This window comes from Notolepis coatsorum (assembly GCF_963971535.1).
Source record: "Notolepis coatsorum genome assembly, chromosome: 2".
In the NCBI taxonomy this organism is placed as follows: Eukaryota; Metazoa; Chordata; class Actinopteri; order Aulopiformes; family Paralepididae; genus Notolepis; species Notolepis coatsorum.
Genome location: NC_140166.1, coordinates 210,253,203 through 210,397,381, shown reverse-complemented (window position 1 = coordinate 210,397,381; position 144,179 = coordinate 210,253,203). Strand labels below are relative to the sequence as shown.

At 43.6% G+C, this 144,179-nt stretch overlaps 3 protein-coding genes across 3 annotated transcripts; all 3 read left to right on the top strand.

Annotated features, from left to right (window-relative positions):
• The first annotated feature begins 55,124 nt into the window (after positions 1–55,124).
• Positions 55,125–71,159, top strand: LOC311223274 (DNA excision repair protein ERCC-1-like). Its single transcript, XM_084308066.1, has 9 exons — positions 55,125–55,262; positions 55,792–56,253; positions 60,948–61,051; positions 61,402–61,501; positions 63,307–63,383; positions 64,194–64,293; positions 64,702–64,773; positions 69,781–69,849; positions 69,946–71,159. Exons 1-9 carry the CDS (start codon positions 55,200–55,202, stop codon positions 70,006–70,008), a joined length of 1,110 nt encoding a protein of 369 aa, XP_084164192.1. The 5' UTR covers positions 55,125–55,199; the 3' UTR covers positions 70,009–71,159.
• Positions 71,160–73,985: 2,826 nt separating this feature from the next.
• LOC311222741 (cell cycle control protein 50A-like) lies at positions 73,986–109,881 on the top strand. Its single transcript, XM_084307355.1, has 7 exons — positions 73,986–74,430; positions 74,912–75,031; positions 76,852–76,959; positions 82,937–83,027; positions 86,540–86,686; positions 99,154–99,363; positions 108,499–109,881. The coding sequence occupies exons 1-7, from the start codon at positions 74,194–74,196 to the stop codon at positions 108,690–108,692; spliced, it is 1,107 nt and encodes a 368-aa protein (XP_084163481.1). The 5' UTR covers positions 73,986–74,193; the 3' UTR covers positions 108,693–109,881.
• A 2,853-nt stretch (positions 109,882–112,734) lies between these two features.
• slc66a3 (solute carrier family 66 member 3) lies at positions 112,735–140,611 on the top strand. The gene is made up of 7 exons (XM_084308067.1): positions 112,735–112,972; positions 130,378–130,460; positions 133,653–133,722; positions 134,496–134,553; positions 136,535–136,655; positions 136,948–136,989; positions 139,068–140,611. Exons 1-7 carry the CDS (start codon positions 112,827–112,829, stop codon positions 139,163–139,165), a joined length of 618 nt encoding a protein of 205 aa, XP_084164193.1. The 5' UTR covers positions 112,735–112,826; the 3' UTR covers positions 139,166–140,611.
• Positions 140,612–144,179: the final 3,568 nt, after the last annotated feature.

The window sequence follows — 144,179 nt, the reverse complement described above, 5'->3', positions numbered from 1 at the left end:
TGTAAATGTAATTAAATCTTTGTTGAAGCGCTTTGATCTTATCCTCCTGCATTGCTTTACCCTTCTCTGTTAGAGTTCTGGTTCTTTGAGATCGTTTTGGTACCTCTTGCTGGGCTTCAGCACCTTCTTCCTGACCTTCTTCAGGTCGGTCTTGGGAATTTGCACTATCCCTAACACTGTCCCCTACTTCAATTGCAGGCCTAACTGGCTCTGTCATTCTAAATCACTACCTTAAATTGAGTCAGGTCAAAAATAGTAAATACACCTTTAAACCTTTAGCCTGTGTTGTACTCAAATTTGAATTAAATGCAGTACTCTCCGAGCAAATCAAATTGCTTAATTCAATTGGCTTTCAAAATAACCTCCACGTATATATTAAGCGCTTCAGAACGCTTAGGAACATAAATATTAGATGCCAATAATAGCCTTCACCTATAAATTATACGTGCCTTTTATAGGTTATAATTTCCAAAACACACTTTAAATTAGAAATGAATTCAATCAGAAAATATTTATACTTTAACGTTGACACCTTAATGTGTTCAAATGGTTAGCTTCAATTAAATTATATAGGCAAATAAGTCAAAACGTTTTAGCACGCACACCACAGTAATTAGAATTCAGTCAAATATATTATAGAAACGTTTACAAAGCACTCTTCTTGACCTGACCACTCTTAACTTATAATGTCCAAGTCCTTTATGGCTTTATCTTGAAACGCTGCTCATTATACTGTGTGCATCTTCTTACTTCTTGTGTTTATGCGTGTAGTGCGTATTGTTTGTGACTCATCTGTCCTTTGATGTCGGCGCGCCGGCAGCGCAGCAAACAATTGTCGGGGAAGATCCGCTGGACGCCGGCCTTAAACTTGGACTTGCTTCATCGCCCACTTGCATCGATGAACAGTCGAGTTTTCACTATAACTCCTTCAAGCACTGCAGACACAAGTGGTTTCCTTTCGACGGGTTTATTAAAGGCTTGGTCCTCCAATCCACCGTGAAAACTTAAACAGAAACATATACGTTGCGTCAGGTCAACACAAACAATAATATACACGATATGAAAACAATACATCAGAAAAGCAAAATACAAACAAACATTAATTACCTCGTTGGCTGCATGCTACATAAAAAAGGGGTCTTGTTCTTCTGTTCTTGGTAACAGTCTTAGTGGTACACTACACATAGAGGTACACTCTTCGAATCTAGAGAGCCTGTACAACTCGTCTCTGTCCTCCTGCTGCTTGCTCGCAGGTGTCTTAATCAGACACTCAGACCATCCCTGCCGCTTGCTCGCAGGTGTCTTAATCAGACCCAAATATAAAAACACAACAGCAGCCAAACGGGACACCATATATGACCAGACGTCAAAATGAATATATTATAAATTGTAGCAAATTAAATAATAAAGAAAATAAGAAATGAAACAAATACATTCTCAAATATTAAACTTACAAACTGAAATAACATAAATGATGAAACCATATAATGGCCACAGTTACACACAATATAACGTTAAAATATCAAATATTAATAATCGTTTTCCTGAACAGGAAGTGACGATTCTGTCTGATAAAGAACGTTCCATTACCGTAGCCGCATTTCTCCTGCCGTATTTCTCTCGGGCTAGACGCAATAGCGCTCTGAGTGCGCGTCACTGTTTCATCGCTGTATCCGTCGCAGCCAATCAGTGCGTAACGCGCTGTGCGTTGAATATGATGTATTATGATGGAACTCGGGCGCGTTTTGAAGCGGTCTGCAAGCAGCCGAGCGTCTATAATTTCCATAGCATAGCCGCATTTCGCGGAGAAGCTCTCTGATTGGCCGACGCGGCGATGCCAGTTCTTTCCGTAGCCGCAGTTTGCAACATGTTCGAGGCTGTGTGTTGTGATTCAGTCTGGACAGTGGGCAGTGAGTGGATATACATCGACAACAGTCTGGGGGACAGTCAGTGGACATACACTTTATTAAGCCCTCCGGCTGGACCACGTTTCAATTAAACAAAGTGAGTTAATTCTCTCTCTCTCTCTCTCTTAGCCAACTCAGCTAACTTTAGCTGCTGTTAGCCACTCAGCTAATGCTTAACTAACGCTCTCTCTCTCTCTCTCTCTCTCTCTCTCTCTCTCTCTCTCTCTCTCTCTCTCTCTCTCTCTCTCTGTGCCTATGCGTGTGTTTGGAGACGGAGCAAGTTTGTTTCTAACTTTTCTATTTATATATTGTGTTTCAAGTTGTGAATTAGACTGTACTTTATTTGGCCAATGCGTGGTACATGTTTGCAAAATGTTTGGTATAGCGCCCCCTCTGGAGAAGAATTCAGGAGCCGCCACTGCCCTATCCCTCCCTAGAGAGAGAGAGAGAATATCTGTTGTCCCCTTCACGAATTCCTCTTTGTTTGCCACTAGCGTCTCCAAGTAAATAATGATGCTAAATCATGTCTAATATGTCAAATGGATATCCCCCTACCACGCTAGTAACTCATTTGATGCATCGTGTTGAGAGAGGATTGTCATTTAATGCTAGTGATGTTGACCGGTTTGTTCTGAATCCATACTGGCTATCGGTTAGTAAATTATGTTTATCAATGAATTTATCTAATCTGTTGTTGAAGAGTTTTTCTAATATTTTTGAAAACTGAGGAAATAGAGAAACAGGCCTATAATTTGTGAAGTGGTGTTTATCTCCAGTCGTGAACAGAGGTATGACTTTTGCTATTTTCATTTTATTCGGAAATCAACCAGTTTTGAATGATAAATTGCAGATGTGCGTGAGTGGTTTTAAAATCCCACTAATGAAATTTTTTACTATTTTCATATCTATTTCATTAGTCTGTAGATGTCTTGTTTTTACATTTATTAGTAGTTTCTATAATTTCATTTTCATCTACCGCTTCCAGAAACATTGAACTAGGGTTTCTTTCAATATAATTGTCTTTTATGTCTTCAGGAGTCACTGGATCTGGGATTTTCCCCGCTAATTCTGGTCCAATATTTACAAAAAAATTATATATAAATTATTAAAGTTGTTAACCACATCATCCATATTGCTAATAGTTTGCTCATTTTCCATAAAATACTGAGCATAGTTTATTTGTCTTGATCCATTCCTGATAATACCATTTAATATATTCCAAACACCTTTAATATTATATTTCTGTGAGGATTCGCCTGTCCCTGGACCCCTTTTCCATGTCTCCTCTCTTCACCAGCCCCCACCCTTGCGAGAACTTTTCCTTGTCTCCTACTCTTCACCAGCCCCCACCCTTGGACATTCTTTTTCCTCTACCTTCACGCACCTGTTGGGAGTTTGCAATCAGGTCGGGAGAGTACTTAGGTTGCAGACTCCCCTCCAGTCCTGGTCGGGTCGTTCTGTGTTCTGGACTCTGTGTTCGTTCTGTATTCTGTACGTTACCATCACCTGCCACGTCTCCGGCGTGAGACGACGGGCCAGCCATCACCACCTGTCGCCGTTTGCCTGGAGTGGGACACCGCCTTCGCTCTCTAATTCTCTACGGGAGGTTTCCAGTGTTCCCACTCCAGACGTCAAGCCGGCTCGCCATCGCTCCCGATTCCACGGGAGGAAGGCGTCTCTTCGTGATCTTCGTTCCTGGGGTGAGGCTTGCCGTCGCTCCCTATTATTCCACGGGAGGATGGCGTGTGCTCATCCCGTTCCCCTCGGACCCCGGCTCGTCGTCGCTCCCTATTATTCCACGGGAGGATGGCGTGTGCCCATCCCGTTTCCCCTCGGACCCAGGCTCGCCGTCGCTCCCTATTATTCCACGGGAGGATGGCGTGTGCCCATCCCGTTTCCCCTCGGACCCAGGCTCGCCGTCGCTCCCTAGTATTCCACGGGAGGATGGCGTGTACCCATCCCGTTTCCCCTCGGACCCCCTTTGTTCTGCGCTGCCCGTCTGCAGCATCCGAGGAGGAGGACGAGGATTCCTTCCTGAGCAGCAGAGCCCTACTCTGTGTAGGGACGGGAGGAGGATCTCCGTGCGCGGCCTACGCTGTCGGGCCCCTGTCCCCGTGCCAGGCCTCTGCCGTCGTAACCCTGTCCTCATCCCTGTAAGCGGTCCTGGCCCTGACACTTAGCCCTGACACTTGCCCTGGTCCTGGCCCTGACACTTAGCCCTGGCCCTTAGCTCTGGTCCTGGCCCTGACACTTAGCCCTGGCCCTTAGCTCTGGTCCTGGCCCTGACACTTAGCCCTGGCCCTTAGCTCTGGTCCTGGCCCTGACACTTAGCCCTGGCCCTTAGCTCTGGTCCTGGCCCTGCCACTTAACCCTGGCCCTTAGCTCTGATCCTGGCCCTGACACTTAGCCCTGGCATTTAGCCCTGGCCCTTAGCCCTGGTCCCTTAGCCTGTTCGCCTGTTAAAGGCACAGTGCCGCAGTTTCGTATTTCATGGACTCTTGTGTTTTTTGTGTTCTCCCTTAAAGGGACTGTGCCGCTTTTTGTTATTTAATAAATATTGCCCTGTTTTGGCTTACTCTAATACCTGTCTTGTGTTGTGCGATTGGGGTCGGTTTCAAACCATAACAATTTGTTGTTATCTAATATTCTACTATAATGATCCTTCTTACATCTTCTCATAATCCATGTGTTTTTGTGTAAAATCTTTTATATTTTTTTCCCCAACATTACAATAGTTGTATGATGCTGTATTGTATCTGTGTGTATGAGAGAGGGATATGCGCATGTGTGTTTGTGCATAATGTGGGGGGGGGGGGGGGCATTCTGTAATCCCCTTGTGATCCATGGGCTGTCTGAGTGTTTATGTTTACTGCTATATTCTTTTATTGGACAATGTTTATGATATAATAATAATTATGATTTAATTTAAATTAAAATAAATGTAAAATAATAATAACTTTATTTATATAGCATCATTCATACAGATTGCAGCTCTGTTATGGTTTGAAACCGACCCCAACAGCACGGCACAGACAGGTAGTTCAGAGTTAGCCAAAGACTAGGGCGTATTTATTTTTGAAACAGGAATGAACGAAATAACAATAAGAACAACAAAGGGGAGAATGTTCTTGGCAGAGTTGTCTGCGGCTCTGCAGATCGTCCCGGTATTGAGATGGTGAAGCGGCCGCTGCGGCTCTGCAGCTACTCCAGGATCCAACTCGGGGAGGAACGGAGAGAGAGAGAGAGTGGTCAATAGACAAGCCAACGGAATACAGAGGCAGTCCAGTCCTCCTTAGCTGAGTCCAGTATTATCACACGTGACTTAATCTTCAGTGTTACCAACACACAAGTTTAGCTGAGTCCAGTACAATCACACGTGACTTAATCTTCAGTGTTACCAACACACAAGTTTAGCTGAGTCCAGTACAAAACAAAAACGGCAAATCTTCAGTGTTATCCAAACACACAGAAAACAGAGAATCCAAAAGGTTCGTTCCAAAAACTCACCAAAGCGCAAATGCGCAAAGCGGGCAACGAGGCTGTTTGCACAATAAACTGTTCCAAATCCTCTTCTTATTTAAACACGTATGATTATTCATATTTCACAGTTTTTGTTCTTCATGTTCCATTGACGACCAGGAGGCAGAAATGCAGTTCTCAATTCCATTTCATTTCATTCGTTTCTCCCTTTACAGGTTTCTCTAGGCAGAGCAGCAGCGAGGCATAGTTTATTCTAACAAACATTCTGTCAACTAACTTCTCCCGAAGGATCAAACACACCCTTTTACAGGTGGCACGCGTCACTAATTAGCGTTCAATTGTGTGGTCTAGGCCTGCGCGCAGCTGACTTCCCACTGGGGGCAAAAATGGTGCGTTACAGATTCTAGTCTATAATGCAATCTAATTCTAAACAATATGATAAACAATTTAACGTGAATCTCCATTTAGGCTATTATAAAACATATTTATGCCAATTAGATTACACCTTTTGTTACAATAATAAATGATATATTTCAAGCTGTTCAAATTATATATTACTATCAAAAAGTCACAACAAACTCCCCCCCGATGAGCTCCCATGGTGTCATCATTCTCCTAGTTCCAAGGGGTACAGCAGCTGTACCGGTCTCTTCAGGACCAGATTCTTGGGGAGTTTTAACAAACATGAACGAACCTTTCCGTCCCGTCCTATGAACACCTGTTCAATGCGACCCATTTTCCACATATGCTTTGGCTGCTTGTCTTCGTGCAGTAAAGCCAGGTCGCCCACCTTGAATGTGCTGGGCTTGTTCGATGCTGTGTGTGCTGATCTCAGCTCCATTAAATAATCCTTCTTCCATCGAATCCAGTATCCGTTGATCAGTCTCTGACGGTATTGTAACCGTTTGTTGAGCTTAGCTGCGTCAGCATTAGCGGGTTAATTGGGGGGAGTTTTGTCCAGTATTTATCCGCCTCTCTGATTTCCTCTGCGCACAGCGGACCAGTTCTCTTTTTTTTCTTCTGTGTATTGTTTGTAAAACGCAGCATCCACGCCGTGGCGCGCAGGACTCGGTTGAGTTTGCTGTGTTTTCCCAGGTCAAATAGCGGGCCCAAACACATACTTGTTTTCTCCTCTTTCACTATCTGGCTTTGCACCACACACTCCTCCAAATTCACTCCTTCATCAATATCATCTTTTGACGTACTTTTTCCGGTTGGCTCTCTTAACCACTGTGGCCCGTGCCACCACAGAGAGTCACCTTTTAGCGTCTTTACGCTGGAGCCCCGTGTGCCGCGATCGGCCGGGTTCTCTGCTCCATGGCAGTGCTCCCAGTTCTCTGGGAGGGTCAGGTTCTGAATTTCGATCACTCGGTTCTGAACGAACGGCTTCCATTGTTTAGCCGTGCCTTTGATCCAATGGAGAGCGATCATTGAGTCTGTCCAATAGTGTGTCTTGATTTCAGGCAGTTTTAATTGTTCACATACAAACTTTCCTAGTCTAGACCCTATCAAAGCTCCCATCAGTTCTAGTCGAGGTAGGGTGATTTTCTTTAATGGAGCAACTTTAGTTTTGGCCGTTATTAGACTAGTGGCGCATTTTCCATCTATATCTGTCGTGCGCAAATAGGCTACTGCACAATAAGCTTTTTCACTCGCATCACAGAATATGTGGATCTCTTTATCTAAAAGCGTGTCGTCACTATTCTGCAGTTCTGAAGTGTAACTTCTGCTTATGGCTATAGAGCCTAAATCAGGAATTTCAGCGCACCACTGGTTCCATTTTTCGGAAAGGTCATCTGGGAGCTGTGCGTCCCAGTCGAGACCCCGTTCCCACATTGTTTGGAACAGGCATTTTACCCTAATGCTAAATGGGGATAAAAAACCTATTGGGTCAAAGATTCGTGCTGCGGATTGGAGAATTCCTCTCTTCGTGTTTTTTTTGTCTTTTAAATATTCAATAAAATCCTTAATTTCAAACACAAAGTCGTCTGTTTCTATTCTCCATGTCAGCCCTAACACTTTCATTGGCGTTTGGCTTTTGACTTCCACCTGTTAATTTTTCACTTGTTGTGTCCATTCTCTTTGCAGCTCATTTGAATTCGTTTTCCACTTGCACAAATCCATTCCAGCTTCAGACATGATCTCCTTGGCTGTTTGAGTGATTTTTAAAGCCGCCTCTACTGTGTGAGCACCGCAAATATAGTCATCTACGTAGAGACACTCATCTAGGGTTTTTGCGACCTCTGGATATTTATTCTCGTATTTCTTTAGATGATGACGAATTGTGGCTGCTAATAGAAATGGACTGGAGGACACTCCGAATGGAACTCGTGTCATTCTCAGAATGCTGATCTGGTCCATTGACAATGTGTCTCCGGTGGTCCAGAGAAATCTCAGTGCATCTCTGTCCTGTTTGTTTAGAGAGATCTGAAGGAAGGCCTTCGTAATGTCTGACATGAGGGCCACTTTATACTGTCTAAATCTGACTAGAATGCCTAACAGGTCTGGATTTAAATTGGGGCCGGTTTGGAGACACTCGTTAAGAGACCGACAATCTCTTCCATGTGAAGACGCATCAAATACTACTCTTAATTTAGTAGTTTCTCTTTGATCTCTAATTACAGCATGATGGGGTAAATAGTAAATAGGGTTCTCCGATTGTTTGGACTGCACCTGTTCTACTATTTCTACTATTCCATCGGCTAGGTACTCTTGGATGACGTCATTATATTTATGGTACAGTACGGGGTTGGTATGGAATCTTCTTACCAGGTGAGCAAATCTACTCTCAGCTGTTGCGTAGTTATCAGCGATGATCACCTGTTCCTCTCTCCATGGCAACCGAACCTCATATCTCCCGTTTGTGTATTTTATTGACTCCTCGAATTTCAGTAGCACGTCTGCAGCGTCTGCGCTCTCAGCGCGGCCTTCTTTTGACATGTCAATTCCGAGGGATTCAGTTTCCCAGAAGCTGCGCAACTGTTTTGAAAGCGCTTGCTCCTCTCCCAGGCTCACGAGCTGCACGTCCACGTCTGGCGTCTCTGTGACACACAGCATTGCCGTTGCGACAGTTCCTTGCACTAACCATCCAAACTTGCTTTCGAGCGCAACTAGTGCGTCATCCAGTCTCTCCATTCGTCCAGTGACGATTTTCCAGTAGTGATCACCTCCGATCAAGATTCCAAGCTTTTCTGATTCCATTCCCCTCACTGGGGTATCAGCAAGTTGCATTCCTCTTTTGTGCAGCGTTCCTCTCAGTTTCTCACTGGCTGTTGTCAGGTTTGATGACGTGCTCACCAGTGGCGTCTCCAGCAGTTCTAGTTCCACTGCTTGGTTGGTTCGAATATTTCTCAGATACACTCTAACCTTCCTACAGGTTATTCGTTTGGGTACTAGCGAGCCAAATGTGTGCAGGTTCAATACCTCCTCCCCTACTACTGGTAGATTTAGAGCCTTTGAGATATCTTCTCTTATAAAACTGCGTTGGCTACCCCCATCCATAACACACCGCACTATCTGGCTGCATGTGGGTGTTTCAATCCATACAGTCGCTGTCTGCAGCAGAACTGTGCCCCTTTCTGATGTTGGGACAATTGACACTACAGCATCTGTGGGGTTTTCCCTAACATTACTCTGTGTGCCCTTCTGCCTGGTACACACTGTTCTATGATGCCATACACTATTACACTCCTCGCAGTACATTCCCTGCACTTTGCATTTACTAGAAGTGTGCCTGGCACCTAGACATCTGTAGCATCTGCCCTGTACCTTTAATTTTTCTTTCCTGATCTCAGCAGTGAATTCTGAACAGTCCTTTGATCTCTGATTGCTTTTGTTACAGAATACACATGCTTTTCCATCTTCATTATCAGCTGCGTAAAATGTAGATGTCGATGCTGCTGCCGCACGCTGGGGCCGCCGACTCCTCCTTTCCCAGACACTGTCTGCGGGTGGAGGTGGAGTCTCCTTTCTCTGTGTCAAGTTCATTGTCCTTTCCTGACTCTCGAGTTCCCTTTGCAGGAATGTCATTAGGTCTTTGACTTTCAATACAGACCATGTAGCCTGAACACCCGTAAACTCCAGGGTTATCTCTTCGGGAATCATTTTCATGAGAATCGGGCACAGTAGACTTCCATATGAGTCCGATACAACGCCCTGTGCGTCTAAACTCCTCACTTGTATTTCACAGTCATCATACAATCTCCTTAGTGCGTTAATGTTCGTGGCACTCTTTACAGGGGTTAGATTAAGGAGCTTGTTCATGTGTGCGTTTATTATCAAATCTTTACGGCCAAATCTTTCCATCAACATTGCAATTGCATTGTCGTAGTTCTCGTCGGATAAGGATAATCCTGCGACTACGTTTGCGGCAATAATGACTTCAAATAGCTGAACTTGTCAGCTGACCTCAGGGTGGTGTTATTGTGAATCGACACTTTAAATTGATTCCAAAAGTCTTGCCATCGGCTTATATCACCACTGAATTTTCCAATTATCAATTTCGGAAGTCTGATATGATCCGATCTACTTGATGAGTGTGAGCTCCCTTCGCTCCTCTTCTGTCTTTATGAGAGAGTCGCGCACCAACCTGTTGATCCGAGTTTTCCTTTTGATTATTCGGTCCATATAGTCCAGAGCCGTGGTCACTTATTCGACCAGGTCCTTCTCTTCCGTCGCTGCTGCAATGTCCCGATCATGTTCATTTAGAGTCGTCTCCTTGACTACTAATATTTCTTTGCTTTCCTCCAAGTCGGGCAGACATGGGGCCTCTGCTCCTATCTGCTCGTCTATCTTGTTCAGCAACTTGGTTACAGACGTCCTTATTGCTCCTCGGATAGCCTTCAATCTTGTTAGTTCAGTCATTCTTCTTCTTTATCCAATTAGTCCGTCCGTGTAGAATATACTTAAATTCTCCCTGGTTTCGGCACCACTTTGTGTGCACAATAAACTGTTCCAAATCCTCTTCTTATTTAAACACGTATGATTATTCATATTTCACAGTTTTTGTTCTTCATGTTCCATTGACGACCAGGAGGCAGAAATGCAGTTCTCAATTCCATTTCATTTCATTCGTTTCTCCCTTTACAGGTTTCTCTAGGCAGAGCAGCAGCGAGGCATAGCTTATTCTAACAAACATTCTGTCAACTAACTTCTCCCGAAGGATCAAACACACCCTTTTACAGGTGGCACGTGTCACTAATTAGCGTTCAATTGTGTGGTCTAGGCCTGCGCGCAGCTGACTTCCCACTGGGGGCAAAAATGGTGCGTTACAGATTCTAGTCTATAATGCAATCTAATTCTAAACAATATGATAAACAATTTAACGTGAATCTCCATTTAGGCTATTATAAAACATATTTATGCCAATTAGATTACACCTTTTGTTACAATAATAAATGATATATTTCAAGCTGTTCAAATTATATATTACTATCAAAAAGTGTTAGTTGGTTGGATCCACTACACTTCCGGTTGCTACTGAACGGACGTGTTTTTGCGGACCTCCCAAACTTTCAAACTTTAGACTGTTTTCTTTCTTTCTACCATTTTTTAACCAGTGATCTTAACTGATCACTGTGACTTTTGCTCTTATCGTTTATGCTGTTGGATTTATTGGTTTTATGTGACTTTTTACTGGACGTGACCTAAGCTATCGGAGCTTGTTGTTGCCATAGCTACAGCTACACGCTACAGTACTCACAGTGCTAAACTCCCCCGAGGAAATGGCTCCAACGTCAGATGTCGCAGAAATGCGAACGGAACTGAAGACCATCGAGATACTAGTAATGGATCTTCTCAAGCGTCAAACGGAGCTCATGTCCAGGCTGGCTAGCATGGAACAAGCGGACGCAGGCTGCACCAGTAGTCCCTCCTGGGCGACAGTGGTGAGGGGCCGAAGGAAGCTCTCCCTTCCTCTATATGATCCCGTTGATTCACCTCAACTATCAAACCGATTCAATCCTCTTTGTAATGATCCCAGCCTCCTAGGCTCTCCCTCGTTTCCGTCTCCTGCTGCTAGTAATGTAGCTTTGCTCAAAGACTATCCGATGCTAGCTACTAGCCTAGCTACTAGCCAGGCTCCAAGCGAAGCTGCCAGGACGGCGGCCCTCTCCAGCTCACAACTCAACCATGGAAATATATCTGCAACCCGGAGCAGAAAGCGCTCTGCCCTGTTTGCTCTCGCATCGCCAAACTCCCCAGACTCACGCGATGGGTCCGACTCCCCAAAGTTTAAACGTCCTCGTCTGCGGTGCTCTGCAGCCCATGCCAGTACGATCATTCAAACGGCGAGTGTTATCGATGGAAATGCCGCTGTGAACGAGCCCCTCCACACGGCGCTGCTGCCCGACCAACCATCAAACCCCGCCAACAATGCAGACGCTACTCCTGCGGCTTTTCACCATAGAAACCTGGCCATCTACGACGGGGAATGCATCCATGAACAGCCAGAGATCCTACTCATCGGAGATTCCATCACCAGGTTTTTGCAAATACCACACGGCATTACATATTGTTTTTCCGGTTTAAAAGTTACTGACTTACTTGAGTGTACTCCCGAAATCATCGACAGATATCCGTCCGCCCACACCGTTATCATTCATATCGGAGCAAATGACGTAATGGCTAGACAATCCGCTAAACTCCAATCTGACTTTGAATCACTAATACTCACTATTGAAAGCCTGGGTAAAATATGCATTGTGTCTGGCCCCATTCCATCCATAGGTCGTGGATCTGAGCGATTTAGCCGTCTGTTCTGGTTGCACAAATGGCTACAGACCTACTGTACTACTATAGGACTTTGCTATATAAATAACTTTGATCTGCTCTGGTCCAGGAAAGACCATTACAGACCCGATGGCATCCATCCAAACATATCAGGGGTAAATGTGCTAAATAATACATAACGTCATACAAAGTGTAGCATCACTGGCCTGACAACCAACCATATCTAGCTCTGTAGACTATATACAGAAGCAGCCTAAGCTACAAAAAAACACGTTGAGTGTCATCCCGATTCTGATCACCAAAAGACTAATCAATTACTCATTATCACGTCCCATATGTAAATCTAACCTTATCAATATCAGTGTTCAACCACAGACTATCTCACGCCCCACTACAGAACCCGTACAGCTAAAACTAGCACTGTTCAACGTTAGAGCGCTGAAACAAAAATCATTTCTGATAAATGAACTCATAGTAAAACATGGTGTACATTGTATGTTTTTAGTAGAGACATGGTTAGACAATATCACTGGTGTAGCAACACTGATTGAGACCTGCCCTTCCAATTTTAAATTCTATCAATCAAACAGACAGAGTGGGAGGGGAGGCGGAATAGCAGCAATCATCTCCACTCAATTTGTGTGCAATGATATTGACCTGGGAACATTTTTATCATTTGAATACCTTGCTATTGTATTGAAAACAGAAATGCCAGTAATATGTGTGACATTGTATCGACCACCAAGGTACTCGCCACTCTTCATACAGGAATTTTCAGAACTCATATCGATCTGCATTACCAGGTATGATAGAATCATTCTTAATGGAGATCTAAACATTCATATCAACAAAAAGGATGACCCCAGGGGTTGTGAGTTTCTGAACCTACTGGACAGTTTTGGACTGATGCAACATATTCACGAGGCCACCCACCAACATGGCAACACTCTGGACCTACTAATAACAACAGGGCTAAACATTGAGAATGTATCAGTAAAACAAATTCCAATTTCTGACCATTATTGTGTGTTCTATGGTACAAGCCTAATATTACATAAGACCAGAAGCGAATTCCTAGTTCACAGAAGGCTTCTGGACGCTAGAGCTGAAGCAAAATTCTCTAGTATGATGAAATCATATGACCAATGCAGTGAATCCTCCTTAAATCAGAAAGTGCAAAACTTCCACAGCACCTTGTCAACAGTGTTAGATACTGTTGCCCCTCTGAAGGTTAAAAAGGTAAAAACTGATAGAATCTCTCCATGGTTAAATAAAACCAATGTTAAAGATAACAAGAGAAAATGTAGGATAGCCGAGCGAAAATGGAGGAAATTCAAACTCACAGCTCACTTTAATTTATACAAAGACGCCATGGGCGCATACAATAAGGCAATACAACTTGCGAGAAAGGAATATTTTTCCAAAATGATCTCAGAAAATATGGGTAACTCCAGGGTACTTTTTTCCACCATCGACCGGCTGATTAACATACCACCCCCCCATATACCGCAGCAATCAGCCACAAAATGTGAAGAGTTCGCAGTTTTCTTTAATGAAAAAATATCATTGATTAGAGCAAGCATTACCGCTGATATAGATCTGGCTGTGAGTGAAAACCCACCTGAGATAACTATGGGGGAATTCACATGTATTACATTACCTGACCTCTGTAAGATTGTCTCTGAGTGTAATTCCGCCACCTCCTGCCTCGATCCTATACCAACAGCATTTCTCAAGCGGGTGTTCGATAGTGTCTCAAATCATGTCCTTGAAATCATAAATATGTCTCTTCAAACAGGCACTTTTCCAGATGCATTTAAAACGGCTGTAGTAAAACCACTACTAAAGAAAACAAACTTAGATGTAAACGAACTAAAAAGCTATAGGCCAATATCGAACCTTCCATTTATCAGCAAGATATTAGAAAAGATAGTCTCAGTACAAATAAACTCCTTTCTCAAAGATAATAACATCATGGAGGAATTACAATCAGGTTTCAGAACAAATCACAGCACTGAAACTGCCCTTACCAAAATAGTTAGCGACCTCAGGCTAAACTCCGATGCTGGCAAAGTCTCAATTCTTGTCCTATTGGACCTTAGTGCAGCGTTCGATACGATTGACCATAATATCTTGATCAGTCGTCTTGAAAGACTGGTTGGCTTTTCCGATCATGTACTAAATTGGCTCATAACATACATTAAGGGGAGAAGGTTCTATGTTAAGCTTGGAGACAATGTATCCGAGGAACATGACAGCAGCTTTGGAGTTGCACAAGGAAGCTGCCTTGGTCCATTACTCTTCTCACTATATATGCTGCCCCTCGGGGACATCATTCGAGACCACAATGTATGCTTCCATAGTTATGCTGATGATACACAACTATATATCTCCGCAGAACCAAATAACACTACAGCCATACAGTCCATTTCAAATTGTCTGTTAGCAATAAACAAGTGGATGAACAATAACTTCCTAAAATTAAACAAAAGCAATCCTATTGATCGGCCCAAAGGCGAAAAGGGAAGTGCTGTGTGAAAACCTGGGGAGTCTGTCATCCTATGTAAAGACTGAGGTTACAAGCCTAGGTGTCATCTTGGACTCAGACCTGACCTTTAAGTCTCATATAAATAAGGCCATGAAAACGTCATTCTTCCACCTAAGAAACATAGCGAAAGTAAGACCTTTCGTAAATAAAAAGGATGCAGAGAAACTTATTCATGCTTTTGTATCAAGTCGGCTTGACTATTGTAATGCACTGTTCACTGGTCTTCCCAAAGCAACCATTGGGAAGCTTCAGCTTATCCAAAACTCTGCAGCTCGATTACTAACTCATACAAGGAGAAGAGAACATATCACTCCAGTCCTGGCCACTCTGCACTGGCTTCCAATAACTCATAGAATTGATTTTAAGGTCATTTTCCTAACATATAAAGCTCTTAATGAGCAAGGCCCAAAATACATAGCAAATTCCCTAGTTAGTTCTGTTCCGTTAGGGGCTCTGCTTGGCATCACTACTGCACTCCCTCGCGTACGTGCACGCATACTGAATAAAATTCCACAAATATACCTTTAATACCAGTATTAGTCTGACCACACCCCTCATCAGCTTACCTTCATAAGCAGGTGTGTGGTCACCTGCTCTCCTCCTTCTCGCTTTCACCACAAGGAAGTGCCTCGGTAGTACCCCACTTGACGTGTTGTTAGTTGAAAAGAGTTGTGACTGGTTTACATTGTGCTTAATCTTTTCTTCTCTCACATCTGTTGTACAAGAAAAGGTTTGGGTCATAATGTATTCCGCGGAGAGTAGACCCGCTAGGCCTACTCTTCACCACCGGTTCTCCATTCCCGCCTCCGTCGTGCGCCTCGGTGCTGGGCTGTTGCCACTCTCGTGGCTGCCGACCCAGCCCGGGAGACTGCCGGTGGATAGTTTTCCTCACCGAAGAGCCGAGGGTTCGGTGCCGTCGCTCCGGCGATGGCCTGATCTCGACTCTGGTTCCTCTGGTTCTGGGGAATCGCCCGTTGATGAACGGGGGATTGTTTTGGAGCCGGAGGATTTGCGACGCAAACTTTTCGCGTCTGCTCGCTCGCGTCGCAAGATGGTGGCGTGCAGACGCGAACGGCCTGGGTTTGGGGAGCTGCTGGAGACCAGCGAAGATGCGTCCGGCTCGGGATTTCCGATGGAGACTGAGGACTTCATGGACGAGGCGGACGGATTTTTGTATGAGGGCCCCGTGGAGGAGAGTATCCCTCCTCAGGAGACCCCGGAGGGGGGGGAAATGGCTCCATGGGGCGCCCTGTTCGAGGATGTCGAGGAACCACCTTGGCCTCATCGGCAGGATGCCCTACTGTCGGCCGCATCGGATTGTGGCTCCTTGACCAGTCGCAGCCTGCTGTATGTGAGGGATGCGGGGTCGGTGGAGGAAGGTTCGCAGGGGGAACTGCGGGCCTTGTTTCCCGAGCTCATGGCGGTAGCCGCCACCGCAAACGGTGTGCCGCTGCCGCTGCCATTGCCTGCACCTGTCCCTGATGACCTCATAGGCCATCCCTGGCAGCGTCCCCCAGTGAGAGGGGTGGACGTTGTCTACCCATTTTTCCCATCGATGGGGGCCTATGTTCGTCGGGGTCAGGCGGTGGCCAACATCATGGGACTAACTCCTACCTACGTACCAGTTACGCGGGTAGCAGGGTTGGTCAAAGGTATGGGGGAGGGCGTGCCTCGGCTTGACAGTCCGATGGCCGCGCTCCTCTGTCCGGATATGGTGTGGGAACCACTATGCAAGCCGGTCCTCCAGGGGAAATCGGCTAGGCGATTGGCTTATTGGGGTGACCAGTCATTTATCGCTGGTACACAATCGCTGGCTGCGGCGTCTAACATCGCCCACCTGGCTAGATTTGTATCGGGATAATGACGGGCGGCACGGATCTGACCGAGGTGAAATGCGATCAGATCACCCAGGCTGCGGGAGCTGTCCTGCATCTTTCCCAGGTGCTGGCCATAGCCATGGGGAAAGTGCGCGCCCTGGCCACCCTGGGCCAGCGTCACCTTTGGCTGGAGCAGGCTCGTGTGCCAGAGAGGAAGAGAGCTCCTCTTCTGACGGCCGCCCTCTCCGACGCTGGCCTGTTCGGGAAGGCCCTGCGGTTGATGACCTCAACGTGCAGAGAGATGGCAGAGGAGAGATCCATCCTCCAACCCCATTTTCCGCCTCCCGTCCTTGCCGGTGGAGGCAGAAGGCTTCCGCGACGTCGAGCTGTCTCCGTCGCCGCTACCACTGCCTCCGCCGCCGCTGCTGGCCCTGCCAAGAGGGCCAGGGGACGAAACGGCGCTTCTGCCACTGCCGGCCCATCGCAGACCGGAGGAGACGGTAGGGAACGTCGTGTCCAGCAGACTGTAACCTACCGTCCCTCCGGGGCTCCCCGGGGTGGCAAGACTCGAGCGGCGCGAGGTGGCAAACGCCGTTAGGAGTGACTTTTTCCCCTCTGTGTCCCCTCTCCTACACCCTCCCCGGCCCCTCTGTGATTTTGTGCCTTGACATTATTTAATTAGTAAATAAAAAAAGTTCCCCGATGGAGGGGGACTGTGTTTTGGCCGAACAAACTGTGTGTTTCTTCAAACAAATCATATGGTGGGGTTTTGTATATATGAATCTGTCCTTTTTTACGTTGTGGGGTGAGTTGTGTTGTGATTACGAGGTTAAGCAAGGTCTGCAACGTACACTCGGTAATAGGTTCTATTTAGCTTGATGCTCCACATGCAGTTAGAACTGGTGTTATTCCATTGCTTTAACTAAGTATATGTGTTTTCACAATGCTGTGTTGTTAGTTGCAGTAATACTCGTACGCACACATTTCACGGCCTAGCCGTTTACTCTCGTTCAGCGTTTTTTCCTATGTATGACATAGGCAACGGGTATAGGATTCACGCACAGGCGACTTGTGTTTTGTTGTAAAACCTTTTACACTTGTTGTGGGTAGCAGGCATTGTATTAGCTTCGCTATGCTTTGCTTTCTACCGGAGGTTTTTCAAGATGGCTACGGTTGTTTTTCTGTGTGTAGGGATAAGGGGTGTGTTTTCGGGAGGGGGTGTCGGATAAACCCCTCCTTCCCCACTTGATTGGTTTAGGGGATTTTTTTCTGCTGAGCCAGTCAGGGCCAAGCCAGTGCTTGACAGGGGGGGGGGGGGGGGGGGGGGGGTATTCTACCGACTCCTGTTACATGACAGGATCCGGTAGGTTTTCCCCGCCCGTTGTAGCGTTGTTGCTATGGCGACGCTTTCCATGAGCTGGTGTCTTAAAGATGTCGAGGTTGGGCGCAGGGCTCACAGGCCTGCTGCGCCCGGTTTATGTGTCAAACTTGAGTCTATTGGTCACGTGTCTCACAGTTTACATATCTTTTTTCTTGACCATAGTCTCATGTGGGAAGGTGTTTCTGGGAGGGTCTGGTCTTACACTCTGATTAAAAGGAGTGACTGGATTGAAATCATGTGAAAAACAGGGTTTTTACTCCCAGCTGTGTTTCAAGTTTCAAGTTTCTTTAATAGTTGTCATACAGAAGTACAGAATACTTTCATACAAAATGCTTCTTACTGTTACGCTCCAGAGACTGTGCTAGACAAGATAGTATCAAATAACATAGTATAGCATGTAGTTTAGAAGAAGAAAATGAGGTCACAGTGTTCGGTATAGACATATGTACAATGTTCTGAGTTACCATATAATATACAATACTATGGAGTGTACTATTAAATTACTACTACTAAAATTGGAGCGATCCAACTAACGTGAAGGAATTATCCAACCACTGCTCCCCAGAACTGGAATATATAACCATCAAGTGTCGTCCTTTCTTCCTCCCGAGGGAGTTAACGGCGATCGTCCTGATCGGAGTGTATATTCCACCGCAAGCCAGCAACAAGGTTGCGCTCTCCAGACTCCACGACGAGGTAAATAGAATACAAGTGGCGAATGTTAACGCCGCCATTTTAGTGCTGGGAGATTTCAATAGCGCCAATCTGAGAAAGGTATTGCCTGACTTCTATCAGCATGTGACTTGCAACACCAGAGGCGGTAACATCCTAGATCACTGTTACACGCAATTTATGTGTATATGTAGTTATTATTTAAGTGTATTGTATATTATATGGTAACTCAGAACATTGTACATATGTCTATACCGAACACTGTGACCTCATTTTTCTTCTTCTAAATTCATGCTATATTATGTTATTATGTTATTTGATACTATCTTGTCTAGCACAGTCTCTGGAGCGTAACAGTAAGAAGCATTTTGTATGAAAGTATTCTGTACTTCTGTACTTCTGATCACTGTTACACGCAATTTAAAGGTGGCTACAAGGCTCATTCTGATAGTGGCTTTGGTAAATCAGATCACGCGTCCATCTTTCTTTCACCAAAGTACAAACAGAGAATTAAAAGTAATCCTGTAGTCTCGCGAGAGGTGCAGAAATGGGATTTGACGTCAGAGGAGACGCTCCGGTCAGTGTTTCACTACACAGACTGGAATGTGTTCCGCGACACAGATAACATTAATGTCTACACGGAAACAGTGCTGGACTATGTTTGTACTAGGGTGAAAGAAACAATCCCCACTACCAAAATGAAAGTTTACCCAAATCAAAAACCCTGGGTAGACAAATCCGTCCGTGAAGCTCTGAGAGAGCGCACCAAAGCATACAACGACGGCCTAGTGGCAGGCAACATGAATGACCACAAGGTGGCGCGATACAACGTAAGGAGGACAGTGTCAGAGGCCAAACGGCGCTACAGGGATAAAATTGAACTCCAGTTTGAACAAGCTGACTCTAGAGCTATGTGGCAGGGGCTCAAAACGATGACAGACTACAAAGGCGCCTCCCTCAAACTGAACAGTGACATCTCCTTAGCAAATGACCTCAATACCTTCTATGCGAGGTTTGATGCTGGTAATAACAACACCAGCTCACAAGCCTCGGCAATGGGGGGGGGGGGTCGGCTGCTGATGGAGGCGCAGTGTTCAGGGTAACAGAGCATGAGGTGAGGCGGACCTTTAAAAAAGTGAATATCAGGAAGGCAGCAGGTCCGGACGGCATCCCCGGCCGCGTCCTAAAAGTCTGTGCCGACCAACTGGCCCCAGTATTCACTGACATATTTAACCTGTCCTTAGAACAGGCTGTCATCCCCACCTGCCTGAAGAAGTCCACTATTATCCCTGTACCCAAAAAATCCAAGCCTGCTTGCCTCAACGACTACCGCCCTGTAGCTCTCACCTCCATAGCCATGAAGTGCTTTGAGAAGCTAGTAAAGGGCTACATCTGCTCCTCCCTCCCCATCAACATGGACCCCCTGCAATTTGCATACCGCCCCAACAGGTCCACGGAGGACGCCATAGCCCATGTGCTGCACACAGCAGCATCACACCTGGACAAGAGGCAGGGGAACTATGTGAGAATGCTATTCATCGACTACAGCTCGGCATTCAATACCATAGTCCCCTCCATACTCATAGCCAAGCTCAGGGACCTGGGCTTGGGCTATGACCTCTGCCAGTGGGTCTTGGACTTCCTGACTGGCAGACCCCAGGTGGTGAGAGCAGGCAACTGCACCTCCTCATCCATCACCCTCAACATAGGGGCCCCCCAGGGCTGTGTTCTGAGTCCCCTCCTCTACTCCCTGTACACACACGACTGTGTGGCTCAGCGGAGTAGCAATACAATCATCAAATTTGCTGACGACACAGTGGTGGTGGGCCTGATCTCTGCCAACGACGAGAGGGCCTACCTGGAAGAGGTCAAGGTCCTGGCGGGATGGTGCCAGGAAAACAGCCTCTCCCTGAACGTCAGCAAAACAAAGGAGATGATTGTGGACTTCAGGAGGTCGGGGGTCAAGGACTACAGCCCCCTCAGCATCGACGGGGCACCGGTTGAGAGAGTCAACAGCTTTAAGTACCTCGGAGCCTACATATCCGAGGACTTGACATGGACCACACACATTGACAGTGTTGTGAAGAAGGCACGACAACGCCTCTACTTCCTCAGGCGCCTAAGGAAGTTCCAAGTCAGCCAGAAGATCCTTAAGAACTTCTACTCATGTACAATAGAGAGCATCTTGACCGGCAACATCACCTCCTGGTTTGGGAATAGCACTGCACAAGACCGAAGCAGACTACAAAGAGTGACACGTTCAGCCGAACGCACAATTGGAGGGGGGCTCCCCACCCTCCAGAACATTTACTACAAGCGTTGCAAGGGCAAGGCTAAGAGAATCATTAAAGACTCCAGTCACCCGAACAACTGCCTCTTTGAACTGCTGCGGTCAGGCAAGCGATACCGGAGTCTCAAGGCGAGCACAGAAAGACTCAGAAGAAGCTTCTATCCCCAGGCCATCAGGCTGCTAAACGAACAATGAATGAACACTACACAACAACAACCACCAAACGCACATAGCACACACATCCACACGCACACACTCACTTTAAACAAACACACTGTAGCACCCACTCCACACACTTTATAGCACACACCCACTTTAAACAAACACACTGTAGCACCCACTCCCCACACTTTATATTTATGGATGAAGGATTGCACTACAACTCGTACACCTTACTGTAAATTGTACCTAAAATTGTACCTCATCCCATTTCTGCTTTGCACTAGATAGTACTGTACATTAGTACACTGCATAGTATTGTGTATTGTATATTATATGGTAACTCAGAACATTGTACATATGTCTATACCGAACACTGTGACCTCATTTTTCTTCTTCTAAATTCATGCTATATTATGTTATTATGTTATTTGATACTATCTTGTCTAGCACAGTCTCTGGAGCGTAACAGTAAGAAGCATTTTGTATGAAAGTATTCTGTACTTCTGTATGACAACTATTAAAGAACTTGAACTTGAACTAATGTACAGTACTATATAGTGCAAAGCAGAAATGGGATGAGGTACAATTTAGGTACAATTTACAGTAAGGTGTACGAGTTGTAGTGCAATCCTTCATCAATAAATATAAAGTGTGGGGAGTGGGTGCTACAGTGTGTTTGTTTAAAGTGGGTGTGTGCTATAAAGTGTGTGGAGTGGGTGCTACAGTGTGTTTGTTTAAAGTGAGTGTGTGCGTGTGGATGTGTGTGCTATGTGCGTTTGGTGGTTGTTGTTGTGTAGGGGAGGATCTATGGTGGTTGTTGTTGTGTAGTGTTCATTCATTGTTCGTTTAGCAGCCTGATGGCCTGGGGATAGAAGCTTCTTCTGAGTCTTTCTGTGCTCGCCTTGAGACTCCGGTATCGCTTGCCTGACCGCAGCAGTTCAAAGAGGCAGTTGTTCGGGTGACTGGGCAGTTGGGTCATACGGGTGATGCCTTTTCTTTATTTTTATAAAGAGTTGAATGTGTTTTGATGGATTGGAAATGAGGGTCCCTGATGGAAACAAGACTAGCGTCTTTCTCAGGTCTGCCTCCCCTTAACCTATTGTGTGTATTGCCGTACTGGGTTGTACCCTTTTCTGCAGTCTGTTGGGTACATTTTTTCATTCATTCATTCATGGAGTTGATTGCATCTCGCCCCTCTTGTCGTTTCCCTGGGCGTCTTGGGGATTCAATATGGTGGTCTAAACGGCCTATTGTTGATGTGGGTATGTCCAAACGCACACATAGTGCTAGCTCAGGATGTGCTTTTGGGCCATTGGCTGACTAGCGCGCCTTGATTGCTTGGGTGAAACAGCGTTTTTATGGAGCAATTGGGATGGGGGTTTTTCCTCTTCCGACACCCTGTGTGGTTGTCGATGGGTTCCCGTTCATGTCAGGGGATGGTGACGGTATGGGTCTGGACATATGGGGAAGGGTCTCACGCCCTAGGGGTGGGCCACCGGGCGCGGTTCATACCGACACGTCTGGGTGGCGCCTTTCTTTTTTATGTTGGGATCAACACGCATATCTGCCCCTTCTCCTGGGGTTGGCAGGTCGGCGTGATTAGGGCACGGGACTGGTTCTGGTCGCGCTGGTCCAGATCAGTTGCACCCGTTGTCCGCTGGGGATGCAGATCTGCTGTTCTGGTACCCTGAGGGACTTGGGATTTTTTCAGGGGGAAAAATGCTAGGTCGGTCCGGACCCTTGTTAGGTGCGTTGTATTCTGCACTGTCGTAATGGCTTGCGGCCGTGCCGACCTGTACGCATCCGATCTCGTCGGATCTCGACCGCTGTGCGGGTTGGTCTTGGTTGGTACTTGGTTGGGTGACCTCCTGGGAATACCGAGTGCGGGGTGCTGGGGCTGGTCTTCCATTTTTACGCTCTTCTCTTGCGCTTGGCGCTGAGGGGCCTGTTGGGGTGGTTTTAACCTCCTCGGGGGACCCTGTGCCCCCCGTATCACCGGGCCCGGTCCGGGGTGATGCTCGTTGACCCGTAGGCCCGGGATAGCCCTGTTGGGAACCGGAACGCGGGCTGCGGCGGTGCCGCAGATGTGTTTTGGGGTTTCTTTCCTGAGGGGTTATGGGACCAACCATTGCATGGGGTAATGCCTGGGTGGTTGGTTCTCTGGTGTGTTGCTGCAGTGTCAACTCCCGGTTCTCCGGTTGAGGGTGCCCCTGCACGTTCGTGACGTCTGCCGATCGTATGGGCTTTTTCTGTGGCAGCTGTCAGGGGCCGAGTGGTCTAAGGATCCCACTTCTGACATGCTGTTTAGAGGCTTGGTTATGCGACAACGCCAGCTTACGCCCCTTCCGCCGGGGCGGCTGTTTTCAGCTGTCCTTTCTGGCGCCTGCCTCGTCCGCAGTTTCCAGGCTTGGGTTGACAGCCTGTTGCCTGGTCTTTTTCCCCGGTGCACTGCCTGCTTCCGTTGGTTAACTCTTGTGTGTTATGACCATGCTGTCTGCCTGTTGCAGGGCCTGTGTTCCAGGCGGTGTGCTGTTGGGGAGGACAGGGCCCGCTCGGCTGAGGGGCCTTTGTCCGAATACGCTGGCGATGTGGGGGGCGGGGTCACTAGGTGCCCACCTGGTGGGGTCTTGATGCTGGCATCATGGACTTCTCCGGGCCCCCATTCCAGGGAGTCCAGTCCTTTTGGTGGGTCTGGGTCTTCCTTCGCGCTCCGCTGCTACGGCCTTGCCACGGGGTTGGGTTTGCCCTTGATCCCGTGATTCTGGGGGCAGTGACGAGGTTGTTTCCTACGTTCGTTCCCGGGTGGCATGCGGGTTGTGCGTGGGTGTAGTCGTGGGGTCAAGCCACGGTCTGCTCACCCTGTGCGTTGGGTTGCTTGAGTGCCTCTTCGCACGGTCGGGTCCGTCGCCCTCCCGTGAAGCCCCTAATAGGGGGGATGCCCTCCATTAGGGGGGGTCGGGGGGGCTCGGCCCTCCCTGTTCTGATGGTTGTGGGGGGCTGTCAGCGGGGTGTATTTGTCAGCCAGCGGCTCCGCTTGGCCTCCCTTTGTGCAGTAGTGATGCCAAGCAGAGCCCCTAACGGAACAGAACGTTAGGTTATGGCTATAACCAAGTTCTGTTAGTTAGGGGTGACGCTTGGCATCAGACGGCCGCTGCAGCCCTTGACCTCACCTTGTGGTGAAAGCTTGGGTAGGAGGAGAGCAGGTGACCACACACCTGCTTATGAAGGTAAGCTGATGAGGGGTGTGGTCAGACTAATACTGGTATTAAAGGTATATTTGTGGAATTTTATTCAGTACGCGTGCACGTACGCGAGGGAGTGCAGTAGTGATGCCAAGCGTCACCCCTAACTAACAGAACTTGGTTATAGCCATAACCTAACGTTATCTGCCCTCAAGAACGCTACGGTCATCCACTACAGGTTTACTAGACACGCCCAGAAACCAAAAGAGGATAGGAAGTATGGCATTTGCCAACTATGCCCCAAAACTATGGAACACACTACCAACACACATCAGAAACGCCAGCTCCATACACATTTTTAAAGGAAAATTAAAAACGTACCTATACAGTCTAGCTTACAAATAGTTATGGCTTGGAAAAACCTGATGGATCCATGAGGCTAGGATAAGCCTTGTGGACCCAACTTTTTAGATGAAGGAACGGGTACATACGCACACAATACACGACCACTGATGGATCCGTAAGACTTGGAAAAGTCTTGTGGACCCAACTCTTTAGATGAGGGAACGGGTACATACGCACACAATACGCGGCCACTGATGGGTCCATGGGGCTTGGATAAGTCCTGTGGACCCAACTCTGGCCACTGACCACATGAGGGAACGGGTACATACGCACACAATACACGGCCACTGATGGATCCATGGGACTTGGAAAAGCACTGTGGACCCAACTATGACCACTGATAAAAACGTAACTACACTAGCGTTATAAGAGCTAAACATTGCTACCTACCATACAAGTGCATTGGTTTAGTGCACTTCCGGTTGCTACTGAGCGGACATGTTTGTGCGGACCTGTTCTCCCAAACTGGTAAGCAAATGACTGTTTTTACGTTATTTTCATTTTTACGTTACTATTATTATTATTATTATTATTATTATTATTTTTTTTTTTTAAACATTGATCTTAACTGATCACTGTGACTTTATTGCTTTTATCGTTATATATGCCTATATTTGTGTACAGCACTTTGAGCTACATGACATGTATGAAAGGTGCTTTATAAATACTTACTTACTTACTTACTTACTTACTTACTTACTTACTTACTTACTTACAACAGAGGCACAGCTCCAACGGATGATAGAGAAACACAACAGCGGCGACTTCCATAGACGTCCTGAAGAAAAACAGACGAGGTACAACAACGGGAAGAACAAGCTGCCAGTGGTAATCCAAAACGACCCGACAACGACTGACAGAAAGACCCGAGTATATGAAGGGCTCTGGAGCGCTGATTACAAACAAACAACAGGTGCGTGACGGCAATTGGTAATTGACCTAGAAGTGTGCGTTCGGCAACGGGCCAATCCTCACAGTCCCCCCCCCCTCCACGGGAGCCACCCGGCGACCTACCCCGCCTCGGCTTGCCCGGATGGGACCGAAGGAAGCCGGTGATCAGGGGCACTGGAGAGGGGGACAGAGACAGAGGCCCGGAAAGGGGGACCGGGGACGGGGACAGAAGACCGGTGAGGGGGGCTGGAAACGGGGACAGGGACCCGGTGAGGGGGGCTGGAGATAGGGACAGGGAACCGGCGAGGGGGGCCGGAGAAGGAGACAGGGGCCCGGTGAGGGGGCTGGAGACAGGGACACAAGGGGAACCCCGGGGCGAAGGACTGGACGCCGCCTGAAGACACTGGGCATGACAGGAGGAGCTCCACCCCCTGATGGTGCCGGAGGACCAGGCGATGTGGGGCTCATGCAGCGCGAGCCAGGGCCGACCCAGGACTACTGGGACAAGAGGGGATCTGGTAATAAAAAACTGGAGTCTCTCAACGTGGTTACCAGCAATGGTGAGGAGGACAGGACAGGTGCGTTGAGTGATGTCAGCCAGGCGGTGATGATCCAGCGCGAAAACCTCCAAGGGCCTCTCGAGGTCCTCAAGTGGAATGTTGGCCCGGATGGCAAACTCAACGTCCAGGAAACTCCCATCAGCACCAGAGTCAATGAGTGCACCCACCGTCGCCCGCTGGTCCGCCCAGGCTAGGGTGACGCTCGTCAGACGGTTAGGTGGTGCACGGGTGTGGGAACAGGAAAAACGGCTCACCAGGATCTCCCGGGGTCCTGGCGAGCCTGGTCCTCTTGGCCGGGTAGGGCAATTGGAGATACGGTGTCCATCCCGGCCACAGTAAAGACAAAGGCCGGACCAGAGCCTGGACTCCCGTTCGGCCGGGCTAAGGCGGGTGCGTCCCAGCTGCATGGGTTCCACCTCGGTCACAGCTCGGGAGGGAAAAAAACCACCAGTCACGGAGGGGGCAGGACGGTCAGCAGAACGTTCACGAGGACGGGGGGTCTGGGGAACGTCTGGGGGTCCCAGTCGTGCTCTCTCACGCCTTCTCTCCCGGAGGCGTCCGTCGATGCGGATAGCGAGGCTGATTAGGCCCTCGAGAGAATCGGGCTCCTCTTGGGTCGCTGGTCCCTTACAGTGTCGTTGAGCCCCTTCAGGAAGGTGAGATGAAGCGCCCGATCATTCCAACCGCTCTTGGTTGCGGCCAGTCTGAACTCCTGCGCGTAGTCGGTGACACTGTCACTGCCCTGCCGGAAGGTGCCCAGCCGAGCTCCCGGGTCCTGGCCACGAGCTGGGTGGTGGAAAACCCTTCGGAGCTCTGCCACGAAGTCTGGGTAGGAGAAACAAAAATCGGCCCTCATAGACCAGGAAGCAGTGACCCACTGTGCTGCTCGGCCTGTGAGCAGGTGTGGTAAAATCCAAACATAAGATCATCAATGATCTAATCAAACTGTGGTGTAAAAGTCTTAAAGAAACAGTCAAAGTGGAACAACAATCATATTGTGTCACCAAGACCTTGTGGTCACCCCAGGAGGGCATTTGCATATAGTGGCAGCTGGGGTAATACTTATTTCCCCATAGGGGGTGTGTAAGAACAAAGGGCAGGAAATTCTAGAGAAACATGTCTCCTTTTAGGAGACATCAAAGGGCCAACTGGTCTGCCAAAGGCAATGATTAGGTCACATATTGATGGCTACATGTGACCATCAAAGGTCTGATGACACACACACATAGACTCACACACACACACATAGACTCACACACACACACATTCAGACACACACACACACACACACAGACACACACACACACACACACACACACACAGACACACACACACACACACACACACACAGACACAAATAGACACACATACATATATATATATATATATACACACACCCAGATCAGAGATATGAGCATTTTGTACTGATCTGAACTACAGTTTGCAGAAATTCAATGTCTACAATTAGTTAATGTGTCTGTGCTGTTTCCAATTTATGTTCAATTTGATTAATTGATGGTTTTATATTCTGATCTATTCTCTTCTATCCAGTTCTAATTTAATCTGTTATTCAGTTATATTCTATTCTAAAAGAATGATTAAAGTCAACAGACTTAGTGATAAAGAAATATATCTGTGTTTATGTGGGCAATTGTAATTCAAATATAGATATTAGGAAATGAAAATGATGCAATGTTTAAGGTAGATTGTTAGTATTAAACAAAGGACAGTATATATTGTTGACTGTAAGGACAGCCTCCGTTTGCAGTTATGTGAAGGGGGTTGGGCTATTAAGCCAAACCCCTATTTTTCAAATGCCAGCTTAGCAGACCTGGGATTGGAGGAAAGAATTTGGTGATGTCATCCTGATGACATCACAAGATTATGCAGGTCTGGCTATAAGATCCCAGGTGTGATGGGGGAGAGGGACTCTGAAACAACCCAACCCACAGGACAAGACCTCTCCACCATCTCATCCAAGGCAGCAGGCAACAAGGACAAAGGACTTTTTGGAGGGAAAACCAACTCTTTGTTATCAAACAACAGAGACTTTCAACAACTCAACAACTAGCATTCTCTTCTTTAGTCTGGTTGTATCACTCACGGCAGAGTGTTTGTGATCACAACTATAGCATTTTCTTATTGTAATTTGTATACACTCTTAAACTTTGATTAAACAACTGTTATACTACCTTCCTCCTAATTCCTTCTGCCTGCACCGCTCAGTTTGAAGAGAAGTGATTCCCAGAGCTTTAAAAGTATTGAATCACAACGCAGAGTACTAACGCAACCCGGTTCTGATCAGAGCAGAACCGAAATAGCTTGGGAAATCCACTTCACAGGTTAGTCATGTAAGCTACTCGGGCTCCCTCTGACGAAAATCGGCTGGGTTGATGAAGGAAAACCAACTCACATTGCATGATGAATGTGGCACAATCCTCGAAGTTACCCTCGAACAAACGTGGTTCGGAGAGAGGGGGCTCCCGAGGTGCGAGGTCGGGAGGCGCGGGGTCTGCCGCGGCTGTGGGTGGTGATCTGGCTGAGACTCCTGGGACAGGTGGGGTTAAAAACAGGGTGTTAAATGCTGCACTGAGAGCCTGTAGCTGGTGCAGAATAACAGCCTGCTGATTACCCTGGGTAGTCTGCCGGGTGGCCAGAGTGTCAAGGCAATCCAGAATAAGCTGGACCTGGGCCCGGAGGTCCTGTACAGCAGCCGCAGCCGCACCCAACTGTTGGGTGTGGTCGTTGACCAACTCGATCTGGACCGCCAACGCTGCCCTAACTCTGTCTGTGTCGGCTGGGGTCGACATGGTCGGGTCGTAATGTTATGGTTTGAAACCGACCCCAACAGCATGGCACAGACAGGTAGTTCAGAGTTAGCCAAAGACTAGGGCGTATTTATTTCTGAAACAGGAATGAACGAAATAACAATAAGAACAACAAAGGGGAGAATGTTCTTGGCAGAGTTGTCTGCGGCTCTGCAGATCGTCCCGGTATTGAGATGGTGAAGCGGCGTAGCGCCACTGGCTCTGCAGCTACTCCAGGATCCAACTCGGGGAGGAACGGAGAGAGAGAGAGAGTGGTCAATAGACAAGCCAACGGAATACAGAGGCAGTCCAGTCCTCCTTAGCTGAGTCCAGTACAATCACACGTGACTTAATCTTCAGTGTTACCAACACACAAGTTTAGCTGAGTCCAGTACAAAACAAAAACGGCAAATCTTCAGTGTTATCCAAACACACAGAAAACAGAGAATCCAAAAGGTTCGTTCCAAAAACTCACGAAAGCGCAAATGCGCAAAGCAAGCAACGAGGCACAGCTCCAACGGATGATAGAGAAACACAACAGCGGCGACTTCCATAGACGTCCTGAAGAAAAACAGACGAGGTACAACAACGGGAAGAACAAGCTGCCAGTGGTAATCCAAAACGACCCGACAACGACTGACAGAAAGACCAGAGTATATCAAGGGCTCTGGAGCGCTGATTACAAACAAACAACAGGTGCGTGACGGCAATTGGTAATTGACCTAGAAGTGTGCGTTCGGCAACGGGCCAATCCTCACAAGCTCAAAGTGCTTTACACAAAAAACGAAACAAAAGGATAACACTTTTTTAATTTGTTTTAATTAAATAATAAAGACATTAAAATGATATAAACGGGGGCAGCTAAGTGGTGCAGTGGGCAAGGCGCTCGCCACCAATGCAGGAGATGCTGGGTTCGAGCCCAGCCCTCGGCATTGTTAACACAATTGGCAGTGTTAGGGGTGGGAAGCTGGTGGGTGGGGATCGGACGTTGTGGACACCAACTCCTACAGGTCGGTTGGTGCGTCTGCGCAGCAGAATCAGGAAGCAACGGGGGCGGCGTGTCCCTCCCACGCAGACCCTCTCCGCTGAGAGATTGCGCTGTGCAGGCGAAAAGATGCGACGGCTGCCTCCTCGTGTACCGGAGGGGACACGTGATGCAAGGCTTCGTCCACATTGCAGCCGGCCAGTGGGAGGCATGGCCTAACAGCGTTCAAAACAGGGGAGGGTAGAATTGGACCATACGAAAAATGGGATGGGAGAAAAATTTAAAATGGGAGCAAAAGTAGATTTTGATAGAAAATCAAATAAAATGATATAAACGGGAATAAAACAACTAGACAAACAGTAAGACAATAACATAAGACAGTAAAAAAAAATACAAATACAATAATAATAAAGACCGAAAAATTAAATAGTTAAAATAATAAAATAGCTTAAATTTTAGGCACTAGCAGACACAGGGATAAACAGAGGGAGGCTGCTGATGCCAGTGGGTGGTGGTGATGGTGATGGTGGTGATGATGATGACGAAGAAGAAACTATGAAAATCACTTTCTTCTTCTTCGTCGTCACCATCGTTGTCATCATCATCATCATCATATATCATATAAAATACAGTCAAATGTTTTTACAGAGATACAGAGATGAAGAAGGGGTTTGATAACTGGCAGTCATATGTATGTATATATAAATGTATATTTATGTGCATATGTAGGTATATAGTTGTATATATGTATAACAAATTGCAACTTTACAGGGTACCATAGTTTGGCAAATATTAATAAGGTATTATTAAAAGATGTATTGTTAACTAAGTTCATTTTTCAATATAGGTCTAGTAATGTATGAATTAGTAAATAAAATATAGTATGTTCTGATGAGTAAATAGGGGTGGGATTAAATAAGTGTATGCTTCTTCCCACTCTTTTTCAAAATCGAATCAATATATTATTATTATCATTAGGCTATTATTATTGTTGTTGTTTATTAAAAATATTAAATAGTTTAGGTCACGGAGCTGCCTTCTGTCTCTTCTAACAATACCATACTGGTAATAGTTATTTATTCAATCAGTGCATGAAGCGGTTCCATCTCATTTCATGTCTTTATTTGTAGCACACATTGCTACATTGTCATGCAGCGAATACACACATGCGAGATGGGCGACACACATAGAAACACACACACACATGCATTTTTTGGGGTCGCTGATTAAATGTCCTCTCTGCACTTGACTGTTGTCCTTCCCCCCCAAGGGCAGCCAGGAGCAGACCCGGGGACCAATCCGAGTGCTCCTCCTGTCTGTCTTCGCCAGGGACACAACAGTGTTAGCGATCTGTTCTGCATGTTTTTCCATTGGGTTTATCTCTTATTCTGGAGGGGAAACCCTTGCGAGCACGGGGGAGAACATGCAAACTCCACACAGAAAGGCCCGGGAGATACCCCACCTGGGTACTTAGCAACCCGGCAACCTGGTCCCCAAGCGGGAATCGAGCCCACGACCTTATTGCTGCGAGGCAACAGTGTTAACCAGATACAAACTACAGTATTCAATTCAGTCAGATTTCAAGTATCCAAATATTGATGAATACTGCGTGAGGGTGAATATATAGTGAGGGTGAATATATAGTGAGGGTGAATATATATAGTGAGGGTGAATATATATATGAGGTTGTTACCTGCTTCTCTCTCTAACGCCCTGTTCACTCTCACACGTAGCCTTTACACCAGGGGTCTCAAACTCAATTTACCTGGGGGCCGCTGGAGGTAGAGTCTGGGTGAGGCTGGGCCGCATCAAATATTCCACACAAAAAGGGTTTCAAGTATTTTTTTTAAATGTTTATGGAAATGTATGGTTGAAACATGCAAACGTTCAAACGCACACACACTAATAAGCATTGGAGGCTTTTAACCAGGGCCAGACTGGGGAAATCATTCAGGCCAGGAAATATAGTGCGAAATATAGCCCTGTCAGGCCACTTTTTAAGCGGGGGGTCCCCCACCAGGAGATTTTGTGTTACAAAGACTTCATTTCCTGCATTCTGGTGCAGGAATTGTTTTATTTGTACCCTTTAAATCCCAGTGTTTGTGATGACATAACTGCAAAAAAAACTTTTTTTAAATTTTCTTTTCTTTTTTGGAAATCATCTGGGGGGGCCGCAAAATAGCATCCAGCGGGCCGCAATTGGCCCGCGGGCCGCGAGTTTGAGACCCCTGCTTTACACACTCATGCAGGCATGCATATGTGACGACCCCCACTCTACCTGCAAATGGGTGAGTCCAGGGAGCATGGTGGAGTGGGTGGTTCGTTAAGCCAATGAGACTCACCTGGGCAGTGAGAGCTGCCTGCACACTCCCAGTATATATGTTTCCCCTGTCTAACCCTCTTTGTCTGCTTTCTCCACTCCTAGGCACAGGTTGTACCAACATCCAAGCTGCATCCCTTGACATTATTATAGCACTGATATTTACACCACACACACACCACAGCATACTTACTCACTCATCCACACACTGCACTCACCACTGATTCTTATACAAAACATTTCATTGTTCATGACCTTATGCTTTTGTTTGTTTAGATTAAATAAATTATTTTTGTTAAATTGTTATCACGTGTGGACTCCCTATTTGTCATAAATTACCTGTTTGTGACACATACATACACTTATGTGTACACACTAGGGCTGTCCCCGACTAAGTATTTGGATGGTCGACTATGATTGGCCAAAATTTGCCGTTAGTCGACTATTGGTAAAAAAAATATATATATATATATATATAATATTTTAAAATTAAATTTATTTATTTTTGTATCATTCCATTTGGGCTGTGGGGGTGCTTAATGTCTGAAGGAGTCGACTGAAGGCTTCTTGTCCTCTGCAAAAGCATGCAATTGGTCCACTGATGGATACATCTTGATCTTTTTCTAGTCTAGTGTGTTCATTAGATGGGTGAAATCCTCTTTCAGTGCCTCTGTGCCTGTTTTCGTAGGCAGTTAGCCTCTGGTATGCGTGTCATTAGCATTAGCCACGCTTCTAGGCCTCTTTTCTTTTGGAAAGAATGATAAAAAAATATATATATATATAATTTTTATTTTTATTTTTTTATATATTCGACTAAGAGGTTGGCCAGTCGACTACGGCTCCTTTCGACCGATTAGTCGACTAATAGACTTATAGGGGTCAGCCCTAGTACACGCACACAACACACACACACAAACACTCTACCTGAGAGACAATTACTTCATGGGGTGACAGTGGATCAGGAGGCAGAGTGTTCGTCTGGTAATTGGAAGGTTCGCGGTTCGATTCTGGCTCCTCCCAGCAGTGTGTCAAAGGGTCCTTGAGCAAGACCTTTAACAACTAACTGCTCCTGATGAGCATGTTTGCATCTTGCATGGTTACCTCTGCTGTCTGTGTGTGTTTATGTAGCCGGTTTCAGGCCTACTCTTGACGGACCCTCATTGCCACTACTCTGCGTCGTCGGTTGTGTGTGATGAAGGAAAGACAGGCTTGTGTGATCTTCTTTAGTCAAAACTGTGACGTATTTATTATTACCTGTCAGGTAACAACACAAGGACAATTTATACATCAGTTTTGACCACAAGGTGACGCCAGCAGCTCACACAACTGCGGTGGGGAAAACACTAGTTAAAGTCTGCCGGCACGAGCCATGTACAGCCCCTCCCCCCAAAAGCTAGCTAGCCAAAATGTGCTGCCAGAAAAGTCTGTGAAAATGGTTAAATGTCTTTTAAACAAATGCACAACTGCACATCATTAACATAGGATTACTGTACAACCCCGGTTCATTATTTGGAAACTTATTTACAACATTAGACCATTATACATTCTCTTAGACCAGAAATATATATACAGGTAACATGGACGCTGCCTACCTCTCTTCTCCATACAGATAAACTGAGGTGAGAGCGGCACGTGGAGCCAGATACGTCACTTCGGGAGGAAGTGATGATTTCAAAATAAAAGACTTTGAGAATACAAAAGTTACAATAAATAATAATAAAGCAATAAAATAAAACATGAGGGATTATTTGTGGAATGCATAACGTATATTATATATACCTGCTACATTCACCCCCCCCTGAATTCCACAAAAATCCTGAACGACTGGCAGGACATACACTGACAGGGACCTCTAACACTACGTTAGAACTGGCATGAAGAAACGCATCCTTAAAATCAGCTGGAAGCTACCTGTCAGACAGGTTCAGAGAAAACAATAGGGTGTACAATCCTATGTTCCTCCTAGCATCACTCTGTGCCTTGTACACCAAACTACCCGGCCTACTTGAGTCCCATATCTTACTGGTGAGCACATGTAGTAAGTATGCTACTTACAGTGACACATTGCAAGAAAAAAAAAAGTAAATTAAAAACGGAAAGAAATAATACAGACCCCTAGAACAGGGCGAGAAGAGACTGGGATCTCCTATCGAAAGAGTTTGCGAACCCCCTCACACTGAACGGCTTCTGAACCATGGTCTCTACCAAACGGTTGACTCTCTTAACCACCCTGCCAGCCCGTGTCCTGACTACACCCTGTGTGCCCGTTCGTGTGGGTGTTTGGCAGTCCCGGTCCTGCTCTACAATAGCCGGAAGGACGACAGGAATAACAGTCGGGACCCTTGACACTGGTCTGGATGACTGGACACTGCTTGCATCAATCACTGACGCTGTCTCTGGTACACTTGGCAGATTTTGGTCCATATCAGACTGATGTTCGTCCACAAGCTTCTTCTTTCCCCTCTCGCCTTTGTTTGCAAGGAGCACCCTGTCTCCCACGTTCAAGCAAGTCCCCTTGACTCTACGGTTGTAACCTTTGGCTTACTTGTCTTGCTCCTTGATGGCATGTTTCCGAGCAACGTCTGCTGCTTCATGGAGGTGGGACATAAGAGTTGTCACATAGCTGCTGCAGTCAATAACCACTGGGTCATGTAAAACCTGTTTGAACATCACATCAGCATACCTCCCAGGGTCCTGTTAAACCTCTCAGTCCCTCCGTTCCCCATGGGATGGTAGGCGGTAGTGTGTGACTTGAAGACTCCCGATAGTCTAAGCAGTTCTGCGATGAGCTCGCTCTCGAAGTTGGCTCCTTGATCTGTATGTATGCACCTCGCAAATCCATATACACAGAAGACGTTATCCCACAACTTCTTAGCAACTTGCTTCGCTTGTTGATTTGAGCAGGGAAAGGCATGGGCCAACTTCGTGAAATGATCTGTCAGGACAAGGACGTCCACTGTACGCTGCTTGCTATCCTCTGCACTCCAGAAATCCAAACACACTAGTTCCATGGGAGCGGAGGTCCCTTATACTTTCAAGTGGAGCCCTGGCAGATGGATCTGGAGTCTTGGCCAAAATGCACCTCTGGCAGTACTTCACATAGTTTTTAATTTGATGTTCCATTCTAGGCCAAAAGAACCGTGGTCTTGTCAGGTAAATCGTTCTTGCCTGCCCTTGATGTCCGGCTAAGTCATGTACGCCACACAAGGCCTTGTCTACTGTTACGATTCTGGTTCCTGACTACGGTCGGGAACCACCCACCTTCTCTGTCATCTGTCACCTGACTGCTGTCACTTGTTTTTCCCTGTCATTTAGTGCTGTCACTTAGGGGTTGGCTTCTGATTGGCTGTCACGGGTGTGTGTGTGGAATGTTGGTATTTGGTGGCTATTTAACATTCCTTTCCTCTGCTTGTCATTGGTCAGGTCTTCACTATAGGCGTTCGGAGATAACGCGGCCGGTTCTAGTTCTGGACCAACACTAAGCTCCATTATCTATTCTCTCGTTCCTTGCCTTTGGCATAGTATCCTAGTATTACTCTTTGTGTTCTTTACTATTAAAGTCGAACCTGTTCAAGAGTATACCTTCTCCGTCTCTGTGATTGCCTACAACAATTGGAACTCACCTACCTCCATCCTGACAGAAGACCTGACCAATGACAAGCAGAGGAAAGGAATGTTAAATAGCCACCAAATACCAACATTCCACACACACCCCCGTGACAGCCAATCAGAAGCCAACCCCTAAGTGACAGCACTAAATGACAGGGAAAAACAAGTGACAGCAGTTAGATGACAGATGACAGAGAAGGTGGGTGGTTCCCGACCGTAGTCAGGAACCAGAATCGTAACAGTAAGTGACAGCAGTCAGGTGACAGATGACAGAGAAGGTGGGTGGTTCCCGACCGTAGTCAGGAACCAGAATCGTAACAGTCTACTAGACTTCGGGGAAAGACGAACTGAAGCCTCTTCTGCTTGCTCAACGGATCCTTAGTGACTCTATAGAGCACTCCATCAATGACCTTCAGTCTCTCCCACTGCCTGATTAGTACCAGAGCACTTGCGTCCAGACAGTCTTTCTCTCGCCTCGAGGGTCTCCTCTGTCGAGTCAGAAAAGACGTGACTTTAAAGATGCCAGGGTCACTCTCTTGGCTTCTCCGCAGCTCTTCCAGGGAGAAAGCAGGTAGCAGATCCTGTCCTGGTGGAACAAGATGTTGAACGGATTGGATCAATTATGTCGCCCTGGACTCTGCAGCTGCATCCCAATGGTCATGGGAATCAAGGACAGCCTTCACAGTGTTGTTACACAAGGGTGGCAAACAATGGGACTGCATCACAGCAACCTGCTTTGACCTCTCTGTCCGTTGACACTGGACCTTTAAGCGAAAGACATCCTAAACTCCGTTTTCTCAAACTTCACCCGATTCGGCGAGCAGATTGCCGTAGGACTCTGTGACCAGCCTTCGCCCAACCGTCTTGGCAAACGGATCCCGACTGAGAGCATCAGCCACTACGTTCTTGGTTCCTGCGATGTGCTTTACACTGAACGTGTAAGGAGCAAGCTTTGTGACCCAACGTTGTTCGCAAGCGTCGAGTTTGGGCTTGGTCATTATATAGGTGAGTGGATTGTTGTCCGTCCATACTGTGAAGGAGTTGCCCTTCAGCCAATGGCTGAACTTGTCACACACACCACTTCAGTGCCAAAAACTCGAGCCGGTGAGTTGAGTAATTCTTCTGAGAACTGCTCAGGGTCTTGCTTGCAAAAGCTATGGGGCGCGCTTTACTTCCACAAGCTGGCACTTGTGACAACACCGCACCGAGGCCATCCAAGGAAGCATCGGTTGACAGAATCAAGGGACGTGAGAAATCAGGATGTGCAAGAACCACACAGTCCAGCAGACTCACTTTTAGATTGACAAAGGCGATGTCACACTCTGGAGTCCAGTCATCAGGTCTCAGTCTCCTGAATGTTCCCGCCTTCACCTTCATCCTTCCTCTTCTCCTCTGTCCAGCAGTCAGAGCGAATAGCGGCTTGGCGATGGAAGAGCAATTAGGGATGAAGTGCTGAAGAAAACCATGCCCAAGTAGGATTTGATTCTTCATACTGAGGGTGTACATCCATCCTCCTCCATGAGATCAGACTTGGACATGCTGGATATGACTTCTACCTTTGCGGGATCCACAGCTACTCTGCTGCCGTCTATGATATGGCCCAGAAACTTGACAGACGATCGCATCAGATGACACTTTTTTGGACTCAACTTGAGATTGTGGTCTCGCAGGCGCTGGAAGACGATCTCCAGTCTCTGTAAGGCCTCCTCTTCCGTTGATCCGAAAACCAGCAGGTCGTCCAGATAACATAACAGGCTGCTGAAGTTCATGTCCCCGAATATACTCAGCATCATGCGCATAAATGAGGCAGGACTATTGCACAGTCCCTGCGAAATTCTATTATACTCATGCAGGCCTATCGGTGTGGTGAAAGCTGTATACTTATCCTCTTCAGCCATGGGAACGTTGTAGAAGCCGGACGTCAAGTCCATTGTACTGAAGTAGGTGTTCCCTCCCAAGGCGGCCAGACAATCTGACTGATGTGGAAGAGGATGGGCGTCCTTGAGTGTTCTCGCATTCAACCACGGGAAATCGGTGCAGATCTTCAAGTTCCCGTCCTTCTTCCATACCATCATCAGCGGTGAAGCATAATCACTCACGGATTTCCGGATTATCCCTTGTTGCTCCATGTCTGTCAAGACCTGTCGTAATTTCTGGTAGTGAGCGGGGGGTACTCTCCGGTAAGGAAGGTGGAATGGACGATCATCGGTAAGTCGAATGCGGTGGACGAAGCCCTTCGCCTCACCGCAGTCCATTTCATGCTTGGAGAAGATGTCGTTGTAAGACTCGAGTAGCTGGACTAACTTCTCCTTTCCTGTGTTGCTAGTATGACAGGGTTGTATATCGAGTTTGTCAAGGCCAACATCTCGTAGCCTTTGTCCGAAGTCTGAAGGACTGGTTGCTGTATGGTGCTTGCCCGGGGGAGCCCTGTCAATCCGACTACAGCCTTGGAGGAGCACCAAGTCTTCCACAGCTAAACAGGGGGATACGTCCGCCAGTTTACAGTTCCTCTTCAGTGTAACTGGTCTATCAGACAGGTTGGTGACCTTCATGGGGACCCACCTATCACCCCACAGAGGTGTCACGATACGACCAACCATGATGTTTCGTGGCATGGACCTTGATGAAGTCGGTTCTACGATCACGGTGCTTCCTGGTGACATGAGGGTATCTTTGGGTAGCTTACCCCAGACGAGGTATTCTTGCATCGCCAGAAGAGTGATCGACTGCTTGAGCTTGACTGTGCTGATCTTATCTGGTAGCTCCTCACCCCTCCAACGGGATGTGTTTGCCATGAGGTCCAGGAACTGTTCACACTCTGGGGATGAGGAAGGACTGCAGATGGAGATAAGCCGCCAGTAATCGTCACTGTTCTTCAACTTGTGCATGAGAAACTTGATCACATTCGTGCCGATGATGAGATCATCTCGCTGGCCTGGCACCACAAGAACTGGCACGATGCAGCTCACCCCATACACTTTCAGTTCGACCTCGTACACACACTTCCGTTTAGTGAGTTTTCCTCCACACCCCACTAAAACCACTTCCTCAGTCATTGGTCTTGGTTCTTACAATACTTTTCCTTTCAGCATCTTTTCCTCTGCATCTTCACTGAAAGTGCAGGCCATGGAACCTGAATCAAGCATCCCCTGCATCTGGAACATATTATTTCCATTGACTGGAGCATAGAACAGCTCATCATATGGCTCAACTCTGTGTGTGTTCTGTACTATGATATTCACACCAGCCGGTGCTGCACTGCACACTTTCACATAACACTGTTCATGTTCACTGTCAGTACTGAGGGTTTGTTTGTTCTCACCCACACGTTCCCTCTTCCAATGCGGGTCAGTCAGTTTAAAGACTGCTGCTCTCGAGATGAGTGCGCGGCCTGGTCCTCCCGTCTGGGAGTGTAACTCTCTTTTGATATGGCCAGACTTAAAACAAGCAAGAGAGAGAGGGATCAGGACAATACTTGACAAACATCATGGTTACCTCTCGACGGGGGTCATCAATATGTCGCCCATGTCTGCTCAAACCCTCCTCAGCTGCATCAACAGCTTTGTTAAGGCGGATCCAGTACTCGACAGGGTCCTCTCCTGCCATAGGCAGTGTTGTAGAAGTCTGCAAGAGGCATGCTCGAACATGACACACCACCGAAATGTTGTTTCAGTATGTCAGTCACAACTCTCGGGTTCTCATGAGGATTTAATAATGGGTTGCTACGGAGCGTTATTTTCACAATGTCTCTGGCTCTGCCCAGTCCCCACCAGACTGGTGGACAAGCTGATCGAGCTAGGTCTGAGCTCCGCCCTGAGCGCCTGGGTACTGGACTTTCTGAGTGAAAGACCCCAGGCGGTCAGGGTGGGGGGTCAGACCTCCAACACCATCACCCTGAGCATCGGGTCCCCCCAGGGCTGTGTTCTAAGCCCCCTGCTGTACTCACTCTACACACACGATTGTGTGGCCAAGTTCAGCTCCAACTCCATAGTGAAGTTCGCAGACGACACGGTGGTGGTGGGGCTGATCTCGGACAACGACGAGAAGGCCTACCGGGAGGAGGTTGAGGTACTGGAACGTTGGTACCAGGACAACAGCCTGCTCCTGAACATTGGTAAAACCAAGGAGCTGATCGTGGATTATAGGAGAGGACAGCAGGAGACACACACACCACTGATGATTAACGGGGCTACCGTGGACAGGGTGAGCAGCTTCAAGTACCTGGGGGTGCATATCTCAGAGGATCTGACATGGTCAACACACATAGACACAGTAGTAAAGAAAGCGAAGCAGCGCCTCTACCACCTGAGACAGTTAAGGAAGTTCAGAGTATCGGGGAAGATACTCCAGTCCTTCTACTCAGGAGCTGTAGAGAGCATCTTGACCGGAAACATCACTGCCTGGTATGGAAACAGCACAGGACAAGCAGGCCCTACAGAGAGTGGTGCGCTCAGCCGAGCGTACCACGGGTATTGCGCTACCTACCCTGCAGGTTCTATACAACAAGAGGTGCAAATCCAGAGCCTGCAGAATAATGAAAGACCCCCACCACCCCAATAACAGCCTGTTCCAGCTGCTGAGGTCAGGCAGACGCCTGCAAACCCCAGCTACTAGGACGGAGAGGCTTAGGCTCAGCTTCTTCCCCCAGGCCATCAGAGCCTTGAACAATGAACATTGAGAGCCACAGAAACTGAACTATCCACACACAAGCACACACAAGCACACACACGACACGCACGCTGAGCACGCTCACACACTAGCAGCCACTTTAACACTCATGCCGCACACACGCACACTTATGGCCAAGAGGAAAGGCCACTTTAAATTAGTATAACAACAGGAACAGTGTATTGCACTACTAAAGCTACCTAGCATGTCCTATATGCTCTGTAAATACTATGTACAGATACCGAGATGTCACACCATGTTACCTGTTTATTGCACTGTTGTTTTTATTGGATTCTATTATATGTTGTACCACTGTATTTTTATTGGATTATATTATATGTTGTACCACTGTATTGCACATCGTCGCGGGCAAGACCAGCCGCATTTCATTGTATACCTGTATGCCGTGACAATTAAAACTCTTGACTTGACTTGACTTGACATTAATCTGGACAACATCTCCTGATGCTGCTCACTCAACCCTATACTCCTCTTCCTCAAGTAGGTGTCCATAAGCTCCTCTCACTCATCTACTGAGAGCTTGTCAGACCCATCTCCTCTGTACACCGGAGGCTCCCTCATGTCCAACTGCATGACCAGTTTTACACCAGTCAGGTTGAGTGTGGAGTCGACGCGCGACTGGCCCCCACCTGGGTATTGAACCCGCTCTTGACTGCCTTCATTCGCCTGGCTCTCTCCCTTCAGCTGACCTGATATCGACTGTCCCACCTGCTGGGCGATGTGTGCTATGAGGTCACTCAACACTGGGTCGTTCCTGTCGGGGATGGCCGAAGGTGAAAAAGTGGGTCTGTGGGTGAAGGGTGTGTGGCTAGGTAGATGGGTTGAGGTGAAGACTGGGGAATCTACATAGCCCGGGACACTAACTGGGTGGGTGTGGCTGGGCGCTCGGGACACTAACTGGGTGGGTGTGGCTGGGCGCTCGTGACCTCCCCTCGCCTGGACTCCCAACTGGAGAATTAAACAGCTGTACCCCTCTCCCATAAGAGTTAAACAGCGATGAACCCCACCCCAAACCAGCACTCTGAGAGTTAATTAGAGCTATTACTGTAGCTGCGCCCCCCTCCCAGGCGCAAAATCATGAGTATTATGAACCGCCCCCTCTACGATGGCTCCCCCCTCTACAACAGCCCTGCTATCTACGATGGCTCCCCCCTCTACAACAGCCCCACCCTCTACGACGGCTCCCCCCTCTACAATATTGGAATACATTTTTTTCAAATGAATTAGCTATCCTCTACAAGTAAGGAGGGAAAAAAATATGAAATACTGATCACAATATTTTTTCAACGACTTGGCTATCCTCTACAAGTAAGGAGGAGAAAAATATGTAAAACATTGATCACAATATTTTTTCAACGACTTGGCTATCCTCTATGTTACGTGTGGGTCTATGTTTGTGCCCTGAGCAGGCGCTCCTAATGTGATTCGTCATGTCTAGTTGTAGTTCTCTGTCCTGCCAGTCCCTATCGTTCTTTCCCCAGCTGTACCCAATTACAATTAACCCAGGTGTGTCTTGTCTCGTCATCCCCTCATCTATAAGTATTCTGACTTCCCTTTAGTCTGGGGCTGATCCTGTCCGTGTAGTATGTGTCCTTGTCTGTCGTTACTTTACTTTATTCTTCATTTCATCCATGGTAATTATTTCATTAAATATTTCTTATGAAACTACTTTGACTGCCTTCTCCTTGTTGTGTTGCATTGACTCGACATCGAGCTTAAAGAATGTCAATGGCTACATAACATGGGGGCTCGCCAAACTGGTTTGAGCAAATAATTTGGTGGTGGCCGCTAGGCTTGACCCACACTGTGAAGTATGGTTGGCAGTGTCATGTGTGTGGCCCATATTTTAGACCCCCATGGCAAATGATTCTCCAATAGGGAGCGTTCTCAACCAGCTAGGGCAGCTGGACCATTTTTTATGGTGCCTTCCGTCGCCTGGGGACACACCATATGCGGTCGGGGTTTTAGAAAAATCCTGTCAGGCCCCTCCTAGGCCGGTGTGTGTCTAGCTTTAGTTACATAGGGGGCATTGTAGTGAGGGATGAGAACGTTTGGGGATGGGTTTTCTTTCATTTGACACACGACAGTTGTTAATTTGCGAATACTTTTAAGTGTGGAGGCGTTAGGCGGTCATACCAGTGCTCTCCTATATTTTTTATGTATAGTGACAGTGTTTTGTGGTTGGTGGTTGGGACTGCCCTAAGGTATGTAGGAACAGACTATACAGACGTATAGGGTGAAGCCGTTTTTTTTTAGTTTTTTAGTTTTTTTTGTTGTTGTTTCTAATTTTTTTGTGTATATTGATTGGTCATATTCGGTGGTAGGGGCGGATACGTTTTTTTGGTTCTCTTGGCGTTTGTTTTTTCTTTCTCCCCCCCTGCTTATTCCTGAGTGGCGCAAAGATGCAGGTAAAAGTAGGAGACTTTGTGGGTAGGCCAACGGTGGGCTTGTTGGGTGTATGCACGAAAGAGGAGTTGGCGGAGGCGGAACGGAATCGCGCGCATGAGTTGGAGCGTGTCGACCGTGACCAAGCCGAAGCGGTACGCACTCGCGCGCACGAGCTCGAGCTCAGGAGGCTTGGGGTAGAGGCGCGGGCGGCACATCCTGAGGAACCTAGGTTTGATGTCACTAAGTACCTGCGTCTAGTACCACAGTTTCTGGAAAAGGATGTGGATAAATATTTGTCCATGTTCGAGAATGTAGCCACGACACTGAGGTGGCCGGCTGAACACTGGACATTGCTGCTCCAGAGCGCACTTACCGTAAAAGCGCAACATGTTTATGCGTAGCTATGCCCAAATACCCAGGACTACGCTGTGGTCAAGGCTGCAATTCTCAGGGCATATGAGCTGGTACCAGAGGCCTACAGGCAGCGGTTCCGTGCTCTGAGGAAGAACAGCTTGCAGACCTATGTGGAGTTTGCATATGAAAAATAATTGTTGTTTGATCGGTGGTGCGCGTCGGAGAGAGTGGACACCCTACGTAAGATGCGGGAACTCGTGCTCCTTGAGGAGCTTAAGTCATATTGTGGCTATGTACATAAATGAGCATAAAGTAACCGAGTGCTCGGTGGCTGCGAGCCTTGCGGACGAGTTCGTACTAACGCACACTCTTTGACAGACCAAGTTATCCTGTGCGCAGTGTGGAGAGTAGGCCGAGGTGGGGTTTCGGCTACAAAACTGGCCTCTGGCGGTATCAGTGGGGGCGAGGTTGTTGAGCGGGGTGTGAGGTCAGAAACATGTGAGTGTTTTAATTGTGGAAAAAAAGGCCATATAAAGGAGAACTGTTTTGCCCAGTAAGCAGATTTCGTTGGTGATGGCACCCACACACACATCTGATGAGAACGACAAAAGGGGTGAGGATATTAAAGCTTACCTACCGTTTATCAGTGGGGGGTTTGTGTCCTTATCTAGCGATGGGGTGAGGGTTCCTGTGACCATATTAAGGGACACGGCTGCATCCCAATCGTTTATTCGGAGATGTGTTGCCCTTCGACAGTAATTCAGAGGTGGATGCTGGGATAACGGTTAGGTCTTTTGGGATGCATGTGATGAAAGTTCCGCTTCACACTGTCCACCTTACATCTGAGTTGGTGTCGGGCCCAGTGGTAATAGGGGTGGAAAGTTGTTTTCCAGTCGCGGGTGTGTCACTAATTCTCGGGAATGATTTGGCAGGGGGTAGGGTCCTCGTGAAGGCAGATGTGACTTGTGTGCCAGCAGAGTCTGGTGCGGTAGACGCCCTGGCAGAGGCGTATCCGAGGGTGTTCTCCTCATGTGCAGTGACGCGGGCCATGGTTGTTAAAGCTCTGGCCGAGGAAAAGGGCGACGTGGACTTGTTCGACACCATTGTAACGGCTGACAACGGGGTGCCTGGGTGTAGTGGCCCACTTAGGGATGGTCCCCGGGTTGTAGTTCCACGGGAGCCTGAGAGGGAGGGGGCGCTCCCGGGGCAACCCGGCTCATTGTCATCGTCTCAGCTTATTGTGATATTATTCAGGGTACTCCAGTATTCTGACTATTAAAGTCAGAATACTGGAGTACCCTGAATAATATCACAATATTAAAGGCAGAATACTGGAGTACCCTGCATAATATCACAATATTAACCACAGCATACTGGATTATCCTGAATAATATCACAATATTAAAGGCAGAATACTGGAGTATACCCTGAATAATATCACAATGATGTAAACAAGACGAAAGTCTTTCTCTGGTCTGCATCCCCTTAACAATTGTATGTATTGAGCTGTACTGTACCCATTCTGCAATCTGTTAATAAAGTTTTCAATCAATCAATCAATCAATCAATCAATCAATCAATCAATCAATCAATCAATCAACAAATACTTGTCCAGGCCGCCTGTATCAGTTCCGCAAACCTACAATACTTGTCCACGCCACGAAGCCCCGCCTCAAACCCGTCCACGCCACGAAGCCCCGCCCAGACGTTGGGCTCTGTGCAATAGGGGGTATCTGCAGAGCCGCAGAGCCAGGCTGGACGGGTATAAGTGGTCTGGACAAGTATAAGTGGTCTGGACAAGTAGGTTTACATAGGTACATTATACATAGACAGTAATGTTACATCTAGACATGTAATAATAGAGTAAACTTGTACCCATACAGTGTTACATCTAGACATACCAGATCTAGTAATAATAGAGTAAACTTAACTTTTGTCTCAGTAACAATGTTCATAAAGTGTTGAGTGCTGCAGTGTAGGTTAGTTTATTAGGACAATTCCACCATTGTGGGGCAAGGACTAAGAATAGGCGACTTCTCTTTGATGACCCGACTTCTCTTTGATGACCCTCCCGGAGCTTGGATAGGAGTAGGAATAAACTGTACATATACAGCACTGTTTGAACCTGGCACACAACATACTTCACATGTCATTTTTCTTTTTGTTATTCCACCATTGTGGGGCAAGGACTAAGAATAGGCGACTTCTCTTTGATGACCCAACTTCTCTTTGATGACCCTCCGGGAGCTTGGATAGGAGTAGGAATAAACTGTACATATACAGCACTGTTTGAACCTGGCACACAACATACTTCACATGTCATTTTTCTATTTGTGGAGACGAAGATGATGAGTACCGGTCTTCTCCTCAGACATAAAATCAGTTTTTCAATACAAGTACGACTCAAGACACAGAACATTAGTATGCAAAACAAAAAATGAACACAGATTTTGAGTGTGAATGAAAACTTTATTGCAACAAGATTGCAGAATGGGTACAATACAGTACGGCTCAATACACACAATTGTTAAGGGGATGCAGACCAGAGAAAGAAGTTTTGTCTTGTCTTCTCGTACTGAAAACGTGACTGTTAGCACAGAGACGGCTGCAGTTACACACAGGGCCATTTTCGTTTCGTTTTCAGGGTCAGTTTCGCTTTTCAGAACGCAACGTAATGGCAGGCAAGTTGCCCAGTCCACACGAGCGCTGGATTTAATATAACCATGATTGTATGTGCGCAGTTGCACTGTTCGGCCACACACAACCGGGGATTTGCTACACTGCAACCCCGGTCTTTGAAAACCGGAGTCCAGGGTGAAGTTTTGCGGTTTTGGTAGGCAATGGCATGATGTCATGAGAATGATATGAAGTGGTATTTTTAAGTAATTGCAATCACAAGTATCTCTGCTTGCAAGTTGTGCCATATGTGTTACATAGGCCCTTTACTTGGTTGGAAATACAGACCTCTGTGAACTGGAACCGGGTGTTGGCGACAATGCAAAGGGTGTACTGAAAAAATGGGAGGGGGAAGAGCGCTTTTAATTTCCTAACTCTACTAAAATGTGGTGCATCCAGCAGCAGTTATATGTAATGTTCTGCGTCTTCAATAGACTTAATATATATATATTCAAGGGTAAAACAAAATGGCATCCAATGTAATAAAAAAAGTCAACCAACGAACTCGATTCTTGTACCGGATCTCCTCTCTGGTAAACAAGAATACCCTGAAGACTCTGGCAGGAGCACTCATTCAGGGGTACTACGACTATGCTTGCACCTCATGGTACCAAAGCACCTCAAAGGCGCTAAAAACAAAATTACAAACATCTCAAAACAAACTGGTCAGACTACTGCTTGACCTTACTCCTAGAACCCACCTCACCCCTGCCCACTTTGACAACCTAGGATGGCTTAGAGTAGACGACAGAGTACAGCAACTTGCAATGGGCCTGGTCTACAAGATACACTACACGACCAAGGTACCCATGTACATGGCAAAATACTTCCCAAAGGTCAGTGAATACCACGATCACAACACCAGAGGGAGCTCCACAAATCATGTTAAACCCAGATTCGGCTCAAATAAGGGACTAAACACGTTTCGCAATTATGCCACATCAATGTGGAACGCCCTACCCAAAGCTGTAAAGGAATGTGGATCACTACCCACTTTCAAAACCTCTCTCAAGGGACACCTACGGGAGACTGCAATTCAACACTGGCCCCTGTAAATATCCTAACCCAACCCCCTCCAATGTACAGTAATTTACCTAGTATGGTTTTGTCAATAGTCCAATGTACAATTCTGTTTGTTTGTACAGTGTCTCCCCCCCCCCCCTCAATGTACAGTTTTGCTTGTTTATACAGTGTGCCCCCCCCCCCCCCAACCACCTCCAATGTAAATTACCCAGTATGGTTGTCAATATCCCAATGTACCCAACCCCCCCCCCCACCCAACCTCCTCCAATGTACAGTTTCTACGTCAAATGTATATACTCCCTTTTCTTGACTCCTTCTGTATCACAAACAGTACTGTATTTGCAAATCTGGTATGTCATAAATGTATAGATGTAGCAGTACTGACTATCTGTATGTCATGTATGTCATATATGTCCTGATGAATTGAAAATGGGGGACCCTGATGTAAACAAGACGAAAGTCTTTCTCTGGTCTGCATCCCCTTAACAATTGTGTGTATTGAGCTGTACTGTATTGTACCCATTCTGCAATCTGTTAATAAAGTTTTCAATCAATCAATCAATCAATCAATCATCTGGTATTATTTTTGGTTGCACGCAAACTGTCCAGGTTCTGATTTCATATACACACACACACTACTAGGCTATACTACAGCGAGCCCCACTCATTTCATATAGTGCAAATTAATTGTTCAAATGAAGGCATCCAATATGATTAACGGTTCACTGATCATGAAATATGAACTAACTATACAATTGCAATAGTATTAGAAAGGATATATAATAACAACACAACAAGGTTTGTTTCAAATTCAAGGACATTTATTAGAGAATCAAGAGGTTTATTCAGGGAAATGTCATGTGAAATGCGGGTGGTCATGCCGCATCGATTGTGCAAAATACAATAATAAAAAAAAAACTGTATTAAGAAGACATAATGTGCATGATAAAAATAGACATGCTAAATTCCTGAGAAGGCACTGGTTCCTATATACACTATTATACAATATATAATTTTAACTCCGTCATTATACTTATCTAAATAAACTTTCCAAGATGAACCACATCTGTTCCTTGCTTAAAGTGACTTTTACTTTCCTCCTTCCTTTAAGACCAGACATGTAGGTTATTATGAAATACTAATAATAATATCAGTAGTTGCAGTCAATATTGCACATTTTATTTGCAAATTAAATCAGTAACGGGCTGCGCGCGTGAAGCGGTAGTTCTCTTCGCCAGTCTGTCTCTCTTCTCGTCTTTCGTCTATGTTGCTGTAATGGGGCGAGAATGTTTAATTTCTGTTTCATGGTGGTTGTTGCTGTGCTTGCCTCGTATTCTCTCTGGCCTAGAGTGCTGGTGACGACGCTGTCTGCGAGAGCAGCTGGCTGTCTGACGGGGCGCTTGCGTGGTCGTCTCTCATCCCCGCTCTCCGGCCAGCCCGGTGCAGCTTCTAAATTACTTTGTTTATGTCTTGGAAAAATACCGTATATCCATTTTGCTTTTTGAAATTTGACTCAAAATAGTGCGCTGGTGTTCGCTACAAAGCGATCGGCGGGCTGAAATTCAGAACGCAGATGTTTGCTTACTGCGGCCTGCGGGATCAGGATGATCATGTGAATGATGTGATTGGCTACATTATTTAACCTGAGCCTATGCGTGATTGGTTACTGCCTGTACCTGGAATGTTAAACGCTGCCACCAATTGACACCTTCGTCATTGACACCTCGGCCAGCCGGCTGCAGCACAAGACACACACAATAGCCAGCAGCCTGTGCACATATTATATACATTTCAAGATTCCCAGCATAACGATTTGGGTAGGCATAGCCCCCCCTAGCCTATATATACCCGCCGCCTATGTAGCAGAGACTGTTAGCTAATCAATCAATCAGCTAGCAGCTAACATCTGCTGGTTACAGCCTCACAGCCAATACAACTTAATTTACTATATAAATATTTGTTCCTTATTCTCACCTGTTATGAAATGGGTAGAGCAGACATACGTAGAATTTGACTTGGGGGACCAGGGTCTGCTTTGGTCGACTCTGGTATGTCATAAATGTATAGATGTAGCAGTACTGTCTATATCTGTATGTCATGTATGTCGTAAATGTCACTATGAATTGAAAATGGGGGACCCTGATGTAAACAAGACGAAAGTCTTTCTCTGGTCTGCATCCCCTTAACAATGTATTGAGCTGTACTGTACTGTACCCATTCTGCAATCTGTTAATAAAGTTTTCAATCAATCAATCAATCAATCAAAACCAGGCGGAACAGTTTCCCCCCACGCTGCAGTTGCCTAGCAACAACAGACAGGAACAAATAAGTCAATAGAATTGACTATCTAACCAACTGAAATATACAGTATTCACAGTATTCACATAAGGTGCAGTATGCATAAGGTGGTGTTATTGTCCTTTTTGGGACACCAGAGTGGATAGATTATTTAACGTTACGAAAAAAGAAAAAAAAAGTAAGCAAGATATTTGAACTGGGGACCATATGGTCCACAGGCATGGCACTTACCAGTTGAGCTATACAATTTTTCATGAATAGTTTCTGACTAATCCATCATTTACAGTTTTCAAGTGCCAATTTACAATATTATACATGAACTGCTTTTTTTTTTTAATCTGTTTATTACTTGTTTTTTATTATTATTTATTTTCAATTTATGTTCGAAATAAATAAACTCAAGTACAGCTCAATACACACAATTGTTAAGGGGATGCAGACCAGAGAAAGACTTCCGTCTTGTTTACATCAGGGTCCCCCATTTTCAATTCATCATAAATGTACAGTTCCCTCCCCCTTGTATATATTTACTGTATGTCACAAATGTAACAGTACTGCATGGTCTGCATCCCCTTAACAATTGTGTGTATTGAGCTGTACTGTACCCATTCTGCAATCTGTTAATAAAGTTTTCAATCAATCAATCCGGGCCTGTGGCGGTCACGTGTACCCATTCTGCAATCTGTTAATAAAGTTTTCAATCAATCAATCAATCCCGCAGTGCAATACTCCAATTCAGCCATTGGGTGGGACGGTCACGTGACCCAAATCAGCCAATGCCCGCAGTGCAATACTCCAATTCAGCCATTGGGTGGGAAGGTCACGTGACCCAAATCAGCCAATGGAAGCGAGGGTCCTTAACGTGTAGGTCCTCAGAGTGTGGGTCCTGAGAGTGTGGGTGCTGTCTGCCTGCAGCTGGATGCATCTCACTAATGGGGCTTTAATTCGAATTTGAATTGTATTAAAAAATATGCACAACCAAGCCACTAGAGGTCGCCAAAGTGCAGGTGGGCAAATCGTCCTCAAGAGGGCCCACATGTGGGCCTCCACCTGATAAGTGGGTTTAACATTGGCCTATATTCTACGATTACAGAATGCCAAGGAGAGAAAGAAATCGGAAGAATATTAAAAAGCAGCTGAAAATGCTTCTCTTTGAAAAATTGGGTCCAAAGCAACAATAGTAAGGGAGGAGATAAGGATACAGGTATGTATTTGTAAGTCTGCACTACTAGATACATGTACAAGCTTGCGTCACAGAGCCATAGTTTGGATTATAACTGAGAATCTGGTGCTAATGTGATGCCCACTAGAAGTGGTATCACGTTAATATCTTTAGATAATGTGTCAAAACAGTGTGAACATACTGGTACAGGATTACCTCCATCAGAAACAAGGTAGAACAGTCATATTATATTTAATGGGAGACATTAACATACTTTGGTCAATAGGTGGCAGTATAGGACTTGTGTTTAGTGGCTTCGCCTTCCAGGGAACCGTACCTTGCTGTTTAGGGACACACGAGGCGAGCTGAGTCTCACAACCAGGAGGACTCAGAACCAGTAACACCATGTCTGCGCCTCCCTTTGTCAAATGACTAACTACAACCTGTTTCATAGGTGGGTAATATACTACAAAACACACATAAAGGTTAACAAGGATACATGCAATGTCGAGGGTCCAATGAAGTGACTATTGTTGATGTTTGAGTCAAGTTTAAGAAGTTTAAGACGACAAGTAACGTGGTTTAGAAGTTGACCGTCTATTGATGGCGCCGTGTCTCGTGGTACATTTAAATAGTGTTGAAATACAATTGCCCATTAATCACTAACGTGTCGGAGTTAAGTATCTCCAAGGGGATTATAAAGGTTTATGTTTTGAAGTACATACTGTTTGGGTTGAATTGCTGTTTAGTAAATGTGTATATTGTGTACAAGTATTGAAGACGGTTAGAGAGAAATTACTTTAGCTTACACTACCTAGAAGGTAGCTAAACACCGGAGCTGTACCACATGCTCTCTCTCTCTCTCTCTATCTCTATCCCGCTCTCCGTTAAATGTAAATATAAATCTATTCCCTTGAGTTACACCATGGTCACGGTTTAGCAAATTCCTAGTAAGGCTGAGAACGGCCAGATACATAAATATATATAAATGCACTTTCATTGCACATTTGAGTTTCAATAGAACTTGAGCTGGAACACAAATATGAGTGACACTGAGGTGTTGAGGTATTTCTGTACACTAGAGAATAGTGGATATGACTGATGATAAACGAATGATGATAAAGGTAACAGCTATTGTTGATATAAGGAATTGTTTGACAGACAATGAGAATGACAGTGTTGTTAAAAGAAGACATACGATGGTCTCTTCCAACATGCCTAGACATGCCTAGACAGAGGTTAACAGGAGAATGTTTCCCTTCTCACATGCTTATACTTAAGATGTCAAATATGTATAAAGACATAAGTAATTACAATGTACAGTATATAATACTGGATAACTACATTTGAGAGGAAAATGCTATTAGAGTGAACCAGGGTATCCTAAAAGGGTAGAATGTGTGTTGCAATGATGAATATGCGTTTGAATTAATAACAAGAATGGAATTATAATTGAATGTATTAAAGTAATGTAACTAATTGAACTGAATGATGATACAATGATGATGATGATTGATTGATTATTCTGTTGAATAAATAAACGTTGTTGAAATAGACAACCGGAGAGGACTCAGAACCAGTAACACCATGTCTGCGCCTCCCTTTGTCAAATGACTAACTACAACCTGTTTCATAGGTTAAATATATCTCTGCTATAAGGTGCCATATCCTGGTACCTGTAACACTAACATGGTCAATAATGCTTATTTTTTACAGAAAAATGTGTCTTAAACATTTAAATTTACCAACCATAGACCCTTTTTATTCCAATCAAGGCAAGAGGGCTAGTGGTGGTAGTGCTATATGACATATTATTTTATAATACAATTATAACATTGTAGGCTACAGTATGAATATTATATACAGTACAATTATATTACTATTATAAAACAAATATTATTTGCTCCACCTTAGATAAAGACAGTAAAGACAATGAAGATGGAGATATTCAAGAGGGAAATAATGATATCACGAAGAGAGATGGTGAAGAATTGGAGGAAAGAGAAAATGCAGATGATTCTATGGAGAGAAATTATGAAGAAGTGGAGGAAAGAGAAATGCAGATGATTCTATGGAGAGAAATGATGAAGAAGTTGAGGAAAGAGAATGCAGATGATGCTATGGAGAGAAATGATGATGAACACGGTCATGGAGATGCTAAAGAAAGCGAGGATGAAAATGATGATAGGGAGAGAAATTATTCAAACGACATAACAACAAATAACTTGAATGCTCTCCTGTTGCCATTAAAATATCCCACTGATCCAGCCAGTATCCAGGTACAATATATTAACTTTAATGGAGAGAATGGGGAAGATAGAGAGGGGGGGGAGATAGAAAAGAGAATAGGATGAGAGAAGGAGAGGAGAGGACATGAGGAGAGAAGGAGACGAGAGAAGGGGAGTACAGGAGGAGAGAAGGGGAGTACAGGAGGAGAGAAGGAGAGGACATGAGGAGAGTTAGGAGAGAGAAAGGAAGAAGCTCAACAGCACTCAAATGAACTTTAACTGTTAAACTGTTTTATATCCTGTAAAATACTGTATATGTTGTAAATAGCTTTTAAAGAATATGTTCACTATTTATGTGATAGCACACATTTGGAGGCAACTGCTGCATTGCTATCACATCTTTTCTAGCAGCAGGGGTGTATACCTTCCCAAAAATCACTATGAAAGTTAGTCCCCCAAGATGGTACCCGTGGCCCAAATTTGGGGCCCTGGCTCACGGCCTATATCATGCACTCTTCCACTAAATAATCTTCCTTGCCTATATTACTACCTACCTACTATACAAATATGTCTCTACTACTATGCACTCAACACTGCAGCACCCAAGTTTCAACACTGTTTGATGAACATTGTTACTCGGCTGAAAGAGTTGTACCCTTCCTGCTGACTTGTCGTACAGAACTTGTAAGTCGCTTTGGAAAAAGGCGTTCAGCTGAATGACTAAATGTAAATGTAAAAGGTAAATTCACGTTATCCATCAAGTATCCCTCCTATTGGTCTATAAGAGCACGGCTCAGGAGTAACACATTATATGTCACAGGATTAGGCTATATCTGAAATCAATGGTTACTGTAATCTGTTACAGTAAAACAAAATAACTCATGGTAATCACATTGCAGATACTCAATGGTGGAAGAAGTACACAGTTCCTTTACTTAAGTAAAAGTAGAAATACTTCAAATCCAAGATTAATCCAAGAGGAAATAGTACTTGGGTAAAAGTATCCTCCATTCATTCTGGTAAATCTTCCATTCAAAATAATAAAAAAGAGTAAAAGTAGAGAAGTATTTGATATTGAATGTACTATCAAAAGTACACATATTCCAATGTGTTTCATATTCAACCATGGCCTCTAAAGGTTATGTTAAAGTGGTATGTGGTCCAGTTATACTGCTCTGATTAAAGGTTATGTTAAAGTGGTATGTGGTCCAGTTATACTGCTCTGATTAAAGCTAATGTTAAAGTGGTATGTGGTCCAGTTATACTGCTCTGATTAAAGGTTATGTTAAAGTGGTATGTGGTCCAGTTATACTGCTCTGATTAAAGGTTATGTTAAAGTGGTATGTGGTCCAGTTATACTGCTCTGATTAAAGGTTATGTTAAAGTGGTATGTGGTCCAGTTATACTGCTCTGATTAAAGGTCATGTTAAAGTGGTATGTGGTCCAGTTATACTGCTCTGATTAAAGGTTATGTTAAAGTGGTATGTGGTCCAGTTATACTGCTCTGATTAAAGGTTATGTTAAAGTGGTATGTGGTCCAGTTATACTGCTCTGATTAAAGGTTATGTTAAAGTGGTATGTGGTCCAGTTATACTGCTCTGATTAAAGGTTGTGTTAAAGTGGTATGTGGTCCAGTTATACTGCTCTGATTACACCCTCTTGAAGTTAGCAGGCTTCAAATGTGAAAGTACATCTTCATTAATGCCATCATCTACACAAAATATTTTTCGTCAAAGTAACTGATAGGTTCAGCTAAATGTAGTGGAGTAAACAATATTACCTTTGAAATGTAATGGAGTAAAGGTACAAAGTTCCCTAAATTCAAAAGTAACTTGTCAGTGGGTTCATACAAAATATAGAGGAAATGGCTCGCAGAATTGAATCTCTTTAGCAAAGGTTAATCAAACCATGATGGTTGGTGTCTGTCCAGAGTTATGAGGGAGTTGGTGCATTTAAGTAAGTGCTATTGTGAAACCATTAACGTTTACTTACTTTAACGTTAAATTACTTTCATTATTACATCTCTCCTAATCTCATCAATAATCTCTCATCCTGAGCATCACAGATGTAAACAAGACAAAAGTCTTTCTCTGGTCTGCATCCCGTTAACAATTGTGTGTATTGAGCTGTACTGTACTGTACCCATTCTGCAATCTGTTACTGTAATAAAATGTTTCAATCATCAATCAATCAATTAACAGTAACGATGAATTGAAAATGGGGGACCCTGATGTAAACAAGACAAACGTCTTTCTCAGGTCTGCATCCCCTTAACAATTGTGTATTGAGCCGTACTGTATTGTACCCATTCTGCAATCTGTTAAATAAAGTTTTCATTCATTCATTCATTCATTCATTCATTCATTCATTCATTCATTCATTCATTCATTCATTCATTCATTCATTCATTCATTCATTCATTCATTCATTCAGAGTTTGGAGGTTTCTAACCATCATCAAACCAGATCGTGGAGCGCCAGCGCCATCTAGTGGTGATACATGAGTAATGCGGGACATCGAGTTTTCTGCTATCATCCTTCATGCCTGATTCCTCCAGGAAGGAATTCCAACGAGACATTTGAATGTAACTCTGCAAATAATATGCATTTGTCTGAGAAGCTCTTATTGATTGAGATATGGAAAGGAAGCGATTTAACATAAATTTGGACGACGCTGCTTTCACAAAAGAAAGAACTCCGGTTAGTAATCAAAACGACAGCTAATCTAACTAGCGAGTTTGCTAACTGAATTGATTGATTGAAAAGTTTATTAACAGATTGCAGAATGGGTACAGTACAGTACAGCTCAATACATACAATTGTTAAGGGGATGCAGACCAGAGAAAGACTTTCGTCTTGTTTACATCAGGGTCCCCCATTACCAATTCATCAACTGATATTCTTATTCTTGCAAGATAGGTTTACTTTGCCTTTTTGCTCTCTTAATGCTCTACATGTTGTGCTTTGAAAAACCTTGCTAGTCATTTCATTATGTATGTGTTTTATTTGCAACACAAGCATGTTATTTTTGTTAGGCTTATGCACAGAGTAATGTTTGCATGGGGGACCCTGATGTAAACAAGACGAAAGTCTTTCTCTGGTCTGCATACCCTTCCTAACAATTGTGTGTATTGAGCCTTACTGTATATTGTACCCATTCTGCAACCTGTTAATAACATGTTCAATCAATCAATCAGTAGCGTTGTTAAATTCTGTCATTCCACTCCAGGTAAAGTCCCTGTTTCAGCCTTCCTCCTCCAAGGCAGGACAAAGTGTCTCATCCACATCTTCATCCTCAGAACATGCTGCACAACCGTCGGCTGGACAACCTCTGTCCTATGCAGAGTTTGTTGTCCAGAGTAAGAAACCTGCACCTGGTCCACAAGCACCCTCTGCTCCTCAGAACCACAGCGCCTCAGCACTGTCCACCGGGCTTGGGACAGCAGTTACCAGTGTTAAGCCTAGTACTAATGTCAGTGGACCTGATGCCACGGCGTCCTCGGGCCCTGCGGAGACGACGGACGGTGTAGGACATCATGGGCCCTCGGGAGTTAAGGAGGGAGAGGCGATGCAGACTACTGAAGCTGAGCAGAAACGGGGAGAAGGTCCGAGGTCAGAGCCAGGCCTCAACCTGGGTCCTAAACCAGTGGGGTCCCGGTCAGGGAGCTGTATCGTCGTCAGTCCCCGACAGGTGAGGTTCAGTCACGTTGTTGAAGGTCAGATTAGTTGCACTATTCACCATATTTTCACAACTCGTTTTGCGTACAATATGGCACAGTGCCACAGCTCGTTGGCCATGGTCATTTAAAGGGGCACTTTGCCAAAAAACAATGTTGGTTTATTTTGCACATAATCTCACACACGCCCAAAAACAGTTTTGTACACGTTAATTTAGTTTGACAGGCGGCCGGGTAGTGCAGCAGACTAAGCGTCTGCCTACCACCACAGAGACAGTGGGATCGAATCCAGCTGTGGTGCTTCCGGGTTGGCCGACCGTCCATACTAACACAATTGGCGGTGTTAGCGGGTGGGAAACCCGGTGAGGGTGGGTCCTGGTCGTTGTAAACAGCAACTCCTACAGTTCGGTCGGGGCGCCTCCACAGCAAGGGAAGGATCTGGAGGGAGGTAGTGTGACCTTCCACACGTTACACTCTCCCAGTGAGAGTCCGCGCTGCCAGGTGAAAAGAAGCGGTACTGGCTACACATGTGTCGGAGGAAGCATGCGATAGTCTCCGGCTCCACCCTCCCAGACCGACGGTAGGGGGTAGAGTGCGCAATGACCAGGAAGGGGATTGGGAATTGGCATAACGACTAACATTGGGAGGGGAGAAAAACGGAAAAAGAAGGTAAAATATGACTACCAGTGATGTCATCGGGGACAGTGAATCCTTGTGTTGTGTTAATTTACAGATCCATGAAATGATAAGGTACAGTAGCAGTCCCTATAAGACAAGGTGTTGCTATTTTTTCATCTACATAATTTCATGGAGCTGTAATAGTTTTTTTTTTTTGGTGAAATGGCCATTTTATGATAATCACCTGCTATTTGATTAGTTCAGTTAGGTGATTGCCTCTTTGGTTGCTTTCGCAATATACTCCATCTGCACTGTGATATGATATTTTCATTTATAATGCGCCCCCCAGCCAATTTTTACATCGGTCCAGGGGGCAGCCACGGTGGGAAAAAATAATATGAATAAATGGACAGGACAATGGAGACAGGGAACCAGGCAGACGGACAGACAGAGAACATAAGAACACCTCAGACACACAACACAACAGCAAAGTAACTCGGTGATCATCCAGAGCGAAAAGGTGGGTTTTAAGCAAGCGCCACTGTGAAGCGCCATTCAATGAGTTCTGAAGCATTTGGTTGAATATGAGCAGATACTATTGCCTGAAACACTTCAGAATTCATCCTACTGCTTTTGTCACAGTCACATTATCAATAAATACAGTTTTGTATTATTGTCGTCGACAATAAAAGCAGAGAAAAAGTGAGTGCGGGAATTGTAAATTTTTTCATCTGATGACAATTAAGGGGAGCAATTCCCAGCACAACAATATTTTTTGAGAGAGTGCATGTTGATTTTTCACTAAAGATGAAATTACCTACCTGGGTTCCATCCTAGAGGCTAATCTCTCCTGTGACAAAATGGCATCCAATGTAATAAAAAAAGTCAACCAACAAACTCGATTCTTGTACCGGATCTCCTCTCTGGTAAACAAGAATACCCTGAAGACTCTGGCAGGAGCACTCATTCAGGGGTACTACGACTATGCTTGCACCTCATGGTACCAAAGCACCTCAAAGGCGCTAAAAACAAAATTACAAACATCTCAAAACAAACTGGTCAGACTACACTACTGCTTGACCTTACTCCTAGAACCCACCTCACCCCTGCCCACTTTGACAACCTAGGATGGCTTAGAGTAGATGACAGAGTACAGCAACTTGCAATGGGCCTGGTCTACAAGATACACTACACGACCAAGGTACCCATGTACATGTCAAAATACTTCCCAAAGGTCAGTGAATACCACGATCACAACACCAGAGGGAGCTCCACAAATCATGTTAAACCCAGATTCGGCTCAAATAAGGGACTAAACACGTTTCGCAATTATGCCACATCAATGTGGAACGCCCTACCCAAAGCTGTAAAGGAATGTGGATCACTACCCACTTTCAAAACCTCTCTCAAGGGACACCTACGGGAGACTGCAATTCAACACTGGCCCCTGTAAATATCCTAACCCAACCCCCTCCAATGTACAGTCATTTACCTAGTATGGTTTTGTCAATAGTCCAATGTACAATTTTGTTTGTACAGTGTCTCCCCCCCCCCTCAATGTACAGTTTTGCCAATGTACAGTAATTTACCTAGTATGGTTTTGTCAATAGTCCAATGTACAATTTTGTTTGTTTGTACAGTGTCTCCCCCCCCCCCCCCCCCCCCCCCCTCAATGTACAGTTTTGCTTGTTTATACAGTGTGCCCCCCCCCCCCCAACCACCTCCAATGTAGATTACCCAGTATGGTTGTCAATATCCCAGTGTACCCAACCCCCCCCCACCCAACCTCCTCCAATGTACAGTTTCTACGTCAAATGTATATACTCCCTTTTCCTGACTCCTTCTGTATCACAAACAGTACTGTATTTGCAAATCTGGTATGTCATAAATGTATAGATGTAGCAGTACTGACTATCTGTATGTCATGTATGTCATATATGTCCTGATGAATTGAAAATGGGGGACCCTGATGTAAACAAGACGAAAGTCTTTCTCTGGTCTGCATCCCCTTAACAATTGTGTGTATTGAGCTGTACTGTATTGTACCCATTCTGCAATCTGTTAATAAAGTTTTCAATCAATCAATCAAAAGCCATACATGCCCACACCATAACACTACCACCACCATGCTTCACTGATGAGGTGGTATGCTTTGGATAATGAGCAGTTCCTTTCCTTCTCCATACTCTTCTCTTCCCATCATTCTGGTACAGGTTGATCTTTGTCTCATCTGTCCATAGGTTCCAGAACTGTACAGGCTTTTTTAGATGTTTTTTTGGCAAACTCTAAATTGGTCTTCCTGTTTTTGAGGCTCATCGATGGTTTACATTTTGTGGCGAACCCTCTGTAATTCACTCTGGTGAAGTCTTCTCTTGATTGTTGACTTTGACACATATACGCCTACCTCCTGGAGAGTGTTCTTTGTCTGGCCATTAACTGTTTTTTGGTGTTCACCAGTGTGTTCTTTCTTTTTAAGAATGTACAAACAGTTTGGCCAAGCCGTGGCCAACGTTTCTGCTATGATGTTTCTTTTCCCGATTTCTCAGCCTAATGATTGCTTGCTTCACTGATAGTGACCTCATATTGAGAGTTGACAGAAACAGATTCCAAACGCATATACCACACTTGAAATTAACTCTAGATCTTTTATCTGCTCCTTGTAAATTAAATAATAACACACACCTCGCTATGGAACAGCTGAGCAGTCAATTGGCCAATTACTTACTCCCTTAAAAAGTGGGAAGCACATATTCCTACACCATTCACCTGATTTTGATGTAAATACCCTCCAACTAAATCTGTAAGTCTGCACTTAAAGCACATCTTGATTGTTTAATTTCCATTGTGGTAGTGTACAGAGCCAAAATGATGGAAATTGTGTTGATGTCCAAATATTTATGGACCGACTGTAGTAGGCTACACGGATGGAATTTTCAATAGCTACTAGGGCTGTACCGAATGTAATTTTTTACATCTATTTGATTTTTTTGCTCAGAATATAGAATAGAATATCTTTATTGTCCAGTAAATTTTTACATGACATTTGTCTTCTGCATTGAATCCACACTAACTCTGTGGGAGCAGTGTGAGCCTCATGTTCTAGCCAAGCAAACGCAGGACTGATGTTCAGAATAGCCTGAAATTGCTAGTTGGGGCTGGGCAAAAGTTTTATTTTCAATTACGATTTTGGCTTCCAACGATTATGAAAACAAGATAAACGACTTTGAGCCAGGTCATGTTTTTGTTTTTCCAGTTGAATTATATTTAAAGTTCAAGGAAATCCACTGTTAAGAAAGACAAGTTGTTCAATGAATGCATGATGTTTCTAAAGTCGATGAGTAATCATATTAAAATAATCATGATCTAATTATTGACCAAAATAATCGTGATTATGATTTTTGCCATATTCGAGCAGCCCTACTACTATTCTCGTTTCTCGGTCCTTGCTCCACAATGGTGGAACCAACTTCCCACCACAGTTAAGACAGCCGAAACACAACCAATCTTTCGCCATCGACTAAAAACTCACTTCTTCAATCAATATCTGAAATGAAAGAAGAAGAAAAACTACTAACCTTCTTACTGTCTTCTACTATCATGCACTCTTCCACCATTATCTGAAATGATTAAAAAAAAAAAAAAAAAAAAAAAAAAAAAAAAAATCTAACCCTGACTAACCTTACTGTCATGCACTTGTCCTAATAAACTAACCTACACTGTAACACGCAACACTTGATGAACATTGTTACTCAGCTGATAGAGTTGTACCCTTCTTGCTGTCTTGTCGTACAGAACTTGTAAGTCGCTTTGGATAAAAGCGTCAGCTAAATGACTAAATGTAAATGTAATGTAATTAATCTTCCTGGCCTATATTACTACCTACTATACTAATATGTCTCTACTACTATGCACTCAACACTGCAGCACTCAAGTTTCAACACTGTTTGATGACCATTGTTACTCAGCTGAAAGAGTTGTTCCCTTCCTGCTGACTTGTACATAACTTGTACGTCACTTTGGACAAAAGCGTTCAACTAAATGTAAATATATCTTTCAGCCAATTGATGTGCCTTTCTTGTTTCCTATGCAGAGGGGAAACCCCATTCTGAAGTTTGTGAGGGGTGTCCCATGGGAGTTTGGAGAGGTGGTACCTGACTATGTTCTGGGGCAGACGACATGTGCTCTCTTTCTAAGGTCTGTATTCTTTGGCCAAAAATCTAATTAATGTTAATGTGGCCATATGAACAAACAATGGACCTCATGATTGAAAGTGTATGTAACTATATTCGTAACTATCTTTTGTAAGTAGTTCGTAAGAACAAATTCCGCATTCGTAAATCCTGTCGTGGTTAGGGCTGGGTATCGAAATGTAAGCAGTTCGATCGATTTAATTTAATTGCTTCAATACTATTGAGTATAAAAAATGTGGTAAATGATGGTTAAATGTAGTTTTACATATTTTCTTATTAGTATTTTTTTTTTTTTTTTTTGGTTTTTCTGATGTTGGTTTTTCTGATGTTGGTTTTGATCCTGGCATATTACAGTCTCAGGTACCACAACCTGAACCCCAACTACATCCATGACCGCCTCAAGCAGCTTGGAAACACATACACCCTCAGAGTGCTGCTGACACAAGTGGATGTGGTGAGGAAAATATTATTATTATTATTATTATTATTATTATTATTATTATTATTATTATTATTATTATTATTATTATTATTATTATTATTATTATTATTATTATTATCATTTATTTATTGTCCTTCTGAGGTTTCTTCTTTTTTTAGTGGGATGATTTTCCTCATCTTCATGTATGGTTAAATCTGCAATAATTATTTTCCGACCACTAGAGGGCAGCAATGAGCCACTATAAACAAAGTCTTCTCCTAAAATGAGAGTCGTCTCGTCAAAGTGATAATTCTAAATACATCTATATGAACATGATACTGTCTTGCTGTCACAATTTTGTTGTAACTAAGAAATTTGCTGGATTACTAGATTTCAACTTTCTCTTGGGCATTTCCTGGTTGTTATATAAGATGGAAATGGCCAATTGAGAACATTAAATACTTCACCTACAAACATAATACTGTTCTGATGGCACAATATGGATGTAATTAAAAACGCTTTTTTAACTTGTTTATAAAACTGGTTAGAAAATAGGTGGCGCTAAAGCTCGGTCTGGGTTTTGTCAACAAAGAAAATGGTGGAATATAACTGACTGGCCGCTGGTAGCGCAGCGTTGTTTGGACACCATGACTCAGTGAGACCTTCTGATGGCAGGTGATCAGACGTTTTGAAAATGTGAACAATACTGTTAGAAAATGATTGCAGGCAGCTTTAAGGTCAGGGGGTGTTGTTCCATTGGCTCAATGGGCTTGTGAGACACGTGATCATGATATTGGGCTAAACAAATACATTTGACTTTGATTCATTCAAACCTTTATTTATCCTCAAAAAGACAATTGAGGTCACCCTCATTTTCAATGTCGTCGAGACTTTACAGACATTTAAATGCACACATTTCTACAATATAACAATAATAAATATTAATAACTATCTATATAGTACTTTTTTTTCACACATGGACCGCAGTCCAGAGTGCCCCATAGCAATTAGTATAAAATGAACATGGGCATAAAATCAGCACACAATTGACAGAATAAAAACAATGCATAAATTGCAGACATAAGAATAGGTATAAAAGTCAATAAAAGTAGTGCAATGTAAACGTGCAGACTTTAGAATAGGCATAAAATAAGTACAATGTCGCTGGAAGGCGTGTGAACCCCCCGGAACAGTCCCCAAACACCCCACATATCAATCCCTACCGATTTGACTTGATCCCTATTTAATCCGTAAAACACCTACACATATCTGATTAATAACACAGGACTTACCGACTACAGTAGGGACACTGCCCAATTCACAACAACTGAACTGAATTTTAGGTGACACTTGGAGGAGCAGTGCTACTGGTATGTTCAGCTATGGTATTTGGGATGCACCAAACACAATTGGTATCTATTGGTCCCAAATGTATTTCAACAGCCAATATTAGAATTAACATTTTCATGACATTTCATTTTACTGGGTGTGTGTGCCATGTCAACAACAGACTGTTTTAATTTGTCCTTTTAATTAAAACTGTTGTTTCCTCACCTTGTTTATGGGGAGTGTTGTTGTTACTCTCTCTACACTCATCATGACGAGAGCCTGTCTGTCTGAGAACATTAACGTGTTTTGTACCTGCATTTGGACTCCTAATCTTCCAACAATTGGTAACTGCATTGGTAATGGCCAAATTGGTGGTGTTGGGAAAAAAACGTATATCTGTATTGGCATCAAAAATGAATTATTCCACAAGTTCCATTTTTGTCTAATGTGCCAGGAATTGTTGTCATCTTTGTCTCAATCATTTATACAAACACTGAAATGTGTTTCAGAAAGACCCTCATCATTGCCTCAAGGAACTGGCCCGCATCTGCATCCTGGCCGACTGCACTCTCATCCTGGCCTGGAGGTTAGTCCTGTTAGTCCTGGCAGACTGTTTTTCTTATTGTAAAGTCCATGGGGGTAATTCCGTGTGATCTCGGGCTATACAAATACATTTGATTTGATTTGAGTGATCTGCAGACTGTATTCTCATCCTGGCCTGGAGGTTAGTCCTGTTAGTGACGCCTTCACTGAGGACTGATACATTTACTTACTACTATACTGTAATGTGTACTATATACTGTATATCACTTTATATACATGCCATATAACACTAATGTGTGAATCATATTTATCCCATAAATACTGTATCATATTGTAAATAATAAGCTGTGTATACCAACTATTGGGTGCTCTTTGCCATGTATGTGTGTATGGATATGTATATATATATATATGTGTATATATGCAGAGCAATGCTATAGACATCATGTATGAATATGGGTAGGTGTGTAATGTGTATGTATGACAGTATATAGTAATGCATGTATGTAAATGTGAAAAAAGAAATAATAATAAACGTAAATCTTCAGGGGTAGGGCCCGACAAGCCTAGTGCTAGCCCTTTTTGGACAATACTGCAATAGCAGCTGGTAAAACCTTGACAATTTATGGAATGACCATTGTTATGTGTCCAATATCCAAATGAACTGAACTTATATGAGACAGAGCTGGGCGAGAATGTGTTTGAGTTGAAATAATTGTTTACAAGGTCATGTCAAGTGTCGCATAATAGCTAGTAGCTACTATTTTGCGCAGGTCAGGTCAAAGGCTGAATTGCACACCTGCAGCTGTTACTTTGAGACCATGCTAACTCCTGCCTCTCGTTGAATCAACAGTCCAGAGGAGGCGGGTCGCTACCTAGAGACGTACAAGTCGTACGAGAACAAGCCGGCTGACCTCCTGAAGGAGCAAGTTGAGAAGAACTACTTGTCCCAGGTGACCCGTGATTTGCCTTTTTTTTTTTTAAATGTATACCATATATGGTGGGTCATCAAAGACTGTCTATTCTCAGTCCTTGCCCCACAATGGTGGAACAAACTTCCCACCACAGTTAGGAGGACAGCCGAAACACAAGCAATCTTTCGCCGTCGACTAAAGACACACTTCTTCAATCAATATCTTAAATGAATTTTTTTTTTATAAACACTGTAGCACTCAACACTTTGATGAACATTGTTAATCACCTGCTAGAGTTGTATCCTTCCTGATGACTTGTCGTACAGAACTTGTAAGTCGCTTTGGATAAAAGCATCAGCTAAATGTAAATGTATACCATATATTTTTAATAACACATTTACGTGAGTATGAGGACCCAAATAAGTATTATGTATTTGTTCTCCTAAGGTGACAGACTGTCTTACCACTGTGAAGTCTGTCAACAAGACGGATGCTATTACCCTGCTGTCAACATTCTCTGTGAGTGTTCTTGCACTTCACCACATCATCCCCAAATAATAATAAAAAAAAGTACTTAAATATACTTGAGTATATTTTCATATTCTTTTTATGTATTCAGATGTTGTGATAAAACTGTGTTCGATTTAGAATTGTTTGTTACTTTTGCTTCCCAAAATAGTGCACTTTTAATAACTTTACTAAAGTAAAACTTAAGATTGGTAAACATCTGTTATCTTTTTATTTTATTTATTCAAAAAACAAAGTATATATATTTTATACTTATATTACACTTACAGCATATTAATCACTATTGTTACGAAGGGTCTGATTAAACCGAATATATATATTTATTACTTGAGATATATTGTATAGTATTTGTATATCGTCTGATATCCCTTGTATATTCTTTGTACATATACACGGAATATCCCTTTACCTAGTACAGGCCAGACCATAATATTCGTTCTCCTATTGGACAGCGATCCCCTAGGCGCCACGGCCATACCCCCAATGTCTAGTTCAAAGTCACCGCTGAGACATGCCTGGACATGCCCGGTTCTGCGCAAGAATACGAGACAGAAATAAGGCTGGTACTAGATTGTTCACCTTACGTATAAATACGTCGCAGGTGGATACAGCAGTATGTTACCCAATAAGTTGAAGCCTCACACCACGATACAACGTGCTGTGAAGTGGGCCCGTTTTGCCCCGAAATAGAGCCTTGAGACCGCGTGCGAATTGATAGCTGAAGTGTCAGAGTTTGACGCTGTATAGTCGAGTTATAGTCTATTATGTATAGTGTATCGTGCGGCTACCGTTCTACAGTGACCAGCATTACCAACGTTTCATCGTACCGAGCTAGTGTGCTTATCCAGGCTGGGCGGCTTAACCTGGTGCCGTCTTCCGAGGAGCCCTAGACGAGAACCGTGTGGATATGTACACTGGATAACCTACCCGACGACTACAGAGCCCTTTTCGGCTGGATTATATTTGCTTTGGTCCTGTAGCTGTTGGAGCGGAGAATCGTCTACACCCACTGTTGTGTGGGATTTACCCTGTGAGGAGCACCACGTCGAGCCCGCCTCTAGTACTCTGAGGCTGGCTAGCTTTCCTCCATGCGGCACTGCATACCGGAGAATAGCTGTTGTTCGTCTACGGATCAAGGGATTATTGCACTGTCTCCTGTACCTGGAGTCTCCTTATTCCTCGTTGACCCAGACTTTCTGCTACCGACAAATCCTCTCCCCTGCTGGCTTACAACCGGAGGGACCCCTTTAGTATCTCCAGCTGATCTACTAGTGTACCATATATAATTCTTATGATACAGGTGGTATTAATTATCTCCTGCGTAATATGCTCATGGACTTACGCTCTTGACCTATTCATGCACATTATTCGCCTTACAAGCGCAACTCTCAATCTTGATAAGTAATGTAAGATAATCTTCGTGCTGCTAATAAATATTCTTCTAAACAGTATTTCTTGTGAAGCCGTGTTATTGTGGGTGTGTTCATCTCATATACCTGTGTACTGTATGGCCAGTAGTAATGTACATAACGCAGTAGTGGTTTAATGATACCATACTTATTCAATACAGTCAGGGAATTGTACCCCTCAGTTACAACTATCATATTAAACATGTGCTTTGAATTAGACATGAAAGCACATAAGAAGTACCAAGAATACATAGCAAGTATACTCTCAGAAAAGTACATATGGGTAGAAATATACTATACCTAATACCTATAACAGACCTAATATACCGGTATAACAATATACTTTCAGTATGGGAAGAATAGTATTTAAAAAAAAAAGGCTTTGCTCTCACAGCAGACATTGATTCATCCTCACTTTGTTATAAAATATAATAACAGTTTGTATCTACTATTATCAACTTAGATTTTACGTGATTCATTAGACGTGTGTAACAATACACGTCAAGGATAAAACACAATAAAGTCAGACTTGTTTCCATTGTGGTCCTTGGTCTGTGGCACAAACATGTCGTACAGTATCACAAAGAACAGACATGGGTACAACGTGGAAATCATCTCAAGAACTACACAATTTGCAAAGACCCTTCGGCCATGATTACAACAGGCACAATCATCTCCAAAATCTTTCCGGTATCACGCTCTGCCAGACAGGGTTGCCCTCTTAGTCCCGGTCTATTCAATTTATCATTAGAGCCTTTAGCACAATATATAAGACAATCCCAATCCATAGAACCAATCGTAATCAAGGGCACACAACAAAACATTTGTTTATATGCGGACGACGTAATATTGTTCATGCAAAACCCCAACACCACATTGCCTCATCTGCTCAAGTTGATTGAGAACTTTGGTGATTTATCGGGATTTAAGATAAATTGGCCGAAGTCGGCTTTCCTTCCACTTAACACCCCTGCAAAAAAAGATATAACCCTCCCAGGAGAGATACCGATGGTAAAACATTTTAGATGCTTGGGAGTGGAAATATTCCCCACCATAAGACAAACGGTGAAGCACAATTACACAAAAATCCAAAACAAAACAAAGACGACCTTGATAGATGGGCAAAACTTAAAAACACAGTACAAGCACGGATATCAATAGTTAAGATGGATGTACTACCTAGAATCAACTTCTTCAGTTCAATGCTACCGTTACCCCCTCCAGAGGGTTACTGGAAAAGATTACACTCCTCCACATACACATTTATTTGGAATAACAAACCACCACGTATAAAAAGATCCACCGCACAGAGAAATAAAGCAGATGGTGGCATGGCATTTCCAGATTTTTTCCAATATTTTAAGGCGTACACATTAAGACCATTGACAACATGGTTTGACCCCCAAGCATTAGTATCCTGGAGAAAATTAGAAGAAAACATAGTAGCCCCACATAGACTGAAGGACATAGCACACACTAAACTACCAATCAAGCACTGTGAACGGAAATTTGGCCCCACAATTACTCATGCGATCCGGATATGGCGTGAATCACAAAAAGAAAATCCTAACCCACACAAATGGCACAATCATACTCCCTTATTCAATAACAATGCACTCTTAATTAAAAAACGACCTATAAGATTCCCTATATGGGAAGAGCAAGGCATACACTCATTAGGGGATGTTTTTAACAAACAGGGTTTTTGTAGTGATAAAGAAATACGCAAAAAATGTAATCTCACCAAGTCCACATGGCTTTTTTACATACAGTTACAGCTATGTTTGAAGTCTCACGGTGTTCCATTAGACATACCAATTGAACACCACAGATACCACAAATTCTTCTACGAAAGAGAGACATCGAGAGGTTTTGTTTCAGATTTTTATCATCAATTACTAACGTCCTCGTATGAAACCCTCCAACTAGACTCTGTCTGGAGGAGGGATATACCAGACCTGGAAAATGACTTTGATTGGCAAGGAGCCTGGGCAAATGTCCGACTTACATCAAGGAACCCGGATCATCAACAAATCAATCTTAACTATATTCACAGGACATATTTGACTCCTATAAGACTGTGCAGAATGGGGCTTAAACAAGACTCCAAATGCTCCCAATGTACAAATGGGGACGAAGGGACATTTATGCACATGTATTGGGACTGCCCACCAGTTAAGGCATTCTGGAAAGATGTGACCCAACAATTATCAAAACTCGTATCTTGGAATATACCTGTACACCCCTCGGTATTACTATTGAATGATGTTTTTGAGTTTGCAGTGAATCCACAGCTAAAGAGATTGGTTTTATCGGGTATCACAGTAGCTAAAAAGCTGATCGCATCACGCTAGTTTCAACCGGAAAAAATGTGCCGGAAAGTTTGGTTTCTTACATATCTCGATGTGATTTATCAAGAAATATCTACAGCAAGAATTCTGGGTCTCAATGAATCCAAAATGTCAATGTGGTTAGAAGTGGTGGAGAGAATAAAAGCTAGCTTATAATGGTAGTGTCTGGTTAGGTGCGAGGGATAGTGGAGGTACTTCCCAAGGTGGGGTCCGGGAGGGGGGGGGTTCGAGCTGGAGCATATGTGTGTAGGTTTTTAGATAACAGGTATTAGGGGTATATCTTATATAAGACAATTAACTAAAATGTGATCTCATTGGATGTGCTCTGACAATTAATGCTTGTATATCTTATTGTGTGTTGTCATGTTTGTTTATGTGTTTGTTTAAAAAATAATAAAAAAATAAAATACAAAAAAAAAGTTGTATTAAGAACTACACAATTTGCATTGCATGAATAAAATAAATATAGCTACCCGAGATAAAATACAACATGCTACACTGCAACATTTTCTAAAAGCCAGATTTGTACCTTTTTCTTAAAAGGATTGTGACTGCTGATGCTCTAGAGACAACTATTATAAGTATGGTAATTTGGTTTGTGTATTTTTTTTTTTTTTTTTTTTTTATTATCTTTCTTCCCCTCCTTTTTCCCGATTTTTCTCCCATCCCACCCTTCCTGGTTGTTGCGTACTTTCCCCTACTGTTGGTCCGGGAGACCGGAGACTGTCGCATGCTTTCCTCCGACGCATGTGCAGCCTGGGGCAGGCCAACCTGGCCGCGCAGGTTCTCACCGGGGAGAGTGTAGCGTGTGGGAGGCCACACTATCTCTCCGCAGGTTCTCACCGGGGAGAGTGTAGCGTGTGAGAGGCCACACTATCTCTCCTCAGTTACAACCCTCGCTGAGCAGGCGCCCCGACCGAACTGTAGGGGTCGCTGTCCACAACGCCCAGGACCCACCCTTCAGCTTTCCCACCCCCTGATACAGCCAATTGTATCAGTGTGAGAGGCCAGCCAAGCTGATAGCAACGCCGGGAGCTGGATTCGAACAGGCGAATCCTAGTGTCTCCCGTTGTTGGTGACAAACGTAATCTCCGTGCGCCACCTGCCCCCCCTGGTTTGTGTATTTTGTGTGATCTGCCTCTTTGATGGACGGATCGTGGTGATCAGAGTGAACGGTCTGGGCTGATGAAACATTCTGGGTGAATGGATGAACTTTGTACTGTTTCCTTATTTTGCAGTCTGTTGAAGGGATCATCAACGCTTCCAAAGAAGAGCTGGTCCTCTGCCCAGGCCTGGGACCACAGAAGGTAAGAGGAAACGAAGGTGCGTGTTCCATCAGTTGCAGAGAAAAGTATTAACGGCTGATTCTTTCAAGCTAATTTGACGCCATTTTGTGTCTGCAGGCGAGACGCCTCCATGATGTGCTTCACCAGCCTTTCCTCAAGTCCAAGAAGAAAGACGGCTGATACTGTTCACCCAGAACCTGGGCATCACTTAACCCTTTCACTACCACACTACAGAAGGTTAACCCTTTCACTACCACACTACAGACGGTTAACCGTCTGTAGTGAAAGGGTTAACATTATGTAGTGTGGCAGTGAAAGGGTTATCCTTCTGTATTGTCGCAGTGAAAGGGTTAACCCGTTGGTAGTGTGGCAGTGAAAGGGTTAACCCTTTGTCGTGTGGCAGTGAAAGGGTTATCCTTCTGTAGTGTCGCAGTGAAAGGGTTAACCCGTTGGTAGTGTGGCAGTGAAAGGGTTAAAGCTGCACTATGCCGTTTCGAAGGAGGGGATTTGTTTACAGAGGCTGCAAAGGACATTTACTGTAATTCAACTGTAATTCACTGTAACATAATTCCAGGGCCCCTGCCTTTGTGAACAAAACGATATAGTAAATTTTATGGTAGCTTTCTAGCTTCAGTGTTCTCAGTTTCCTCTGAGGACAGTTTGTTTATTCAGTTGTGAAAATATACCTTAGAAATTATTCACTTCTCTGAAAACTCACAAAACTACATAGTGCACCTTTAAAGGACTACACTAGTCTTTTTGACCTGTGCGTTCCACATTATTCTTGCCTTGATACAAAAATCAAGGTGCCCTTCTTTTTTCATAATCTTTACTGTTACTGAAAAATGTGGTCATCATTTTCTAGCGATTCACCTATTCTAGTCATTGGCGTCCAGTGTATCTGAAAATGTATCTTAAATCAAATTAAATGTATTTGTAAGGCCCGACAACACACATTAATGTCCCCATGGGCCAGACATGTTTTCAGGGGGGAAAACTAAAATGTTTCAGGATAATAAATCCACCTCAGATGTTAGCACTGCACTTTAGTATGGTTACTTTCATGGGTTTATGTGGTGGAAAATAACTTCTGATAACTAACGGATTATGGAAATAGAAGGGATTGATTTTTGTATCAAGGCAAGAATGACTTGGAACCCACATGTCAAAAAGACTGGTATGGTCCTTTAATATGTACAGTAGCATAAAGGCCTAAATGTTCTGAGAATTGAACTCTTGCACTCCACTGCTTGAAACAGATGCCATGCTACAGTATATGCATAGGCGGCGCGTGAACCGGACATTAGGGCAGTGGCGTCGCGTGGGTAAAATAACGGGAAGCCAAAAAAAAATTATTAAAAATTTTTTTATTAAATATTTTTATTAATATTTTTTTTATTTTTTTTTTTAAGTCAAGCAGTCACCATGTACACTACAGTATGGCTCTGCGGCCAGTCAAACTTTCTTTTTATTTATTTAACAGATTGCAGAATGGGTACAATACAGTACGGCTCAATACACACAATTGTATAAGGGGATGCAGACCAGAGAAAGACGTTTGTCTCGTTTACATCAGGGTCATTAATACTGCTGGAGCATTGGTTAATTTTTGGTCCGATTTTTCCTTGCACGATTTTGCGCGCCGCGTGGGAGCAAATTCGAGACACATAATCGGTTGCAAAAAGGTGTCCCACGATCTCCTCTATGGCCGTGAATATTTTCACGCGGATCGGAATCACGGCGCGCCCGTGGGACACTTTTCCGTTTCGGCGAGTTTATTCCACGCTTTCTGTTTTCCTTTTCTAAGCATTTTAGGGGCTATATGTGAATGAGTAAAAGTTGCGGGACGCCCAGATGTTTCCACGATAGAAAGCTCGCGTGGATCCCATAATAGGCTCACTTAATACAGCGTTTTTAAAATCACGCAACATTTTCAGGGTCGCAAGCCGACCTTTTCCCCTCGTTTTCGATGATGGAAGTGATTTAGGAAAAGCTTCGGCACGCCGAGAGGTCCCTGTGGATTTAATCTCGCGAGGATCGGGGCAATATTCGGCCCGTGGGAACAGTTACGGGTTAATACAATGTTCAGAGTGCAGAGGGGAAAATATGCTGAGTGTTTTCCTCTCAGCCCCGTTTTAAACTTTTAGGGTGTGGCAGTCAGCTCGAATCTGATTGGCTAGGATCGGATTTGGACTCTATAATGCTGGAAGCCTGGAGAAAGAGACCTACCATCTGCCTCCTCTCCTGCTGCAGTGAGCATAGTGAGGCTGACAGTGTGTTAGAGGGAGTGAGAAGGAGAAGAGGGAGACATTAAAAAAAAAAAAAAAATTATAACAGATGAAAAAGAATGTAAACTATATATTTTTTTTTTTTTCATATTTCATATTTGATATTAATTCATATTTTAATATTAGGGAGGCATGGCTTCCGTTGGCTTCCATAAGGATTCGCCACTGCATTAGGGTAGGCTATATCGCGTGGAGCGTGCACAATTTTTCCTTTTTTGTCAATACACAGTGCAAATTAAGTGTTCAAATGAAGGCATCCAATAATAGATTAACCATTGTCTTACCTTAATGCAGCAAAATACGATGTTTCGTCTTTCTTGGCATCAATGATCTTTTCTGCTTTAACTTTGTCTGTGAGATCACTTTCAATGTGAAGCAGACTGGCGCATTGTTGTTCTTTTGGATGTGATGTGCCTCATTGCTGAGAAAGACCGTTCACAACTTGAATCACAAGTTGCAGTGCTGACAGCAATGAAGGGAACGTCTTTCGTAATTTAGATCTCATCATGCTTTGAAAACAATGTACATACAGTAGCTCTAAAAAGTGTCCACGATTTGATGAACTCTGACTCTCATCATGTCCTCTTACTAGAGCAAGCCCTTGTTTGCCAAGATAAAGCAACATACAGCCTCCGGTGATCCGTAGTTATGCCCAGGGCCAACCCGGTGCAGCTTCTAAATTACTTTGTTTATATGCCTTGGGGAAAATACCGTATATCCATTTTGCTTTTTGAAATTTGACTCAAAATAGTGCGCTGGTGTTCGCTACAAAGCGATTGGCAGGCGGAGATTCGGAACGCAGATGTTTGCTTTACTGCGGGATCAGGATGATCATATGCATGATGTGATTGGCTACATTATTTAACCTGAGCCTATGCGTAATTGGTTACTGCCTGTACCTGGAGTAACACAACAGTTGCAATGTTGTGTTACTGCTGTTCTCGGCATAAGCCCCAATAAGACTGTCACCAGAGCTCAGCGATGCCGCTCACGTGAGCATATTCTCCCCGCTGGTGATCGCAGCACGGAGGGTCGCGGACCAGCCTGGCAGCATTCATTTGTAGCTATAAAGACATATTCATAATCCAACATATGTGTAAAGAAACAACATATTCCGATTGGAAGGACTCCCAGCTCCTTCCTGCTCGCGTCTCACAGGGCTGAGCTGTGCACGGCTTTAGTCTCACTCGAGTGAGGAGGAGCGGAACTTCGGAAGACCGCTGGTTCTCCAACATACAGCGGTGTGCTCTTCAGAATGTACCGGGAGAAACGTTTACTGTACCCCGCAGACATAATAAGCATATAAGCAGTGCTTACTAACGTTATTAGTTACGTTATTTCTGACCGAATTAGTCATTAATTTGTCTAGCACAGTCTCTAACAGTGTAACAGTAAGAAGCATTTTGGATAAAAGTATTCTGTACTTCTGTATGACAACAATGTATGCCTTTCAAATGTTAAATGATTAAATGATACACAGCGAGTCACGTGCCTGTCGGGGCCAATCAGGCCTACCCCGGAAATAGGAACGGTTGCGGAACTGATACAGGCCGCCGGGCTGCAGCACAAGACACACAATAGCCAGCAGCCTGCGCATATTATATATACATTTCAAAATTCCCAGCATAATATTCTGGGTAGGCATAGCCCCCCCTGGCCTTATAGACCCGCCACCTATGTAAACGAGACGAACCCCCCCCCCCCCCCCCCCATTCGCAACTACTTGTCCAGACCACTTATACTTGTCCAGACCACTTATACCCGTCCAGCCTGGCTCTGCGGCTCTGCAGATACCCCCTACTCGCTCTGTGGCTCTGCAGATATACCCTACTCGCTGAAGGACCATCCTATTGGCTTAGAAGCTTCCGGCTTCTTCTCTACCTCTCGTCTTGTGTTCTGGATTTAGATTAACTGCCCAGCAGCTCAAATCATCAACACCACAATGAATGGGCATTTTTTAGAGTAGCTACTTGTTTTGTTACACGACGTGTCGTATTATTTTTTTTTTCGCCCGCCGGTCTCGACAACAACAAACTGTGTGAACTGAACTAAAGTGGATTAGACCGCAGCAGCAGCTATGATGGCGTCGAGCTACAACGCGAAGGAGGAGGACGGGCAGCACGGCGGCCCAGGAGGAGCCGTCGTCAAGAGCAAGAAGCCCGACAACACGGCGTTCAAACAGCAGAGACTCCCCGCCTGGCAGCCCATCCTCACCGCGGGCACCGTCCTGCCCGCGTTCTTCCTCATCGGCCTCATCTTCATCCCCATCGGAATCGGCCTGTTCGTGACGTCAAAAAACATCAAAGAGTTCGAGGTAACCGTGGTAACGACGTTATTGTTGTTATTATTACTGCTCGTGTCTTGCTTGTACAGTTGTACAGTGTTCCCCACCAACCCCTCCTACCCAACCCCCCCCACCCCACCCACCCAACCTCCTCCAATGTACAGTTTCTACGTCAAATGTATATACTCTCTTTTCTGGACTCTTTGTATCACAAACAGTACTGTAATTGCAAATCTGGTATGTCATAAATTTGTATAGATGTAGCAGTACTGTCTATCTGTGTCATATTATGTCCTGATGAATTGAAAATGGGGGACCCTGATGTAAACAAGACGAGTCTTTCTCTGGTCTGCATCCCCTTAACAATTGTGTGTATTGAGCTGTACTGTTGTACCCATTCTGCAATCTGTTAATAAAGTTTTCAATCAATTAAATCAATGTCTCTAAATCACGTTAGAGTGATTGACCAACACTGTTTCCAACTGTCACTTGCTTGTGTCGTCATGTCCAGGTTGACTACACTGGTGTTGACATGTCGAGCCCGTGCTTCAACTGCTCTCACAACTACAGCTGGAACAGCACAAGGCCCTGCACCTGTTCCGTCGACTTCAAACTGGAGCAGCCGTTTGAGGTGAGCAGCTCTCTGCTCTCTGCTCCCAATCAATAATACATTGTGTATTATCACGGTTCTCGGAACGAACTGCCCCAGCTCGTCCATTAAGGTCCATTAAAGGTCCATTATTGTTTCACAGAAGGGTTTGGATCGATCGATCATCCCTTTGCGATTGATTAGACTATTCCTGTGTTAGAACAACAACCCTGGTGATAATGCTCTCCAACAACAACCTTCTCTGGGTATTATTATTATTGAATGGGTAAAATACCTTGTAGTCTCAAATTTATTATTCTTCATCTCAACCAATGACCTGTAGATTTGTTTTAAGAAGAAGATCATGGATACAAACCTGGTTTAGGGTAAGGGGTGTAGGTGCAGGGGCGCGGGAAGTCAGTCAGAGTTGGGGGTGCAGAGATAAGTGATATAATAACGTCATAGGCGGCGGGCGCGCTGAAGACGCGCGCAGACGTTTCGTCTTCAATCAATGATCTTTTCTGCCCGGTGCAGCCCGGTACTGTACAGCTTCTAAATTACTTTGTTTATATGCCTTGGAAAAATACCGTATATCCATTTTGCTTTGGGGTCATCGATCGCCATCTGGTAGATTCATATGTCCATTGGCTGATGATATATTCCTTTACTGCGAATTCAGCGTCCCAAAAACTATTCCAGGCCATCGGCTACACGCATAACTTTAACACTGATTTAATAACACTGCATTATCGAGACAGCGCCCCTATGATGATCTGGCTGGTAATGAATTCCAAGAGTAGGGTAAATCTGCAGTGCCGCTCTGTGACATTGAGTAGGATACGGTATTACAATGGAATAAAAGCCAAAACAACCTTGCAGTTGCAGTTACACTCCCTGCCAGGTGGGGGTGCTGCAGCCCCCCCTTCCCGCGTCACTGTGTAGGGGTAGGGAATATGATACAAACCTGGTAAGGGGTGTAGGGTAGGGAATATGATACGGGTAGGGAATATGATACAAACCTGGTTTAGGGTAAGGGGTGTAGGGAATATGATACGGGTAGGGAATATGATACAAACCTGGTTTAGGGTAAGGGGTATATGGGTAGGGAATATGATACAAACCTGGTTTAGGGTAAGGGGTATATGGGTAGGGAATATGATACAAACCTGGTTTAGGGTAAGGGGTGTATGGGTAGGGAATATGATACGAACCTGGATTAGGGTACGGGGTTTAGGGGTAGGGAATATGATACGAACCTGGATTAGGGTACGGGGGTAGGGAATATGATATGACACTGGTTTAGGGTAAGGGGTGTAGGGGTAGGGAATAGGATACAAACCCGATTTAGGGTAAACTGGTGTGGGGACAGTGAAAGCAGCATATCACCAGGGTTATCAAGTGTAGATAGGTAGGCACTAGGCAGCGAGACTCACCAGGATTATCAAGTGGGCATCTCCCTTCACTGGTGTTTCGTCAAGTTAGGCCCACGACACCTCGGGAAGGCTCAGCGGTTAGTTCCAGCGTCCCAGAACCACCCCCCTCCATGCTAGCTCTCATTTTCCATGATGTCCACACACCGAACTTCCTTGTTATCCCGTGTCAAGAATAGAACAATTCCTGTTAACAATATCACACATGAAACGACAACAACAGAGAAGAAAAGGAATACTCTCACCCTTTGTTTACTTTGGCCCCCAGCTAACAAAACCTGAGCAAACATTGGGATGAATGGGGGGGGGGGGGGGGGGGGGTATTGTGAGGATGTTAGTCTTTGCTGTAATATAATCTGTAATTCTCATTCTATGTTTTTAATGAGGGCCCTTTGTAGATACATTCTTCATCTGTACTTATTCGCCCTCCAGAGCAACGTCTTCATGTACTACGGCCTGTCCAACTTCTACCAGAACCACAGGCGCTATGTAAAGTCCAGGGACGACAGCCAGTTGAATGGTGACAAGTCATCTTTAAAGGTATGTAAGCAATGGATATAAGAAATTAAAGAGGCGACAGTGGCTCGGGAGGTAGAGCAGTCGTCTGCCAATCCGGAGGTTCCCGGTTCGATTCCCGCTCCTCTCGGGCAGTGTGTTGAAGTGTCCTTGAGCAAGACACTTAACCCCTAACTGCTTCCGATGAGCAGGTTGGCACCTTGCATGGTTGCCTCCGCCGTCTGTGTGTGAATGTGTGAGTAAAAGGGAAAAATGTGAGGAACAAAATTGTAAAGTGCTTTTTGATAAAAGCTGCTATTAGGGATGCCCCGATCGATCGGCCACCGATCGTTATCGGTCGATAATCAGTATAAATATGCGATCGGTGAATTCCGATGAGTCATATTCGCCGATCGCGGAAACCGATCAAGCGTAGATCTCACTCGCTGTCTGTCTCAGACACACAGGACCTGCAAACTGCCGCTGATCCTCCTCCCTCCTCCCTTGCCCCGCCCGCACTCGTGTACAGTTTGTAAACACAGAGGACTGAGACGAGGCTCTGCTCGAGTCTATAGTGCATTCGACGTTAGCTACCTAGCTATTGTTACTGTTTAAACAAAATTACCCAGTCAACTATTCACTCTTAGTAGGCATTGTCTAACGGTATTTAGCCGGCTAGCTACTGATAGCTCCTGATATCAACAAATGCTCCAGCAAGTCTAGTAGTGCATGTTGATACCTCTGTTAGCTCACGTTAGCTAGCTTGCGTTAGTTCACTGTTTAAAACGAAATGTCCCATTGAACTAAATAGTTCACTGAGGCGTTGTCTTAACGTTATATATCCGGCTAGCAGTAGCTACAGATAGCTCCTGATATCAATGTCTTATAACATTGATTCGATGTGTATTCGGGCTGAGGGCTTGCTGAATGTGATTTATACCAATACTAGGGTCCAGCTGCAGCGCCGGAGAATCCTGGCCGTAGCTGGAGGCTACTCGGTACACACAGACAGTGGAGCTGTTTGCAGATAGCGAGCATTTTGACTTGTTGCGTGGTGGCGATGTCTCGCAGATAATACAAGTACAAGTCTAATTATATAATATATATATTTTATATAAAAAAAAATTATATAAAATTAATTTAAATTTTTTAATCAAAAATGATCGTATCGGTATCGGCCGATATGGTTCACGACGATCAGTGATCGGTATCGGTGGCAAAAAACGTGATCGGGGCATCCCTAGCTGCTATATAAATGCACCATTTACCATTTAAATGTATTTCAGCTACTAGCTAGTTACTAGTGTTTGACCACTAGTACAGGGGTGGCCAACCCGCGGCTCGCGAGCCGCATGCGGCTCTTTGCCCGTCAATGTGCGGCTCTTCCAGACAATTCTAATTTTTTTTACTTTTTTTTTATGTCACTCATTCCATAAGGACGTAGAATAAACATTTACAATTTTTTTTAAATGGTCCATTTGCATGTTCTTGTTATCTGAATCTAGGGACATATATGGATCAGTGTCAGAAATAGTGTCTGTTACTAGGCTTGAGTAAATTGTAATGAACCAAAGGAGAATATCAATTCTATTTAAAAAAAAAAAATTATCTTTGACTGTGAATAACACCATGCTAAAATTGACCAGACCTGAAAAATCTAAGCAAATGAATAAAGGGAATATGATTAAACAGAAGGTTTTGTAGATACAGTACTGAATTCTGCCATCTTTTTTATAATGTAAATTTCTCCACCATTTTTCATCGTATTGCAACACCGTTTTTTGCAAGACGTTCACAGAAAGGTAGAGAAACTAACTGCGTTCTGTTTTATGGCAATAACGTTCAGGTTTGTGGGAGATGATCCCAAAAAATAAGAGAAAAGGAAATCCAGAGGTCAGATGATTGACAGGGGCTGGTGTGAGCTGGGTAGGGTCGTTTTTCGAAATTCGAAAGCCCTGACTCTCTTCCTTCAAAAGACTACACTCACTTTTGCCTGTGCCACTTCCTCCTGTCAATATGCGCCGGTTTCCGACTCAATGCCCTGAGATTTCTATAATCTTATATTTCAGTTAGGGATGCTCGATATTGGCTTTTTTACCTATACCGATATTGTCCAACTCTTAATTTCCGATACCGATATCAACCGATATCACATTTTAATGCCGATATCGGCCGATAATATCGGACGTCATTTCTATAGAAATGTAAAAAAATTTATGCATTTTTTTTTTTTGAAAACTGATACCGATATTTTCAGATATCACATTTTAATGCCGATATCGGCCGATAATATCGGTAGGCTGATAATATCGGACATCCCTACCAATAACAGTTAAAATAATTGGTAAACAAACATAATGCTGAAAATATACACTTTTACTGTATATCTCGGGCTTAAGAGGTTAACCCTGTGAATCGATACCGGTACCCAATGGTACCTTTTTTCTGTACTTTAGTCTCTAAAAATGTAATCTACCTACCTCAGTTGTGAAAAGAAAATCCAAACTTCAAATAACCACACTTTCGACCGTTTTCGGCTTTGCCCCGACTGCTTTGTTGTTGAATCAAGTCAAATCCTAGGTAAGCGTATATTGTGCGTGTGAACGTTGACATGAAAAGAAAAAAGTAATTTAAAAAAAAAAATTTAATCTTTTATTTAATTTTAATTATCATGTAATCTTTCGCGGGCCGGTCAGAATCATCCCGCGGGCCGTGTCCGACCTGCGGGCCATACAATGCCCAGGTATTTATAGTCACAGTCGGGACAGTAGGCTCTACAAGTAGGCTCCCTTAAAACGCTAACGCTATTAAAAAGAAAATACAGTGGAGGTTAAAATATGACTTGGCCTGAAAAAAAGTCAGGAATTTTTTTTGCTTTAATCCCCGACAACAAATCGAAGCAAATGAATAAAGGGAAGATGATTAAACAGAAGGTTTTGTAGATACAGTACTGAATTCTGCAGAGTTCAATCTGGATTTAGCAGGCGTGATTCACAAACCATGAATGAAATCTACTGTAAGTACAGTTACTTTTTTATAATGTAGATTTCTCCGCCATTTTTCATCAGATTGCAATGTCGTTTTTTGCTAGACGTTCACAGAAAGGTAGAGAAACTAACTGCGTTCTGTTTTATGGCAATAACTATGGAAGCAAATGAGTGACAGAAGTATTTGAATTTTATCAGACACCGAATTTATAGCATTGAAAATAATTACTTTGAAAACATGTATCTGAATTTTTTCAGACACCGAATTTATAGCATTGAAAATAATTACTTTGAAAATCATGTATCTGATTTTTTTGCTCCAAATGTACCTATGTGAAATAAAAATTCAGTGTTTAAAATTCAATGTAAAAAAATCGAATGCATAATAAAATTCAATGTAAAAAAAAATCGATGCATAATTGCAGTGTATAAAATTCAATGTAAAAAATTCGATGCATAATTGCGGTGTATAGATTTCGATGTAAAAAACCATCATCCGGGCTACCCAGACAGGATAAGCAATCGAGCCTGGATGCAATCGAACTGACTTCTGGCCTATCACTGCACGGCTTTGTCAGTCATGTGATCACACCAACCCAGGAGAAAGATGGGGTATATATACATACGGTGGGGAGAGAATATATACATACGGTGGGGAGGAGACTGTACATTAGGAGGGGGTGGGAGAGAAATATACATATGGTGGGGAGAGAATATATACATACGGTGGGGAGGAGACTGTACATTAGGAGGGGGTGGGTGGGAGAGAAATATACTTATGGCGGGGAGAGAATATATACATACGGTGGGGAGGAGACTGTACATTAGGAGGGGGTGGGTGGGAGAGAAATATACATATGGTGGGGAGAGAATATATACATACGGTGGGGAGGAGACTGTCTATTATATGTATATTTCTCTCCCACCCACCCACCCCCTCCTAATGTACAGTCTCCTCCCCACCGTATGTATATATTCTCTCCCCACCGTATGTATATATACTGCCATCTTTCTCCTGGGTTGGTGTGATCACATGACTGACATAGCCGTGCAGTGATAGGCCAGAAGTCAGTTCGATTGCATCCAGGCTCGAATTCTATACACCGCAATTATGCATAGAATTTTTTACATTAAATCTTATACACCGCAATTATGCATCGCATTTTTTACATTGAATTTTATACACCGCAATTATGCATAGAATTTTTTACATTGAATTTTATTATGCATTCGAATTTTTTACATTTAATTTTGAACACTGAATTTTTATTTCACATAGGTAAATTCGGAGCAAAAAAATTCGGATACATGATTTTCAAAGTAATTATTTTCAATGCTATAAATTCGGTGTCTGAAAAAATTCAGATACATGTTTTCAAAGTAATTATTTTCAATGCTATAAATTCGGTGTCTGATCAAATTTAAATACTTCTGTCACTCATTTGCTTCCATAAATAACGTTCAGGTTTGTGGGAGATAATCCTGAAAAATAAGAGAAATAAAAAAGTAAATCCAGAAGTCAGATGATTGACAGGGCGTGAGCTGGGTAGTTTAGTTTTTCTAAATTCGAAAGCCCTAGGTCTCTTCCTTCAAAAGACTACACTCCCTTTTGGCTGCCCTGGTTTTCGACTCGATGCCCTGATATTTCTATAATCTTATATTTCACTAATAACAGTTAAAATCGTTGGTAAACAAACGTAATGCTGAAAATATACACTTCGACAGGGTTAGGGTCTTTATTCTTGGCTACATTTGAAGGAAAAAAAAGCAACATTAATTCATACATTCTGTAGAGATGGATTTATGACGTGATGTCATTTGCGGTCCAGTACCAGACCGCTTGGGCTTAGGAGGTTAACCCAGATGGTCTATAGGATCTCAGGATAACAAGCGAGCTTCCTGTTAATCAACCATACGTGACTCTCTTAACACTTTCTTCGCCAGGCTTATGTACATCATTATACCATCCTCTGCCAGCTCTATTTGTCTATGGAGAAGTTCCCCTTCTTTGCAGGGCTATAACTTTTTAAATTGTATTGCTAAATTGACATTACTATGGCCCATTCAACATCAAGTATCTATTGTTCAGGGTGTAGCAACGTTATACTTTTTCATTCACATATTCATACTAAAATACGGTCTAAAGTATAAATATGTTTTTATCGTTTTCTGCAGCTTTCTGCAGAACGTGATTTATAGCCCTAAATGCATTATATTGATGATTGTATACAGTTTGATAGCGATCGGCGCAAGATAAAAAATGTCAAATGGACGTGCTTCTAGAAGTTACTACTTATCATCTGATGTTGACCGGATGGGGGGGGGGGGGGTCGTTTATAATTCCGTGGCCAACGTTAGATGATTCATCTAGTGTGGGTGATATGATCATTAGAGCAGTTTGTATCGAACACGGTAAAAAAAAAACGCTGAAACTCACCGCAGCTTCCTCGTAGCGTTGGGCGATGAGCGTGGAGCAAAAATATTCCTATTATGGGATGTTGAAATATGCGATCCATCTCCAGGTTGTATAATGGTATATACGTCCAAATCATGTTGTTTATCGAGTTATTGGTAACGGATTGCTATCCATTGTGTCTAGCTTGAGTCCCGGGACTATTAGCGAGTGATCGGACCGAATTGGAATGAGCACCAGTTTCCGTTTCCGGTTTGGGCGATCGGCCACCAGATGGCGGTCTTGAACCGTTGGAGAGTTGAGAGGGGATCAACAGTAGATCTCAAGTCTCCGGGGGAGAAATATGATTGCGATCACAGATTTTTGAAATATTGATCTCAATGACGTGTTACGGCGTTATTGGCAGAATGAGCATGGCGGGGAATGACGAGTTTAGGCGTCCTTGGCAGAGAAAGTGTTAACACAGATGGGGTGTAAAGATTGATAATGGACTATTCAGCTTGTAGACTATACAACAACAATAGAAAACGGCAGTGTTCAGTCTTTACATGATATGCATAGATCACAAGCAATGTGATCATTTCATTTACCTCTTGTGCCTAAATCTTGACAATATTTACAGAGTCCAAGTAAGGAATGTGAGCCATATCGCACCAGTGCTGGAGACGTTCCTATTGCTCCGTGTGGCGCCATCGCTAACAGTCTTTTCAACGGTAAGAGTTGTTGTTTTCTTCCCAGCAGTCACTCTCCTGCTCAACCTCCATCTTGTCGGACTGTTTTGTACAGGACTTTTCATTTCAAACTTTTATTTCAACTCGTGAGACATTGAGGCTACCCTTATTTACAGCGACGACAAGCTTACAAAACAGTTATCAGTAGATTCATGCATATAGGCACAACAAATAAGAATAAACAACAAAACAAGTTAAGACTGTTACGAGTCGATACACAGTGGACATAGATCATACTTTTAAATCTGAAGGAAGAACCTTCAGCTTCAGTCAGTTGGAGGGCATTCCAGGTGTTGGAAGCATCAAAGGAAAAAGCAGTTTTTCCTAGTTCAGAGCAAACTGGAGGAACCCTAAGAACCAACCAGTCATTTGAACATGTAGAATAGATTCCAAGATTCCATTCCAACAGTGTTGTGATGTAAGGGGGAAGTTTACCAATAATTGCTTTAGAAATAAACAAATACCAATGACGGTTACGCCTTTAAACCAGAGAAGGCCATCCAACCTTTTCATAAAGGACACAGTGGTGGTTAGCATACCTGTCACCAGTAATGCATCTGAGGGCAGAATGATAGACAGAGTACAGAGGTTTAAGAGTTGAAGCTGCAGCATGTCTATAAATCACATCACTGTAGTCCAAAGGAAAAAAAGAAAAGAAACTTCAATAATCCTCTTTCTACTAATCATGGGAAAGCTGGACCTATTTCTGTACAGAAAGCCAATTGTATGTCATAGCTTGGAAGAAAGAATATCTACATGGAACTTAAATCAACGTTTTTCAACGAGCCACAAGCCAAGATATTTATACTCATCTCAATCTTAACCTTAACTACTAAACACTGCCCCTACACCTCCTCAGTCATCAACGGTTAAGTGTGAAGAACTTGCACTATTCTTTAACAACAAAATAACCTTGATCAGGGCCAGCATTACTCATGATGGAAATAAAGCTGATTACGGCAAACCGTGCAATGTAACCATGTGAAGATTCACATGCATCACATTAGATCAACTCTGCAAAACTGTCTCAGAGTGTAACTCCTCCACCTCAGACATTGATCCTATACCTACAGCTTTCTTCAAACGGGTGTTTAATAGTGTCTCAAGCCCTGTGCTAGATATCATCAACACTTCCCTTAGAACTGGTATTTTCCCAGATGCCTTTAAAACAGCAGTTTTAACTAAAGTTTTAGTTTTTACTAAAAAAAACGAACTTGGATAGTAATGTACTGGCAAACTATCGACCAATATCTAACCTACCATTCATTAGTAAAGTACTTGAAAAGATAGTTTCAGGTCAAATTAATTCCTTTCTCGAAGAAAACAACATCTTAGAAGAATTTCAATCGGGATTCAGAAAATATCATAGCACTGAAACTGCCCTCACCAAAATAATCAGTGACCTCAGACTAAACTCTGATGAGAATATGGTCTCCATCCTTATCCTGCTAGATCTCAGTGCAGCATTCGATACAATCGATCACGATATTCTAATCAATCGTCTTGAAAACCTTGTTGGTTTCTCAGACTATGTGCTAAACTGGTTTAAAACATACATTAGAGGGAGGAAATTCTATGTTAAACTAGGAGGCCACATGTCTGAGATATATGACAACAACTATGGAGTTGCACAAGGGAGTTGCTTAGGTCCTTTACTCTTCTCCCTTTACATGTTACCGCTGGGTGATATCATCAGAGAACATAATGTAGGTTTCCATAGCTGTGCGGATGATGCACAACTGTACATATCTGCGGAACCAAATGATACAGCTATTAACTCCATCACAGACTGCTTATTGGCAATAAATAAATGGATGAGTAAGAACTTCCTGAAACTAAATGAGAACAAAACTGAAATTCTAATTATCGGCCCCAAAACAAAAAAAGAAACGTTAAAAAAGAACCTGGGAGGACTAACCCCTTGGATCAAATCTGAGGTCACAAGTATCTGGGTTATCATAGATGTACTACTGTATTGCACATCGTTGCGGGCAAGACCACCCGCATTTCATTGTATACTTGTATGCCGTGACAAATAAAACTCTTGACTTGACTTGACTTGACTTGATTCAGAACTGAACTTCAATTCTCATATTAACAAAGTGACCAAAACATCGTTCTTCCATCTCAGAAATATAGCAAAAGTACGACCATTTATTAATCAAAACGATGCTGAGAAGCGAATTCATGCATTCATATCTAGCCGGTTAGACTACTGTAATGCACTTTTTACAGGTCTCCCTAAGAAAACCACAGAGAGGCTTCAGCTAATCCAAAACTCTGCAGCCCGACTGCTTACTAGAACCAAAAGGAGAGAGCACATTAGTCCAGTCTTAGCTGCTCTACACTGGCTTCCTGTAACATTTAGAATTGACTTCAAGTTCTCCTTACATACAAAGCTCTAAATGGACAGGGACCTAGCTACATTGCCAACACTCTAATAAATTACAGGCCAGCAAGAACACTGCGATCATCAGCTGCTGGACTACTAGAGGCTCCCAGAAACAGTCAAAAGAGGATCGGTAATGCAGCCTTTATCAACTATGCCCCAAAACTATGGAACAAACTACCCCAAAACATCAGGGAAGCCAACTCGCTAGACATCTTCAAAAGACAGCTTAAAACCTATCTCTTTGCTCAGGCATTTAAATGAAACATCAGGGATATCCTGACACAAATTGTACTTTACCTGCACTATCCTTACCCTACCTACACTTCCTATCAAATTTATGTGTCGGTTCTTTGCACTGTAATTTTAAGAGCACTGCTCTGTTGTAATTCAAAATTGAACTATTTTATCACACTTTTTACTTCTTGATGCACTGCTCTGTTGTATGTTAAATACCCTGTTGTATGTCCGTTCTATTTTATAATTTTTAGCCTATTTTTAAACTGAATCCAACCACACTTTGTTTTTACTCTGTCTATTCTATTTTTATTATTTGTATTACTGAATGAAACTGTAAACAGAAAGGCCTATTGGGATGCTAGATCCTAATGTGAAACACTGTGATTTACCTTACCTTGCTACCTCTCTATCTTTTTCTATGCTCGCTTATGCCTGTATTTTTTACTGTTGTGAAGCACTTTGAACTGCAACTTCTGTATGAAAAGTGCTATACAAATAAAGTTTATTATATTAAAGTTTATTATTAACCGTTTTTATTTTTTATTCCATTTGGGCTGTGGGGGGTGCTTAATGTCTGATTTAAGTTAAATCAGACATTAAGCACCCCACAGCCCAATTGGAATGATTTTTTGTTTCTTCTTTTTGCATGGGGGGGGTACATTTTCGGCAAATTTTTGCCAATCATAGTCGACTATACAAATCCTCAGTCGGGGACAGGCCTAATATACGTCATCATAATGAACATTTCTGGCTCTGGAAAAGATAATAAATTCAGCTTTACTAGCATTAAGGACGTATCCCTTCCATGGCCTGTACCACCATACTGATGTTGACTTTCTTTTGTTTGCCATATATCTCTTCCCAGACACTCTGGAGCTTTATTACATCGATGCCAACGGCTCCAGGAACCCCATCCCTCTGGTGAAGAAGGGCATCGCCTGGTGGACAGACAAGCATGTGAAGTTCAGGAACCCTGGCGGCAGCAACAACAACCTCACAGCAGCTTTCCAAGGTGACTTCCTCACCACACTGATCACTCACAGCAGCTTTCCAAGGTGACTTCCTCACCACACTGATCACTCACAGCAGCTTTCCAAGGTGACTTCCTCACCACACTGATCACTCACAGCAGCTTTCCAATGTTACTTCCTCACCACACTGATCACTCACAGCAGCTTTCCAATGTTACTTCCTCACCACACTGATCACTCACAGCAGCTTTCCAAGGTGACTTCCTCACCACACTGATCACTCACAGCAGCTTTCCAAGGTGACTTCCTCACCACACTGATCACTCACAGCAGCTTTCCAACGTGACTTCCTCACCACACTGATCACTCACAGCAGCTTTCCAACGTGAGCCTGTCTGGCTCCTTCTGGGCTCCACGCTTCACCAAGGAGAATACGAGCTGTTAAAAGACATTTAGGACATTTAGGAGCACAGTGAAACATTTGAATGATTTTAGAATATTTCAAATGCAGCTAATGAATTGAAATATTTATTATCATCAACTCTCCAGTTCGTTTTTATAGTGCAACGTTTGGCTACTTACAAATCATTGAACGTACACAAAGAAAGAGGTGTTTTCGCAGAATCAATTCAAATTAAAGCCCCAGGGTTAGTTTAACTGTTTTGGGGCTTAGCTAGAAGCTCGTTTTTACCGTGACTTGTGGATACAGGGATGGATGGTGGTGATCTCAGAGATGTGAAGCATGTTAGACTCATTGGACCCATTCATTGTCACTTTCTGTCGGCATGTTGGATATCAGTCTCCTGGTCCTCTTTCAGGCCCAGTCCACCCGATCACGGGTATTAACCCTTTAATCGCCGATGACGCTGAAACACGTCATTCCCCGCCATGCTCATTCTGCCGATGACGCTGTACAGCGTCTTTGATATCAATATTTCAAAAATCTGTGATCGAAATCATATTTCTCCCCCGGAGACAGTATATGTACTGGTGAGCCCCTGTCAACTCTCTTAACGGTTCAAGAGCGCCATCTGGTGGCTGATCGGCCTGATCGCCCAGGGAAGAAACAGGAAGTGGAAGCTGGTGCTCATTTCAATTTGGTCCGATCACTCGCTATAGGTCCCGGGACTCTAGCTCGACACAATGGATAGCGATCCGTTGCCAATAACTCGATAAACAACATGATTTGGACGTATATACTATTATACAACCTGGAAATGGATCGGATATTTCGACATCCCATAATAGAAAAAATTCTGTTCCACGCTCATCTCCCAACGGCGAGAGGAAGCTACGGTGAGTTTCAGCGTTATTTGTTCATGTCTTCTATACTAACTGCTCTGATGATCATATCACCCACACTAGATGAATGATATAACGTTGCCCACGGAATTATAAACGACCCCCCGCCCATCCGGTCATCATCAGATCATACGTAGTAACTTCTAGAAGTACGTCCATTTGAAAATGTTTATCTCGCGCCGATTGCTATCAAACTGTATACAATCATCAATATAATGCATTTAGGGCTATAAATCATGTTCTGGAGAAAGCTGCAGAAAACGATAAAAACATACTTATACTTTAGACCGTATTTTAGTATGAATATGTGAATGAAAAAGTATAACGTTGCTACACCCTGAACAATAGATATAGGACTTTGAATGGGCCATGGTAATGTCAATTTAGCAATACAATTTAAAAAGTTATAGCCCTGCAAAGAAGGGGAACTTCTCCATGTTAAATAGGGCTGGCGAGGGATGGTAAATTATGAATTTAACCCCGGCGATCAAAGGGTTAATGACACCGTTGTTTTTTTTTATTATGCAAAAGAAATAAAACTGTCCACACGACTGGTTTAAACTCTGCACAGAGTGACGTCATATACATGTAGTACAATGCCAAAGCAGTAGGTGGCGTTGTAGTTCAAACATGAAGGCCATTTCAACCAACCAGAAGGCTTTAGGGTTAATACCGGAAACTGACCTGACACAAACATCCCTCCTTGCTCACAGCCATTTAGCCAACGTAGCATTTATTTTTCAGCAAGAAAACAAAGTGCAATAAACAAAAACGGATACATTCACTGTGTGTTCTGCCTCTCATTTGTTGATGAAACAAAACCAACATCAACACAATTTACCACCAAGAGCGGATAGTTTAGTCTCACAAAAAGATCTCCGTGTTGTTAGCTACATGCTAACGTGAATGGCATTCTCTATGTATAGTTAGCATCGAGGCTAGCTGAGGCTAGCATCTGCGATTTTGTTAGCTTACATGCTAATGTAATAATGTGGTAACGTTAACGCTAGTAGAATGAATGGATGCAAACGTTATTTAACACATTGCAGAATGGGTACACAATACGGCTCAATACAAACAATTGTTAAGGGGATGCAGTAGGGCTGACCTTCGAATTTTTTTTTGGCAATCGAAGCTTCGGGGCCGAGCTTCGATTTTAATTCGAAGCTTTTTTTTTATCTTGTGTTGTGGGACTTGTACAGCACTTTGGTAAACTTTGTTGTTTTTAAATGTGCTCTATAAATAAAGTGGATTGGATTAATGAATTAAGTAGCCCCTTTCGTGACTGTGACGCAGCCAACACGGCTGTGTGATTTAATTCAAGGTGGATCGCTGTTGTCGTTTGAACAACTTCAGATTTCATGGGAACTACCAATCCCCCAAATCAAGAATGTTTAAGATGAATGAAGTAAGATTTTGATTATTTGAAATATGGCCTGTGTAGACTAAACTATGCACATAATTATGTCAGTCTACAAGGTCCGGATTCTACATGGTCCGGCAATGTAGACCTTGTAGACACCACTACAGACCAATTATCAGTGAATGTTCATGCATTTTTAAGAAGGGCTACTTCCACAAAAAAACAAAGAACTCACCAAAACATCTCAGTAGCACCTTATCTAAATGTTCTATTTCATATATGGAGATTCATATTTATTTATGTATTGCATGCATTTCTACATTTTATTTCCTATTTTGTTTATTCATCCCAGTATCTTTCTTTCTTATGTGTGGAATTCTACAAGGCATTTACATTCACATTTACATTTAGTCATTTAGCTGACGCTTTTATCCAAAGCGACTTACAAGTTCTGTACGACAGGTCATCAGGAAGGATACAACTCTATCAGCTGAGTAACAATATTCATCAAAGTGTTGCGTGTTACAGTGTAGGTTAGTTTATTAGGACAAGTGCATGACAGTAAGGTCGCTTTCACATATAGTTTTGGTGGACTCGGTGCGGTTCTGGGGGTGAAGTTGCAACATTGTTGCATTCTTCATTTGGTTCGCCTGCGTTCACATAGAAATCTGTGAGGCGGACCAAACCTTCTGAACAATGTCACGCGGTCGAAAAGGGCGCTTGTCTATTGGACAGTGGAAATGTGTGTGTGGCTGCAAGCCCGTGTGTGTGTGTGTGTGTGTGTGCGTGCGCGCACGTGTGTGTGGACTGTCTGCGAGCCCTCCAGATCAGCGGAGGCAAATTTTGACATGGCATTGATCCATTGTTCTATTGAAGCACATTACCACCATCCTCTCGCTAAACAACTTGTAGACCACGGTGTTTTTATGAGTGCCCACAAGTAGCTGTTTTATTAATAATATAATAAGCCGCGTTTTTTCTTCCTTCTTCCCAAGATGCACAGATATATACTAGATAGATAGATAGAGAGATTAGATAGTGTGCTTGTTTTGCAGTGAGTGCTGCGAGCAGTGGTAATAATAATCACTTCCTATATTTGGTTCGCGTTTGGTCCGCTGAAGCCGAACCGAGACCTACGTTTTCAGGCGGACCAGAGTTCGCCTGTTTGGTCCGCGAACCGAGTTCGACGCGCATTCACACAAACCCGAAAAACCGGACTATCGAATTCTGGTCCGAAAGTCCGGACCAAACAGCCCCTGTGTGAAAGCGACCTAAGGTTAGTTAGGGTTAGATTTTATTTTTTTTATTTTTTTTCAGATAATGGTTGAAGAAGTGCGTCTTTAGTCGACGGCGAAAGATTGGATGGGATTCGGCTGTCCTAACTGGGGTGGGTAGTTCATTCCACCATTGTGAACTGCTGCGGTCAGGCAAGCGATACCGGAGTCTCAAGGCGAGCACAGAAAGACTCAGAAGAAGCTTCTATCCCCAGGCCATCAGGCTGCTAAACGAACAATGAACACTACACAACAACAACCATCAAACGCACATAGCACACACATCCACACGCACACACTCACTTTAAACAAACACACTGTAGCACCCACTCCACACACTTTATAGCACACACCCACTTTAAACAAACACACTGTAGCACCCACTCCCCACACTTTATATTTATTGATGAAGGATTGCACTACAACTCGTACACCTTACTGTAAATTGTACCTAAATTGTACCTCATCCCATTTCTGCTTTGCACTATATAGTACTGTACATTAGTACACTGCATAGTATTGTATATTATATGGTAACTCAGTTACGTCTATTCTGCATCGAACATTGTACATATGTCTATACTGAACACTGTGACCTCATTTTCTACTTCTAAATTACATGCTATACTATGTTATTTGATACTATCTTGTCTAGCACAGTCTCTGGAGCGTAACAGTAAGAAGCATTTTGTATGAAAGTATTCTGTACTTCTGTATGACAACTATTAAAGAAACTTGAAACTTGTGGGGCAAGGACTGAGAATAGGCGTGTAGGTGGTGTATATATGAATCACATACTAGACTAGAGTGCAGTTGGGGGGAGTAACAACAATTTGGGGAGCTCGGCTGGCTGATTGAGGAAGCAGTCGATGGGGAAGAAGGGAAGGAGGAGGGTGGGAATGCCGAAATATCGGATGTGTTGTGGTGGTCTTGTTGACGAGTGGAGTTTGGGCGAAGATGGTTGTAGGATTTGCGGCTTGTGTACACATGTTGACGAGTTGATGGTATGGGATTTGCCGTATCCTAGCCCTGTTTCCCTCAAGGGTTTGAGGTCGGGAGCCAGAAGTAGCAGTAGGAGTGAACGAAGCTTGTCGCTGTTTTCGGGCCCTAGTTCCCCCCAGGGTTCGTCGTCGGGAGACAGGGCGGGTAGAGCAAGCAAGTGCAATTCCAACAGTGATGGGAATGGCCGTGATGAAGGAGAGGGGTTGGCTAGTGATATGGAGTGTACAGTAGGAGAGAAACGAGGGAGATGGGTGGGAAAAGGTGGGGAAAAAGAGCAGGGAAAGTGGGGGGAAGGGGAGTAAGAGGAAGAAAGAGGGGGGAGATAGCTTGAGTGGGTCAGAGGATGAGGGTAGAGAGAGAGTTTGTAGGGTTGAATGTAGTGGTGCGATTCGAGGGAGTAGACGGAGTTAGGAACATAGAGCCGAGTCAGCTGTCAAAACTCATTAGAGCACAGTTAGGAGAGGTAAGGTACGGAAAGGTGTTAGACGATGGGAACTTATTTATAGGGTGTGTAAGTGTAGTGCAGGTAGAGAAGGCAAGGGAAATGAAGAGCATTGGCAAAGTGAAGGTCTGTAGAGTAGTGATAGTAGGGGAGAAAAGGGATGGTGGGTGCAAGGGGGTGATTAGTGGAATTCCAATTAAGGTTAGTATGGAGCAGCTGTTAGAAGAGTTGAGGAGTGACAAACGTAATGGGAAAGTTAAGAGTGTAGATAGGATGAAGAGAGGTGTAGAGAAGGAGGTGACAGGGACGATAGTTATTGAGTTTGAGGGTGAGGTTAGTCGGAGAGTATTTTTAGGGTTTTTGGCATATAGGGTTAGGGAGTTTGTGCCGAAACCGTTGAGGTGTTACAGGTGCCAGGAGTTTGGACATATAGCTAGGTCATGTAGGAAGGGACAGAGATGTGGTAGATGTCGTGGGGAGCATAATGGGGAGTGTGAACAGGGAGTGGAGCAGAGGTGTTGTAGTTGTGGTGGGATTGGGAAGCATAGTGTAGCGTATTGGGGTTGTGAGGCAATGAAGCGAGAGGTAGTGGTACAGCAGGGCCCCGTTCCCCGTACCTGGCTAACTGAGTTAGCCGGATAATCTCCAGCATAGCCTGACTTAAGCCAGACCTTTCCATTCCCCGACGCTCGATTGTCTAAATCACCATGACAACAGATCAAAAAGTTTGAGCCTGGTCGGGAGCAGGGTTAAGTTCAGTTAGCTGGATGAACCATGGCCACGCCCCCGCAAAGAAATGCCAGCTCGCTTCCTGAAATATTTCTCACAGTCTAGAACCTCTAGAACCATTATACCATTCTGAATTATGTTTTTGTGCTTCGTTTTCCTAGAGGGGGCTTTTGAAATGTATAATAATAGAGCTAAATGCTGATAATAAATCATATTGAGCCTATAGATTTACTTTGTCCTAAATAAAATAATGCACGTCATATACGGCGCTCGGAGTCGCGATACACACTGCATGTGATTATTTTAATAACGGCGCATTGCAAATGTGAATCCCGCAGGATATTTTTAATGAATGAAACCTATCGGCCGTTTGGCTCTGATTAGTTTTATATATTCTCCGCTGTAGATTTGCTTAATGGAGCGCCCGGATTGTGTTTCATTCAAGCATAAAATTGAAGTGTCTATGCGTGGATTGTGGTTTTTGTGTGATATTGTAACTGGGATTAAAATGTCTGATGAGATGCGCTGTTTGACGGATTTGAGAAATTGAATGAGCCGTTGACGTCACATTAATGCATTTGAGAATAAAGAGATAAAACTTCATTCAAAAGAAAAATATTCGAAACACGGGTTTCTTGTCCATTGATGGATACACAATGAATATATCCCGTCTGGCACAGTGGTCCAACGGCTAGTGCTTAATCCTGTCAACCGGGCGACCCGAGTTCGAAACCCCGCGTTTCCAATATAATTTTTTTGGAATATAATATTAATGATTATACGCAAAAGTTGCCTAGTTTTAAGTTAAAATATTATAAATCTACATGCATTGAGGATGTCATTCTTTATATAGCTCTCAACGTGCACCAAATTGATGTATTTACATTGCAAAAAGAAGAAAATGTGAAAGGCAAAAGGACAAACCGTCACACCACAGTGCAGATAAATAAAACATCCACCATACATCAATCAATGGATAAGAGAGCCGTATCCTTATTCTGAAACAGTTGAACTAATTATTTTCGCTAGCAAGATCTCATTTGATTATTCAATCCATAAACCTACTGCCAGCAGGAACGTTTAAAGAAATATAATCTGATTGATTGGGGTAATGAGGGATTTAAAATTAGCCTATAGATTATGCATTTAACTTGTCGGCGAGGCTATTGAGCCGCCTGCAATCTGTTAATAAAGTTTTAAATCAATCAATCAATGCCGTTAGAAGATCAGGATTTCTGCTATCGACACTGCTGTCTTTTCAACTGAAGCGGCCGCGCGCAATTATCCAGAGTCTCAAGTCTGGTTCGAGTTAACGAGACTGAATCAGCGTTCGAGGAACAGGAAAATCCCGGCTTCAAACATCGGGTTAACTGAATCTGGATAATGGGACTCTTGATCGACTTAGTTGAACCAGGTACGGGAATAGGGCCCAGGTGAGAAGGGAGGATAGGATTTCGTATGCAGAGGCAGTTAGGAAGGTAGGAAGGTAGGACAGGGAAAGCAAGGTAAGGAAGGAGAAGGGCATTTGGCAGTAAGGGTAGTGCAGGAGGATCAGGGGAAGCAAGGTGAGGATCAGGGGTTTAGAAAAGGGCATTTGTCAGTAGAGGAAGTACAGGAGGAGAAAGAGAGGGTGTGGGGGGTGAAGTTGGAGATAGTGGCATTTGTGACAAGAGTAGTGAATACAATAGTGATGGTTAGCAGTAGGACAGAGAGGTTAAAGTTAGTAGTTGAAGCAGCAATACTAGACTTGGGTATGAAGGGGTTGACAATGGGGCAAGTATCAAGGGAGTTAGGGAAGTTAGGGAAGAAGGTGGTTGTGAGTGATCAAGTAAGAGAGTTAGGGAAGGTGGTGGTGAGTGTTCAAAAAGGCCAGAGTCAGCCCACAGGAGGCAATGATTGACGCATAGATTAAGTTTGGATAGGGTGGTGATATTAGGGATGGGGTTTTTGTTTTGTGTGTTATGGGGTGTAATGGATTGTACAGTATGTGGCGGTATGCGCCTTTAGTGGTTGCGATCTGCCATTAATTCATAGAAGAAGAAGAAGAAGAAGAAGAAGAAGAAGAAGAAGAAGAAGAAGAAGAAGAAGAAGAAGAAGAAGAAGAAGAAGAAGAAGAAGAAGAAGAAGAAGAAGAAGAAAGAAGAAGAAGAAGAAGAAGAAGAAGAAGAAGAAAGAAGAAGAAGAAGAAGAAGAAGAAGAAGAAGAAGAAGAAGAAGAAGAAGAAGAAGAAGAAGAAAGAAGAAGAAGAAGAAGAAGAAGAAGAAGAAGAAGAAGAAGAAGAAGAAGAAGAAGAAGAAGAAGAAGAAGAAGAAGAAGAAGAAGAAGAAGAAAAGAAGAAGAAGAAGAAGAAGAAGAAGAAGAAGAAGAAGAAGAAGAAGAAGAAGAAGAAGAAGAAGAAGAAGAAGAAGAAGAAGAAGAAGAAGAAGAAGAAGAAGAAGAAGAAGAAGAAGAAGAAGAAGAAGAAGAAGAAGAAGAAGAGAAGAGAAGAAGAAGAAGAAGAAGAAGAAGAAGAAGAAGAAGAAGAAGAAGAAGAAGAAGAAGAAGAAGAAGAAGAAGAAGAAGAAGAAGAAGAAGAAGAAGAAGAAGAAGAAGAAGAAGAAGAAGAAGAAGAAGAAGAAGAAGAAGAAAGAAGAAGAAGAAGATTTTTTTTTATACTTCGATTTCTTTTTAATGTTCGAAGCTTGTGCCATCGAACGAAGCTTCGAAGTATTTAAGACAGCCCTAGGATGCAGTCTGGACTGGGTTCCTTATAACAATAACTTGCCAACACATGAGTTTAGTTTAGCCGCAGCTACAGGTTTACTCCGAGCGTCAGGTCAGGAATGCAACAACAGACATCAGTCGATCACAACACTCTTCAACACAGACGATACGTTTAGAACAAAAGTTTGTTACAATCATTTTCATATAACGCTACTTGGACAGCTCTGCTGTAAACACTGGAAATAACCTCGGTTTCTATGCCCACACGCAACCACTGCAACCGGGATGTGCGCAAAACTTCACCCTGGACTCCGGTTTTCAAAGACCGCGGTTGCAGTGTAGCAAAACCCCGGTTGTGTGTGGGCGAACAGTGCAACTGCGCACATACAATCACGGTTACATTAATCCCAGCGCTCATGTTGTAGACAGACCCTCAGATATTCAAAATGCTCCCACACTACCGTTTTAAGGCACTTTTGGGCAGAAAACTAATGCTGGTGGGAGAGGCTCTCACACACGAACAGAGAACTCTCGCATGAACACACAGAAACAGAGTGACTCTCACATGAACACTAGGCTGGTAAAGCTATGCCTCCTAAAGTGTGAAAAAGGAAGTACCGGCTACAGGCTTTCCGGTTTAGACAAAACAATTATAGAAACGTGTGAAGTGCACAATCAATATTTCCTCGTTTAAGCCACTGCAACGGCTTTGCCTGAAGAATTTACTACATAACCAGGACGTTCTAGCTTGTTTGCCGACAGGATTCGGGAAAGGTTTGGTCCGTTCGGAGGCAGCTTCCAGGGGAAGTACATACACCGGAAATTCACACTTTCGATCGTAGTGCTTTACCAGTCTTTATCTCACGGAGGAGATAAAACTGGGAACGAGGCTACATGAACAGAGAAACAGTGACTCTCACATGAACACAGAGAAACAGAGTGACTCTCACATGAACACAGAGACACAGTGACTCTCACACAGGAACAGAGAAACAGTGACTCTCACATGAACACAGAGAAACAGTGACTCTCACATGAACACAGAAACAGTGTGACTCTCACATGAACACAAACAGTGACTCTCACATGAACACAGAGAAACAGTGACTCTCACATGAACACAGAGAAACAGTGACTCTCACATGAACACAGAGAAACAGTGACTCTCACATGAACACAGAGAAACGGAGGGACTCTCACATGAACACAGAGAAACAGAGTGACTCACATGAACACAGAAACAGAGTGACTCTCACATGAACACAGAGAAACGGAGTGACTCTCACATGAACACAGAGAAACAGAGTGACTCTCACATGAACACAGAGAAACAGTGTGACTCTCACATGAACACAGAGAAACAGAGTGACTCTCACATGAACACAGAGAAACGGAGTGACTCTCACATGAACACAGAAACAGAGTGACTCTCACATGAACACAGAGAAACAGAGTGACTCTCACATGAACACAGAGAAACAGAGTGACTCTCACATGAACACAGAGAAACAGTGTGACTCTCACATGAACACAGAGAAACAGAGTGACTCTCACATGAACACAGAGAAACGGAGTGACTCTCACATGAACACAGAAACAGAGTGACTCTCACATGAACACAGAGAAACATAGTGACTCTCACATGAACACAGAGAAACGGAGTGACTCTCACATGAACACAGAGAAACAGAGTGACTCTCACATGAACACAGAGAAACGGAGTGACTCTCACATGAACACAGAAACAGAGTGACTCTCACATGAACACAGAGAAACAGAGTGACTCTCACATGAACACAGAGAAACAGAGTGACTCTCACATGAACACAGAGAAACAGAGTGACTCTCACATGAACACAGAAACAGAGTGACTCTCACATGAACACAGAGAAACAGAGTGACTCTCACATGAACACAGAGAAACAGAGTGACTCTCACATGAACACAGAGAAACAGAGTGACTCTCACATGAACACAGAGAAACAGAGTGACTCTCACATGAACACAGAGAAACAGTGACTCTCACATGAACACAGAGAAACAGAGTGACTCTCACATGAACACAGAGAAACAGAGTGACTCTCACATGAACACAGAGAAACAGAGTGACTCTCACATGAACACAGAGAAACAGAGTGACTCTCACATGAACACAGAGACACAGTGACTCTCACATGAACACAGAGAAACGGAGTGACTCTCACATGAACACAGAGAAACGGAGTGACTCACATGAACACAGAGAAACAGAGTGACTCTCCCATGAACACAGAGAAACAGAGTGACTCTCGCAATCTCGCATGAACACAGAGAAACGGAGTGACTCTCACATGAACACAGAGAAACAGAGTGACTCTCACATGAACACAGAGAAACAGAGTGACTCTCGCATGAACACAGAAACACAGTGTGACTCTCACATGAACACAGAGAAACAGAGTGACTCTCGCATGAACACAGAGAAACAGTGACTCTCACATGAACACAGAGAAACAGTGACTCTCACATGAACACAGAGAAACAGAGTGACTCTCACGTGAACACAGAGAAACGGAGTGACTCTCACATGAACACAGAGAAACAGAGTGACTCTCACATGAACACAGAGAAACAGTGTGACTCTCACATGAACACAGAGAAACGGAGTGACTCTCACATGAACACAGAGAAACAGAGTGACTCTCACATGAACACAGAAACAGAGTGACTCTCACATGAACACAGAGAAACATAGTGACTCTCACATGAACACAGAGAAACAGAGTGACTCTCACATGAACACAGAGAAACAGAGTGACTCTCACATGAACACAGAAACAGAGTGACTCTCACATGAACACAGAGAAACAGAGTGACTCTCACATGAACACAGAGAAACAGTGACTCTCACATGAACACAGAGAAACAGAGTGACTCTCACATGAACACAGAGAAACAGAGTGACTCTCACATGAACACAGAGACACAGAGTGACTCTCACATGAACACAGAGAAACGGAGTGACTCTCACATGAACACAGAGAAACGGAGTGACTCACATGAACACAGAGAAACAGAGTGACTCTCCCATGAACACAGAGAAACAGAGTGACTCTCCCATGAACACAGAGAAACAGAGTGACTCTCACATGAACACAGAGAAACAGAGTGACTCTCACATGAACACAGAAACACAGTGTGACTCTCACATGAACACAGAGAAACAGAGTGACTCTCACATGAACACAGAGAAACAGAGTGACTCTCACATGAACACAGAGAAACAGAGTGACTCTCACATGAACACAGAGAAACAGAGTGACTCTCACATGAACACAGAGACACAGAGTGACTCTCACATGAACACAGAGAAACAGAGTGACTCTCACATGAACACAGAGAAACAGAGTGACTCTCACATGAACACAGAGAAACAGAGTGACTCTCACATGAACACAGAGACAGAGTGACTCTCACATGAACACAGAGAAACGGAGTGACTCACATGAACACAGAGAAACAGAGTGACTCTCACATGAACACAGAGACACAGTGTGACTCTCACATGAACACAGAAACACAGTGTGACTCGCATGAACACAGAGAAACAGAGTGACTCTCACATGAACACAGAGAAACAGAGTGACTCTCACACCTGAAAGACTTGCACTGTGTAGCCCTGTTGATTTAACCTGGATATTTCTACTCCCTCAGGAACATCCAAGCCGGTCAACTGGAGGAAGACGGCGTACGAGCTGGACTCAGCGGACGCTGACAACAACGGCTTCATCAACGAGGACTTCATCGTGTGGATGCGTACGGCGGCGCTGCCCACCTTCAGGAAGCTTTACCGCATCATCCAGAAAAAGCCCAACATGACCCCCACCCTGCCCAGCGGAAAATACATCCTGGAGGTCACCTACAGTATCCTTCCTGAAAGATTAAGATATTCCTTTATTGATCCCCTTGGGGAAATGCAGGCATCATAGCAGCATATATTTATTTTATTTGTATTTAAATTTTATTTTTTTGTATTTTTTTAAAAATTATTATTATCTTTTTATATAATATATATATATATATATATTAAAAAATAATTATTCAATGATTTAATTAGTTGAGGCCCGCGTATAGGCCCATCTGGGTCTCTTGCCTCTACTCGGCACCTTTATACACTTTCTGTCATGGTCAATGTTTTTACTGTTTTGCTGAAATGGTGCGAAATAAATAAATAAAAATAAATGGGGGAGTGGAGGGTACAGGTATGGGCAGGGTAATGGTAGAAAGACATAATACAGGCAATAAAAATTATAGTACAGTAGAAAAGTAAAAATAGGCAGTGTAAACAATATAATTAACTCTGAATATATGCATCTGAGCAAGTCATCAAAGATGCAGATGAGGGTCTGTATGCCCTATCAGTTATATTATGCATTACAATAAATATGGTTACAATAAACACTAGAATCTAACTATATACTATGAGTAAGTAAGTGTACAGTATACACAGGTGCAGTATACATACAAAAACAGAGGTCAAGTATGCACATGGTCAAATCATCTTGGTTGATACAAATGTATTTGCAAAAACATGGTAAATCGAATACAAATTTGTTTAGGAGTTTGGTAGAGTACTTGATGTTCTCTGGTCAGGAGAATTGGGTCAAGCTCCCTGACTTTGTGGGGTCACCTTATAAACTGACACAAAGGAAAGGGGCAGGGGAAGGGATGACCAGGTGATATGGGTACAGGAAGGAGGGGGTGAGGGGCACCGAAAGGAGGGGGGAAGGAAGGTGTCTTCAAAATGAATGAATTAACACATTCCCGCCCGACCACGGAGATGTCCGTGTTTCGAATCCAACGCTAGGGCCATCCACGGACATGTCCGTGGCAAGGTTGTTTTGGCTTTTATTCCATTTTAATAACCTACTCAAGGTCACCGAGCGGCACTGCAGAAGTACCCTACTCTTTGAATTCTGAAAAGTGCATTACCGGCCAGATCCTCTTAGAGGCGCTGTCTCGATAATGCAGTGTGCCCTGTGGCAGAACGGTGCACTATTTTTTTTATTTTCAATGGAGTTTCCAGTTAGCTGGATCCTATATGTGTAGCCTGTAGCTTGGAATACCTTTTGCGACGCCGAATTCACTATGCAGTAAAGGAATATATCATCAGCCAATGGACATATCGATCTACCAGATGGCGATCGATAACTGGGAAATAATTTTGGGGATCCAACCGGCCCACGGTAAGATATTTTTCACGTAAATTACACGCTGATCAGGCCTTGTTATGTTAGCCATCCACCCGATCAGCGAATGTGGCTACTGAGGCTAACGCGGTTATTGGTAATCAATAATCAGAAACCACGTCCCCCGCCCCCCCCCCCCTTTCATGCATTCATGGTGGACCATGAATACCGACAATATGCATTTTGTGTTTTAGCTCTAGCTTCTGTAGTGCCGAAACGCTGTTCGATTTAATGTTATTAGCTTAGCGCCCTGTATCTCGCCTTCCATGAAATATACTAGTCCAAATCCCATATAACACTTATATTCACGAGGCTATAAAATGAGAACATATTGATGTTTTTTTTTTTTTAAGCCATTTTGAAGGGACGGTTTATGGTCTCAATTGACGAGAATGGACAGATAGCAATACTATAAAGTATAGATTTAGCTCTACAAACAGCCTCACGAACTATGCAAGTCTATTTTGAAATGCTGGCCGTCTAGAGCAGTGATTCCCAACCTGGGGTCCGCGGACCCCCTGGGGGGGCGCAGGGGGTCCGCCAGACCACAGATGATTTGAGGTATTTTTTTTTTCTTTTTTTTTAAGAGAAATATTTAATTAGTATATTTGTATCATCAGAAGCATGAATAGTCTCTCCACTACAATAAAAAATAAAGATAAATAAATAAACATCTAGACATGATTTTTGAACGTTAACAGTAGGCTACCGGGTAGCCGCTAAAACGCGAATCAGTTGACTATCACTTTCTGTAGCTAGCCTAGCACGCTAGTTAACTTTCTCAGCTCGTCTGCAGTCAGCCGCCAGAGGCGAAAATGTGTGACAAACGAAAAGGATATGACTGCAGCTCATCTGCAAAAAAGTTAGGACCTACAGCAATCGCGAAAATTACATCACCATGGGCTTCACTGAGGGACCAGACAAACGACCTGAGTGTGTGATTTGTGGAGAAAAGTTGGCAAACTCGAGCCTGAAGCCCAGCAAGCTGAAGAGACATTAGGCGTCTAAGCACCCAGAAACCGTTGGGAAGGATCCAGACTTTTTTCGGAGGAAAGAACAGTCTCTCAAGGCGAACAAGCCCGTTGATGTTAGAGTAGCGTGGAGCAGGGCTGGCAGTGATTTACAGAAGGCTACCGAAGCCTCCTTTGAGTGTTCGCTTTTAATTGCAAAAGCAAAGAAACCGCACAATATTGGCGAGCAGCTCATCAAACCAGCCTGCATCAAAATGGTTTAGAAACTGTGCGGCCCACAGGTGGCGGATAAACTAAAATCAGTACCACTCTCGAACAATGTAGTGAAAGACCGAATTGATAAGATGTCAAGTGATTGCGAGCAGCAGCTGTCAGAAAAGCTTAGAAAGGGTCCATTTGCCATACAACTTGATGAAACTACAACTGTCGCAGATGAGGCTGTGCTCATCGTTTATGTGCAGTATATCAAAAATGAGGATCTGAAGCAGGACATTCTCATGTCAGTCAACCTTACTACCACCACTCGAGGTGAGGATATTTTTACTGCAGTGGATTCTTACTTCATTCAACATAAATGCAAACCGTTCACCATTAGGGCCTGATTTGAGAGGATGAATACAGGATTTGAATATTGGCCAACATTTTGAAATACATATGGTGCAAGATGAGATTTGTTGATTGAAGGCACAAGTCAAAGAAGCATAGTGGGTCTAATTATGATGCATATGCCTGTGTATAAGCAGTTTGTTATTAAAATGACAAAAAAAAGTATTAAAATGACAAAAAAAAAGTATTTTATGGTATTTTATTAGGAGGGGGGTCCAGGAATTTCATCAGAGATGTTTGGGGGTCCCTGGGGGAAAAAAGGTTGGGAACCCCTGGTCTAGAGTGATATTAGACAGCCCCCAATGGCCCTTCATGTGTTAATGAATGAAGTTTATTTTTCAGTCTTGTTTACAGACAAATCAAACACACCCGTGTGGACTTACAAAAGGAGAAAAAAAAGAAAGAAATCACAAATGTACACATTCAAGGCAAGCTCACACAAAATCCCAAATTCTTAAAAACTAAATATATTTTAATATAAGAAAGAAAAACTTTAAATATGCTGCAAGATATAAAGGACTAGAATGAGGGTCCAGGATGATGGTTGTTTACAAAATGACTAAAATGAGGGTCCAGGATGCGTGAACACTTAACACTTTAATTGCCAAGGACGCCTTACTCGTCATTCCCCGCCATGCTAATTCTGCCAATGACGCCGTAACACGTTATTGAGATCAATATTTCAAAAATCTGTGATCGCAATCATATTTCTCCCGCGGAGACTTGAGATCTACTGTTGATCCCCTCTCAACTCTCCAACGGTTCAAGAGCGCCATCTGGTGGCCGATCGGCGGATCGCCCAAACCGGAAACGGAAACTGGTGCTCATCCAAATTCGGTCCGATCACTCGCTATATGTCCCGGGACTCGAGCTCGACACAATGGATAGCGATCCGTTACCAATAACTCGATAAACAACATGATTTGGACGTATATACTATTATACAACCTGGCGATGGATCGCATATTTCAACATCCCATAATAGGAATATTTTTGCTCCACGCTCATCGCCCAACGGCCCGAGGAGACTGGGGTAAGTTTCAGCGTTTATTTTTACCGTGTTCGATACAAACTGCTCTAATGATCATATCACCTACACTACATGAATCATCTAACGTTGGCCACGGAATTATAAACGACCCCCCCCCCATCCGGTCAACATCAGATGATAAGTAGTAACTTCTAGAAGCACGTCCATTTGAAATTTTTCATCTGCCGCCGATCGCTATCAAACTGTATTTGATCATCAATATAATGCATTTAGGGCTATAAATCACGTTCTGCAGAATGCTGCAGAAAACGATAAAAACATATTTATACTTTAGACCGTATTTTAGTATGAATATGTGAATGAAAAACGTTCCTACATCCTGAATGATAGATAATTGACGTTGAATGGGCCATAGTAATGTCAATTTAGCAATACAATTTAAAAAGTTATAGCCCTGCAAAGAAGGGGAACTTCTCCATAGACAAATAGAGCTGGCAGAGGATGGTATAAGGATGTACATAAGCGTGGCAAAGAAAGTGTTAAGGTAACTAACTTGCGTTCAGCGTTTCTCAGATTTTTCTCTGATTGGCCACGACGCCCACGTGACCGCGCTAGCACGCCCCCTTATCCACGCCTGCCGCTCTGTGTGTTGTGTTGCAGCGCGCAGCAGAGCGGCAGAGGTCCCTGCCTTCCTCAATTTATACGCATGGAAGTATTGACTACGCCGTAACGAATCATTAAAAAAATATACCGTTAACTGGAATATGTTGTGCCTTTACACATATGTTGGATTATGTAATTGGTTTGTCATGACAAACTAATAAAATATCGCATCGCCGGCTGTCTCTGGCTTGCTCCAGCGGACACCAGAGCTCAGCGATGCCGCTCGCGGCAGCATATTCTCCCCGCTGGCTGAGCTCTGGTGTCCGCTGGAGCAAGCCAGAGACAGCCGGCGATGCGATATTTTATTTGTTTGTCATGACAAACCAATTACATAATCCAACATATGTGTAAAGGCACAACATATTCCAGTTAACGGTATCTTTTTTTTAATGATTTCGTTACGGCGCAATCAATACTTCCATGCATTCGGGACCTCCATGTTTTGGGGGTATTCATCAGACAAATCGGGCAAGAACGGCGGGTTTTCAGCCTCTCTCCTCTCTCCTGGAGCTTAAGGGGGAGCTTAGTATTCCTGCCTCTGAGGAGGTGGCTATAACAACACACAGCGACTACATGCAGTCACTGTGTGTTGTTGTAGCCACCGGGTAAATCGCGATTTTTTTTATTGGTTTGTCATGACAAACCAATTACATAATCCAACATATGTGTAAATGCACAACATATTCCAGTTAACGGTATATTTTTTTAATGATTCGTTACGCCGTAGTCAATACTTCCATGCGTATAAATTGAGGAAGGCAGGGACCTCTGCCGCGCGCTGCAACACAACACACAGAGCGGCAGGCGTGGATAAGGAGGCGTGCTAGCGCGCGGTCAAGTGGGCGTCGTGGCCAATCAGAGAAACGCTGAACGCAAGTTAGTTACCTTAAGTGTTCAGTTCACGCGTCCAGGATGGGGGGAAGGAAGTTGTAACCCTCTGAGGTCTGGGATTTTTTGTGAACTTGTATTTTTTTAATTTTTTTTTTGATTTTTTTCTTTTACATAATATGGAAGTACAGGTTCATACCTTCAAAATAAGCGATCACATGTACAAATCAGGCAGATACTTTTCAATCTATGTCTTATGAATCATGCTTATAACACACAACTCATTTCTGAGCTACGGCGCTTCAAAGAAACCGGAACCATTTCTCTTTGTCATGTGTAGAACTGCTTTACCCAGAAAGCTATGTAACCCCCCCCCTGACTTAACACATTCAGTCTGAGAGCAGCCCTTTGTTAGGGGCCTTTCTCACTCACCCATTCGGTTCCGTTCCATTCCGTACCGTCCTCATTCCGGGTCTAATGATTTGTGACCCCCGCTTCTATCCCCAGGCCATCAGCTCAATAACTATGCAACCAACACTAACCCAACCATCTATGAAATCATATGCACTGATTGGAGACAAAATAAGTGATGCGATAGTCAAACAGGTGAAACAAGCTAAGTTACACTTTTACATACATACACTTTTTCCCCAAACAAGTAGACTGCTCGGGCTATCGTTTTTAGAGACATGATCATAATGAGACGTTTGTCATAATGTGTCAAGTTTCAAGTTTCTTTAATAGTTGTCATACAGAAGTACAGAATACTTTTATACAAAATGCTTCTTACTGTTACGCTCCAGAGACTGTGCTAGACAAGATAGTATCAAATAACATAGTATAGCATGTAAATTAGAAGTAGAAAATGAGGTCAGTGTTCAGTATAGACATATGTACAATGTTCGATGCAGAATAGACGTAACTGAATTACCATATAATATACAATATACTATGCAGTGTACTAATATACAATATTATATAGTGCAAAGCAGAAATGGGATGAGGTACAATTTAGGTACAATTTACAGTAAGGTGTACGAGTTGTAGTGCAAATCCTTTATCAATCAATATAAAGTGTGTTTAGGTGATCTAAAGTGTGGAGAGTGGGTGCTGCAGTGTGTTGTTTGTTTAAAGTGAGTGTGTGCGTGTGGATGTGTGTGCTTCTTCTTCTTTCGTGTAACGTCAGAGGTCCAACTCTGTATCTTGTAGCCATGCCCTTAACTCTGGTCCCACATCAAAGAGGCTGGCTTCCGAGGGTGGTTTGTATAGGGGGCAGATGGTCAGGATGTGGTCAACAGTCTGCTCAGGGTCTCCACACTCACATGCAGCGCTGTCTGCCAGGCCCCACTTCTTTAAGGATGCTTTAAAGCGACCAACCCCAGATCTTAAACGGTTCAGCAGTTCAAAGAGGCAGTTGTTCGGGTGGCTGGAGTCCTTGATGATTCTCTTAGCCTTACCCCTGCACCGCTTGTTGTAAATGTTCTGGAGGGTGGGGAGCCCCCCTCCAATTGTGCGTTCGGCTGAACGTGTCACTCTTTGTAGTCTGCTTCGGTCTTGTGCAGTGCTATTCCCAAACCAGGAGGTGATGTTGCCAGTCAGGATGCTCTCTATTGTACATGAGTAGAAGTTCTTAAGGATCTTCTGACTGACTTGGAACTTCCTTAGGCGCCTGAGGAAGTAGAGGCGTTGTCGTGCCTTCTTCACAACACTGTCAATGTGTGTGGTCCATGTCAAGTCCTCGGATATGTGGGCTCCGAGGTACTTAAAGCTGTTCACTCTCTCAACCGGTGCCCCGTCGATGCTGAGGGGGCTGTAGTCCTTGACCCCCGACCTCCTGAAGTCCACAATCATCTCCTTTGTTTTGGGAGAGGCTGTTCTCCTGGCACCATCCCGCCAGGACCTTGACCTCTTCCAGGTAGGCCCTCTCGTAAATAGAGACAATATGACTACTACTGGCCAGCAGTGTAACTAGTAAGAGTAGGATATGTACATATATAGATAGTAAAGGACTATGTGCAGGTAATTACAGACAGGTGAGGATAGGTATATATGTGGTGACTGGTGAGAATAAATATATATACAGCATTATAGTACATGCTATCATAATGCTAAAGGTTATGTGCAGGTGTACAAGCAAGTATATGAGGGGGTATATTCAGACAAATATGGGTATATACTGTATATATGCAGTGATATAAAGTGTAAATATGCTCTATATTCAGCCCTGTTGTACATGCTATCATACAGAGTACATGGGTAGACCGTGAAAGCAGTAGGTAGGTATCAATTGAGTATAGGCAACAGAGTTCAGAGTCGTACAGTATGGGTAACAGAACCTAGGCAGGGTGTAGGCAATGGAGTCAGAGTTTATATATGTCTTGATATTAAGCTTGTGGTAAACACAATAGTAGCCACCTGACTTTGAGAACTGTGCCGGTCGCCCGTCCCTGGTGTGGACTGTAGGATGGTTAAGCATTACATCACGCACAGGAGTGGGTTGTGAAAATTAGACCATGTCTAGGGGTGGTCTAGGGGTGGACCCCCCTAGGCATGGTCTAATATTCACAACCCACGACTACAAGTGGTGTAATACTTTTATACAACTGGCACATTCATCCAACCTTATTGCTATACAATAAACACACATTAATTGAAGATTTATTGAAAAAACCATCCGCCAGAAAAAGTAGTTCCCACAAAAAAAAAAAGTTGCCTCCATGTGGAAGCAGCTCGGAAGTGCATCCAACTGTTCTCAGTAGGACATCCAACAAACTAAGACATCCAACTGTCTTTCAACTAGGCATCCAACAAACTAAGACATCCAACTGTCTTTCACCTAGACATCCAACAAACTAACGCATCCAACTTTTCTTTAGTTTTTAACCTACTTTCTATAGAACTTCATTCTTAGATGCTTCTATAGAAAGTAGGTAAAACAAATTAAAAAAAAGTTTTCTTTGCCCTATAGGAAAAATAAAGTTTTCCTTGCCCTATATAGGGGGGGGTTTCTTTGCCCTATAAGAGTTTTTTTTTTAACCTACTTTCTATAGAAGCAGCTGGGAGGTGCGCTGTTTTAAGTGAGCGTGGGTTATTGAATTGATTGATTGCTAATTTTATTACTGTCCGCCTTGTTTCCAACTGGTTAAGTTTAGGCCCTCTTTCGAAGTTGGTTAAGGTTAGAGTTTGGAACCAGGGCTGGTGGTCTATCGCCCTGCTCTAAAGACAAACTCTAACCTTAACCAACTTCGAAAGAGGGCCTAAACTTAACCAGTTGGAAACCAGGCGGACAGTAATAAAATTATCAATCAATCAATCAATTCAATAGTCCATGCTCACTTAAAACAGCGCACCTCCCAGCTGCTTCTATTGAAAGTAGGTAAAAAAAGATTATAAAAATTTGCAATCAATCAATCAATTTGCACGATTTTTATTTTGTTCCACAATGACTCATGACCCATCAATTACATCATCCAACAGTGTTTAAGCAACTAAGACATTCGCCGTGACAGAATCGGTTTTATTTAGTCGTTATGACGCTATCAACATATCCATTCGTAAAGATTATTGTCCGCCATCTTGCTTTAATTCCTAAAACCACGAACGCGCATTGATAGTGATGCGGTTGTGGGCGGGTCCTGGGACCAAGAGCGTGGGTTATGAAAAATAACCACATGTAAATTGACTGTTTCAGCCAATCAGAATCGAGAAATTTGCATGCCGTTGGTATAATTTCCTTTAACCGCTCCCTCAGATTACCCCGTGCTCAGCTTTGAGGGAAGGAAGCGCATGATCCTCAGCACCATCTCCTGGATGGGCGGCAAGAACCCCTTCCTGGGCATCGCCTACATCACTGTGGGCTCCGTCTGCTTCTTCCTGGGCATCGTCCTGCTCATCATCCACCACAAATACGGCAACCGCAACACCAGCGCTGATATACCCAATTAAGCGTCCCGGCTTCCGTGTTGTGGAGGGTCTCGTCGCCGGACCACGTGGTCACGCTTTGACCAAGCTGCAGAGTCTCGTCGTGGTTTTCACCTAGAAAGTTCCCTTAAATTAACCCCAACTGTAACCATTTCCTCCATCTACAAATGGAAAGTCCACTTAAAAACGTCCTTCCGGGAGATGCGATCTAGTTTGTAGTGTTTTGCATGCCCAGGCGCCCCCTACAGGCCCTGATCTGCACTGCTTGTCATTTAACCAGAATGCACTGTAAACATGTGTTGTGATGTTAGTCTAACCTCCTCAGACCAGAAACGGCAGCCGTGTGTTTGTTGAGCAACTTTACTGTATGAGACAATAAGGAAAAAGAAGGCTTTGATGTCTACGTGCATTTGGTGTTGCTTCAAGATGGCTGCTGAGAATGTTATTTGTTGTCCAAAAGTACATACGTGTGTTTTATTTTCTATTTATCCACACATTATCTAAATACATGTATATTATGAGTACAGCTTTGTCATGAATGGCTTGATCAGTGAAGGATGTACTGTATGTGTAGAGATTTTATTTGCATATTATGTACTGTAATATGTCCTGCTGATGAATGTACTGAAGTCTTCTGTTGACACACCGCTGCGGCTCTTCAGACTGGCTGGAACGTGGGATGTAAATGTTCAGGGTGGTATTGTGTTTGTTTTGGTAAATATGGGAAAGCGTTGTTTTTTTAACAATGAAGTGGAGTTTATAAAATAAGGATTACATATTCTACCAAAAATGTGCATGAGGTACCCCTCAGCACTCAGTAGTTGTTTGTAGAGAGTGCCATTCATAAGGTACCTTTCTTAGAAATTACTATTCAGTTTATCGGTTATTGTTAAAGGAAGGATGATCCAGATCTGTCGGCCTCCAGTATTGTATAAATGGTTAGATCTCGTGTAGCCTTTCTTGCCAGTAACGGCAACAGTACCTCTTCGGTTCTGATCTGATTGAACAATCACTTTCTCTGCGCATACTTAAATGTTGACCAATTGATATGCACTTTAAAAGTGTCACATTTGTTGTGTGTTCTTTCATTCCACCCTTCTTTATGATATTATGTTTTTCTTTGATAGTTTTTATCTCAAATCTGACTAAATAGTTTAAAACCTGGAGTTTTATGGATTGTTTTTCAAGGGTCACATTAAAGAGTTGCGCCATGCATTGCTGTCATTTATGATCTGATCTCAAGTCAGTGTTTTTACATTCAAAGTGCTTCACAATATTATTGTCTCATACAAGTTATGAGCAATATCAAAGTCTTTATGTATTAATATACAATAGTCACAGTGTGGATGTCATAATACAGTGGGCTACAATAGTCACAGTTGATGTCATGCTACAATAGTCACAGTTGATACTACAGTGAATGAATTCATTTATTTAAACATGTTAAAATACACACAGGATTTAAAACCCAATTTGGCCACAGCCATCACATGCATTGCATTGTTTGAGGAATTGTCACACAATAAAGTCAGAGACTTATTTCCATTGTGGTCCTCGTCTGTCACAGTAAAAACTACGGTGGGCTACAATAGTCATTATAATACAATAGTGATTATGTGATTAACAACACATACAAAAAGGAAGGTCTCTTTCATTAGCAATGGAGGTTAACTCAGCAGTGTCATCTCTGGAAGCTTCACACTGCACCCTCAACTCACTTCCTGCTCCATAATTCTACACTGTTATAGGTTTAAACCAGTTTGTTTATGCAAGAAGAGACCTTCCCTTATCATCTGGTATATGTGTTATGACAACTCCTTTTATTGACACTTAATGTGGAAAGTATCAGGCCTATGGGTTTTCCCCCCAATATACAGTATTTCATATATTATATGAATCATATACAGTACACGTATTGTGACATCCTCTGGGCACGACGCAATTAACACAATTAGATTTCTTGAACTGATTTTAATGAAGCTTGTTCATTCTCCATCCAAACCGTAAAATCTGTATAACATACAAATGCATACAAAAGATACCATTAACATTGAAAGTCCATTAAAACCATGGTCAGAACATCACTGTAACATATACCAAAATCATCATCCAAAACAATCAATACCTTATTGGCTGCGTGCCAGTATAAGAGAACATCGATGCATTATGGTAGTATTCTCTTTGATCCTTATCTTGGAAGATTGTCTTGTTAACTTGTCTTGATGGATTCTCCTTTGCTTATTAAGATCGACAGGTAAGTCAATAATCCATCCAAGTTCATTGTCGCAACTCAAGAGAAAGAGGGCGTCACCGGATACCAGGTGTGCCAAGTCTCGTGAGATGAAATAATTGCGCAAACAAATAGAAAAATAGTGCGCCACTAATATATATCTTATATAAACCAATAAGAAATACAGTGAAATACAATTGAGTGTATTATTACTAATATACAAAAATAAGCATATAAAATTGTAAACGAATATAACTACACTTTGATCGCCATGGGTTAAATTCATAATTTACCATCCCTCGCCATCTCTATTTGTCTATGGAGAAGTTCCCCTTCTTTGCAGGGCTATAACTTTTTAAATTCTATTGCTAAATTGCCATTATTATGGCCCATTCAATGTCCTATATGTATTGTTCAGGGTGTAGCAACGTTAAACTTTTTCATTCACATATTCATACTAAAATATGGTCTAAAGTATAAGTATGTTTTTATCGTTTTCTGCAGCTTTCTTCAGAACGTGATTTATAGCCCTAAATGCATTATATTGATGATCAAATACAGTTTGGTAGGAATCTGTGCGAGATAAAAAATGTCAACTGGATGTGCGTCTAGGAGTTACAACGTATCATCTGATGATGACCGGATGGGCGGGGGATCGTTTATAATTCCGTGGGCAGCGTTAGATGATTCATCCAGAGTGGGTCATATGTTCATCATAGCAGTTTATATGGAACACGTTAGAATATAATGCTGAATCTTACCGTGGCTTCCTTGCGCCGCTGGCAGATGAGCGTGGAACAGAATTTTTTCTATTATGGGATGGAGAAATGCCCGATCCATTTCCAGGTTGTATAATAGTATATACGTCCAAATCATGTTGTTTTTTCGAGTTATTTGCACCGATCGATGTTCACTGTGTCAAGACGGAGTCTATCTAACGATAGCGAGTGCCCGGACCACATATGGATGAGCACTACCGGTTCAAAGGGTCATTTCCGGTTGGCGATCTGCCGATCGGCCACCAGATGGCGCTCTTGAACCGCTAGAGAGTTGAGTGGAGCTTTGCAGTGTGTCTCAGGGCCCCGGAGTAGGAAGTAGGCTAGGAATGACGTCTTAACTCGTCCAGGGCGATCATAGTGTTAACCATAGCTGCAGTTACACTTATATTATTATTTTACACATATTTACCAATTACTGTGCTCTGTCTTTTAACTGCTTTGTCAATATTTTATGCATAAAACATTTTATACAATTACATTTGTACATTCAAAAATGTAATGTAAATGGCAATAGAACCTTTATTTTGAAAAGTGTACTCCATTTCGACCGGAAGTAGAATCCCTTGATCAAGATGCATTATTTTTTTCCGTAGACGCATTTCTGGCAGACGCTCTCTGATTGGCCACTGACTGACGCTCTCTGATTGGCCAATGTTTGCCCAATCGCGTGACGAGCTGTGTCTTTGCCCTTTTCCGGGTCGAACAGCCTGCAAACTACCTCGCGTTCTATCGCCATGCTCTAAGACAAACTCTAACCTTAACCAACTTTGAAAGAGTGCCTAAGCTTAACCGTCGAAAGAACTTGCCGTCACGCTCTAAGACAAACTCTAACCTTAACCAACTTCGAAAGAGTGCCTACGCTTAACCAGTGTAGAAACAGGCGTCGGCCAATCAGAGAGCGTCTTGCCAGAAATGCGGCTACGGAAAAAAATAACGCACCAGCTCATACGAGTAGGGTATATCTGCAGAGCCGCAAGCCCACGGCTCTGCAGATATCCCCTATTGGCTCATTATGGCCCCAGCTGATGTGTGCGGAAGTCACCCAGTCGCTACAGAGTAGCACCTTCGTCTGGTAACGCGTGGAGAGACAACTACCTTTTATATAATAGTAGATTCATTGCTGGAGTTCTTATCATAATAATAATAAACATGGACACGGACACGGTGTTGAACGTCGCTAATTTCAGCACACTGTTTGTGTGCATGGTGCTGAAGTTCCCGCAGATATTTGTTCTGATTCATGCGAAATCAACGACCGGAGTGAGTCTGAACAGTCTCCTCCTGGAGTTAGTGGGGTACGTTTGTGGTTTTAGTTGAATGTGCGTTTGTTGGTTTACTGGCCTCGCAGTTATGAACATACATTACACACATACACCCTCCTCGCCCACGTTATCCTGTGTTTAACCTGGATTTAAGACCAATGCTTCTACCGAAGCGTGTTATAACTTATTACAGAGTCAGACTTGGATCTTTGCAGGAAGTTAAGTCAACATTAAAGGTCCAATCCGTGATCCAAACAAACGATTGATTGATTGAACACGTTATTAACAGATTGCAGAATGGGTACAGTACAGTACAGCTCAATACATACAATTGTTAAGGGGATGCAGACCAGAGAAAGACTTTCGTCTTGTTTACATCAGGGTCCCCCATTTTCATTTCATCGTAATGACATATATGACATACAGATAGACAGTACTGCTACATCTATACATTTATGACATACCAGATTTGCAAATACAGTACTGTTTGTGATACGAAAAGAGTCCAGAAAAAAAGTATATACATTTGACGTAGAAACTGTACATTGGAGGAGGTTGGGTAGGTGTGGGGGGTACTGTACATTGGAGGTGGGGGGGGGGGGGGTTGGGTAGGACGGGTGGGTGGGGTGGGGGACACTGTACAACTAACTAAATTAAATTATTGATGGGAAACCTTACCACCAAAAAACAAGACCGGGATGGAGACAGTTTCATTCGATAATTGATTGACTGAGCTTTTGATACAAATACAACACTAGACAGTTAAATATGAGTTGTATTTTGTTGCTTTAAGTTAAGGCGAGACACCCCAGGTGAATAGGCAAATATACTTTTTTTTGTTGATTTTGAGATTTTGTTATATTTAGCTTCCTAAACATGTTGTTTGTGTTAAATAACGAGACAGGAGACTAGAGTGTATCCACTGTGCGTCTGTATTGAATCCCAACCCATAACACAACAGCGTAGCTTACATCCTGGTCCCTGCTGGACCGTACAAAAGCATTACATCACGCGCAGGAGTGGTTTGTGACCAATAAACCATGCCTAGGGGGGTCTAACGACCCTCGGCTGCGCCTCGGGCCTAACGACCACCCCTAGGCATGGTTTATTGGTCACAAACCACTCCTGCGCGTGATGTAATGCTTAAATACAACTGCCAGATTCATCCAACCTTATTTCTATACAATAAACACACATTAATCGAAGATTTATTGAAAAAACCATCCGCCAGAAAAAGTAGTTCCCACAACTACAAAAAAGACAAGTTGCCTCCATGTGGAAGCAGCTTGAAGTGCATCCAACCAAACTAACACATCCAACTGTGTATTATTGGAATGATTGAGAGAAGTTGCCTCATGTGGAAGCAGCTTGAAGTGCATCCAACCAACTAACACATCCAACTGTGTATTATTGGAATGATTGATTGAAAATTTTATTACCAGATGCAGAATGGGTACAATACAGTACGGCTCAATACACACAATTGTTAAGGGAATGCAGACCTACTTTCCATAGAACTTCATTCTTAGATGCTTCTATATAAAGTAGGTAAAACAAATTAAAACGTTTTCTTTGCCCTATAGGAAAAAAACGTTTTCTTCGCCCTATTTTTTTATTTATTTATTTTAGCCTAAACTTAACCAGTTGGAAACCAGGGGTACAGTAATAAAATTAGCAATCAACCAATCAATCAATTCAATAGACCATGCTCACTTAAAACAGCGCTGCTTCTCTCTCAGTCTGACTCCCCCGCTGTTGCAGACAGGAGTGTGTGTGTGTGTGTGTGTGTGTGTGTGTATGCGTGTGTGTGTGTGTGTGTGTGTGTGTCACAGTGTGTGTGTGTGTGCGTGCGTGCGTGTATGTGTGTGTGTGTGTGTGTGTGTGTGTATGTGTGTGTGTGTGTGTTTGTGGGTACGCCAGCATCGGACAGTGTGAGAGAGAACGCTGCAGTCAGTAGAAAGTAGGAAGGAAGAAATTTAAATCAATCAATTAATCAATCAATCCGCGATTTTTCTTTTGTTCTAGATTGACTCAAGACCCATCAATTACATCATCCAACATTGTTTAAAGGACTAACACATTCCCCTTGACAGAATCGCTTCATATTTAGTCGTTATGGTGCTTTCAACATAACCATTTGTTGTCCGCGATCTTGTTTTCTCCCGGAGTGAGCCGGGGAGTGATATGTGATTCGGTTGTGGGCGGGTCCTGAGCCCAGGACCGTGGATTGTTGCCAATAAAGACGTGTAAATGGCCAATCAGAATCGAGAAATTTGCATGCCGTTGTATAACAACACACACACCATTGTGGGGGGGTTTATATAACAATCCCATTCTCTTGTAACATCTCCCTTTTTTTTTTAGATAACAGTTACAGCATCCCTTAGTGCACATTATTATTATTACAAGAAACCCCATAAACGTCCTTATTTAAAACCCCAACCATCTGTTCCGTGCATTTTTATTTATTTTTATAAATACACCATACCAACCCCATTAACCAGTCTCTATAAGTCCAGTCTTTGTGGCACTCTCACCAGCCTACCACTGGGCGTCCTGTACTCTGGCGCCGGTGGAGGGTCCACCACAGGCTGGTACAGGTCGCTCCGCCTGAACGGCCTGACTTCCTGGGTGATAGTGTCATTGCCTGTGTTACTGTCCATCCCTTCGCTGGGCGGACTGCTGTGTTGCTCCTCAGGTGGGCCGCTGTGCTGCACTCTGTGTTGCTCTGGGCGGCGTCCAGTCACATCCACCTCCGCTGGTCGCAGGTCCACCCGGTTCCGCCGGTAGAATGTCCCCTCGACATCCACCAAGTACGATCTGGGGGCCACCGGTTGCAGGCACACTCCTCTCCTCCACTTGCCCGTCCTGTCTCCAGGCAGGGGCTTCATTCTTATGTCCTGGCCGATACACAGCTCGGGCAGATCTTTGGCCGACTTGTCATAACCCAGCTTGGCCGTTTGATGCTTAACCTGCAGCTTCTCAGGAACCCCTGTGACCACGCTGGGGCCCAGGAGTGTTACAGCGACCGGAAGTGGGGTCTTCAGTCTCCGGGACATCAGTCTCTGCGCTGGGCTGCTGAGCATGTCCTCCACTGCAAGATAGCCAACCATGGGTCGTTACCTGCACTAGCTGCCTTCTTGCACAGGTTTTTCACAATTTTCACTGCCGATTCAGCCTTTCCATTAGACCTTGGGTGCCTGGGTGAGGACATGATATGGTCGAAATCCCATTCTTTTGCAAACTTTCTAAATTTCTCACACTCAAACTGAGATCCACAGTCTGTTACCACCCGGCCAGGCTGCCCGTGGCGTGCAAATTGGGCCTTACACCTTAACACTGTCAGGGAGTAGCTCTATTTCCCAGAAATCCGAATAATGATCAACCATGAGTAGGAAGTCTTTGCCCGCTTGTCTGAACAAATCCATACTGACAATCTGCCATGGCCGTGTTGGGAGTGCATGCGACATCATTGTCTCCCGCTGCTGCTCATGAGAATATTCATTACATGCTGAACACTGGCTCACGTAATCCTTGATTTCACCCTGCATGTTGGGCCAGTACAGTGTGTCTTTGGCCTGTCTGTAGCAGGCATCTCCTCCTACATGGCTGGCGTGTATGCGTCGTAACGTTTTCGGCACTATGACTCGCTGACTTTTGAAGAGCACCCCATCTTGTGCGCTGATCTCGTCCCTGATTGACCAATACTCTCTGATCGCCAGGGGAGTCTCCTCCCGGTGATCTGGCCATCCCTGGAGCACTGCCGCTTTCAGCAACTGAAGGGTTTCATCTCCCCCAGTGTGTTGCTTGATCTGATTCAGCCGCTGGCTGGTGACATTCAGATAATCAGCCTGATTAATCTGTTCAGTATCCTCTTGTGCCCTCTGCAGGTTGCAGACTGTGTGTTTCATGTATCCCGTGTCAGTCCTCTGTGGTGGAGCCGTGGCCCTGCTCAACCTGTCACTGATGTGCATGTCCGGGCCTGGCTTGTATGTGACCTTGAGGTTGTAGTTCTGCAGCATGAGCAGCATGCTCTGGAGCCGTTTGGGTGCAGTGAGGAGGGGTTTGTTGAATATCGAAATGAGTGGCTTGTGGTCCGTTTCCGCCACAATCTCCCCCTGTGCATACAGATAATAGTGAAAGCGTTGGCACGCAAACACAATACTCAGACACTCCTTCTCAATCTGTGCATAGTTCTGTTCTGTCTGAGTCAGTGCCCGCGATGCGTACCCTACTGGCTGACCCTCCTGGAACAGACAGCAGCCAAGTCCTTTCTGACTTGCATCACTCTGGATGGTGACCGGCTTGGTCACGTCGTAATATTTCAGGATCGGGGCCACTGTGATCAGACGCTTGATCTCCTCGATCGCCGCACCATGTTTGGGAAGCCAGTGCCATGGGACGGCCTTGTCCAACAGCCTCCTCAGTGGCTCGCATATCTCAGAGAGGCGGGGCATGAACCTTGCGAGGTATGTCACAAACCCAATAAACCGCTGCACCGCCTTGGCGTCCGTGGGGTGTGGCATGTCTTGGACCGCCCTGACCTTCTCTGGGTCTGCCCTGAGCCCCTCTGCTGACAGGATGTGTCCATGAAACTTGACTTCTCTGAGCCTGAACTGCAGTTTCTTCAAAATTTGCCTCAACCTAACCTCTCTGCACCTCTCCATCAGTGCTATCAGTTTAGTCACTAGTGTCATGGTCCTGTATAGCCTCCTCTTCTGTCTCCCCACAGCCCACTACCAGTATATCGTCTGCGATGGGCTCTACTCCACTGAGCCCTGCTAAAAGCTCATGCTGCTTTTGCTGGTATATCTCTGGGGCCACAGACACCCCAAATGGCAGCTTTAACCAACGCTTCCTGCCCCAAGGTGTCCAAAATGTGGTGGTGTAACTACTTCCCTCGTCTAGCCTGCACTGTAGGAAAGCATCCCGTGCATCCACAAGAGTGAAAATGCGAGCCCTGGGCAGCTTGTATAGGACATCCTCCAGCGTCGGCATTAAGTAGTGAGATCTCCTTAAAGCCACATTTAATGACTTTGGGTCTATACATATCCTGATCAGCTTCTCTGGCCGTCTGACAATCACCATATTGCTGATCCATTCTGTTGGCTTCGACACTGAAACCAAGTGGCCATCTTTCTCATATTTATCTAATTGTGCCTTCACTGCCTCCCTAAGTGCCACTGGAACATTACGTGGAGCAGCTTGCACTGGGGCTACATCAGGGCTCTACGCTAACCTTTTTCCCAAGGAGCACATGTGCTCCTAAATGAAAACATTTAGGAGTACACAAAGAAATTTAGGAGCACCCAAAAATATTTAGGAGCACAGTGAAAATATTTCAAGTAACAGAGTTTTTTTTTTTTTTCAAAAATAAATGTATATTTGTACTGTGCGTGCATGTGTGTAAATTAGCTCTTGCTACAACCCTGCATGTTTACATTTTGTATTTTGTACTTGATGTACATGTGCTGTCCCTATCAAATCAAACTACTGCTACAAAAGGTTCAGTCACTTAACTTTAGCTTTTGCCCCTTTTATGCATACAATGCCTATGTTTTGGCTGTGTTGCTCTTCTAGAAAAATAATCCTTTCAGGGTTGCCTATTGAAATACTGTACACCTCCAGTACAGAAACATTGTTTATGAGTTTGCGTGTCAGGTAGACCAGTGGTTCCCAAAGTCGGGGTCGCGACCCAAAGGTGGGCCGCGAGCAGCCACAGGAGGGCCGCGAGATGATTTCCAAAAAATAAAAATAAAAAAAAGCCTGACGATGTGCATTGGGCCGCGGCTCTCTGACGCCTTATTTTCTGGGTCCCGGCCTGAAAAGTTTGGGAACCCCTGAGGTAGACCATTGATTGACAGTTGAGTCTGCCAATTACATCACACCGCTTGCACTCCGGCCGTCCGGCGCTGCAGCTGGACCCTATTGCCCATCTCTGCTGTTGATAACGCTAGCCAAGTTATTATACACACAGATACACAGTGGGCTAGTGACTTTGGTGTAGGGGTGTAACAATGCATCGATCCTAAGGGGGAAATTCAACTGCATCGATTTGAAAATGTTAGAATAGATTATCGCCATTTTTATTTTTATTTTTTTTATCTTTCTTCCCCTCCTTTTTCCCGATTTTTCTCCCATCCCACCCTTCCTGGTTGTTGCGTACTTTCCCCTACTGTTGGTCCGGGAGACCGGAGACTGTCACATGCTTTCCTCCGACGCATGTGCAGCCTGGGGCAGGCCAACCTGGCCGCGCAGATTCTCACCGGGGAGAGTGTAGCGTGTGGGAGGCCACACTATCTCTCCTCAGTTCCAACCCTCGCTGAGCAGGCGCCCCGACCGAACTGTAGGGGTCGCTGTCCACAACGCCCAGGACCCACCCTTCAGCTTTCCCACCCCCTGATACAGCCAATTGTATCAGTGTGAGAGGCCAGCCAAGCTGATAGCAACGCCGGGAGCTGGATTCGAACAGGCGAATCCTAGTGTCTCCCGGTGTTGGTGATGAACGTAATCTCCGTGCGCCACCTGCCCCCCCTAGATTATCGCAATTTTAATGTGTACACGTTATGTTATTGTCATGTCCGTTACAGCCAACACACCGACATACGCTACTGCATCAACGTTATGATTAACAAAGCAAGCAGGGAGCGAAATTTACTTTTTGACTCACCGGCCAGTGGCGGGTAGATGGGAAGAATCTACCCGCCAAGCATATTTCTTACCTGCCAAATTTCTTTTGATTAAAAAAAAATATATATATATTTTATATAAAAAAAAATTTTTAAATAAAATATATATTATATAATCATACTTGTAGTTGTATTATCTGCGAGACATCGCCACCACGCAATAAGTCAAAATGCTCGCTATCTGCAAACAGCTCCACTGTCTGTGTGTATACTTGAGTAGCCTCCAGCTCCAGCAAGGATTCTCCGGCGCTGCAGCTAGACTAGGGCTGGGCGATATGACCAAAAACGTTATCGCGATAAAATTATTAAATTATTTTCATATAATTCGATATCGATAATTATCGTCGATATAATGTCTGTCAAGTTTAATTAACTTCTAATATGCTGCTGCGAATGTCCCAAGTGGAGTTGATGTCGTCATCAGTCCGCGCACGTTAACAGTTAGCCGACAAGCGGAGTATCTCATGACAATAAATATGACACTAAAATACTCTCTTCCGCCACAATATATTGAAACGACGTCCACTCCCACACTACTATAAACGTGGCCTCAGAATTCAAAACACACACATACTCGGCACGTAAATATATAAAACAGTGCCGTGCAAGCTAGGTATCCTAGCCAGCCTGTTGCTTCTAAGCGATGTATTCCACGACAATGTGCTAAATATGACACTAAAATACTCTCTTCCGCCACAATATATTGAAACGACGTCCACTGTATACCCCACACTACTTAAACGTGGCCTCAGAATTCAAAACACACACATACTCGGCACGTAAATATATAAAACAACGGCGTGCAAGCTAATTAGCCTAGCAAGCCTTGTTGTTGAGTGAGTCCTAGTACGTCTCCTTCCGGATCTCGTTCGCTCTCGGCCATCTCCTTCACTGATTGGTTGTTAGCTGTTGTGCGTATGCACGTCACGTCATCACGTAACGTTGGTTGTTGTTAGTGAGTGTGGTGAGCCGAGGCAGAACGGAGCCAAGCTTGGAAATCGATATATCGAAACTTTGCGACCACGTTTCATGTTTATTTCGAGGAAATAATTTATCGCGATAGTTATCGTTATCGTTTTATCGCCCAGCCCTAAGCTAGACCCTATACTAATACTCTACATTCAGCATGCAAGGATTCTCCGGCGCTGCAGCTATACCCTATTGGTATAATGTTACGGTTCTTTGGTCAAATCACATTCATCAAGCCCTCAGCTAGAATACGCATTGAATCAATGTTATAAGACATTGATATCAGGAGCTATCTGTAGCTACTGCTAGCCCGCTAGATAACTTTAAGACAATTTAGTTTACTGGGACATATAGATCTAACGTGAGCTAGCTAACGTGAGCTAGCTAACGTGAGCTAGCTAACGAGGGAACGGAGGTATTATGCACTCGAGTCGACTATTGCTGGAGCATTTGTTGATATCAGCAGCTATCAGTAGCTAGCCAGCTAGATACCGTTAGACAATGCCTTGTCATGTATTAAACTAAAAGTGAATAGTTGACTGGGTCATTGTTTAAACAGTAACGGTAGCTCATGGAGGTCCGCTCTAGACTAGAGCAGACTGCCTCTGTGTTGATACGAGCAGAAGCCAATAGTATCCCGCTGCAGGGCTGGGCGGATATGACTCGTTGCCACGGTTTTTTTCAAAATAAGAGTATCATACGAACCGAATGTTGCTAACTGCCGGAGCCATCGATATTATGACTGGAGCTGCGCTTGGGGCGGAAATGAGACCCGCACAGATTTTCAAAATAAGAGTATCGTTATGAACTACACTGTACACGCCACACGGCGGGCAGACCTCTCAGTGGCAAGCGCCAAAGGTAAAAACTGAGCGCCAATGGCGGGTGGCGGGCTTAAATTTTGCCCCCTGAAAGCAAGGCATTCGTTTTGTTGCATTAACGTTATATTACTATTGCTATCGATAAATCTAGGTGTTCTAAAATCTATTGCTATTGGTAAGAGAGATACTATAATACAGGCCTGTACACTGCGATGATATGATCGCGAATTGCCCCTTTAATTGGCCGTTGTGATTGGTAAATATTATCTGGGGGCGGGCTTGCGAGTAGTGCTTTCAAGCCTTGCATTCGCATTTCACTCCTAAATTATCCAAGGCGTGTGATGACGCCACTCACGCGAGCTGAGCAGTGAGCACTCAGCAGGTATGATCAGCGGGAACAATCGACTGAGCACTCACTCTGATAGACTGGCTGACTGTCTGATTTAGCTATGAAGAAAAGTAAAGTTAGTATTGCTTCATATTTTCGACGCGTTCGACCTCCTATAGTGAGCCGAACTGAACTGAACTCAGACACACGGAGAGAGCTGCGGCGTCTGCCGCTCCTCCTCCAGCCCTCCCGCACCCGTGGCTGTTGTAAACACTAGTCTCTAGTGGGACATTGGGACCTCGGTGAGCCTGCCAGCCGGCTAGCTACTGATATCAACAAATGCTCCAGCAAGTCTAGTAGTGCATGATAGCTCACGTTAGCTCACTGTTCAAAACGAAACGTCCCATTAAACTAAATAGTTCACTGAGGAGTTGTCTTATATAGCAGTAGCTACAGATAGCTCCTGATATCAATGTCTTATGAGTCGATGCGTATTCGAGCATATAGTTGAATATAGTCAATAGGGTCCAGCTGCAGCGCCGGATAATCCTGGCCGTAGCTGGAGGCTACAGTATAGGGTCCAGCTGCAGCTCCGGATAATCCTGGCCGTAGCTGGAGGCTACTTGAGTACACACAGACAGTGGAGCTGGTTGCATATAGCGAGCATTTTGACTTGTTGCGTGGTGGCGATGTCTCGCAGATAATACAACTACAAGTATGATTATATAATATATATATTTTATAAAAAAAAAATATATAATTTTTTTTTTTTAAATAAAAAACAATCGATATAAATAATGGTAAAATTGTTATTTAAAAATGTGCCCCTAAATTTCTCATTTAGGGGCAAGTGTGCCCCTAGTGAAAAAGCTTAGCGTACAGCCCTGTAATAAGTTAGTGTCTCGGAAAACGAGAGCCCTGATCGCAATGGCGGAGTTTCAGGAAGTAAACAAGCAAAATGAGAGCTTCCGATTGGTCACTTCACTCTACTGTGATTGGACCGTTGGCTTGAGTGCAATGTGGGACTTGTAGTTTTTTAACGATTCTCAGCGGAGAAATAAAAAGTACGACTGAAGGCTGTAATCTGCAGTCGCACACCGTGCGCGTAATTGATTTTTGAGGTTCGCACACACATATTTTTAGGGGCATATGCGAGCAATATGGTCGCACTGTAGAGCCCTGTACATTACTGTCCAACTCAAAATGAACTTCACCTGGGACTGATTCCACAGGGGCGTTGAAAACCTCATCGTACGTACAGACAAGTTGCTGCCTGGTTAGTGGGACTGAGCTGCTATGTCCTACCATCAACAGCTCCTCAGGGATGGTGAAGCGCATTAAGCCTAGGCGCTCACTGGTTTCACCTGACAAAAGGGGTCTCTGTCTGCTTTTTACTACCTCGAAGGTCAGCTTGTGTGTCTTCCCTCTCACTACACACTCGGTTTTGAATAAGCCAAATGAGGGAATTGATTGGCCTGAATACAGCACCAACCTTGTTTGGCTGGGCAATAGCCTTGCTCCAGGGCCCAGCCTCCTCATGTCTTTTATGCTCATCACATCACAGGTTGCCCCTGAATCTAACTGGCACCTCTGCAACCCTCCGTTAATCTTTAAATTTGCAAACAATTTTTTTTCCACCTCCCTGAACTGCCCCTATGCTCTCTGCCGTGTATATATGTGAGCCTCTGCCTCCCCACTGTGTATATTCTCAAGGTATTCAGTGTCAATGTCTGCTGTATGTAGCTGTCGGGTGGCCTGGCCTCTCTGCATGCATACTACAGCAAAATTATTGAGTTTTGCGCAAATGCGGCAGGTCTTGCCATAGGCTGGGCACTGTTCCCGTCCTCCCGTCCGCGCCTGTGCGCAGTGTCGCAGAACCTACATGCAGCGCTTGAATTCGCGCCTGGCTCATAATATTGAGGCCTGTCAGAACGTTCCTGCCTAGGTGGATATTGAGACCTGTCGGAGCGTTCCTGCCTAGGTGGATATTGAGACCTGTCAGAGCGTTCCTGCCTGGGTATAACTCGTGGCCGCCGGCCATCTGATGCATGTACAGTCTCTGGTATCATTGCTGATGTCTGATGAGGACCAGCAAATGTAAACAGACTTGGGGCTGTTTGTAGAGCTAAATCTACTTTATAGTATTGCTATCTGTCCATTCTCATTGTCAATTGAGACCATAAACCATCCCTTCAAAATGGCTTAAAGAATATTTTTTTTCATCAATACGTTCTCATTTTATAGCGCCGTGAATATAAGCGTTATAAGGGATTCCGGCTAGGATATTTCCTGGAAGGCGAGATAAAGGGCTAATAGCTACTAACGTTATATCCAATGGCATTTCCGTTATACAGATGCTACAGTTAAAACTCAAACTGCATATGATCGGCACGATCCTCAAGCATGTATGCATGAAAGGGGGGGGGGGGGCGGGGGACGTCGTTTCTTATTATTGATTACCAATAACCGTGTTCGTCTAAGTAGCCACATAGGCCGATCGCCTGGTTGAGTATCATAACAAGGCCCGATTGGGCTGTAATTTACGTGAAAAAGATCTTACCATGGGCCGGTTGGATCCCCCCGAGCATTTCCCCGTTATCGATCGCCATCTGGTAGATCGATATGTCCATTGGCTGATGATAAATCCCCTTATTGCATAGTGAAATCCGCGATCCAAAATGTATTCCGTGCAACAGACAATAGCGATCGCTTCAGGTGAGTAGAAAACTACATTAGAGATCCAAAAAAAAAAAGACAGCTTCTGCCACAGGGAACACTGCATTATCAAGATAGCGCCCCTAAGAGGATCTGGCCGGTACTGCACTTTGGCGAATTCAAAGAGTAGGGTACATCTGCAGTGCAGCTCGGCGACCTTGAATAGGTTATTAAAATGGAATAAAAGCCAAAACAACTTGCCACGGATATATCCGTCCTTCTGTCCTTTAAGCATGGATTCGAAAGCCGGATATATCCGTGGTTCATCCCCAATGTGTTAACTGTAGCTTCTGTATAACGGAAATACCATTGGATATAACGTTAATAGCTATTAGCCCTTTATCCAGCCTTCCAGGAAATATACTAGACCAAATCCTGTATAATGCTTATATTCACGGCGCTATAAAATGAGAACGTATTGATGAAAAAATTATTTCTTTAAGCCATTTTGAAGGGACGGTTTATGGTCTCAATTGACAATGAGAATGGACAGATAGTAGGGATGCACCGAATATTCGGCCACCGAAAATCTTCGGCCGAAAGAGTTTTTTGACCGAAAATATATCACAGAATGTCAAAGAACAGAAACAACCTGTACCCTAACGCGTGTTGTTGTGATGATGTCATCAAAACGCGGCTTCAGTCATTACATGCGCAACGTGAGCTCTTCAGTCCTGCGTTCTGCAGCCTGTGATAACTCCTCTTGGGACTGTTTCTATGTCAACTCTGCGCGCAACGCGTCCAATAAATGCGTCTTTAACATGCTTTATATCCTCACCATTACTATATGCCCGATTGCCCGTCGTGGTTAAAAACCTTTTTGATTAACGTTAGCGTTAAGCTAGCTAACAAGGCTTCCGGTCCTAATCTCTCTTAAAGCTACGTCATCCCCCGCTAATAGTCACGGGAGATGTAGTAAATACAACAGTCCTTCCATGTAGGCTAGAACGCCGTGAATTATGACAGTAGTTCAAGTTTCTTTATTAGTTGTCATACAAAAATACAGAGTACTTTTATATAAAATGCTTACTGTAGCCACTACAGTAACATCATTAAGTCTGCTATAAGCTATTCTCCCTCTCATGTGTGCAGATCTTTATGCAGTTTTAAAGCACATTGGCTTTGTTCTGAATGCACTTTGTTGTAGTTATCCTACAGAGAAAAGAAAATGCACTTGACTTGGAATTAATGTACTGTATGCATTCAGAAGTGCTGAATAAATGTTTTATGGACCCATAATAGTGATTATTTATTATTTAAGTTAAGTTTTGCCATAATCATATATTTTTCCATAATCAGGTAGCTGAACAACATTGGTAAAAAAAAATCTATTCTATGAATCATTTTCGGCATTCGGTTTTCGACCAACTGTTTCCTATTTTCGGTATCGGTTTCACACCAAGCTATCCCAGTTCAAAAGGTAGGCGATACTGCCACCTGGTGAGATTCGATCGTCATTGCAATTATAAAGTAGATAGATGAGCCAGGGAGACCTAGAGAGCTCCGGCTGCGTGTATAGAACGGGGATCAAAGGAAAATATCAAAGGATCAAAACCTGAGTATACTCTGGTTTATGGCGATCAACCATTGGCGAGATAACCCGACTATTAGTGGTGGGGGAAAATATCGATATCGATACTTTGCGTGGCGATACTGTAACTATCGATACAAGGACGGCAAGTATCGATATTGTATTATGCAAATTTATATTTTTTTTAAATTTGTATAAGGAAGTTGCATTGTTCATTTCAATACCTGTAATTAGGGGTGTAACGGTACACAAAAACCACGCTACGGTACGTACCTCGGTTTTGAAGTCACGGTTCGGTACAGTGGGGGAAAGTTTGGCTTTCCATGTTCCACTCAGGGGTGATGTAGTGTGCAGTAACTAATTGTACTTGTAGGGCTGTCAACGAATATTCTATTTTGAAATTAATAATCGACTTGTAAAAAAAATATATATAATAATTACATTAGATTGTGAAAAAAACAGCATCTGGTGGGCGGTCGTTAGTGGTTAACAAACATACCGTTGTATTCGTTCGGTACACTACACAGCCGTTCGGTACGGTACGTTACACACTGAAACGGTTCGGTGCGGATACGTGTACCTTTACACCCCTACCTGTAATAGTACAGTAGTACACACACACACACACACACTGTGCATTCAGTTAAGTTGGAATATGACTGTAATACAAACGGTTCAGTTTGTCAGGTACATGCAACACAGATTACAGTGTTGACATCTGTGCTGGAGAAAATCCCATTTGCTGCAATAAAAATTATTGAAGTGAGATGAACAGACTGAAAACTTTATTTTATTAGATAAAACATGTTGACAAAGTTTTACTTTGCAGTTGAAAAAAGGTAATAAATCACAATATATCGCAATATTAATATCGCAATACTCAGCATATCGCAATATATTTTGTATCCCAATACTATCGTATTGTGAGGCCTCTGGTGATGCCCACCCCTACCGACTATACTCGGGTATGGGCGCCCAATGAGTTAAGGTGAGTTTAGAAGAGAAAGGATTGGGTATCTTTGGAAATCTTTCATTACAGACACCTGTTCCAATACTTCAAATGTAATACCTATGCTAGAATTATACTTTTTCCAATCCCTTATTTCGTCACTGAATGCTCATTTAACATGCATACATACAGGGCCGCCTGGGAGAAATGCAAGAGAGAGCTCCCGTTCCCCCTGACCCTCCACGAGAGAGAGAGAGAGAGAGAGAGAGAGAGAGAGAGAGAGAGAGAGAGAGAGAGAGAGAGAGAGAGAGAGAGAGAGTCTCCCCGTCTGAGCTGCCGTCGACAGTTGATGATGTCACACACTAGACTAGGTCACTAGGATGCGTCTATACTTTCCGACCGTAGCCGCATTATATCAACAACACGGAGCCAGGCTGGATGGATTGCATGAAGCGATATAATTAAGAAACGAATAACCAATAAATGTGAAGTTATCTTTGAACCCCTGTTGTCAAGCGTCTTCAGTATACCCCCCCCCCCTCCTCACTAATGGTACTGGAGAGGGGAAAGAAACAATGCAATTTGGCCCTAAACAGAGAGTACACAGTGGCAGAATACCTGAGCACTGTGACTGACCCAATACTAAGAAGATCCTTGACTAGGTACAGACTCAGCGAGCACAGCCTAGCCATCGAGAAAGGCCGCCATAGGCAGACCTGGCTCCCAAGCGAAGACAGACCCACTGCACACAAGATGAGGTGGAAACTAGGGGTGCACCGATATGAAAATTGGCCACCGATACCGATTGTTCAACTAACACAATCGACCGATACCGATACCGATACCGATACTTGTGGCAAAAAATAAGTATTTGTAATTTTTTTTTAATATTTTTTTTTTTTTTTTTTTTTTAATGAAACTACGGTATATTTGTATGTGTATGTTTGTATTTGTAGGCCTCTTTACTTACTTAAAAAAGGAAACATCAAGAAATATGTTTATGGTATCACTTCCCTCTCCCAGTATCATCTGGCGGCCTGCAGAGGGATACTATTTTCTCAACCAGAGCTTTCAACCAATGCAATGGAACCATTCTGGCGGCCTGCAGCGGGATACTATTCTCTCAACCAGAGCTTTCAACCAATGCAATGGAACCATTTTGATTGACAGTCGATTCGGCCAATTACGCCACACCGCTAGCACCCACCTCCTGCTGTTCTTACCACCAATCGGCAAGCGTTTATTCATTTTCTACTTCGGGGCATGCCGCCATTGATCTGCTTGCGAGAATGCGAGTCAAACTCAGAACCACAACAAGCTAATACGTTAGCTGCCCGGCAGTGCCCGCCGACCAGCGCGCTCCACAGGATGGCCAAACGAGACACAATGATTTTACTGCAACAAATGTTATAATAAAACAAAGCCTTTCTATACATTTGTCTGGTTGAAAACTTTATTAACAGATTGCAGAATGGGTAGTTGGGTACGGAATGGAACCGAGCTATGAACGGCTTGCTTGCTATCTTCGGGTAAATACTATGCTGATGTAATTGAACGTGTAACTAACTATATAACGTTAATGCCACAAAACGAATGTTTGTGTCATTTTAACAGCAGATACTTTCTTAAATGCCATCCTCCCGACAGAGCGGTGATGATGGGGAGCTCTGATGGGTTCGCTTGGTTGTGTTATTAGCATTGAACAGCTAACCGAAAGCTAGCGTTAACTAATGTTAAAGGTTTAGCCATAACGTTATGTTGGCTAAAGTTGGGGCTATTCATAATCCAGCAATAATGGCTGCAGACCTGCAAGCAAAGTACAGCAAGTTGGCAAAGGAGTTGTTGTGGCTGATGGTTGTTTAACACAGCAGGAGACGATATTTCCAATTTCAACAGGCAATTTGTTTAATGAAAGAAAGTTTTAACAGCAGAAGCTATGGATCATCAGACGGTCACCACAGTTGAAGAAAAACACTCTCACTTCTCAATCCCTCTGCTTGTCCCATAAATCCCCTCAGTCCTGCCCCCACATGACAGATATGATGACGTGTCATATCATATCAGATATGACATGACGTACATTAAGATGACACGTAGATTTAACATCGAAGAGAGATAAAAACATTAAGAACATCGAAGAGAGATAAAGACATTAAGAAGAACATAGATTTAACATCGAAGAGAGATAAAAACATTAAGAACATCGAAGAGAGATAAAGACATTAAGAAGAACATAGATTTAACATCGAAGAGAGATGCAAGATTAGTGAGATGTGTGTGTGTATATGTGTATGTATGAAAGAGAGAAAAGATTAAAGAGAGAAAAGATTAGATGTGTGTGTGTATATGTATGTGTGTAAAAGAGAGAAAAGATTAAAGAGAGAAAAGATTAAATGTGTGTGTGTATATGTATGTGTGTAAAAGAGAGAAAAGATTAAAGAGAGAAAAGATTAAATGTGTGTGTGTATATGTGTATGTATGAAAGAGAGAAAAGAACAAGATATGATGTACACAAGATTAGAGCACACGATATGATGTACTGAAATGTCCATCTGCCTATCTCCAAGTTGTTTTAAGAACATCAGCCAGACCGTCTTTCAGTACTGCTTAGTTGACCCATATTAAACTAGTTCACCTCATATACACATTTTCCCCAACAGAGTATTCCAACGTAAATCACATTTTCACCAGTAACGTTAGTCTTCTGCCTCCCGGTAGCTCATGCTAGCTCATGTTAGCGTCGTCACTGAGCGACCACCTCGCGTACACAATTAATGACATGTTGCGGACAGCCATATCGGTGACAATGTTTAGCTTTTAGTGCCAAATGATAAGAGTCTGAAGCGGAGTCTCAAAAGAGAATGTTGAATATTTAGTAGTAACTTTGATGCAGTAGCTTGTGTGTGTGTGGGGGACTGGGGGCGGCGCCGTTGTGCAGGACGCGACTGAACTTATCGGCTACTGCCATCGGCATATTCGAGCTTATAGGCCGATTGCAGTCAACAAGGCACTTATCGGCCGATACCGATACCCGACCGATACATCGGTGCACCCCTACATAACATGCCATTTGGTGGAGGCTTTTATCCAAAGCACAGTGGTCCTAGAGTCAGCGATACAGTACACAATACATTCATATAAACTAAAAAGGACAGGAACTGAGTGGGAGGCTAATTTCGCCCTCAAGTTGAAAAGTCAAGCAAATGCCTCTTCACATGTTAGCTTGTGCTGCCCAGAGCCAAGCTCCACACAGTCTGAACACAGTTAGATCTCACTAGCTCTAGCTGCATTCTGTAACAGTCCTACCTTGTCCAGGTACTAGTAATAACCTAATTTATAAGTGTATTTGAAATGCCACAGCGTTGAATATACTGTATATTATTCTATAACCGAAGCCTTTTCTCACTCAATAAAATGGCCACTGTCTGTGTTTCAGGTACATTGTTTTTGTGACGTACCAGATGTATTACGACTACCCTCCTCCAACGTACCTGGAGTACCCCATCCTCATCGCACAAGGTGAGCTGGCAGCACAAACGTCTAACGACGCAAACACACCAGCCGCGCGCGAAGGCGGGCGACCAGCGCTTCACTTTTGCTCCCATGTTAGTGGACGTAGCTGTGCCCACCGGCCGAGCGCGACACGCGGGCTGGAAGCGATGCACTCAATATCTGCATTATTACCACATATATAGATGTTGTTCAACCAGCTAATGTGTCTGTATCTTTCCCAATACAAATAAACCATACTATACTTTTGCAGGAGTACAGTCACACTGATTTAATCATTCTAAAATGAATTCTAACATTCTAATAAATGAGATAATAACGGGTTATACATGCAAAATGGACAATAGAACACTGGAAATCTTTAAAAAATCTTCAAACGGAGGCGGCTAAGTGGCGCAGTGGGCAAGGCGCTCGCCACTAACGCAGGATATGCTGGGTTCGAGCCCAGCTCTCTGCGTTGCTTCCGGCTTGGCTGGTCGTTCATACTAATACAATTGGCAGTATTAGGGGGTGGGGAAGCCGGTGGGTGGGGATCGAACGTTGTGGACAGCGACTCCTACAGGTCGGTTGGTGCGCCTGTACAGCAGAATCGGGAAGCAACGGGGGCAGTGTGAGCCTCCCACGTGTTACTCCTCGCCACAGAGATCACGCTGTACAGGTGAAAAGATGCGACGGCTGCCTCCTCGTGTACCGGAGGGGACACGTGATGCAAGGCTTGGTCCACATTGCAGCCGAGCAGTGGGAGGCATGGTCTAACAACGTTCGAGACAGAGGAGGGTAGAATTGGACAATACGAAATTGGGATGGGAGAAAAATAGAAAATGGGGAGAAAAAGTAGATACAAAAAAATTTAAAATCTTCAAACAGGGACTGACTTTGCATATAGACTAGGCATTCACAGCTGTTCCAATGTAAATCTGTGCGATTCCGCCTGCTCTGAAGTCGTCCCTGGTGTGCCTGGCCAGGCGCACTGTTCTCGCACGGAACCCGCGAGTGCCTGCATGCGCGGCTGGTATGCGTGGGCCGCCAGACTGGGGCCCTCCAGGGGCATCATGACATGATTTGGGGAGTGTTTGTGAAAAGATATACATTACAAATACATGTATACTACCTACAGGGCCGCCTGGGAGAAATGCGAGGCCCTGTGCGAGATTTAAACGCGAGCCCCCCCCCCCTGTATTTCATACAGTCAACATATTCTTAAATAATAGCGCTGCCCGAGGCTGGGCATGATACAGTCAACATATAGCAAGAGAGAGAGAGAGAGAGAGAGAGAGAGCTCCCGTTCTACAGTCAATATACAGTGTTATCGCTTTGTAACACTGTACAAATTTCTCCACAACACACATGTACAAGTGGCAGTAATGCAGAAAATCCAGCAAGGGAAGAAGCAGTGTAGAAAACAGGTGGAGTTTTTGCCTAGCAATGGGAATGCTTTGGCTGTACTGTGTAGATAGAAGTACACACTCTAGTGTTGATGTCTTTGTTTACAAGGCTTCAGGTATGGTTGCTCTGCTACAAACACAGTAGAGCAGCTGTGTGCACATCCACCCTGTTTTAGGCCAGGTGCAGGATAAAACTAAATGTGACTGAAGGAAAAATTGCAATGAACTGACCGACACAATTGACAACTATAAGCAATGCAATGTTCAGAGAGAGAGAGAGTCTGTGATGATCCAGACAGAGAGAGTCTGTGGTCCAGAGAGAGAGAGATGAGTCTGTGGTCCAGACGGAGAGAGAGAGAGAGAGAGAGAGAGAGATGGGTCTGTGGTCCAGACAGAGAGAGAGAGATAAGCAAGACAGCTAAGATGAGCCCCTAAAGGATATTCAACTTTTAATGGAAGAACAAAACAGAAGGAAAAGATAACTTCACAAAGGCAACATGAATATACATAGATCCAAAAGGACAAAGATCAACACTTAAATCCAAAGAGAAGAGGGTCTATACCAGAAAAAACAAAGTAGCAAGGAGCCAACGGCCGACATCAGCTAAATAGGCTAACTGCAAATAGAGTGGCCAGGTACTGACGCTAGCTCGACAGAACGTTAGCTACGACAGCTAGCCGGCCCGCTTGGCTCAATATAACGTTAGCTACGACAGCTAGCCGGCCCACTTGGCTCAATATAACGTTAGCTACGACAGCTAGCCGGCCCGCTTGGCTCAACATAACGTCTACGACAGCTAGCCGGCCCGCTAGCTCAACATAACGTTGGCTACGATAGTTAGCCGGCCCGCTAGCTCAACATAACATTAGCTACGATAGCTAGCCGGCCCGCTAGCTCAACATAAGGTTAGCTACGATAGCTAGCCGGCCCGCTGGCTCCACATAACGTTAGCCAACATAACGTTAGCCACGATAGCTAGCCGGCCCGAGAGAGAGAGAGAGAGAGAGAGATATCTCCACCGCGGGAATAGAATAGAGTGCATTAAAAACTCACCAAACGTCCAAGAGGATGGAGACAACCGCGTGGAGTTGACGAAGTTCATCTGCCGAACGACCGTCCTCTTCATCTTGGCATAACAATGCTGCACGCGCTCTCTCTAGGTTAGCTAATGCTAGTTAGCCTTTAGCTAAGCTACTAGCCGACATGGCTATCCTGACTGAACCACACGTTAGCACTCGATATTATAACGTAGCTAAAGCTAACTAGCTGTCCCTGCCTTTAGCTAAGCCGACATGGCTAGTCTGACTGAACTTTCTAACATGCAACAACTTTCATCTTCAGTCCATCTGCCGAACGACCGTCCTCTTCGTCTTGGCTGGCATAACCTCCAATGCTGCACGCGCGAAATAGTCAGACGCAGCTGACGCACGCCGGCCGACTGTACACATGTAACCCCTCCCTTCGTTGAAACCAATAGTATGTCTGCTGCAGAGCCCCAGAGCTCCAATAGTGTATCTGCAGAGCCGCAGAGCCAGGAACAAGTCAGACACATTCTACAAACGTGTCTAATGTGAAATATATAAGCAAAACTAGATTTTAGGTCTGTGATGAAAAAGGGCCTCGCGGGAAGGGGGGCCTTGCATAAATTTTTTTTTAAAAATAATAAAAATTGTAATTTTTTTTTCTTTTTTTTTTGGTGCGAGGCCCCCCTTCCCGCGAGGCCCTGTGCGACCGCACTGCTCGCACACCCCCTGAGGCGGCCCTGACTACCTACTATGTCTATACTATTACCTACTATTGACCTTGTTCCCTCAGATGTGATTCTGCTGCTGCTGATGCTTCATTACAACGGCAACCTGACACACAGTCTGGTCTACATGGTGGTGTATCCTTCCTCAGGCGCACGTCCAGTTTCACTACTCATCCCTAGGAAGGGACTGGTGTCTGAAGGGACTGATACTGGTTGTCATGGTCGTGTCGTGGTATCCCATGTCTGCCACGATACTAGTGTTTAAGGCTCATGTTTCTATGACTTTGAAATTAAGTGTTTTTCTGAGCCAAACCAATAGTTTAGCATATTTATACGAGCTATAATTAGAGCTCTGTAGTATGATACATTAACACAAATAATAGTTTCTTTTATCCCCCATCTGACACCAAGTCAAATCAATGAAAGCTCACTGTTCTCTAAATGAGACATTAATCTACTGACTCCAAGATAAGGCTCTATGTCTATTGTTGTATAAATATGATGGATTACACTAATACTAGTCAGAGTTGGTAAGGACTGGAGAAGCATTACCATCCCCTGATCAGGGACGGACATTTTGTAGTTTGTGATTTTCTTTAAATGTATGGGATACTCATCAAAATGCTATTCTCTGAATAGACAAACTCTCACAATGTGATAATTATGATACTTTAAGTATATTATAACTATATTTATTAAACATTATTCATTATTTTTAGAGGAATTTTCAGTAGCATTTTATGAACTTTTAAGGGGCTTGCTGCCCACGTCCTGCTCTGGATATGAACATATTCATCACATTTCTAATGAAGCCAACAAAATGCTGCTACATTCCACTTGTCTTTATGCTTCTTTATGCTGACAAAACTGCTGATTTCACAACATATTAGTGTCTTAACGTGACTCAGATTTGTTGGAGGATGGCAGCTGCTCACCGTGCAGAAGTGGATCATAGACCTGGCCATGGTAAGACCTGAAGTATAATTGATTTGAGCCATGGTAAGACCTGAAGTATCATTTATCTGAGCCATGGTAAGACCTGAAGTATCATTTATCTGAGCCATTGTAAGACCTGAAGTATAATTGATTTGAGCCATGGTAAGACCTGAAGTATAATTTATCTGAGCCATGGTAAGACCTGAAGTATAATTGATTTGAGCCATGGTAAGACCTGAAGTATCATTTATCTGAGCCATGGTAAGACCTGAAGTATCATTTATCTGAGCCATGGTAAGACCTGAAGTATCATTTATCTGAGCCATGGTAAGACCTGAAGTATCATTTATCTGAGCCATGGTAAGACCTGAAGTATCATTTATCTGAGCCATGGTAAGACCTGAAGTATCATTGATCTGAGCCATGGTAAGACCTGAAGTATCATTTATCTGAGCCATGGTAAGACCTGAAGTATAATTGATCTGAGCCATGGTAAGACCTGAAGTATCATTTATCTGAACCATGGTAAGACCTGAAGTATCATTTATCTGAACCATGGTAAGACCTGAAGTATCATTTATCTGAGCCATGGTAAGACCTGAAGTATAATTGATCTGAGCCATGGTAAGACCTGATGTATCATTGATCTGAGCCATGGTAAGACCTGATGTATCATTTATCTGAGCCATGGTAAGACCTGATGTATAATTTATCTGAGCCATGGTAAGACCTGATGTATAATTGATCTGAGCCATGGTAAGACCTGCTTTTGCGAATCTGGAACAAAACACTGAATGCAACGAGGAAATTAAACTAAGTAGTTTTTAGAAGAGAAGGTCGGTCACTGTCCAATTATTTAGCAGTCTCAGTCAATGAGTCAACTAGATGTCCCCCTTGGAAGGGTGTGGGCGAAATGACTTATATTCAAACCAGTGAAACAATTCGGACTTTGTAAGAATGTTAGTTTATTTGGACTTCACTGTCCAGTATCCAATCACTACTTGTTGCAATAATCACCAGGTGGCCAATTAAACAAGTGGTTAGCTTGTAGCTGATAGTTAGTAGCAGCTTACATCAAAGCATTAACGGATAATGTTAGTAGAGGTCGATATGGTATTTGGTAATGTTCAACCAAGTCGACGTTGATAATAGTTCGTTGATAGTTAGGTTGCAATTTAGCAACCGCCGGTACTTGATAGTGTAGCCAGACGTTTAGCCAGCAGTAGCCAGGTAACAGTTAGCCAGACGTTAGTCAGTAGTGTACATTCAGTCAGCGTTTAGTCAGCAGCGTACATTCAGTCAGCGTTTAGTCAGCAGCGTACAATCAGACGTTAGTCAGTCAGATTATTTACCTATACAAAGGAAAGGAAATAAACGGCATTAATTAGTAACTAGAATTAAAGATAGATGCGGATATTAACAGTGCATACAATGCAACGTACCGTTGGCCAGTCAAGAGTTCGCCCACAGGGCTTTTCACCTTACAGTCTAGGCTAAGAGTGTCACTTAAATAGCGCGACGCGCCGGCGCAGAGACAGCTTACCTGCTCAGAGTCGCAATACGTGCTCCAAAGTGCGTCCACTAGGCGGCACCAGATAATAACTAACTCATGCAATAAATGTATACAATAAATGTTACTCATGATAATAATGAAGGATAATAATGATAAACATATTGGGAAAAACGTCGGATAATTCTCCAGTCACCATCTAAGTAAACAAAGTTTGGAAGATTATTTCTCTGTTGTAACAATGCTTCTTGGCAATACATTTTATACCGTTGGAAAGCCTGTTTATTTACCTTTTTTAAATGGTGCCCCATTTGTAAGGACCATGCATTTGTGGGATGAGCAGCACAGCTGAGTTTGTGCCCATGAAAAATGTGACAAATCTTATTCAAACAGCTTATTCTGCAGTTGCTATTGACTCATGTTGTTTGGTGGATTGGATTACCGTTTAGTAAAGCGGTCATGTCTCAGTATTTCAGACCACCTTACTTCATCTTTCTCCAGAGCCTGTGCACATTCATCAGTGCGGCCAGTAAGTTTGCTCAGCTGCAGTGCCTGTGGAAGTCCAAGGACTCGGGTCACGTCAGCGCCCTCTCCTGGGGCTTGGCCACCTACACATGTGCAGGTTAGTGTCTATGGCAAGGAGGCTCAATGTGGAGGATAAATCACTGTCGTCCCACGTTTCAGAAATGAAGGAAAACTATCTTAACAAAAAGGTGCCAAATAGCACAAAAAGTTGTTCTTTGACTCGTAATCATCTACAGGCTGTGTAGAAAATAAAACAGGCAACGATGTTAATGCATACTATTACTGTTATGTAATACTGTTGTAAATGTATTAAATATATATGTACATGTATTATATATATATATTCAAGAAGGTTAAGTGTCATTCACATGATTACCTGTTTATTTCAGCACGGATTTACACCACCTTGGTCACTACTGGAGACATGCTGGGTGAGTCTGCACACCATGCTAACGGGCACCAACATCATTTTAAAAGACATGTTGGCAAAGTATTATAATGAATACCTTGTAATTTTGAATATTCACTTATGTTCATGAGGGGATGACAACATTGGTGCAGACACTTTCCTTATGTAAGGAACCCGCATGTCTAAAAGACTGGTAATGGTTCTTTAAGAAGAAGGACTTGGAACATGCATGTCTAAAAGACTGGTACGGTTCTTTAAGAAGAATGACTTGGAACATGAATGTCAAAGACTGGTAATGGTTCTTTAAGAAGAATGACTTGGAACATGCATGTCTAAAAGACTGGTAATGGTTCTTTAAGAAGAAGGACTTGGAACATGCATGTCTAAAATACTGGTAATGGTTCTTTAAGAAGAAGGACTTGGAACATGCATGTCTAAAAGACTGGTAAAGGTTCTTTAAGAAGAATGATTTGGAACCCATATGTCTAAAAGACTGGTAATGGTTCTTTAAGAAGAATGGGCCTCATGCATGAAGCGATAGAAGAACATATTTCGTTCTTAACTAGCATTTCCTCTTTGTTCTTACCTGGGATTCAAGTTTCAAGTTCAAGTTTCTTTAATAGTTGTCATACAGAAGTACAGAATACTTTTATACAAAATGCTTCTTTCTGTTACGCTCCAGAGACTGTGCTAGACAAAAGATAAGTATAAAATAAAATAAAATAGTATAGCATGTAAAAATAGAAGTCACGTACGTAGACACAGTGTTCAGTATATACATATGTACAATGTTCGATGCAGAATAGAGTAACTGAGTTACCGTACAATATACAATATACTATGCAATATACTAATATACAATACAAAGTTTTCTTATTGTTGCTTTTTTCTCAGGCAAGAACAAATTATAAGAGTGGTCGAGAGCACTCTTACCGAAATAAGAAATCCGTACCCCCCCCAAAAAAAAGAAGAAAAAAAAAGCCTACCATTGGTCAATTGCTCCCAAATACGACTTTAAAATCCTAGAACTTGTCAAAAATAAGAATAATTATTATTATTATAACTTATTGCGTGTGTTATCCTTCTGAAATGTATTATATATTGCTGTTAGAACAGTTAGATGCTCTGGCCGCCCAGGCCGTAGGCCGTACGCATAGAACGCATGTCTTCTAGATCTATTTGCAGAGCCAGATGAGTGGCTGCTTAACCGTTTCAGATTGAGATGTATGAAATACTCTGGAGCATCAACTCAGACACAACACATGCCGCAGTCGTTTAGTATTGACAAAGCCTACATTGCTGGAACGATTAATTTCACACATATACAATACGTATAAGTATAAGTCTTCGCGGAGAATATTCCATTATTGAAAAACCGCTGATCAGAATTGGACGTGCGCTAAGGCTGCCTCGCTAAGCCGTTTATTTATTTATTTATATGTATTTATTTCTGGAGCATTAAATGCATTTATCCTCTCTGGTTGGATGGTGTATTGTACTTGTGCTGTATAATAACAATACATTTTAATCTAATCTCATTTTGAGATCAGTCGCAACTCGCAAACCGCTTCCTGTTGAATGGATCAGCATGCAATACCAGAAACTCTCAAGCTGTTTTGCATACACCTCACCTGCCTTATAAGGAGCATGCAGGCGTGACTTTATGCAAATGAAGTGAGCGCGAACGCGCATTTGAGTTTAAGAATGAGTGGGATGCATGATGCAACCGACCTGGGTAAGAACAGATTTGGACGTTAAGAACGGCTTTATGAATGTGGCGGTGGCTTTTCTTATTGTTCTCTTAACAGACAGGTAAGCAAGAATATAAGAAAAATAATAAGAGTATTGTTGAATGAGGCCCAATGACTTGGAACATGCATGTCTAAAAGACTGGTCTGGTTCTTTTAGAAGACAGAAATGTATCAGAATTCCGTTTCAGTTGATAAATGTCATATCTAAGGTATTTTTTATTTACCAGTTGTTGCAATAGCTAAAAACAGCATAATTACAATGAATCTTGACTAGCAGTTTACACAGCAAAGAAATTATGAAATAGGGCCATTGTCTTTGCATGTGGGCTCATTTCTGTCTCTGTCACAGTTCTGGTGCGGTTCGTGGCCATGACCCTGCTCAACACGTGGGTCCTGCTGACCGTCCTCCACTACCGAAGAGCCAGCAGCCCCAAGAAAGACGACTGAGTCCAGGGTCGGATACCAACTGGTCCAGGGTCAGATACCCCAGGCCAACTGGTCCAGGGTCAGATACCCCAGGCCAACTGGTCCAGGGTCGGATACCCCAGGCCAACTGGTCCAGGGTCAGATACCCCAGGCCAACTGGTCCAGGGTTCCATTGCAGGTCTGGAAAGTAATTTCCACCATTTCAGGGTCTTATTTGTGTCTTAAAAACACAAATAAGCTTGAAAAAGTCTGGACTTTTTATATTAATATTCCTAGTGTCAGTAATATTACAAGCCTTTACTCAAAAGGTGTAACAAAAAGATACACCGACCTCCATTGTTCTCTATAAAATGTTGAAATGTAAAATGCCTGTGATGGTTTTTTTTTACACACTTTGACACATTTTCCAGTTCTGCTGTGCTTTCAAGAAGCACGGTTAGACATGATGGTTAACCAACTTCCACCATGTTGTTCATAATTAATTAATTGGTATTGCTGTGAGACATCTGTAAGAGTCTTAATATCAGTTTGAAGTTGCTCTGTGTCATTTGGAGAGGAAAATGTGCACCTTAGAAAATTATTAATATTCTATTCCTGCCTCTTCACAGTAATGTGTCTACTGTCATCCTGCATCTTCACAGTAATGTGTCTACGTGTGTCATCCTGCTTCACAGTAATGTGTCTCCTGTCATCCTGCATCTTCACAGTAATGTGTCTACGTGTGTCATCCTGCTTCACAGTAATGTGTCTCCTGTCATCCTGCTTCTTCACAGTAATGAGTCTACTGTCATCCTGCTTCTTAACAGTAATGTGTCTACTGTCATCCTGCTTCTTAACAGTAATGTGTCTCCTGTCATCCTGCTTCTTCACAGTAATGTGTCTACTGTCATCCTGCTTCTTCACAGTAATGTGTCTACTGTCATCCTGCTTCTTCACAGTAATGTGTCTACTGTCATCCTGCTTCTTCACAGTAATGTGTCTACGTGTGTCATCCTGCTTCTTCACAGTAATGTCTGCTGTGTCATCCTGCTTCACAGTAATGTCTGCTGTGTCATCCTGCTTCACAGTAATGTGTCTACTGTCATCCTGCTTCTTCAAATAGCCCTGCGACTGATACTGTAAAACAAACTGTTCTGCTAAAACCTTGTATGAGTCTGAAATTCTGCTATTTTTTTTTATATTACTTTACCTCACGGTTACATTCACACACTTACAACATTCCAATGGCCATGTAGGCTAAGTTACTACAATTTGTAGTGTTTAAAGAAATACGTTTTGACAAATCCTTTTTAGATGTGAAAGTTGTAATGTTTAATAAGTATGAGCTTGCAGACCTGATATATCTTGACAACATGCTGGAATGACTGGACCTACCTACTCAGGATGGAATACTGTATTTTGAATAACTTTTTTATTTTTATAAATGCCAAGTTTTCCAAACCATTGCAATAAACCAAACTTGTGGCATTCCCTGCGTTTTATTCAACCGTAATCTTGGAATTAGGTCTTTACCTAGGGCTGTCAATAGATTCTTCTTAAAACACATTAATCACATGAGTTGCCGGTGTTAACATAGATATGTAACAAAATGCTGCAACCTTTTTGCAATAGAGTAGCAATAGAGTAGTTGGCAAAGTGTGCAGGGGTGAGGTGGGTTCTAGGAGTCAGGTCAAGCAGTAGTCTGACTAGTTTGTTTTGAGATGTTTGTAATTTGGTTTTTAGTGCCTTTGAGGTGCTTTGGTACCATGAGGTGCAAGCATAGTCATAGTACCCTTGAATGAGTGCTCCTGCCAGAGTCTACTCTTCAGGGTATTCTTGTTTACCAGGGAGGAGATCCGGTACAAGAATCGAGTTTGTTGACATTCACTCACACATTCACACGCTGACGGCGGAGGCGACCATCACGCGAGGTGCCGATCTGCTCATCGGGAGCAGTTGGGGGTTAAGGACACTTGAACCCGCTGCCGGGAGGAGCTGGAATAGAGCTGGGAACCAGGCCGGCTGCTCGCTCTACCTCCATACTTCTCCTCCTGGGTACCGGTGGTTCTCGGGGGTCCTTGAGAGGGTTCCTTGGGGTCTCTCACCAGTATTTCTTTCACAATAAGTCAGCCCAACGACAGAATGGTACAAGACAAAGACCTGATCTTAGATTTCACAGTCTCTCCTCTGTTATCTCCCACAGCAAAGATAGTTAGAATTCTAACAAGAAATGTATTCTCAAATGCAGGGGTCCCTGGAACAAAATCTTCTCAAATGGGGCGTCCCTGCGCTATTTTTTGTGTATTTGTTTATTGTTTACTCAGTTTATTTGATCAGGGACAGTGCATATCAATCAACAGTTATATATAAATGAATACAAATAAATAAATAAAAAAATGTAAATATTCCAACATTAGCAGTTCGTTTTCAGTTGAAGTCCCTGGGCTAGATGTTTAAGCCAGAAATAAACTGAAAAAATAGGACATTATATAAAACGTATAACACATATAAAAACAGTTTAAAACATATTCTCTACATTCACTCACTAGGCATTCGTGCATCTATAATAAAAGAAAAAGTGTACAGGGACAAATCAAAGCCCATACATGTATAAGCACCATATATGGCAGGCACACGTATGGGGGGGTCCTTGAAACGGAAAGGATTTGTGACCCACTGCTCTTCACAAACCCACCCCCACAGGAGATCCAGCAGGAGACGGACATCCCCGAGAGGGAGCTGGTTCGGGTGCTGCAGTCCCTGCTGGTCTGTGGGAAGAGAGTCCTGACCAAGGAGCCCAAGTCCAAGGAGATCGAAAATGGCCACGTGTTTACAGTCAACGATCAGTTTACTTCCAGACGGCTCAAAGTCAAAATACAGATGGGTGGGTGTAGCGTTGTGTGTTTGTGTGTGGGGGGGGGGGGGGAGGGGGGGGGTTGGGCATGTATTTAATTATAGTTAGGGGCTAGGGAATTTTTTATTCAATGCAATGTCCAATTTTGTGTGTTTAAAGGTGCTATGTCACAGATTCAGCCACTAGATGTCACTAGTGCACCAGCATCTCAGACCAAGATTCGGCTCAAACAAGGGACTAAACACGTTTCGCAATTATGCCACATCAATGTGGAACGCCCTACCTAAAGCTGTAAAGGAATGTGAATCACTACCCACTTTCAAAAACACTCTCAAAAAACACCTACGTGAGACTGCAATTCGAAACTGGCCCCTACAAATGTCCTAACCTAGTTGTACAGTAAATGACCAAGTAAGGCTTTGTCAGTATTCCAATGTACAGTGTAAAATGTGTGTGTGTCCCCTACCCAACCCCCCCACCTCCAATGTACAGCCCTCACCCACCCACCCAACCCCACCCCACCCACCCAACCTCCTCCAATGTACAGTTTCTATGCCAAATGTATATACACTCTTTTTCTGGACACTTTTGTATCACAAACAGTACTGTATTTGCAAATCTGATATGTCATAAATGTATAGATGTAGCAGTACTGTCTATCTGTATGTCATGTATGTCATATATGTTATGATGAATTGAAAATGGGGGACCCTGATGTAAACAAGACGAAAGTCTTTCTCTGGTCTGCATCCCCTTAACAATTGTATGTACTGAGCTGTACTGTACTGTACCCATTCTGCAATCTGTTAATAAACTTTTCAATCAATCAATCAATGCTTCGGCCATGCCCATTACGTCCTCTCGGCAAAGTCATTATTTCTTAAATTCTTCAAGGAAGTATTTTCTGGAGAAACTATTTCTCGCCTAAAATGTTTAAATGATCACGGCCTGAGAATCCATTACTGTTTTTTTTTTTATTTATTTATCTTTTTCCCCCTCCATTTTCTCCCATCCCATCTCTCCCATCCCAATGTTAGTCGTTATGCCAATTCCCAATCCCCTTCCTGGTCGCTGCGCACTTACCCCCCACAGTCGGTCTGGGAGAGTGGAGGCTACCACGTGCTTCCTCCGACACACGTCCAGCCAATCAACCGCTTATTTTCACCTGGCAGCGTGGATTCTCACTGAGAGGGCGTAGCGTGTGGAAGGATCACACTATCCCACTTAGATCCTATCCGCGCTATTAGTGTGAACGGCCAGCCAAGCTGGTGACAACCCCGGAGCTGTGAGCTGGATTCGAACAGGCGAATCCAGCCGCTCCGGGGTAGGTGACGAACGCAATCTCCGTTACGCCACCTGACCGCCCCTATCCATTACTGTTTTTAAATCAACTTAAGACACAACTCAACCACAGTGCTTTTCCTTAGGGTCCTGAGGTGGTTTGCTTTCCTTGGCCATCCTATTATTTTAATTGATCTGAGACTATAGTATTGTAATAAATACGTGAGTTATACCAGTAGCAGGAGAAACTGCTACTTAGCAGGGAAACTGCTATTTGTCCAGATGCCTGAAATAACCAACATCACAACCGGGTTTACAAGGAATACCAACTTTATTTATTTAAGTCCTATGCTAAACAATGATCTGAGCTATTAATTAAAACCTATGAGCCATGAAGCCAATACATCTTTCCCTTCTGTGACATGCAGGGTTTAACAGGACCAGAGAATGCGGCAGGTATAGACAGACGTCCCCTAGGTAAATTTATATCACCTCTAAGTTAATCACTCTATACATTTCAGCACTACAGCACTATCACATCTATAGGTAAACCCTTCACCTCTAGGTGGAGCACATCTCACAGCACACTTTATATATGGGCAACAACCCTTAGTTTGAACGAGGTACGGTACATGCACACTGTACAACAATAGTCACACACACTTTATCCGACCAGCTCTGGTCCATGTGAATATCTAGGGCATCGCCTACCGCTATCAGCCCACCCTCTCGCTGTACCCTCCGCCACCTCTCTCTTTTGGTACGGCCTCACGTCTAATAAGACACTTTATTACAACACCTAATTCATACAGGTACTAGGGGTCTCTAATTGGGGGGACTAATCGGACCACGTAAAGGTCGTCTGCAACCGTAACTCAGTCACCCTCTGATATGAGGCACGCAATTATGAACATGCATAGA

Excerpts from the sequence above, each read along its gene's own strand:
- LOC311223274 (XM_084308066.1), top strand. The coding sequence starts at position 55,200 with ATGGAAAGGAAGCGATTTAACATAAATTTGGACGACGCTGCTTTCACA. Across the intron at positions 61,502-63,306 it reads TGCTGACACAAGTGGATGTG|AAAGACCCTCATCATTGCCT; the intron begins GTGAGGAAAATA and ends AATGTGTTTCAG. Across the intron at positions 64,294-64,701 it reads AGAAGAACTACTTGTCCCAG|GTGACAGACTGTCTTACCAC; the intron begins GTGACCCGTGAT and ends TGTTCTCCTAAG.
- LOC311222741 (XM_084307355.1), top strand. The coding sequence starts at position 74,194 with ATGATGGCGTCGAGCTACAACGCGAAGGAGGAGGACGGGCAGCACGGC. Across the intron at positions 74,431-74,911 it reads AAAACATCAAAGAGTTCGAG|GTTGACTACACTGGTGTTGA; the intron begins GTAACCGTGGTA and ends CGTCATGTCCAG. Across the intron at positions 83,028-86,539 it reads CGCTAACAGTCTTTTCAACG|ACACTCTGGAGCTTTATTAC; the intron begins GTAAGAGTTGTT and ends ATCTCTTCCCAG.
- slc66a3 (XM_084308067.1), top strand. The coding sequence starts at position 112,827 with ATGGACACGGACACGGTGTTGAACGTCGCTAATTTCAGCACACTGTTT. Across the intron at positions 112,973-130,377 it reads CTCCTCCTGGAGTTAGTGGG|GTACATTGTTTTTGTGACGT; the intron begins GTACGTTTGTGG and ends TCTGTGTTTCAG. Across the intron at positions 136,656-136,947 it reads GGCCACCTACACATGTGCAG|CACGGATTTACACCACCTTG; the intron begins GTTAGTGTCTAT and ends TGTTTATTTCAG.